Source organism: Hylobates moloch, unplaced genomic scaffold, assembly GCF_009828535.3.
Source record: "Hylobates moloch isolate HMO894 unplaced genomic scaffold, HMol_V3 SCAFFOLD_5, whole genome shotgun sequence".
NCBI lineage: Eukaryota > Metazoa > Chordata > Mammalia > Primates > Hylobatidae > Hylobates > Hylobates moloch.
Genome location: NW_026652280.1, coordinates 133,037,551 through 133,181,729, shown reverse-complemented (window position 1 = coordinate 133,181,729; position 144,179 = coordinate 133,037,551). Strand labels below are relative to the sequence as shown.

General features: G+C 38.7%; 2 protein-coding genes across 13 annotated transcripts in view; one reads left to right on the top strand and one right to left on the bottom strand.

The window, feature by feature from the left end:
* The first annotated feature begins 24,684 nt into the window (after positions 1-24,684).
* FNBP1L (formin binding protein 1 like) lies at positions 24,685-122,859 on the top strand. Of its 6 annotated transcripts, none has more exons than XM_032155330.2 (17): positions 24,685-24,908; positions 74,879-74,994; positions 90,017-90,070; positions 91,276-91,423; positions 92,178-92,240; positions 97,579-97,683; positions 98,619-98,747; positions 100,806-100,952; positions 102,582-102,785; positions 104,197-104,355; positions 108,928-108,942; positions 111,954-112,063; positions 115,042-115,174; positions 115,547-115,641; positions 117,483-117,631; positions 119,142-119,300; positions 120,603-122,859. In XM_032155330.2, exons 1-17 carry the CDS (start codon positions 24,885-24,887, stop codon positions 120,608-120,610), a joined length of 1,818 nt encoding a protein of 605 aa, XP_032011221.1. In that variant the 5' UTR covers positions 24,685-24,884; the 3' UTR covers positions 120,611-122,859. The 6 variants fall into 6 exon arrangements, with proteins under 6 accessions (XP_032011221.1, XP_032011220.1, XP_032011224.1 ...); XM_058439568.1 differs by lacking the exon at positions 24,685-24,908 and adding an exon at positions 90,820-91,023 and having other exon boundaries at positions 74,974-74,994; positions 120,603-122,853; XM_032155329.2 differs by having other exon boundaries at positions 119,142-122,853.
* A 7,228-nt stretch (positions 122,860-130,087) lies between these two features.
* Positions 130,088-144,179, bottom strand: part of BCAR3 (BCAR3 adaptor protein, NSP family member) — a 284,920-nt gene continuing 270,828 nt past the window's right edge. For all 7 annotated transcript variants that reach the window (XM_058439562.1, XM_058439563.1, XM_058439561.1 and 4 more), the window contains 4 exons: positions 139,921-140,092; positions 136,021-136,132; positions 135,560-135,772; positions 130,088-130,717 (listed from right to left, as the gene is read on the bottom strand). In XM_058439562.1, the coding sequence (XP_058295545.1) occupies positions 130,539-130,717; positions 135,560-135,772; positions 136,021-136,132; positions 139,921-140,092 (676 nt within the window). In that variant the 3' untranslated portion in view covers positions 130,088-130,538. The remainder of the gene's footprint in view (positions 130,718-135,559; positions 135,773-136,020; positions 136,133-139,920; positions 140,093-144,179) is intronic.

Here is a 144,179-nt window from a genome sequence, read left to right as displayed (position 1 = left end):
CAAAAAGTTGGCAAAGTACATGAATAAAAGTGGCCAAAAGTGGGCGAAGAACATTTCCCAAAAGAAAATATACAAACAGCCAACAAACATGAAAAAGTGTTCAATATCATTAGTTATCAGAGAAATGAAAATTAAAACCAAAATGAGATATCACCTTACTCCTGCAAGAATGGCCATAATTAAAAAGTCAAAAAATAATAGATGTTGGCGTTAAAGAGGTGAAAAGAAACACTTTTACACTGCTGGTGGGGATGTAAATTAGTACAACTGCTATGGGAAACAGCTGGAGGTTCCTTAAAGAACAAAAAGTAGAACTACCATTTGATCCAGCAATGCCACTACTGGGTATCTTCCCAAAGGGAAATAAATCATTATATGAAAAAGACACATACACGTGCATGTTTGTAGCAGCATAATTCGCAATTGAAAAGACATGGAACCAACCTTAGTGCCCATCAACCAACAAGTGATAAAGAAAATGTGGTATATATACATGATGGAATACTATTCAGGCATAAAAAGGAACAAAATGTCTTTTGCAGCAACTTGGATGGAGCCAGAGGCCATTATCCTAAGTGAAATAACTCAGGAATGGAAAATCAACTATTGTATGTTCTCACTTATAAGTGGGAGGTAAGCTATGAGGATGCAAAGGCATAAGAATGACATGCTGGACTTTGGGGACTCAAGGGGGAAGATTGAGAGGAGGATGAGCAGTAAAAGACTACATCTTGGGTACAGTGTACACTGTTCAGGTGATGGGTGCACTAAAATCTCAGAAACCACCTCTAGTCAACTTATCCCTGTAACCAAAAACCACCTATACCCCCAAAACTATTGAAATAACAAACAAAAACTGATGAAAATTCTAAAGCTACAATTCCATAATTTAAAATCTTCCACCAGGGAACTCTAAGCCAAGAGAATACTTTCACAAACTGACTCTGACCTACTCTGTATAGGATGGGAGGAGTTACCTTTTTTCCTCCAGAATGATAAAAGGATTGGATTTCTCGAGCAGTTCTAAAGTGTGGGTCCAGGAAAACAACCACCAACTCAGGAATTAATATAAGTTTTAAAAGTCTTCTTCTGGCCGGGCACAGTGGCTCACGCCTGTAATCCCAGCACTTTGGGAGGCTGAGGTGGGCGGATCACGAGGTCAGGAGATTGAGACCATCCTGGCTAACGTGGTGAAACCCCGTCTCTACTTAAAATACAAAAAATTAGCCGGGCGTGGTGGTGGGTGCCTGTAGTCCCAGCTACTTGGGAGGCTGAGGCAGGAGAATGGCGTGAACCCGGGAGGCGGAGCTTGCAGTGAGCAGAGATTGCGCCACTGCACTCCAGCCTGGGCGACAGAGCGAGACTCCATCTCAAAAAAAAAAAAAAAAAAAAAGTCTTCTTCTTCTTTGTCTTTAAAGTTATTCCACAGATATAACAAAAAGATCTGCTTCAAAAGCTTCAGAAACAGAAATGTTTTGACTACATGTTTGCTTTATATATTCCAGTTCCCCCTTTCCATTAGATGTGTATTTTAATAGGTAGATAATAAAGATGAGTAATCTTCTGGCATTTTCATGCTCAAGTTTCCATTCTGATTTTATGCATTTACCTTTTCTTTGTTACCTTAGAATCTTTCCTTATATCAAGTCCCTCAGATTTTTATTCCAAGTTAGCCAGCCTTAGAGGGAGAGTTTTTACATTTATTCTGTCTCTACCTGACTGGAATTGTGGGCTTAGATTAAGACAAAAGAGAAAAAGAAAGAATCGGCAGGGACTTTTGCTTCAGGCCATGATGAGGTAACAGACTGGATTCACATTTTCATCTTTATTCTTTATTTTTAAGAAAACAACTTTATTGAGGTGTTTTTTTACTGATCATGAAGTTTCTCCTTTTCAGGTATACAATTCAGTGATTTTTGGTAGCTTGTGCAAGCGGTGTAACCATTACCCTGTCAGTTTTAGCACATTTTTATGCTCCCAGTAAGATCTCTTGTGCCCATTTCCTGTTAATCTCAGTTTCTATCCCACTGGGCGACACTACTGTATCTTCTGTCTCTATGGATTTGCCTATTTTGGACATTTTATTTAAATGGAATCATACACAATATGTGGCCTCTTGTTTCTGGTTTCTTTCATGTAGCACAATGTTTTTGAGATTCATTGTGACATACCATGTGTCAGTAGTTTGCTCCTTTTTATTGTTGAAGAGTATTTCATTGTATGGATAGACCATGACACCGTTCACTTCTGCTCCTTTTTCATTGGCTAGAACACAAGTCACATGGCCAAACCCAACTGCAAGGGAAGCTGAGAAATGGAGTCTATGTGCCCACAAGAATGGAGCCTATTGTGGTAAGTACAAATACCATGAATGTGGTTGTGTGTAGAAACTGCAGAGTCTGTGCTGGGCACAGTGGCTCCTGCCTGTCATCTCAGCACTTTGGGAGGGCAATGCAGGCAGATCACTTGAGTTCAGGAGCTTGAGACCAGCCTGACCAACATGGTGAAATCCTGTCTCTACTAAAAATTCAAAAAATTAGCCATGGACTTTGGGGACTCACGGGGGAAGATTGAGAGGGGGATGAGGAGTAAAAGACTACATCTTGGGTACAGTGTACACTGTTCAGGTGATAGGTGCACTAAAATCTCAGAAACCACCTCTAGTCAACTTATCCCTGTAACCAAAAACCACCTATACCCCCAAAACTATTGAAATAACAAACAATATGACATGGTGACATGCACCTGTAGTCCCAGCTACTCGGGATGCTGAGGCAGGAGAATCACTTGAACCCCAGAGGCAGAGGTTACAGTGAGCTGAGTTTGTGCCACTGCACTCTAGCCTGGACAGCAGAGCAAGACTTTGTCTCAAAAAAAAAAAAAAAAAAAGAAAAGAAAAAGAGGCCAGGCAAAGTGGCTCAGGCCTGTAATCCCAGCATGTTGGGAGGCTGAGGTGGGTGAATCATGAGGTCAGGAGTTCAAGACCAGCCTAGCCAACATGGTGAAATCCTGTCTCTACTAAAAATACAAAAAATTAACTAGGCATAGTGGTGGGCACCCCTAATCCCAGCTACTCAGGAGGCTGAGGCAGGGAGGTGGAGGTGAACCTGGGAGGTGGAGGTTGCAGTGAGCTGAGATTGTGCCATTGCACTCCAGCCTGGGAAACAGAGTGAGACTCCGTCTCAAAAAAACAGAAAAAGAAAAAGAAACTGCAGAGTCTATGTTTGAGTTGCCTTGATGAGCAATGGAGCACACTCACATCTTAAACAAATCAAAAACTGAACAAAATATATAGAAAGGAGGTATATTACTTTTCTATTACAGTTGTAACAATTTACCACAAACTTAGTGCCTTAAAACAACATAAATGTATTATATTACAGTTCTGAAGAGTCCAAAATGGATCTCACTGGGCTAAGATCAAGGTGTCAGCAGGGCTGCATTCCTCCTGGAAGACCTAGGGGAAAATTTGTTTCCTTGTTTTTTCTAGCTTCTAGAGGCTGGGAAATTGGCTTATGTATTCATTGATTTTTGGCTTTCATCAATCTTCAAAGCCAGCAACACATCATTCTGACCTGTGCTCCATCATCACACCTCCTTCTCTCACTCTAATTCCCCTGCTTCCCCTTTTCACCTATAAGGACCCCTTATCAATACAGTAAGCCTACTTGAATAATCCAGGATAACCTCCCGATCTCAAGATCCTTATTTTAATTACACAGGCAAAGTCCCTTTTGCCACTTGATATATTCACAGGTTCTGCGAATTGGGACATAAACATTTTGTGGTTGGGGGGATGTCATTATTCTGTCTACCACATAAGGATTTCAGACATTGGACAACAGGCAGGATGAAGGGGAACAAATGAAGTGAGCCTCATTTAGCTCAGTAGCTTCAGTTACTGACAGAGGAGAGTTTCCAGGCCATACCACAGGAAGGGGGACTCAAACAGATCTTGATGATCTCCTTGAATAGAGGAAACAGAGTTGAGAATTCACACAGGGCAAGGTAGCTAGATTTCACTTGGCAGAGTACCGGTGAGGAGAGAGCTTCATGGAAAAGAGAGAACTAAATAGAGAAAGAGAGCTTCGGATATTTGCCAAGTTGTCCTTGAGTCTTTTTTTTTTTTTTTTTTTTGGTAGAGATGGGGTTCTCCCTATATTGCCCAGGCTGGTCTGGGACTCCTGGTCTCAAGCAATCCTTCCACCTCGGTCTTCCAAAATGCTGAGATCACAAGCATGAGCCACCGTGCCCAGCCCTTCTTGAGTCTTTTTTTTTTTTTGAGACGGAGTCTTGCTCTGTCACCCAGGCCAGAGTGCAGTGGCGCGATTTGGCTCATTGCAAGCTTTGCCTCCTGGGTTCACGCCATTCTCGTGCTTCAGCCTTCTGAGTAGCTGGGACTATAGGCGCCCGCCACCATGCCCAGCTAATTTTTTTGTATTTTTGTAGAGAGGGGTTTCACTGCGTTAGCCAGGATGGTCTCTATCTCCTGACCTTGTGATCTGCCCGCCTCGGCCTCCCAAACTCACCAAAGTGTATGTAGAAAGAAACTATTTAGGGCTGCTGAGAGAATCACCAGAGATGAGCAGGAAGAACGATCCCTGGAACAGTCCCTGGAGCTCACACAGGAGTCCACCGGTCGGATTGAAAAATATTGGTAATACATGGGACACGAGGTGGGATACACACAGGGTATTGCTTCAGTTATGAGGCAAAATTAGCTCTAAACTAAAAGCTACTCTTGTCCCACGAACAAAGCTTGAGGGAAAGCCTCAGAAGGAACAAACTATTTTCAAGTAACTTAACTGAACAAAGCTCAAGAATATCAAAAGGAATATAACTCATGTAGCATCAAATGGCATAAAACTCCAGTGTCAAGCATCCAGTGAAAAATTATTAGGGATACAAAGAAATAGAAAAATATGACTTATAACAAGGAGAAAAATTACTTGAAAGAAATAGACACTAGAATGGCATAGATTATCATCTGTTATTATCAATGTTTGTATCATCAAATTAGTAGACAGTATGTTATTATAACTATAACTATGTTATATAACTTATGTGTTTAAGAAGGCAGAGGAAAGCATAAGCATGTTAAAGAAAAACATAGAAGATATAAAGAAATTTAAATCAAACTAATATACAGATGAGAAATACAGGGTCTGAGATTTTTTTTTGTTGTTTTTTTTTGAGACAGAGTCTTGCTCTGTCGCCCAGGCTGGAGTGCAGTGGTGCGATCTCGGCTCACAGCAAGCTCCGCCTCCCGGGTCACGCCATTCTTCTGCCTCAGCCTCCACAGTAGCTGGGACTACAGCCGCCCCTCACTCCGCCCGGCTAATTTTTTTTTGTATTTTTAGTAGAGACGAGGTTTCACGTGTTAGCCAGGATGGTCTCAATCTCCTGACCTCGTGATCCTCCTGCCTCGGCCTCCCAAAGTGCTGGGATTACAGGAGTGAGTCACCACGCCCGGCCGAGATTTTTTAAAGTACACTGGGTGGGATTAATAGCAGATTAGACAGTGGAAGAAAATATAATATGTAGCAATAGGAATTACCCAAAATGACACATAGAAAGAAAAAAGTTGAACTTTGGGACAAATTCAAGTGGCCTAATGTGTGTATATGTAGTGATATGTAGGCATGTAGAGGTGGGGAGTTTTTAGCACCAAAGATAACTGAAATCCCTGAAAAGGAGGTCTGGGACAACAAAAAAAAATTCATGAAGCGATGAATGAAAATGCTGAAAACTATGAACCCAAAGAACCAAGAAGCTCAATGAACCCTGCGCATAAGAAACATGAAGAAAACTACACCAAGGCACATTATAATCAAATTGTGATAAAGAGAAAATCTTAAAAGCAGCCAGAAAAAAATACGTATTACATAGAGAAGAACAAAGATTTAAAAATCCAGCATATTTCTTGTTGAAAATAATGCAAACCAAAAGATGGTGGAACATTGTTGGCAAAACACTGAAAAAAATCAAACTAACGTTCTATATCCAGTAAAAATATCTTTCCAAAAAAAGGCAAAATAAAGGCTTTGTTGGATATATAAAAACTGCCCCTTTTACTTTGCTCTCCGTCCTTTTAGCCATGTAAGGATGCAACATTCAAGACACCATTTTGGAAGCAGAGATCTGGGCTCTCATCAGACACCAAACCTGCCAGCTCCTTGATGTTGAACTTCTCAGACTCCAGGACTGTGAGAATAAATTTCTTTTGCTTATAAATTTATATATATATACACACACACACACACACACACACATATATATAGAGAGAGAGAGAGAGAATTTAATGCCGGCAGAATTGAACTACAGTGCTAAAAGGGCTGGGTGCCCTGGCTCACACCTGTAATCCCAGCACTTTGGGAGGCCGAGGCGGGTGGATCTCTTGAGGCCAGGTGTTCAAGACCAGCTTGGCCAACATGGTGAAACCCAATCTCTACTAAAAATACAAAAAATTAGCTGGGTGTATTGGCAGGCACCTGTAATTCCAGCTACTCAGGAGGCTTAAGCACGAGAATCACTTGAACCCGGGACGCAGAGGCCACAGTGAGCCAAGATTGCGCCAGTGCACTCCAGCATGGGTGACAGCGTGAGACTCCGTCTTAAAAAAAATGAAAGAAGAGGCCGGGCACGGTGGCTCACGCCTGTAATCCCAGCACTCTGGGAGGCCAAGGCGGGCGGATCACGAGGTCAGGAGATCCAGACCATCCTGGTGAAACCCTGTCTCTACTAAATATACAAAAAAAATTAGCCGGGCGTGGTGGCGGGCGCCTGTAGTCCCAGCTACTCGGGAGGCTGAGGCAGGAGAATGGCGTGAACCTGGGAGGCGGAGCTTGCAGTGAGCCGAGATCGCGCCACTGCACTCCAGCCTAGGCAACAGAGTGAGACTCCGTCTCAAAAAAAAAAAAAAGAAAGAAAGAAGAAAGAAAGAAAAAGAAAGAAAGACCAAAAGAAATCTGCCAAGCAGAAGGGAAGTGATACCACATAAAAACCCGGAACTACACAAAGGAATGAAGAGAGCACTGGAAATGGTGAAAATGTGGGCAAAGATAAAATACTCTTCTTGCTAATTTAAAAAATTTCTTTAAAAGATAATTGAAGCTGGTGACATGTTCCAGTAGTACCAGCTACTCCAGAGGCTCAAGCAGAAGGATCATTTGAGTTCAGGTGTTCAAGACCAGCCTGCCAAAGCGAGACCTTTATCTCTTAAGAAAAAAAAAAAAATTGGCTGGCCAGTAACAAAAGACCACATATGATTTACCTTAAATGGCCAGAATAGGCAAATCTATAGACACAGATTAGTGATTGCCTAGGGCTTGGAGGATTGGGGGAAAGTGGAGAGTGACTGCTAATGGGTAAGGGGTTTCTTTTTGGGATGATGAAATGCTCTAAAGTGATGGTTGCACAAGTCTGTGAATATGCTAAAAAGTGTTGAATTGTGCACTTTAGGTGAGTGAATTGTATAGCTTGTTAATTATCTCTCTCTCTCTTTTTTTTTTTTTTGGAGATATGTTCTCATCACTCAGGCTGGAGTGCAGTGGTGTGATAATGGCTCACTGAAGTCTTGCAGCCTCAACTTCCTTGGCTCAGGTGATTCTCCCACCTCAGTCTCCTAGGTAGCTGGGACTACAGGCATGCATCACCATGCCTAGCTAATTTTTTGTATTTTCTGTAGAGACAGGCTTTCGTCACGTTGCCCAGGCTGGTCTTGATCTCCTGAGCTCAAGCAATCCACCCACCTTGGGCTCCCAAAGTGCTGGGACTACAGGCATGCACCACCATGCCTGGTATTGTTAATTATATCTCAATAAAATTCTTTAAAAAGATAACTAGGTATTTAAGGCAAGATTAATAACAATGAGCTGGTCACGGTGGCTCACGCTTATAATCCCAGCACTTTGGGAAGCTAAGGTGGGAAGATCACTAGAGCTCAGAAGTTCATGACTAGCCTGGGCACCATAAAAAGACCCCAACTTTACAAAATATTTAAAAATTAGCTGAGTGTGGTGGTAAGTTCTTGTGGTCCCAGCTACAGTCATGTGCCACCACATCTGGCTAATTCTTATATTTTTAGTAAAGACAGGGTTTCCCCATGTTGGCCAGGCTGGTCCGTAACTCATGGCCTCAAGTGATCCACCCACCTTGGCCTCCCTAATTGCTGAAATGAGCCACTGCACCCAGCCTAGAAAATTTAAAACATTTAGGAATAAATTTAATGAAAGATGTTGAAAACATGCACACTGAAAATGACAAAACATTGCTGAGAGAAGCTAAGGATGACCTAAATAAATACAGCAGAGAGATACAGCAGGTTCATGAATCAGAAGACTCAATATTGTTAGATGTTAGTTCTCCCTCTGGAGATTCAATGCAATCCCAATAAAAGGCCAGCACAATTTTTTAATAGAAATTGACAAGCTGATTCTACAATGTGTTTGAAAATGAAAAGAATCTAAAACAGCCAAAACAACTTTAAAAAATAATAAAGCTATTTATTTACACTATTTGATTTTAAGACCTATAAAGCTACAGTAATCAAGACGGTATGGTATTGGTGTAAAGACAGAAAATAGAACAGAGCAGATACTCTGGAATTAGAGGTAAGGCTACAGTAATCAATGTGATATGGTAGTGTAAAGACAGACAATAGAACAGAATAGAGAGATTGGAATTAGAAATATAATTGATTTTTCACAAAGAGTCAATGCAATTCAATAGTGAAAGGATAATTTTTTAAACAAATGACACTGAAGCAATTGAATTGCTATATGTGACAAAATGAATCTCACACTATACATAGATTATATACACTTACCTCACACTATATGCATACTGTCCACAAAAATTAACTCAAAATGGCTCTTAGACTTAAGTGTAAGGGTTAATACTGTAAAATTTCTAGAAGAAACAAGGAGAAAATATTCATGACCTTGGATTTGGCAAAGATTTCTTAAACAGGATACAAAAAGCATAAAAGAGCCACTGTATGAATTATCTACTGTGGGACAACAAATTACCTCTAATCCTAGTGACTTAAAATAGTACTTATTATTACCTTTGAGAGTCATGAATCCCAGCATGATTTAGCTGAGACCTCTGCTTCAAGGGTCTCTCACAAGGCTACAGTCAACTTTTAACTGGGCCTGTGCTCTCATTTGAAGTCTCAGCTGGTTAAGGATCCACTTTTGAATGTTGTTTTCAGGATTTGGTTCTCGAGGGTTGTTGAGAGGCTCTGACTTCTTTGCTAGCTATTGGCCAGAGGCAACTCTGTTTTGCCATGTGGGCTTCACAGTAGGGCAGCTCACAACAGAGCCTCTTGCTTCACCGAAGGAAGGATGAAAGAAGAGCCAGGGAGAGGGTACAAGCAAGAAGCAAGTCACAGTCTTTTCTAGTGTAATCCTGAGGTGATATTCTATCACCTTTGCCACAAGTTATTCGTTAGAAATAAACCACTATGTCTAACTCACATTCAAGGGGAGAGGATTACACAAGGTCACAAATGCCAGAAGGCAGGGATTATTGAAAACCGTTTTGGAAACTCCCAACCGCAAACCATTGAACTTTACAAAAATTTAAATCTTTTGCTCTTCTGAAGACATTGTCATGGACTAGGAAAAAACATTCACAAAACATTATCCAATAAAATAACTGGTATCTAAAATATATAAAGAATTCACACAGTTTGATAATAAAAAGACAGACAATTCCATTTTCAAAATGCCAAAAAGCTGGGCACAGTGGCCCATTCCTATCGTACAAGCTACTTGGGAGGCTAAGGCAGTATGATTGTTTGCACCCAGGAGTTTCAGGCTGTAGTGCACCATGATCACACCTGTGAATAGCCACTGCACCCCAGCCTGGGCAACAAACTGAAACCCCATCTCAAAATAAAAAAACTGGGCAAAAGATTTAAACAGATACTTCATAAAAAATATATGTGGATGGCAAATAAGTATATGACAAGATGCTCAACATCATTATTTGTTATGAAAATGCAAATTAAAACACAATGAGATACCGTCATATATCCACTAGAATGTTAAAAAGACTAGCAATACTTGTCTTTGGTGAACATGTGAAGCAACCAGAACTCTCATACACTGCTTGTGGTACTTGAAAATGATGTAATCTCTTTAGGAAACAGTTTGGAAGTTTCCTAAAAAGTTAAACATAAACCTATTATCATGAGATCTTTGGAGTGTTGCTTCACCTGCTGGAAACCTCTGTGGCCAGTGGCACCTTTACCCAAGTTTTGCTCAGGCCTGCGGGGCTTGTTTTGCCCACTTGGCCTGTCAGGCTGCACTTGGCTTGCACTATTGGTCTGGATCCCACACCTACCAACGGTGATCCAGGGGCAGAGCAGTGAGGAATGTGTGAGTGAGCATGGGGTCTGGCCACTGCACACAGCCAGGCATGCTGGCTGCAGTGGGGCAGGTGGCTGCAGTGGGGCAGGCATCTCCAGGCGCTGACACAGGTGCCGGCCCCCTGTGAGGCTCTGGCTGGACCAGGCATACTGCAAGCAGCTTCCACTAGGGGCACTGGGGAACATGGTGGCACCTGGAAGCTAGGAGACACCAGGAACCACAGAGCCCCAAAGAAGGTGTCACAGCCCTGGCTTGGGGAGCTCCAAGGTCGGGGTTGCCCAAATGGTCGCAGCTCTCCTTTATTCTCTCCTTCTCATCACCTGCAACATGGTGAGCCAGGGGGCATGTTTAAGCCCTGTTAGTGTTATAGCTCTTTCAGACTTGCCATTTGGGGGTCTCAAGTTCCTGTCCCACATCCAGGAAGAATGAGGTATGTGGACAACTGGAGGGTGAGCAAGGTGAAGAGGTGTTTTATTGAGCAACAGTACAGCTCTCAGGAGACCTGAAGTGGGTAGCTCCCTTCTGCAAGCAGGTCGCCCTGACATCTCTGCAGCCCTCAGCGGAAAGGAGACCCGGAGTGGGTAGCTCCTATCTGCAGACAGGTCATCCCATCATCTCAGCAGAGAGAAGACTGGAGTGGGTAGCTCCTATCCACAGGCAGGTCATCTCAACATCTGCGCAGCCCTTAGCAGAGAGGAGACCCAGAGTGGGTAGCTCCTATCCACAGGCAGGTTGCCCCGATGTCTCTGCAGCCCTCAGCAGAGAGAGGACCTGGAGTTGGTAACTCCTCTCCACAGGCAGGCTGTCCCATCCTCTGTGCAGCCCTCAGTGGAGAGGAGACCCACAGTAGGTAGCTCCTATCCACAGGCAGGTCACCCTGAGGTCTCTGAAGCCCTCAGCAGAGAAGAGATCTGGAGTGGGTAGCTCCTATATGCAGGCAGGTTGTCCCATTGTCTGTGCAGCCCTCAGCGTGGATTCTATCCACAGGCAGGATAGGTCCTATCCACAGGCAGGTCGTCCCAATGTCTCTGCAGCCCTCAGCAGAGAGAAGCCCTGGAGTGGGTAGCTCCTATCCACAGGCAGGTTGTCTGGATGTCTCTACAGCTCTCAGTGGAGATGAGACCTGGAGTGGGTAGCTCCTGTCCACAGGCAGGTCATCCTGACAAGTCTGCAGCCCTCAGTGGAGACTAGAGCTGGAGTGGGGAGCTCCTATCTGCAGACAGGTCATCTACTGAGTCTGGCTGAGTCCAGGGATTTTTACGGGCTTCAGAATGGAGGAAGTACATGCTGATTGGTCCATGGGTGGCCATGGGAGAACCTGAAAAAAGCACCATAAGTTCTCACTTCAGAATGCAGAACTGGCAGCCCAGGCCACAGCCTTCAGGCCATCCCTGGCTTGAAGGTAGGACTTCACCGGGAACTGCCTCTTTCTGCCCAGGAGCCTGGCTGCTTCCTCCTGCCATCAACTTGCTGTCCATGGTGCTCACCAGCACCCAGGCTGTTCATGCTGAGGGGCACCTGCAAGCTCACACTGAGCTGCCCTCTGCCCCCTCTCAGCCTCTCTCCCATGCTCCTCAGTGCCCAAAGTCCAGAGGGGACTGAGGTGGCAAGGCCTGGTGTGTCAGTGCTGCCCCAAGCATACACATTTGGCCAGGTCATGACGGTGCCCAGGCTGGGTCTCAACTCTGCTCCAAAATCAGACCAGGCACCAGGAGTAGGGAGGGGAGCAGACAATTCCAAGCCTGCGGGGGTAGGGGACCTTCCTGGCCTCTAGAGCTCTGGAATGCCCGGGTTCACAACCCTGGGTGGGTGGCTGCAGCTGCACTTGGAGGGCAGGGCTTCCACCCCTCCAACTCTGAAAGGGGCGGGGCTTCCACCTGGGGAACGCAGCCCCAGCGGTGCCTCCCCACTGCAGCCAGTGTCATGGCTGAGGCCACTCCAGACAGGCTGCAGCTGCCATCACTATTATATAACTCAGTCATTACATTCTATTATATTATTCTATTGCTGCTATAAAAAATTACCACCAACTCAGTGGTTTAAAACAGCACAAGTTTATTATCTTATGGTCTGGAGATGAGAAGTCTAAAATCAATCTCACTGGGCTACAGTCAAGAGTTGGAAAGGCTGGTTCATTCTGGAGGTTCCAGGGGAGATTCAGTTTCCTTGCCTTCTAGCTTCTAGAGACTGGCTGAATTTCTTTGGCTCCTGCTCCCATCCTCCATCTTTAAAGCCAGCAATCCCTCTCTCAGCTCCATTGTCACTTCACTTTCTGTCTGACTCTGACTCTATTGCCTCCTTCTTACAAGGGCCCTTGTGATGACATTGGGCCCCCTTGGTAATCAAGTGAATTTCCCACCTCAATTTCCCACCCTTCACTTAATCACATCTGCCAAGTACCTTTTGTCATATAAGGTAAATGGCAGAAGGGAATTAGGACATGGACGTCTTTGGCAGATCATTATACAGTCTGGCAAAAACTTGTAGGTATTCATTCCAAAAATAAAGGAAAGCATGTGTTCATAAAAAATCTTTTTATTTTTCCTTGAGACAGGGTCTCACTCTGTTGCTCAGGCTGGAATGCAGTGGTGAGATTATGGCTCACTGCAGCCTCGACCTCCTGGGCTCAAGCAATCCTCCCACCTGAACCTCCTGGGTAGCTGGGCCACAGGCATGCACCACTATGTCCGGCTAATTTTTTTTTTTTGTAAAGATGAAGATTTGTCACGCTGCCCAGGGTGGTCTGAAACTGTTGGCCTCAAGCAATCCTCCCACCTTAGCCTCCTAAAGTGCTGGGATTACAGGCATAAGCCACCATGCCTGGCCCCTACAAAGTCTTTTACACAAATGTTCATAGCAGCTTTATTTGTAATATTTACAAATATTTTATTTGTAAAACAAAAAGTAAACTATACTCCTTTAGCAAGTGAATGGATAAACAAATTGTGGTATATCCACCCAGTAGAATACCACTCAGAATTAAAAGAAATTATACAGCAACAACATAAGATGAATTCAAAGTAATCACAGCAGATAAAAGGAGCCAGATGATGGTGTACATACGGTATGATTCTATTTATAGAAAAATTCTAGAAAATCTAATCTCATCTGTAATCAAAAGCAAATCAGCAGCTGCCTAGGGACAGAGTGGGATGGGAGAGGTGGGTTTGGATTACAAAGGGTCACAAGGGCATTTTTGGGGGTGATGGATATGTTCATTATCTTGATTTTTGTGATGGTTTCATGAGTATATACATATATCCCTTTATAAATGTGCAGTTTATTGTATGTCAATTGTACCTCAGTAAATGTGTTAATACAAACAAAAACAATTGATTCCATTTGGATTAAAGATAATAAAAGGGGTTGGAGCATTTTGCTGGAGGATGAAACTGTATTCATCTTGGTTACTTCATAAGCAAACTGGATTTGGTGGGGGCAGGGTGCTTAAACAAATACAAGCAAAGCTTCCTCTTTTCTGTTTTTTCTTCATTTTTGTTTTTTTTTTTTTTGCTTTCCATAGATGTTGCTGAAACACACCAAGAAGTTGCAGCTAGTCTTAAAGGTCCTTTTAGAGGACTCTGCCTCCTCTTTGCTTAAAAAATATCTAATTAACAGTGCTTATTTTCAACTAATAATTTTTTAACTTTCTCTCCCTCTCCCTTTTTTTTTTGTTTTTGTTTTTATTTGAGACAAGGTCTCTCTCTGTTCCCCAGGCTAGAGTGCAGTGGCGCGATCACGGCTCACTGAAACCTCTGCCTCTGAGGCTCCAGCGATTCTCCCACCTCAGCCTCCTAAGTAGCTGGGACTACAGGTGAGCGCCACCATACCTGGCTAATTTTTGTATTTTTTTTAGAAATGGGGTCTCACCATGTTGCCCAGTCTGGTCTCAAACTTCTGAGCTCAAGTAATCTGTTGGTCTCGGCTTCCCAAAGTGCTGGTATTACAAGTGTAGGCCACCATGCCCAGCCAACTTTCTCTTTTGGTTGTAGATTTCATCACGTTGCATGTAACTTCTAGGTCAGAATATAGCAGCATGCCACACAGGCCCCTACTTTCAAAATCCCACTGAAAAACTAGGGTCCAAGTAGAATGCTTTGAGCAGCACATTAATCCAATGCTTTGTACTGAGCACTGATTATATTCGAGGAATTGAATTACATATATTAAGTCCATTTCTCCTTTTGGACTTTCATGGTGAAAGGACTACATGTTGTGCTACTGCCTAATATTTTCTGTACTAAGTGGGCTGTAATCTGAAAGGACTATAATGTATGGTCAAAGAAGGAATGAAAATTACAGTAAGGTCATGAACTTCTTACACAAAGAAATGAAAAATTATGTTTTATTTCAGATTTAACAATCCTAATTGAATGCCTAATATTTGCATGATGTCCTAATGTTTACACTGAGTGTGGACAATAAATTCTACTATAAAGCAGTCCTGCAAATTGTAGCCAAAATCAATGTTCTGTTGCTTACTGCAGGGAGACTTTCTTTTTACTTCTATATAGTTCAGCATTCTTGCCATTAGATGGCAGTCAAAACTAATGCAATGATTAAACTCCTATTCAAGTTTAATAATGATTTGCATAGGTACAACATGTTATTCAGTGGACATATTTATAAAAAGTTCTGTGAAAATTGAAAGATATTGTCAATGATCTAACATTCCTCTTGGTAACCAGGCATTTTCCAAGGTAAATAGGTATCCCAAAGAGATCAGGTCTTTTTTTAAAATATGCTTTCTGAAAATTTGGAGTAGAACATATGTACAGTAAAATGCAGAAAGCACTGTCAGTTTGAGGCATCATCACAAAGTGAAAACACCTATATAAGCATCACCTAGATAAAATGAAAGAACGTTACCAGCATCTCAGAAGACTCCCTTATGCTCTCTCCCAATCATTACCTTCTCCCTTCTCCCCAGAGGTAACCATTATCCTGACTTCCGACATTATAATTTAGGTTTTCCTATTTTGAGAAAGTTTATAAGTGTTATTATATATTCTTTATGTCTGGCTTCTTTCATTCAATATTTTTGTTATTTTTGCTTGTAGGTATATTTCATTCTTTTCCCTTGTGGTTAACAAATTTTGTTATATGAATATACCACTATTTATCCATTCTACTATTGGAAATTTGGGTTGTTTCCAGTATTTAGCTATTATAAATAATTTTCTGTGATGAACATCCTTGCATGTGCCTTTGGTGCACATAAGAATGTATGGCGTTTGAGTATATACCTAGGAGTAGAATTTTTGGATCGCATAGTATGAAATATTGCCAAATAGTTTTTCAAATTTGTATCAATTTACACTTCCGCCAGCAGTGTGTGAGAATTTCCATCATTCCACATCTTTACTAATACTTGGTGTTGTCGATCTTTTAAATCTCAGCCATTCTGATAGACATGTAGCGATATTTCGGTAGGGTTTTAATGTGCATTTTTCTCATACCTAATAAGGTTAAACACTTTTTGAATATATTTTCTTACGTAAGTGTTGATTCATGTATTTTGCCAATTTTCCACCATGTGGTCTATCTTACTGTTTTGTAGGAACTCTTTAGATATTCTCTAGATATGAGCCCTTTGTTTGGTATATATATTACTAATATATTTTCCCATTCTGGGTTTGTCTTTTCATTCTCTTGAAAGCACTTTTTGGTAAATTTTAATTTATTTATTTTATCAATTTTTTCCTTTATGGTTAGTTTGTGCTTTTTGTACTTTGTTTTAAAAACCTCTGCCTATACGAGAGTTGTGAAGATAGTCTCATATGACATGTTCTAGAAACTTCACTGTATTAACTGTGAAACTCTGTATTTTCACAAAATTCAACTCCAGGTAGATTTTAGATCAAACTGTGAGATACACTTGTTTACTATTGCTTGCAGTCATGTAACTTGTGGCATTCCTTTCTTCTGGGCACAGGAACCAGAAATAGTATACTAAGAACAGAGAATAAAAATTTGTTTTTTCTCAGATTGTATGTTTGCCTGTGAATAAATTCTTTCTTGCCAATTTTGCTGAAATGGAGAGAAGCAAGGGTATGCAAGAGACACTACTTCTTCAGGTTAACTCCAGGAGAATGATCTAGGAAGCGTTCTAGGATACTCAGCTGGATGTGTTTTCTCTTTGCAGATTGAATCCTGAAGTATTGTAGTCAGTCATTCCTTTAACATTTAATGACACTTTTTTTTTTTTTTTGAGACAGAGTCTCGCTCTGTTGCCCAGGCTGGAGTATAGTGGCATGATCACGGCTTACTGCAACCTCAACCTTCTGGGCTCAAGTTGTCCTCCCACCTCAGCCTCCTGAGCAGCTGGGATTATAAGCACATGCAATCATGGCTGGCTAATAGTTTTATTTTTTGTAGAGACAGGAGGGTCTCACTATGATGCCCAGGCTGGTCTCAAACTCCTGGACTCACACTCTCCTCCTACCTTTGGCATTGCAAGTGCTGGGATTATAGCCATGAGCCACTGCACCTGGCCTTAAATGACATTTGAGTAATAGTGAAGATGAGATAAATTGTGAACAGGCAGGGTGTCTCCTTGCAGCAGTCTGGGTAAATTGCTGTGATAGCACAACACTAGGAAGAGTTTCCAGGGGTAGCAGATCCTTGTTACTCCTGGGCCCACCCACTAGAAGTGCAGAAAAGGCCGGTTACTTCATAAGTGGGTAAGCAAATGTTCAGTTACCCTTCTGTGTAATCTGGTGGCCAAAAACATTAATTAAGAGTCCCCTCTCCTGAGCCTTCAGCTTAAACACTGAGCAGCTTCCTGTCTTACCACACCTAAGCGGAGATTTGTTTGAACTCACTGCACATGAGCCCTTAAACAGAACCTCTCCAGCCTTGCTCGAAGTGAGTCATTTATTTTCCGGGTCTTTCCTGGGAGATGCAGGGAATGGTGTTCGTGTGAGTTTGTGGTGTGTTTGTGTTTGCTGTTTAATTGGCAAATTCCACAGAGCAATGTGTGTGATATTCATGTATAATCAAAATACACTATGGAGTTAACAAAAATACATGCAAACATTATGGCTCAATCACTGGAAATTTAGAAATTCTGACTTAATAGGCCTACAGTGAGGCCTGGGCGTTGTTGGTTTTTGTAATTTTAAACTTTCTTTAGATAGATAAAATACGGACAATGTAATAAAATTAAATGTACAAAAGAGAAGTAGTGAAAAGTAGGACTCTTAAAATATTGTAAGTCACTAATTTTTAAAAGGCTCTCCAAGACATTTTGAAGCAAATGCTTCATTAAGCGCTACTGATAAAAGCTATGCTTCTGTTCCCCCTTAAAAGCTACGGATGCATCTATTAAAAATCTTTTATATCTAATTTCATGTATTCAGCAATGCCCTCAAATCTGTGGTCTAAATTCATTGGGTTAAGACTCTCTGATCTAGGGTGTTCAATTTAAGAATACTTGGTGTTACCAGATTAAAATACAGGATGCCTAAATTTGAATTTCAGATATAAAATAGTTTTTAGTGTAAGTATGTTCCATGCAATATTTATAATACCTGAAATTCAAATTTCAGTGGGAGTCTGAATAATTAATCTGGCAGCCCTATAGAAAATTTTGAGTCATCGGAAGTTATTCCAACTGATAGTCTGTAGAATGCCCTCTTTTTGAGACGGCCTAGGTTATAATTTTAAAACCAAGCCCTTTAGGTTAAAGCCAAATTCTCTGAGTTTAATGATAAATTAGGTATCTGTTGGCTTACTTCAACATAAGTGGATTTAACTTGCTGTTTTATCTCATGGGATAAACCTGTATTGTTACAGTGAAGTGGCCACTGAAATTAAAAAATAAGCTTGAGGCCAAAAGTTTGAGACCAGCCTGAGCAACATAGTGAGACCCTCTTTCTAAAAACACAAGAAATTAGCAAGATTTGGTGGAATACAATGTAGTCACTGTTACTCAGGAGGCTAAGGTGGGAGGATCACTTGAGTTTGAGGAGGAATTGAGGTCCAGGAGTTTAAGGCTGCTGTGAAATATGATGTTATGCTTCATGTCACTGCCCTCCAGCCTGGGCAACAGAGCAAGACCCCATCTCTTTAAAAAAAAACAAAAAACAAAACACCAAATCTTGAATTTACACATAGTAGATTATGTGTATTAATTTTAAAGAATTTAAAATATCTAAAGTCTGAGCCATGTTAGTCTTTAGAATCAACATTAAAATCTTAGCTGACTGGATTTGGATAAGGATAAGGAGAACAAGCCTAGAGGTAAGTGTTCATGATTGATTATTTAAATCATTTTTATTATCAATAAAGTTATTAAGCATTTACCTAAATGGTGAAAAATTCTGACATGAAGGATGCAGAATTGTGGTTTATTATTTTTTAAGTAAATCAATAATAACATATTATACTGCAGTTTGCCACAGTTACCACAGGACTGAACGAAGGAGGATGAACGAGAAATGAAAACTTAAAACAAAAAACTGTCTTAAAGAAGGGGTCTGGGGAAGAAGAGGGCTTCCTGCTTCTACTGAGCAAAGGCAGCCGCCTTGAGCTTCTACAGCCGTTCATATTTATTGGGTAGAAAGAGCAGGGAGCAGGAGGTAATGATTGGTCAGCTACTTAATTGATCACAGGTTCACATTATTGCTAACAGGCTTCAGATGTGCCTAATCACAAGAAACACTTGTGCCTGGGGCGTGACTGCCCTCAGCATTCCTTCTGGGGGGCAGATGCAGTTTGTCAGTTTGCCAACAACCTGCTTTCAAGGGAACAGTTTGCTGTTTACTCATATAGCCTCCAGTGGTATACCGAGTTGATCACAAACCTCACTCTTTCGGCCTGCAACAATATTATAATAAATATCAAATGACAAAGAATTACAAATGTTAGAATTCTACTATGAAGATAGTAGAGGCAAAGATTACCACAATGGATATGATTCTGTATAGAAGAGATGAAAAAGAACTTATAATTGTGTTAGACCCTGAGTATCCCAGACAATGTCTGAATGGACTCAATAAAATTAAAATTTATCATTTCATTTCAGAATTGTAGCTACAGTACATTTTCATTTCCTTCCTTGCTAATCTACGTAGGATTTAGACAGTGGTATGCTTATGTTTAACAATCAGTGCTCCAGGGAAAAAGCCCTGATTGGAAGCATTTCCTAATTCCCGTGGTGTAAAAACTCTTACCATGACTGCTATCAAGCTAACATTTTTTAACAACCTGTTTGCAAAATTCCTGAAAATTTCTTCTTGTGAATCTGTACAAGTTGATTTTATTTCTATGAGTTCACATGATGTGCCTGTCTGGTTTTCATAAAAAGAAAACAGAGAATGTTTGTTCTTTGTTAACTGGTGTGCATATCTTGAAAATTTTTATCACATGCCAAAAAATTTCCAAACAAACAAAACTCAACAACAAGAAAAAAAATAGGAATACTTTAAGAAATTAATATAAATTTTGAATGGGTTTGGGAAAGTACAAACAACACCTAGAGAAAACTATAACTTTTGTTTTACCAGGTCTCCTGCCCTGAAGAAAATTTAATATAAACAAATACCTAAACATTTTTAAAGTTACACAGTTCTATCATAATGCAGTGGGAAAAATCCAACCAATGTAGAAAAGTAGACATAAGTTACCTCTTTAAACACGTCTATTCCATTTGATTTATATAGAATTTTCTTTTCGTTTTTCCACATTATACTAGAGCAATTACATGAAATGCTTTAACTAGATTCAATAATGGTGAGTAGAATTCCAAAAAATATAAAATGGCCTCTCTGTCTCCCTCTCACTTTTTTTCCCTCTCCCTTTCTCTCTTTCTTCAGGGAGCCACCTTGAGCAATGCCCTTGAAGTTTTGGATTTCTTCCAATTCTTGGGTAGGAAAACTGGCAGTACAGAAAGCAGTGATGACTATTAACTAGCCAGTGCCATTCTTCCTTTGGCTGGCATGGACTCAGCATGCTAGTGTGATCCCATTTTTGAAACATTAAAATGGTACTGCTCTTTGATTTTCTTCCTTAAGGTAGTTTTAGCTTGATTGTTCTGGCCTAGCTACTTGGAGGATAATTTTATTTCTGGACATTGTCTCTGTACCTTTAAGACAAAGTCTTAAGATTTTCAAATGACAAGGGATTGATTTATGGTTGAAAGTTGATGTTCTTGGACTAGTAAACTATTATATATCCCAGAATGCAGCAGTGAAAAACTTTGTTTCATATTTTGCCTTAATAAAGGATTCATGAAGGGAATATATGAAACCAGAAAGGGCATTAGCTAAATGTTTATAACATAAAGAAATTATAAAAGGAATTTGCATTTGAATTGCTACATGATAATATGTGCAAAAGAAAACATAACACTTTAATGGATTATTATAGACCAGAGTTCTATGATATGCCTGAAAAGAAAATGCATTCAATAAGTTATTTTTCACAATAAAAAGATACATTGTAATAATTGTTTAAATTGCTAAAGCACCTTTGTAATTTAAGCCCTTTCAAGTTTACTTGTAGAGTAGCTTCATTGTATATGGAGAAAATAGAACAATATCATTCTCTTGATTCTTAGTATTATTACCTTATAAATTATGTAATATGAAATCGAAACTATGTGGTGATTGATTGCCAAGATAGGTCAAGTAGCAAAAAAGTATAATTGGTTTGAAGATTTTTACATATAATGATTCAAATTATGATATAGAGGTAGCATCTGGAATAAATTAATATTAGATTTCTACTATAATAAAGAGATATTTCACGATTCTGAAAGTTATGTTTTAACATTTTAAATTTAATTTACTTTAATTTTTTAAAATAAGAGATGAGGTCTTGCTATGTTGGCTGGGTTGGTCTTAAACTATTGACCTCAAACAATCCTCCCACCTCAGGCTTTCAAAGTGCTAAGATTATGGGCGTGAGCCACTGTTCCTGGCCAGTTTTAACATTTTTAGAGATAAAAATTCTGTGCTTGAACTGCTTACAAAATGCCTTGTCATGAGTCTATAAAGAATAAGTTATCTGTAAAAATAATTTAATGCCAAAATGATTTTGATTATGTGAAAAATCATAGTCTTATAAACTGCCATACTGATAATATATATTTGTGTATGTGACTATGTGTATGTAAAATATCTGCATGTTTGTTGGCTAAAATGTCTATATGCTATTTTAGAGAGGATTTGTTCTAATAGGAAATACTTTGAAATCTGATTAATCTTTATTATTTTTGTAACAAAATATAACACTAAACATTTATTTCTTTATTATGAAAGTTTTCACTTTTTAATTATTTTTGCTTAAACATTGTTGAACCAGTGACTTTTAATGTCATGAAAGAATTTTATAAATTACAAATAATTCTTTAGAAGAGATTATTTAAGGTGGTAATATGAATTATATTAAAAATTTTATAGTAATGGAGGGTAACGGAAATTTTATTTAAATTTAAATATTACAACTTGATGCAGGATTGGGTGCAGTGGCTCACTCCTGTAATCCCAGCACTTTGGGAGGCTGAGGTAGGAGGATCACTTGAGTCCAGGAATTTGAGACCAGACTGGGCAACATTGTGAGACCTTTGTCTCTACAAAAATAAATACATAAATAAATAGAAATAAATACATAAATAAAACAAAATTAGCCAGGTGTGGTTGTGCGCCTGTGGTCCTAGCCACTCAGGAGGCTGAGGTGAGAGGGTCACTTGAGTCTGGGAGGTCAAGGCTGCAGTGAGCTATGATGGTGCCACTGCACTCCAGCCACTCCTAAGGTCTCCAGGACATTAGGAGACCTTGTCTCAAAACAAAAACAAATGAGAAAACCCTTGATGCCCCCAAATCTAGCTTTTTGAAGAGAAATGAATTGTTTTAAGTGTGGAATCCTGCTTAAGAACCTTGGAAGAAGAAAAAATCTTCATGTAGGAGGTGAGCTTTATGTTCTATTGGGAAATTACATAAACAGCACGGTTGGGAATTTTAATGTGAATGTAGATTATTTTACTTTAAAAGGGAAATCCTGGCTGGGCGTGGTGGCTCACAGCCTGTAATCCCAGAACTTTGGGAGGCTGAGGGGATTGGATCTCTTGAGCCCAGGGGTTCAAGACCAGCCTGGGCACCAATGGCAAAACCTCATCTCTACAAAAAAAAAATCTAAAAAATTAGCCAGGTGTGGTGGTGAGCACCTGTAATCCCAGCTACTTGGGAGGCTAAGGCAGGAGAATTGCTTGAACTGGAAAGGTGAAGGTTGCAGTGAGCCCAGATGGCACTACTGCACTGCTGGGCAACAAAGCAAGACTCTGTTTCAGGAAAAAAAAAAAAAAAAAAAGAGATAAATTCTTTAACTTTGGTTTAAATTATATTTTATAGGTCTTAGCTTTTATGACAATACTTAGATATAATAAATCTTGGTATTGCTGTGGTGCTAAATAATGAGACACTCATTTAATAAATCCATTTCCCGGCTGGGCACAATGGCTCACGCCTATAATCCCAGCACTTTGGGAGGCCGAGGGGGGCAGATCACTTGAGGTCAAGAGTTCGAGACCAGACCGGCCAACATGGTGAAACCCTGTCTCCACTAAAAACACAAAATTTAGCTGGGCGTGGTGGCGGGCGCCTGTAATCCTACCTACTCAGGAGGTTGAGGCAGGAGAATTGCTTGAACCTGGGGGGTGGAGGTTGCAGTGAGCCAAGATCGCACCACTGCACTCCAGCCTGGGTGACAGAGTGAAATGCCATCGCAAAAAAAAAAAAAGAAAGAAAATCCATTTCCCCTTACTAATTAATGTTACTTGCAATTGCAAAATACATTCATGATTCTAAGGAGTGATAGGAAGTGATAGGAGAGGCGGTTAACAGTGTTAAGTGACGTAAATAAACGAAGAAATTCTTTTGGAATAGAGGCAGTGTAGAAAAATATTAGAAAGTGTCGTTCAATCCTTCACAGGCTTTTCACTGCATGGTACAAACTTAAGCATTTAAAAATTGGCTATAACCCACTTGGAAGAGGGCATCTGTATGCTTAAAGTGGCCTCAGAAAAAGACAGCAGAGAATTTAGGAAGATTAGCAACTGGACCGTCAGGCGAATTCAGGCTGTTGGCCTCAACTCCAAGAGGGAGCGCAGCTAGGCCAAAGAACACGGATTAAGCGGAAGAGGTTGGAACACCTGGGCAGACCAGGTAGGGGAGGAGTTTCACTGCTGACAAAGAACCCTTTGGGAGAGCTTCCTAAAACACCCAGCTGTCATGAGGCACTGAGGAGTACTCTACTAGTTGACTGCTTTGAAGTGTGTGTGTGCGCTTGCATGCTTTAGGAGACAAGCTATTAATACTAAAGCATATGTTACGGAGTTGCTCAGCGTACTTGATATCTAGTAGCACCAGCCAAACTAGCTAACAGCCTTCCCATGGAGATAGGCCAGGAAGTAGCTCCACAGAGAAAAAAGGAAGTAGTGGACCTGCCTCCAAGGTTCCATACTAGGTGGTGAAAGAGATCTGAAGTTCCGAATAAGCTGTTTACACTACCAGAGAAAACTCTGGCTCCCATCTAACCCTCACCCACGAGGTGCCCATTCCAGACATGGGGCAAGCTGCCTTCTCATCTTCCGCAGGTGACAGCTCGGCTCACATTTGTCCACGTCTTCCATCTCGTGCGTTGGCAACATCCCTAAATGATTACTGGAAGAGCTGCCTCTTTTTATAATTTCCTGACAGAATTTATAAAATTAAAATATTTAATTAAAGACAGAATCGGGGACATGTTGCCTTCACATTTGATGTTCAACCTGTGCACATTTTGGTGGTTCCCAAGAATCGTCATGCCAAAGCATCAGGCTCGAAAGGAGAGATGACCTTAAGCACTAAGATTTTAAAAAATAAAACACAACTCTCCTCAATCTAAACTCTACGATTTGGATGACGCTTCCCTGTCAAGGTTTCTCCCGAGTGGAGGAGACAAGAGGCAGGAAAGGCAGGTAACTGAAATTGCCTCCTGTAAAGGGGCTCAGCGCAGAGGAGGAATGAGATAACAGCGGCAGTGGGGGTCTTTTCCCTTCTCTCCCTTTCTATCTTGGAAACAGGGGTCCGAGTGGCAGCGAAGGGGGGGGCAGTCCAAGCTCCGGGGTACCGGAAGGAGGAGACTCGACCAGCGAGAGGAGCCAGCGAGGGTGACCAGGTGCCGGCTGGGGGACCCCGCCGGCGGTGGCCAGGCTAGCCCAGGTCCTCCCCGATCCCAGGATGCACTGCGCCCCGCCCCCTCCCCGCGCCGCGTTCCACCTCCCCTCGGCCCCGGCCCCCTCCCGCCCAGCGCGGGGAGGCGGGGACGCGGCGGCGGCGGCGCCTTCTCCAGTCGCGTCTTTCTCACTCACTGGGGAGCCCGGCGGTGGCGGCACCTTTCGAGGCAGACCCGCTGAGCTGCGAGCCCGCCGGCCAGCGAGAGAGAGGTCGGATAGACTGACTGCGGAGCCGACAGACTGACGGACAGCGGCACCGCCAGACGGCCAGAGTCGCCTCAAGTTCCGCCATGAGCTGGGGCACGGAGCTGTGGGTGAGTGGGGGAGAGGGGCGCCCCGCACGGACCCCGGCCCCTGAGAAGCGCGGGTTGGGCGGGCGCCGCGGACCCTCGGCGGTGAAAGCGCGCACCGCCGTCCTCCGTCCGGCGCTGGCGGAGGGTGAGGGTCCCGCTCCTCTTTGTGTGCAGACTCCTCTGCCCTTCTCGGTCGGGGGTCTAGGGGGCCGCTAGTCCGTGCTCCTGCCTTTGCCGTCGCGGTGTGGCTCGGGCGGCGCCCGGGACAGCCGGGGGAGCAGCCCGCGGGCTCCTGCGTCCGCCGTGATCTCCTCTTGTTCCTTCTCCCTCCTCCACCTTCACTTTCCCGACGCCTGGCTTCGCGCCCGGCGGCTCCTCTCTCCCTTTGTATCTCTTCTCCCGGAGGCGGGGGAGGGGGCCCATTGTCCCCAAGGGGCGCTGTTCGAGGGCGGGGAGGGGACCGGCCGCGATCCCTCGCCCGGGCCAGGTCCGCGGGGCTAGGGCGTCGCCCGTCTGGGGCGGCGCGGGGAGCGGGGAGGCGCCGCCCAGAGCCCTCGCCCCAGGTATGGGGACCCAGGCGGCTTTGTTCGGAGCCCGGCCTCGGGCCAGCCAGGCCCAGCCCACACGCCCATTTCCCTCTCCCTGCCTCAGTGCTTCGGGCGGGCACGGCTTCGAGGGACTCCGGTTTGGCCACCCCCGGCTGCAGCCTTTGGGCTGGTGGGTTGGTTTGGGGGGCTGAATTAAATCGAGTGATCGATGAGGAAGCTAATTTTGCCAAAAGGAGCGTACGGTTTCCCTGTTGCTTTACTTCCCCTTCCGTTCTTTATTCTCACTTGTTCTTGCTCCTTCGTTCTCTCCTTTCCTTTCTTCCTTGCTTTTCTTTGGCACAGGAGGCTCCAGACAATGCCCAGTGTCTGGCCAAGGTACGGGCGGAGGGTAATAGGTCGGAGAATTTGCTCCTGGCGCCGGCGCAGAAGAGTCGAGGTGTGGAGGGCAGTGATTTCTCAGGTGCGGCCGGGGGAACTGGGGGCGTGGGGGCGCTGTCCCGAGAGCCGCCTGGCCTCAGCCACTCCCCTTTTTATTCCACCTGTGCCTATTTTCCGTGCCTTTTGTTCGCGAGGATCTTGTGAAATCACTGCAGAGAAAGGGGAGAAATAACTTTTGAGTATGTGTGTGCCCAGCTAGGGTGGGAGTGAAAGCCAATGGGTTAATTGAAAGGCAAAATGTTTTCTTGTTTTTCACGTCTACTCATAGATTGGGAATCTTGGAAGTGTGAGACTTTAGAGTCCATCTAGTGAATGCTTTACTTAGCCAGCCAGGAATCTCTTGTGCAACATTCTGTACAAGTGCTTACCCAGTCTGTAAACACACCACCCAAGAGAAAATACCTTAGGAGCCCCTTCATTCCGTTTCTTAGATAGCATTAATTGTTCTTATATTGGGGAGGATTGTATGGTAAATGAATTATGTAAAGTTTAATCCTTTTACATTGGTTAGTTTCTCAGGCATTATTGGCCTTTTTCCCTTACACTGTGCATTCTATAATTGATTATAGTGAATTATCAATGAAAGGAAATGAGTATAGTTTTATTTTCAATTTTTCAATTTTTTAATTTTTTCATGCTTACCAGAGTGCATTCATCCGTTTTTATAATTACAAAATGTTTTAACTTTGGCCTACTTAAATGACTTGTGCTTCAAAGGAAACTAAAATGTAAGTAGAATACTTTTAAAAAGTAAACATAGGAAAACAGTGGAGGCATGTTATTTAGATTTAACTCTTAAGATTTTTAAAAAATTCACCTTGTGTCACACTAAAGAGTAACAGTTTTAAGGAAAAACAATATTGTAGTGAATAATAAAATGTGATTTTAAAAGTTTTTTTTTTTAAACTTACGGTACTACGTAAGGAAACGATTCCATTCCTCTACTGTCTCCTGTAATTTGCTTATTTACTTTCAGCATTTAAAGAGTTTCTCAGCAATCTGAAAAGATAAACTGTAGAGATGGGAATTTTTGTTCTAACTAAAATTTGCTTTGTGTCCTTTGGAAATTCTGAAAAAAGATTTTGAATTTTTCTCTTAACATTTAATACATCTCCATATTTTAAGATTTTTAGTTTGAGGATTTGAGGGAAACATTTATTAGAAACTAAGTAATGTAGAGTGAACTAATATCAACTTGGTGTCTAAAACTTAGATAAGCAGAACTTGGTGTAGAGGACTATTGTTGGGACTAGAAGAAACCTTAGAAAAATTTGGGTATGCTTCCTGTTTTTACTGTTCTCAGTTTTGAAAAAGGATTGTACTTCCAGTGGATTGTAATGTAATACAAACACCTCTACTGTGCTCTTGCCATTGAGGAATTTGAGGTTGGGAAATTCTCTTGAAATTTTGGATTTAGAAACCAGTTCTCCTATTATTTCATATTTAGAATCACATTACTGTCCCAAAGAGTTAATTATTGAGAATATGTTGTTGCAGAAAAATGATATGTAGCCATGCACTTAAACCTGAGTCTGTTTCTTGTAACAATCATTGGAATTTTTATTGCTATTTTAATGCTTAAGTCTTATGTTACATTTGAGAAAAAAAGGAATTCAATAGAACGGCTCTAATACTGACTTTGGGGGACTTTTATAGTGATATGCTAAGTGGATCGTGTCAGACTTTGGTTGCGTAGTTGTTAGGGGATATGAATTAACTTGTAATAAATTTGAACTGTGCTTACAGGGATTTCTAGTGTTCCAAATGAGTAAATAAGTTAGTGAATATATACTACAGCCACAGTTTTGCGTTGTGTTCTGGGTAATACCAAAGAAAGAGATGATACTGTCTTCACTTCTTCGGTATGCACGATAGCATCTTAGGCATTGCTTACGTGTTCATTTCTTTATTAAATAGCAAGAATGGATGGATCAGATAGCCAAATGTGAATTAATAATTTCACAAAGCACAGATTTTGAAATTACTAGCTTTTTTTTTTTTTAACAGGGACATTAGAGATTGGAAAAGACCTATGTTTAGTAAATAAGTTTTACTTATTAAGAAATAGGTTTTTAGTTTTTTGAGGACCTGGTTAAAGTTCGACAGAAAAAAATCTGTGTATGGGTTGTGAATGTGTATATAGATATGGAAAAATATATATAGCTGAGCACCTCACATTCATATGATTTACTGAAAAATTTGCTACCCAAGGAAAATGCTGGACAAGTCTGGTAGTTAGAAGATGGATTCAAATATCTGATTTAATTTATAAGTGCATATAAATCTTTTTTTTTTTTTTTTTTTTTTTGAGGCGGAGTCTCGCTCTGTCGCCCAGGCTGGAGTGCAGTGGCGCAATCTTGGCTCACTGCAAGCTCCGCCTCCCGGGTTCACGCCATTCTCCTGCCTCAGCCTCTCCGAGTAGCTGGGACTACAGGCGCCCGCCACCACGCCCGGCTAATTTTTTTGTATTTTTAGTAGAGACGGGGTTTCACCGTGGTCTCGATCTCCTGACCTCGTGATCCACCCGCCTCGGCCTCCCAAAGTGCTGGGATTACAAGCGTGAGCCACCGCGCCCGGCCACATATAAATCTTTTTTATGCCTTAATATCCTGGTCGATATAATCTTTGGCCCTTAGTTTAAGAATGTATAATTTAAAAGCCATTGTTATTTTCATCATATTATTTATATTATTATTATTTTTGAGATGGAGTCTCTTCTGTTGCCTAGCCTGGAGTGCAGTGGTGCGATCTCGGGTCACTGCAACCTCAGCGTCCCTGGTTTGAGCCATTCTCCCACCTCAGCCCCTCAAGTAGCTGGGATTTCAGGTGCACACCACTATGCCCGACTAATTTTTGTATTTTTAGTAGAAACAGGTTTTCACCATGTTGGCCAGGCTGGTCTTGAACTCCTGACCTTGTGATCTGCCCGCCTCGGTCTCCCAAAGTGCTGGGTTTACAGGCGTGAGCCACTGTGCCCGGCCTTCATCATATTATTAACTAAATGCATTTGACAAAGCTTATATCTTTTTGGAAGAAACTGAAAAATGTGGGTTGAGTGATAGATTAGGTGGATAATTTATGTATTATCCTCAGTCTTAACCTTTTAATGGTTCATTATCTTGGCTTCATAACACTTTATATAGCACTTAAATTTACATTGTAAGTGACTAGATTGTCCTTGAATGTAGAAAGGCTGGATTCATCTTTGTTTTCATTGACCAAAACAATACTTGTAGGTGATCATGCATGTTTTGCCCAATTGCATTAATAGTTGATTGTATTACCCAGAGTATTGATTACTAATTAGCAAGTGTATCTTTAGGGTTCTGAAGGCCTTTGTAGGTGATGATAGGTTAGGTGATCTAGATAATAGCTCAAGAAAGTCTAAAGCTGAAACCAAAATTATAAAGTTAAGTTTTACTACTTGGGTTAAACATTTTTGTCAAGTAAAATGGTAAACGGATGGGGAAGAAAAGACCTACAGGTAATTTCTGGTGAATTTACTTGATTGATAGCTTGGTAATGTGACTGCCTAAATAATTGGTGAAATCTTAGGCCACATTAATAGATTTATCTGTAACAAAGGAATTGGGTCTCATAGTCTACTGGTTAGACCATATCTGTAATATATATGTATATTTTTAGAGATGGGGTCTTGCTGTATTCTCAGGCCAGTCTTGAACTCTGCACTCCACAATTGTCCTTCCTTAAGCTCCCAAGAAGCTGGGACTGTCTATAATATTGACTTTAATTTTACTTCACATTTTTTAGAGGGTGCTTGTCTAGAGGAGGTTGAAAAAGAAAATTCATTATTAATGTAAACTGAATTGCTTCTCCAAAAGTAAATGAAAGGCCATGAAACTGCTGTAGGAATTCAGTTTTGTTTTAAAAATACAATAATTTTGTGTCTATTATATGGGAAGCACTGTTATGTTTGGTGAGATTTATGAAGGCTTATGATATTGGCCCTGCCCTGACAAAAGGTAGAGTTGCTCTGAGGTGATATAACTTTACTAACTCCAAAATACTTCCCTACATTGATACCATTGCCCAGAATGCCCTCTGTTTACCAATTCCTATCAACCCCATGCCTCCAGACTACCCACTCTGGATATTATCTTTCTTATGGGACTACCACCTTATATTATGGTTATTATAGTTATTTCTTGTGCATTCAAATCTTAGGGAAATTGTCATGGTATAAATACTTATATCTTACATTCGCTTTTGTTGGTAGAAATTGTTGTGTTCAACATTGTATTACAGATGTTATTGCTATTAGTTAAGGAGGATGAGTGAGAGGTATCAAGATATCTGTTTATGTCACCATTCCATAATGACTATAATAAGTTGGAAGCTAGAGAGCTGCCTCTAACAGGTATCTCCTTTGCATTGCCACTCATACTCCATTTACTTCCACTTGCTTTCTTTGCCTTTTTCTTAAAATATTTGCTCTTTCTCCTTCCCCCACCCTATAAACCTATAAAATATGATTTTGGCTGGAAACTTAAAAAAAACCTATTCTACCAACTTTTTCCTCTGTCAGCTAGTTTGTAGAGAGAAAATACGGCAAGAGAATAGTAATGGCTTATAATTGTCAAATACCTTCTGTGTCTTATTTAATAATCTTCAATCTTTAAACATTTTCACTTCAATAGCAAAAAAAATCTGTCTTGGGGAATATATCTATAGAATATTAAAAACTGGTAGGAAAGATTATGTAAAGGTTTTGTTTTATAGAATATAAAAGCTGTTCCATATTTCAGTTCAGGCCATGTCTATCTAATACACCTAAAACACGTAAACAGGACTGATGGCTTGTTCATTCAACAGATGTTTATTTCATGCCTATTATGGCTTCAGCATTAATCTAGGCTTTGTGGGGCATACTAAAAGAATCAATTAGATATCAGCATGAGCCTCAAAGCAACCCTAAAACAAGTAGAAAGTAATAGATGGACTTTAGGGCTGTGAAAAGTGACTTCATTCTACGTATCACAGGAAAATCTTTAGGAAGACTCTGTCATTTGACCTAGGTTTTGGAATAAGAAGGGTTATGCAGGTGGGGGTTCCTGACAAGTTCCTAGAGGGCAGATACTGTGTCTTACTCATTGCTTATTCATTGTCTGATTCATTGCTATATCCTGCCTGGCTTAGAGCCTGACATTAGTAGGGTCTTTAATAAATGTTTGTTGGACTGACCTGAGTCTAGTGTTACGTTTGACTTGAATTTGAGTGCAGAATGTCTGAAAGTAGTGATGGAGGGTAGACTGGAACCAGGCAGGCAAAGAGGTTGGTCTGGCTGAATGCTTGGTTCATGAACCTTTTGTGTGTGTGTATGTGTGTGTGTGTGTGTGTGTGTGTGTGTGTGTGTGTGTAGTTATGCATTTGCATATAATCAAACCACTTTTCAGACCATTGAAAAATTCACCGAAGGAAATCTTAGTTTATTGGTAGAAGGGATTACCTCTTGCTTCTGAATACTTTGGTGGCAGGAGGGGAGTACCTCTGGGTTTTAGAAGATGAAAGTGTATTTATTTTAGCACCCCTGCAAGAATATTTGAAGGATGTTATTTCCTTTAATAATATGTTACTAATTTGAAATCAGTTTTATTTTTAAATATATATTATTACTACAGCTCGTTTATACTATTTTTTCTTTTCCCTTTATCTGTGACTTTATACTATAGTCCCTCCATATCAGTGATTTCCACATCTGTGGATTCAACCTACCATGGACTGGAAATACTAATTAAAAGAATCATACAACAATAAAAATAATACAAATCTAAGAACAATACAGCATAACAACTATTTACACATATCATTTACATTGTATTAGGTATTATAAGCAATCTAGAGATGACTTAAAATATATGGGACGATGTGTATAGGTTATGTGGGTTATGTGCATATACTGTGCTGTTTTATTTTTATTTATTTATTTTTTGAGACAGAGTCTTGCTCTGTCGCCTAGGCTGGAGTGCAGTGGTGTGATCTTGGCTCACTGCAAGCTCCGCCTCATGGGTTCATGCCATTCTCCTGCCTCAGCCTCCCAAGTAGCTGGGACTACAGGCGCCCGCCACCATGCCTGGCTAATTTTGTTTTTGTATTTTTAGTAGAGACGGGATTTCCCCATGTTATCCAGAGTGGTCTTGATCTGACCTCCTAGTCCGCCTGCCTCGGCCTCCCAGAGTGCTGGGATTACAGGCGTGAGCCACCCCACCTGGCCTGTTTATTTTTTTTTAGAGATAGGGTCATGCTCTGTCACCCAGGCTGGAGTGCAGTGGCACAATCATAGCTCACCGTAGCCTCAAACTCCTGGGCTCAAGTGATCCTCCTGCATCAACCTCTCAAGTAGCTAGGACTCCAGGCATGTGCCACCATACCCAGGTAATGTATTTTTTGTAGAGACAGCGTCTCGCTGTATTGCTCAGTCTGGTCATGAACTTCTGGCCTCAAGTGACTTTCCTCCCTCGGCCTCCCAAAGTGCTGGGATTACAGGCATGAGCCACTGTGCCTGGCCCTATGCCACATGCCATTTTATAAGGGATTTGAGCATCCATGGAGAATACCAATGCTGGTGGACAACTATATTTTTACTTCTATATCAGTTTAAATATCAGTGCTTTTTCTGGAGGTGAGAGGGTGTTCACTGGGAAAATGCAGTTAGTTTTGATCCCCACTCTTCTGCTTTAATTCCTAGTTTCATGAGCTGATTTATGTACTAAGAGTATTCTAATAACAAAATATTTTAGAATATTTGAAATATCACCTTCTAATTGATGACAATGATAAATGCTTTAAAACTGCAAATTGTGCTTTAAAAATAATAAAAATAATCATTAGTGTTACAGATAATTTTAATATTGTCATCTGTGCCTTTCAGCATTTTCCTTTTTTTCCCAAAATAAGTTGTATTAACTTCTATGATTGGTTTTACAGAATTTTCATTGACTAGTTGTTTGAAACCTCTTTTATACTATAGGTGGAAGCTGTCGGGCATTGCGAGATGTTATCTACCTGGGCATGAGGTACTCCCCTCTAGTCTCAACTATTTGGGAGGTTGAGGCAGGAAGATCGCTTGAGCCCAGGAATGAGTCCAGCCTGGGCAATAAAATGAGGCACTGTCTCCAAGGAAAAAAAATGTCTGACTGCTTTTTGTAATGTGGGAGTCAGCATTTAGAATCTGTATGGAGCCCAAGAAAAAAAACCTATAATAACAAGGATAAAAGTTTATGTATAGTGTTCGTGTTGAATCCAAATTAGTTATTCATGTTTGGCAATTAGGGGCATTTTTTTCCGTAAGTTCTTGATAGATAACTAATCAGCAGACTTTACAAATATCTCATGAAAAATGGGAAATACTAGTATTTGTATACTTGTTATAGTTTGAAAAGAATCAGTGTATAGAGTGAGATTTTTCTATTTTTGGCACATCATAATTTTGTTGTTTTTTAGGGAGTAAAGGATATCTGTTTTGTTTTTGCTGTGTCCTTGCTGCATACCCAATTTATAGAAAAGGAGCCAGGTGCAGCAGCTCATGCTTGTAATTCCAGCACTTTGGGAGACCAAGGTGGGCAGATCTCTTGAGCCCAGAGAAACCAGCCTGGGCAAGATGGTGAAACCCCTTCTCTACGAAGAAAAAAAAAAAAAAAAAAAAAGGCAAAAATAAGCTGGGCGTGGTGGTGCGCACCTGTAGCCCCAGCTACTCAGGAGGCTGAGGCAGGAGGATCTCCTGAGCCCAGAAGTCGAGGCTGCAGTGAGCTGGGATCTGCCACTGCACTTTAGCTTGGGTGATAGAACAAGACCCTGTCTCAAAAAAAAAAAAAAAAATAATAATGGTTGCTTTTGGGGGAGTATTTACAGGGGATGGCAAGCCATTGAATCCCTCTGTTGATTCAACAAATTTGAGTGCTTAATATATGCCAATTCCTTTTCTTTCTTATCTTTTTTGAGACAGGGTCTCATTTCCATAGCCCAGGCTGGAGTGCAGTGGTGCCATCACACCTTACTGCAGCCTCTACTTACCTGGCTCAGGTGATCCTCCATCCTTAGCCTCCTGAGTAGCAGGACTACAGGTGCTTGCCACCACACCCAGCTAATATTTGTATTTTTTGTAGTGATAGCGTTTAGCCATATTGCCCAGGCTGGGATCTCCTGGGCTCAAGTAATCCATCTGCCTCAGCCTCCCAAAGCACTGGGGATTACAAGTGTGAGCCACTGCGTCTGACCTCCAACCACTATTCTGAATTGTATCACCATTGATTACTTTTGTAGGTTTTAAAATTTCATATAAATGATACCATATAAGTACTCTTTTGCACCTTCTTCCTTTTTAACATTTGTTTTTGCCGGGCGCGGTGGCTCACGCCTGTAATCCCAGCACTTTGGGAGGCCGAGGCGGGCGGATCACGAGGTCAGGAGATTGAGACCACGGTGAAACCCCGTCTCTACTAAAAATACAAAAAAATTAGCCGGGCGTGGTGGCGGGCGCCTGTAGTCCCAGCTACTCGGAGAGGCTGAGGCAGGAGAATGGCATGAACATGGGAGGCGGAGCTTGCAGTGAGCCGAGATTGCGCCACTGCACTCCAGCCTGGGCGACAGAGCGAGACTCCGTCTCAAAAAAAAAAAAAAATGCAGTTCCCTTGTGTGGTTGTTGGATTTTGATTTTTTTCCCCCTGTATCTCTTGCTAGACTATCAAACCAGAGATTCTAATTTTTCAGGATTGGCAAACATCCTCAGGGCAAGAGTAGCTTATGTGCTCTTTTACCTTTCTGGATTCTCCTTTTTACTTCACATTTCTTGGCTTGTCGTCTTTGATGATTTAAAAATTTTGAAACATATTTTATCCAGATTTTTTATTAAGTTAAATAGTGATAGTTGACCCAGATAACTTAGCCCACCATTACTGGAAACAGGAATTTCTCTCTTTTTTAAAAAATTATTATTATTATTAATTATTTTTTGAGACGGAGTCGCACTCTGTCGCCCAGGCTGGAGTGCAGTGGCACGATCTTGGCTCACTGCAAGCTCCGCCTCCTGGGTTCACACCATTCTCCTGCCTCAGCCTCCCGAATAGCTGGGACTACAGGCGCCTGCCACCACGCCCGGCTAATTTTTTGAGTTTTTAGTAGAGACGGGGTTTCATTGTGCTAACCAGGATGGTCTCGATCTCCTGACTTTGTGATCCGCCCGCCTCAGCCTCCCGAAGTGCTGGGATTACAGGCGCCAGCCACCACGCCCGGCCGGAAACAGAAATTTCTTATATTAAGTTTTTAATTTTTGCTACTTTGATTTCTAAGAGCTGTGTTTTTTTGGTTTTGTTTGCTGAATGTAATTTTAAAATAGCATCTTCTACTAGTATCTTGGAGCAATATCTTCTCTTAGTTCTTTTTATAGATCAAAGACAGGTTTTTGAGGAGGAAAACTGGATATCCACATGCAGAAGAATGAATTTTTTGTTTTCAGATAGAGATGAGGTCTTACTATGTTGCCCAGGCTGGTCTTGAACTTCTAGGCCCAAGTGATCCTCCTGCCTCAGCCTCTCAAAGTGTTGGGATTACAGGCATGAGCTACCGTGCCCAGCCCCGAAGAATGAAACTAGACCTTCATGTCACACCATATACAAAAATAACTTAAAATGGCTTAAAGACTTAAACATAGGACCTGAAACTGTAAAAATACTAGAAGAAAATATAGTTCCATGACATTGATCTGGGCAGAGATTTTTTAGTTATGACTCCAAAAACACAGGCAACAAAAGCAAAACAGACAAGAGGGATTACATCAAGCTAAAAAGCTTCTACACAACAAAGGAAGCAATCAACAGAGTGAAAAGAGCCCATGAAATGGAAGAATATTACAGTAATCCCCCTTTCAGTTTTGCCTTTTGTAGTCAACTGTGGTCTGAAAATATTAAATGGAAATTTTCAGAAATAAACACATAGCTTTTGTTACTATTTATTGTTCTAATTGTTCTCTTTTATTATTAGTTATTGTTGTTAATCTCTTACTGTGCTTAATTTATAAATTGAACTTTATGGCAAGTGTAGAAGTATAGGAAAAACATAGTATAGACCCATATGGGCTTTGGTACTACACAAGGTCTCAGACATCCACTGGGGTCTTACAGTGTATCCTCTGTGGGCTGAGCATGGTGGCTCACGCCTGTAATCCCAGCACTTTGGGAGGCCAAGGTGGGTGGATCACTTGAGGCCAGGGATATGAGACCAGCCTAGGCAACATGACAAAACCCCAGCTCCACTAAAAATACAGAAATTAGCCAGGTGTGGTGGCATGCACCTGTAATCCCAGCTACTCCAAGAATCGCTTGAACCCAGGAGGTGGAGGTTACAGTGAGCTGAAATCACACCACTGCACTCAGCCTGGGCGACACAGCGAGACTCTGTCCCACAAAAGAAAAAAGAAAAAAGAACAGAATGTATCCTCTGTGGATAAGGGGGGACTACTATATTTGTAAACTATGGGTCTGATAAGGGGTTAATACTCAAAATATGTAAGGAAGTCAGACAACTCTAGTGAGAAAACAACTTGATTAAAAAAATGGGCTGAGGACCTGAGCATAAATTTCTTGAAAGAAGACACGTAAGCCGGGTGCGGTGGCTTACGCCTGTAATCCCAGCACTTTGGGAGGCCGAGGCAGGTGGATCACAACGTCAGGAGATCGAGACCATCCTGGCTAACACGGTGAAACCCCGTCTCTACTAAAAAATACGAAAAAATTAGCCGGGCGTGGTGGCGGATGCCTGTAGTCCCAGCTACTCGGGAGGCTGAGGCAGGAGAATAGCGTGAGCCTGGGAGGTGGAGCTTGCAGTGAGCTGAGATCACGCCACTGCACTCCAGCCTGGTCGACAGAGCGAGACTCTGTCTCAAAAAAAAAAAAAAAAAAAAAAGAGAAAGAAGACATGTAATTGGCCAACATGTATATGAAAAAATGCTCATCATCTCTGATCATCAGAGAAATGCAAATTAAAGCCCCCATGAGATACCACTTTACACCTGTTATAGGGCTATTACTAAAAAAAGGAAAGATAAATGTTGGTGAGGATGTGAAGAAAAGGGAACCCCTGTACATTGTTGATGGGAATGTAAATTAGCGCAGCCATTATGGAAAACAATATGACAGTTCCTCAAAAAATTAAAAATAGAATTGCCATATGGTCTAGCATCCCACTTCTGTATGTTTATCCAAAGGATAGGAAATCAGTATGGTGAAGAGATACCTGCACCCACTTTCTTTGCAACATTAGTCACACTAGTCAAGATACGGAATTGCTATGATTTGAATGTTTGTGTCCCCTCCAAAATACAAGTTGAAGCTTAATCTCTAATACAAGAGTACACATTAAGTGCCCCTTCTCTGAAATGATTGGAGAAGACAGAAGTGTTTTGGATTTCAGATTTTGTGTGTGTGTGCGTGTGTTTTTTTTTTTTTTTTTGGGATATTGGAATATTGGCATTATACTTACCAATTGAGCATCCCAAATCTGAAAATCCAAAACCTGAGCTGCTCCAATGAGCATTTCCTTTGAGCATCATGTTGGCACTCAAAAGGTTTTGGAACATTTCCGATTTTGGATTTTCAGATTTGGGATGCTCAATCTGTTTTAAGCAGTGGGGCCTTTAAGAAGTGATTAGTCTGTAAGGGCTCTGCCTTCATGGATGGGATTACAGCCCTTATAAAAGGACTTGAAGGAGAAAGTTCACACTTTCAATTCCTATTTCCCCTTTTGGTGTGTGAGGACATAGCACCAAGGCGCTATCTTGGAAGCAGAGAGCAGCCTTCACCAGATACCAGTTTTCCTGGCACCTCGATTTTGGACTTCCCAACCTCCAGAACAATGACAAATAAATTTCTGTTCTTTATAAATTACCCAGTCTCAGATACTTTGTTTTAGCAGCACAAATGGGACTGAAACAGGAAGCAACGTAAATGTCCATCAGTGGATGAATGGATGAAGAAAATATCATATGTTTTCACAGTGGAATACTATTCAGTTCTTAAAAAGAAGGAAATCCCAGGCACATGTTTTCAGGATCTCCTGTGGGATGTGTCACAGAAAAAAAAGGAAATCTTGTCATTTACGATAACATGGATGAACCTGGAGGATTTCATGTTAAGTGAAATAAGCCAGGCACAGAAAGACAAATATCGCATAATCTCACTTACATGTGGAGTGTAGAAAAGTTGAACTCATAGGAACAGAGCAAAATGGTGGTAACCAGAGGCTGGGTGTGGGGAGAATTGGGAACATGTTTGTCAAAAGACTTAAACTTTCAGTTATGCAGGAAGAATAAGTTAAAGAGATCTGTTGTATATCATGCTGACTACAGTTAATAATGTATACTTGAAAATTGCTGTAAGAATAGTTTTATAAATATATATAATTTTTACTTGTCAATTAAAAATAAAAAATAGGTTTTTTGTTATGTTTAGTTTTCTTATTTTTGCATAATATCTGTAACCTCCAAGTTTGCATTTTTTTCTTCGTCGGTTTTGGTTTCTGTCTTTCATGTTAGAGGCTTTCCTCAAGTATTTTATGATTCCAGGACTTGGGAAAGATGTCTGTTAAAATTAGGGCATACGGAGCTCTGATATGCTCTACCTGTAAATTAGAGTTTGGATTGTTTGAAGTTTTTGATCCTTTTAAAGGAATTTTGCTTGTTAGTTTACCCTGGAGTGTTCAGATCCCTTTTTCCTTTTCCAATCCTTTTGTGAAAGCCCAGAGGTATGCAGAGTCTTTCCAGGGTAGAAGTAAGTTGAAGTGTTGATGTCACATATACCATTGCTGTTTATGGTGTTGGGAGCACAATTTGAATTTTTTTTTAATCAGGTGCTTAAACAAATAGCTCGTCTTACGTAACAAGAAATTTGGAGGTAGGCCATCACTGGCATGGGTTCACGAGATCACACTCTCAGAGTCAGCATGTGTGCAATTTTTTTTGACTTTCCTTTGAAGTTATAAGGTGTTAGTTGCAGTTCTAACCATCGTGTTTGTATTTAAGGCGCAAAAAAAAAAAAAAAAAGCAGGAAACAACATCAACAATGTTTGCCTCTTTATCACAAATGCAAAAGCTTTTCTAGAAACCCTACAAAAAGTGTCTCCCTCATTCTCACTCTCCAGAGCTGGGCATTGTACCTGAACAAAATTAGGATTCTATTAGGAAGAAGAGGAATAGGTATAAGGTACGCCAAAGCATAGAATGAATATATGATCTCTGTCTCCAAGGAATTAATGATGGCTTGTAGAGGGAAAACAAATATGTGGATATTTGAATTATTACATGGGAGTTAAGAAAAGGATAATAATACAAGTAACTGATCTGACATTTTAAGAAGAGATGACATCTTTAGGGATCTCACAAAGCCCACCATCGTTTTAAGAGGCCTGTTAGTGAAGGACTCGTGTGTCTTAGCTGGACTCTATGGACCACTTCTTGTCACACATCATGCCATGCTGACATCACCTGCCAGAATGAAGGGTGTTTTGAGCAAGTATCCAGAATTGATGGGCAGTGCATGGTGGAGTTGACCTGACTCAAGACAGATGAGAAGATACTTTAGGGACTGAGGAAAGAGTCATGAAACAAAAGGCCAGAAATTTATTTTGTGAGTAGATTTCCCTGGATGTTGGAAACAAAGATCTATATTTAACCCAGATCTTAGTCACCTAAATATAATACCAAGCTATAAATTTGTCTACAGAGAATAAGAGGCCATCAGCCTGGAGTTATTTTTATTTAAATTGATAGACTTTATTTTTTAGAACACTTTTAGATTTACTTAGAAATTGAGCAGATATTTATTATTCCTTCTGCCCCAGTTTCTCCTATTATTAATATCCCACAGTAGTATGGTACATTTGTTATAACTAATGAACCAATATTGATACATTATTATTAACTAAAGGCCACAGTTTATTAAGGTTTCCTTAGTTTTTACTTAATGCCCCCTTTTTTTGTTCCATATTACATTTAGTTGTATGTCTCCTTAGACACTTGGCAGTAACATTTTCTCAGACTTCCCTTGGTTTTGATAACCTTGAAAATTTTGAGGAGTACTGGTCAAGCATATTGTGGGATACCCCTCTATTGGAAAATGTCCGATGTTTTTTCATGATTAGACTGGAGTTAATGGGTTTTGGGGAGGAAGACCATATGCCATTTGCATCACATCAAGGGTATCTGTTAACAAGGGTATCTGTTATCGACAGGATTTTATCACTTTTGGCAATGATCTTGGTCACCTGGCTAAAGTAGTGTTTATCAGATTTTTCCACTGTATTTTTTTTCCTCCTTTTTCTATACTGTACTCTGGAAGGAAGTCACTATGTATAGCGAAAACTGAAGGAGAGGGGAGTTATGCTCCCCTCCTTTATGATAGAGTATTTACATAATTTATTTAGAGTTCTTTTGCACAGGAGATTTGTCTTTTCTCCTCCATCTATTTATTCATCAATCATTTATTTTTATCAGTATGAACTGATGGATATTTGCTTTGTACTTTGGGTTATAATCCAAGACTACTTCGTTAGTTTTTTTGCTCAGATTATTTCAGCTTTTGACTGTTTGAGCTCTTTCAGTTGGCTTTTGTATCCTTTTAACACACTGCCATGAATAAGGATTTTCTTTTAAAGCACTTCCTTACTTTCTGGGACTGTAAGATATGTGATCCAGACTCATTTTGTGCATTTCCTGCCCCAAACCTAGAATAAGCCATTTCTTCAAAGAGCCCTGGTTCATTTTCTTGTAGAATAGTGTTAGAAACAGATCTGGGTGCTAGGTATGCTCATTGCTACTGCTGTATCATTTCTTTAGGCCCTCTTAGCTTAACAAAAAATACATGTTTGTATACTAACCTGTGTATAAGATGCTCCTTAGGATGGGGTTGTGTTCCGATTAACCAGTTGTAAAGTTGAAAAACCGTAAGTTGGGGACCGTCTCTGTACATATTTATAAATATTTCTATATGTAACCATCTGTATTAAATCTGAGTTCTCACTGATGCCTCCAAATCTAATCCATTACCATGTCTATCTTTCTAGCCTCCTTCCTTGCTTATCTGTAAATTCCTACTCCAATGATTTTCTCTACCGGCCATCCATTTGCATAATCGTTTATTTCCAGTATATATGTATTGCAGTACCAGAGTTGTTAACCCATATCCCTGTGGGAAACAACTCTGTCAACTGGAGTACAGTGATTATGTGCAGTTCCTTTGCATTTGGTTTTAGGCTCTTCATTTCCAAAGTTACTTACGTCAGCACCTTTTCTCATGCCCTTCAGTGAGTTTCTTTCATACATTTGTAAAACAGACTCTCCTATCACATTTTACATTCTTTCCTGAGATTCTGTGACTTCTTAAATGATTTTTTAAACTTGCATACATTAACTTTCATTCTTCGTGCTGTGAAGTTCTGTAGGTTTTGACAAGCGCATAATGCCATGAATCCAACATTCCAAGATCATGTAGAATAGTTTCACTACCCTAAAAATCCCCCGTGGCCTACCTCATACCCATAAGGGTGGCTACCATGAGAACAACAGAAAATAAATGGTGTTGGCAAGGTGGTGAAGAAATTGAAACCCTTGTGCACTTTTGGTAGGAATGTAAAATGCTACTGTGCTGTGGAAAGCCATGTGGTGGTTCCTCCAAAAATTAAATGTATGATTCAGCAATTTCACTTCTGAGCATATACGCAAAGAATTGAAAGTAGGGTTTTGAACAAAGATTTACTGAGTAGCTACAATACAAACTGATCTTCTCCTTGTAATTGTAAAGACATGTACAACTTTCTCTAATTTATGCTCATTCAATATAGGAGCCTTAAATCTGGTATACTATTTACTAAACACAATATTTGTATTCTGAAAATTGCCTCTATGTTTCTATCATATGTCTCTGGAATCCCAGTTACATGTTTGTTGGATCTTCTTGCTGTGTCCTCCACATCAATAAAACATTCATTATTTATATTTTTCTATTGTGTTCTGTTTTCTTTTTACAGATTTTTTTCAATTTTATGATAAATTATGTTAATTGGTTGTTTGACATGTTTCCAATTTCAATCATAATATGTTGTTTTCTTTTCTACAAGTTCTGTTTTGTTCTTTTCCAAACAGTCAATTTCTTGTTCTTTAATCATGCTTTCAATAGCAGTGTTTAAACATATTAAACATAATTATTAAATTATTACCTAATAACTTAAATACCTAGTTTGATATTATTGCTGTCATTCAAGATGTGAGCTATTTACTTGTGGGTTTAGTGATTTTTAATCAGAAGTTCATGTTACTTTAAATTTATCTGCAGGAACCATTGAGGCTTGAGTGTAACATGTGTTCCTCCAGAAATGATTTCTGTTACTTCTGTCAGGTACCTTGGGGATGATACCAATCCAGAATCCATATAAGCAATAATTTTGGGGTTTCTCAGGGCCACAATAGTCATAAGATTTAGGCTACATAGCTAAATAAGTAGAAGTTTGAGTATAAAAATCATCAGGGGAAACTTTTTCTCTTCCTCCCAAACTAAGGCTGAGAGAATTATGCATATCACAGTTTCATTTTGTGGGGTCAGGTTTTTCTATTTTGCTCTGAGAGAATGTTACCCTTTGGGAGGCCCTGTTTCAGTGTCATGAGGGTTGTCTCTTTTTTTGTGGGGGGGTTTATTTTTTATTATTATACTTTAAGTTGTAGGGTACATGTGCACAACATGCAGGTTTGATACATAGGTATGCATGTGCCATGTTGGTTTGCTGCACCTATCAACTCATCATATACATTATGTATTTCTCCTAATGCTGTCCCTCCCCCAGCCCCCCACCCCCCAACAGGCCCCGGTGTGTGATGTTCCCCGCCTTGTGTCCAAGTGATCTCATTGTTAAATTCCCACCTATGAGTGAGAACATGCGGTGTTTGGTTTTTCTGTCCTTGTGATAGTTTGCTCAGAATGATGGTTTCCATCTTCATCCATGTCCCTGCAAAGGACATGAACTCATCCTTTTTGATGGCTGCATAGTATTCCACGGTGTATATGTGCCACATTTTCTTTATCCAGTCTATCATTGATGGACATTTGGGTTGGTTCCAAGTCTTTGCTATTGTGAATTGTGCCACAGTAAACATACATGTGCATATGTCTTTATAGTAGCATGATTTATAATCCTTTGGGTATATACCCAGTAATGGGATGGCTGGGTCAAATGGTAATTCTAGTTCTAGATCCTTGAGGAATCGCCACACTGTCTTCCACAATGGTTGAACTAATTTACACTCCCACCAACAGTGTAAAAGTGTTCCTATTTCTCCACATCCTCTCCTGCATCTGTTGTTCCCTGACTTTTTAATGATTGCCATTCTAACTGGCATGAGATAGTATCTCATTGTGGTTTTGATTTGCATTTCTCTGATGACCAGTGATGATGAGCATGTTTTCATGTGTCTTTTGGCTGCATAAATGTCTTCTTTTGAGAAGTGTCTGTTCATATCCTTTGCCCACTTTTTGATTGGGTTTTTTTTTTTCTTGTAAATTTGTTTAAATTCTTTGTAGATTCTGGATATTAGCCCTTTGTCAGATGGGTAGATTGCAGAAATTTTCTCCCATTCTGTAGGTTGCCTGTTCACTCTGATGGTAGTTTCTTTTGCCATGCAGAAGCTCTTTAGTTTAATTGGATCCCCTTTGTCTATTTTGGCTTTTGTTGCCATTGCTTTTGGTGTTTTAGTCATGAAGTCTTTGCCCATGCCTATGTCCTGAATGGTATTGCCTAGGTTTTCTTCAAGAGTTTTTATGGTTTTAGGTCTAACATTTAAGTCTTTAATCCATCTCGAATTAATTTTTGTATAAGGTGTAAGGAAGGGATCCAGTTTCAACTTTCTACATATGGCTAGCCAGTTTTCCCAGCACCATTTATTGAATAGAAAATCCTTTCCCCATTTCTTCTTTTCGTCAGGTTTGTCAAAGATCAGATGGTTGTAGATGTGTGGTGTTATTTCTGAGGCCTCTGTTCTGTTCCATTGGTCTATATCTCTGTTTTGGTACCAGTACCATGCTGTTTTGGTTACTGTAGCCTTGTAGTATAATTTGAGGTCGGATAGCGTCATGCCTCCAGCTTTGTTCTTTTTGCTTAGGATTGTCTTGGCTGTGTGGGCTCTTTTTTTGGTTCCATATGAACTTTGAAGTAGTTTTTTCCAATTCTGTGAAGAAAGTCATTGGTAGCTTGATGGGGATGGCATTGAATCTATAAATTACTTTGGGCAGTATGGCCATTTTCATGATATTGATTATTCCTATCCATGAGCATGGAATATTCTTCCATTTGTTTGTGTCCTCCTCATGTCCTCCATCTCCATGAGATGGAGTCTAGCTCTGTTGCCCAGACTGCAGTGCAGTGGTGCGATCTTGCTCACTGTAACCTCTGCCTCCCAGATTCAAGCTATTCTCCTGCCTCAGCCTCCTGAGTAGCTGGAACTACAGGTGTGCGCCACCATGCCTGGCTAATTTTTTGTATCTTTAGTAGAGATGGGGTTTCACCATATTGGCCAGGCTAGTCTTGAACTCCTGACCTCAAGTGATCCACCTGCCTTGGCCTCCCAAAGTGCTGGAATTACAGGCATGAGCTACCGCGCCTAGCCAAAAGTAGGGTCTTAAAGAGATATTTGTCCACCCATGTGTATAGCAGCATTACTGACAATAGCTAAAAAATGGAAGCAACCCACTTCTTCATCAGCAGATAAATGGATAAACAAAATTTGGTATACACATACAGTGAGTATTATTCAGCCTTAAAAAGGAAGGAAATTCTGACACATTCTATAAAACATGGATGACTCTTGAGGACATCATGTTAAGTGAAACAAGCAGGTCAGAAAAGGACAAATATTGTACAACTCCATTTACATGAGGTACCTATAGTAGTCAAAATTGGAAAGAAGGAAGTAGAATGATGGTTGCCAGGGAATAGGGGTTGGCAGGAATGGGGTTATCATTTAATGGGTGTAGAGTTTCAGTTTTGCAAGCTAAAAAGAGTTCTGGTGATGGTTGGTGGTGATGGTTGTACAACAGTATGAATGTATCCCAGTACCACTGAACTGTACACTTAAAAATGGTAGAGCCAAGCATGGTGGCATATGCATGTTGTCCCAGCTAGTTAGGAGGCTGAGGTGGGAGGATCATTTGAGGCCAGGAGTTTGAGGCTGTAGTGTGCCATAATTGTGCCTGTTAATAGCCACTGTACTTCAGCCTGGGCAACATAACAAGACCTCACCTCTTAAAAAAGGTAGGCTTGGCAGTGTGCGCGATAGTCCCAGCTACTCTGAGGGTGAGATGAGAGGATCGCTTGAGTTCAGGAATTTGAGTTCAGCCTGGGCAACAGAGTGAGACCTTGTCTCTTTCTAAACAAAAGTTAAGATTGTAAATTTTACAGTATGTGCATTTTACCACAATAAAAAATAGCTTCTCTCCTCCCCACAATTCCTCTGTGCTTCCCCTAGTCATACCCTTTTCCTGTGTAATCACTGATCTTTTTACTGTGACTTTTCATTACCTCAGAAGGAAAGCTGTTGCCCATTAGGAGTCACTCCCTTCTTCTCCCTCTCCTCCAACCCCAGCCCTAGGAAACCACTAATCTTCCTGTCTCAATCGATTTACCTATTCTGGACATTTCATATAAATGGAATTATAGCATATGCGGTCATTGGTGACTGGCATGTTTCAGTTAGTTTAAATGTTTTCAAGGCTCATGCATATTGTAACATATGCATTACTTTGTTCTTTTTTTTTAACTGAATAATATTCCCTTGTATGCATATACCACATTTTATTCATTCATCTGTTGATTGACATTTAGGTGTTTTCTATTTTTGGCATGAATAATACTGCTGTGTGCTGTGAACATTAACGGACAAATTTTTCTTCCCATCTTTTTTGGAGACAGGGTCTCGCTCTGTCATCCAGGCTGGAGTGCAGTGGTGCAATCTTGGCTCACTGCAGCCTCGACTTCCTGGGTTCAAGGGATCCTCCCACCTCAGCCCCCCATGTAGCTGGGACCACAGGCACCTGCCAGGACGCCTGGCTAATTTTTATATTTTTGGTAGAGATGGGGTTTTGCCATGTTGCCCAGGCTGGTCTTAAACTCCTGGGCTCAAGCAGTCTGCCCGCCTCGGCCTCTCAAAGTGCTAGGATTACAGGTGTGAGCCACTACGCCTGGCCTAATGGACAAGTTTTTGTGTGGATATATTTTTCTTTCTCTTGGGTATATACTTAACAGTAGAATTGTTGAGTCATATAGTAACTCTATTTTTAACCAGTTTAGGAACTCCCAGACTATTTTGCATTTTACATTCCCACCAGGAATGTGTGAGAGTCCTGATTTCTATACATCCTTGCCAATGGTTGATATCATCTGAATTTTTGGTTATAGCCATCATAGTTAGATATAAAGTAGTATCTTATTGTGGTTTTGATTTACATTTACTTGATGACAAATAATGTTGAGCATCTTTTCTTGTGCTTATTGTTCATTTGCATATCTTTCCTAAAGAAATACCTGCTTACCTCAGTTAACTTTTTTTTTATATTTATACTTTAAGTTCTAGGGTGCATGTGCAGAACGTGCAGGTTTGTTACATAGGTATACATGTGCCATGTTGGTTTGCTGCACCCATCAACTCGTCATTTACATTAGATATTTCTCCTAACACTAGTCCTCCCCCAAACCCCCACCCCCCGACAGGCCCCAGTGTGTGATGTTCCCCTCCCTGTGTCCATGTGTTCTCATTGTTCAACTCCTACTTATGAGTGAGAACATGCAGTGTTTGGTTTTCTGTCCTTGTGATAGTTTGCTGAGAGTGATGGTTTCCAGCTTCATCCATGTCTCTGCAAAGGACATTAACTCATCCTTTTTCATGGCTGCATAGTATATTCCATGGTGTATATGTGCCACATTTTCTTTATCCAGTCTATTATCGATGGACATTTGGGTTGGTTCCAAGTCTTTGTTATTGTGAATAGTGCCACAATAAACATGTGTGTGCATGTGTCTTTATAGTAGCATGATTTGTAATCCTTTGTTACCTCAGTTAAGTATGAATGTTCACCTTAAATTTCTGTGGTAGTATGTACTAGTAAACTATAAATAAAAACTAATATTGATGGCAGTGGTACTGTATTAAGAAAAGGAAAGATTGCCAGGCAGCAACTCAGGAGGCTGAGGTGGGAGGATCACTTGAGGCCAGGAGTTTGAGATCAACCTGAGCAATATAGCAAGATCTTGTCTCTAAGAAAATAAAAATAAAAAAATTAGCCTGACATGGTGCACACTTGTTGTTCCAGCTACTTGGGATCACTTGAGCCCAGGAATTCAAGGCTACAGTGAGCTATGATCATGTCACTGCACCACTGCAGTCTGGGCAACAGAGTGAAACTCTGACTCTTAAAAGAAAAAAAGAAAAGGAAAAATGTAATTGTGGTGTTAAAGTACCATATTTGTCCTTGATATTCCTCCCTGAACTTGCCAGCCACTCTTTTATACTGAGATGTTTGGTTTTGGCATTAATTTAGGAAACTTAAAATCTAAGTGTGAATGTTAGCTATGCTCTCTTTTCTTTCTTTATTTTTTTTGAGATGGGTCTTGCTCTGTTGCCCAGGCTGGAGTGTAGTGGTGCCATCATAGCACAGTAACCTCAAACTCCTGGGCTCAAGTGAGCCTCCTATCTTAGCCTCCAGTGTAGCTGGGACTACAGGTGCATGCCACCAAGCCCGGCTGATTTTTTTTTGTGTGGATACAGGGTCTCTTTATGTTGCCCAAGCTGGTCTTAAACTCCTGGGCTCAAGCAGTCATTCTGCCTTGGCCTCCTAAAGTGCTGGGATTACAGGCATGAGCCATCACACTCAGCCTTGTCTGTTACTTTTTAAAAGAAACTTTTTCACTAACTGGCACTCCAGTTGGCTTGCTTCTCTTGTCTCTGACTATGGATGGGAGTCTTTGTTGTTGTATAAGTAGAAAGCTTTCTTACGTTGTTAGATGTCGGTAGTTTCAGATATGAAAGTCCAGGAAATGGGCCAGGCGCAGTGGCTCACACCTGTAATCCTAGCACTTTGGGAGGCCGAGGTGGGTAGATCACCTGAGGTCAGGAGTTCGAGATTAGCCTGGCCAACATGGCGAAACCCCATCTCTACTAAAAATACAAAAATTGGCCAGGCGTCATGGTGCATGCCTGTGATCCCAGCTATTCGGGAGGCTGAGGCAGGAGAATGGCGTGAACCCGGGAGGCGGAGCTTGCAGTGAGCAGAGATCGTGCCACTGCGCTCCAGCCTGGGTGACAGAGCGAGACTCCGTCTCAAAAAAAAAAAAAAAAAAAGTCCAGGAAATGTGGGGTCTAGGAGATACTTAGGTCATGAAAATCTTCTGCATAATTCAAACATGACTTTAGAATTTGATTAGTTCTTATAACTAAGATATTTTGGCTGTTCTTTGGTAATATCTAAGAAGAATAATTGCAATATTATTATTTTTTAGTGATGCAAAATTACAAATACTGCAGTGGTACTTATTTACTCATTTATATTGTAGCTACAAGTTGAGTGTTCCTTATCCAAAATGCTTCGGACCAGAAGATTTTAATATTTTGGATTATTTTTGGATTTTTTTGGAATACTTTCATTTTACTTACTGGTTGAGCATTCCTAATTGGAAATGCTCATTGGAGCATTTCCTTTGAGCATCATGCTGTCACTCAAAAACTTTTGGATTTTGGAAGCATTTCAGATTAGGGATGCTCAACCTGTGGAACGTTAGTTTATGTTAAAGCTACATTTTTGTTTTATTTTGCTTAGTGTTTTGACTTTATTATCTATGTTAAGAACCTAATTCTTATCCAGGTGGTGCATGCCTGTAGTTCCAGCACTTTGGGAGGCCAAGGCGGGCAGATGGCTTGAGCCCAGGAGTTCAAGACTAGCCTAGGCAACATTGCAAGACCCTGTTAACACAAAAAATACAAAAATTAGCTGGGCATGGTGGTGTGCGCCTGTAGTCCCCGCTACTCGGGAGCCTAAGGTGAGAGGATTGCTTGAGCCGGGGAGGTGGAGCCTGCAGTGAGCCGTGATTGCATCACTGCACTCCAGCCTGGGTGACCAGACTGAGACCCTGCCTCAAAAAACAAAAGCAAAACCAAAAACCTAATTCTTTTTTATTTATCCTCATTATTTCTTGCTTGGGTGAAAATGTTGGTTCATTTCTTTGTTCAACTTCTGTCTGGTAGTCGATAAATTAGTCATTTATTTTGTGTATTTTATACCTTTTAAACATCAGCAACAACTTTTTATTTCAGTCGGCCTTTGGCTTGGAGAGTCTAATAATAACATTAATTTATGGGGGTGTTGGGTGGGCAGCAGTTTATAGTTCTGTAAGACTTCATTGATGATTGTGATTCTCGCCTGTCTGAGAAATGGTGCTGTTAATTAGCAGTACAGAAATCTGGACAATCATTAGAATCATCTAGAGAATTTAAAGGCAGTAACAACCATACTCCCTAATCCTACTCTAATCTCTTGAATCAGAATCTCTGGAATGAGGCCCAGAAATTTGTGTTTTTTTGAAAACACCCCAAATGATTCTGACAGTACCAAGGTTTGAGAACCATTGCTTTATGTACTGTAAAATCTTTACTTAAGTCAGGGAATTAGAAATCTCCTTGTTCTTGGACTGAGTCATATTCCCTTTGTACGCCTATTAAATTGATTTCACGAATACTACTAATAATCTAATGATTTTTGAATACTTAAGCAGTGTATTTCACATTTTTGGGTTCAGAGAGATTAAGTATCTTGTTTAAAACTACGTCATAGTAAGTGGCAGAGTGATATAAATTCAGATATTTCTGTATCCAGAGCTCTTATTCTTTACCATGAATATTATACTGCTTTTATTGAATTTTATTGAGAAGGCAGCCATCAGTGTATGCACAGAGAGATTATTAAAAAAAAATCCTTGGCTGGGCACGGTGGCTCATGCCTGTAATCCCAGAACTTTGGGGGGCTGAGGCGGGTGGATCACGAGGTCAGGAGATCGAGACCATCCTGGCTAACATGGTGAAACCCTGTCTCTACTAAAAATACAAAAAATTAGCCGGGTGTCGTGGTGGGCGCCTGTAGTTCCAGCTACTCGGGAGGCTGAGGCAGGAGAATGGTGTGAACCCGGGAGGTGGAACTTGCGGGGAGCTGAGATCGCGCCACTGCACTCCAGCCTGGGCGACAGAGCGAGACTCCGTCTCAAAAAAAAAAAAAAAAAAAAAAAATCCTAACAGTTTGTTAGTTTACCATAAAGATGTTAAGAATATTGCTGATTGCATTATTGTGCTATTCTCTGTGAGACTCATGGAAGAAATTACTCTTTAGCTTTTTTATAGTATAGAAACTGCGTTTTGTATGACTTTATGTTTCTCATTTTGCACTTGCTGCTAGAAAACTTAAAGTCAGATTTCTGGTTCACTGTTAGCAAATGTGTAGGATTTTTTGTCTGTATTTTGTTTACAGATTTTATTCTTAGTATCATCTTAGATTTGTCCATTTCTTTTTATAGTCTCTTTTATAATTATTGTATCTGGCTCTGTTATCTTTATGTCGCTTTAGATGGAAGTGTGAAGTAATTAACAAGTGATTTTGAACCATTTTATTTAATTCTGGCCAAAAATCTTTTTGAAAGATTTTTGAATTTGGGCAAGAAAGGATCTTATAATTTGGAACATTATCTGTGTGCCAAGCACTTTGCTAGATGTTCTTTTATTTTTTATTTTACTTTCATTCCGGCTCTGCGAGATAAGTAGTGGTATTCTCATTTTACAGAAGATGAAACTTAAGGTTAACTTTTGTCATGTAAAGCTAAACTCTGATCTAGATTTGTGTGACTCCGAAACTTTTTTTGTGTGCCTCTAATGGATCTAATTTACCTAGAGATTTATTAACCCTCTAGTGGGGGGTCATTGACATCTTCAACAAGCACTTATAAAATACTTTATAGAAAACACTGTGCCTAGTTCTGGGTATACATCCCCAACTGCCTTGTAGAAATTGCTACACTGGATAGGATGTCTTAACTTGAGCTTATCGCGTATTTGAACAGACATTTGTATTAGTCTGTGGTCCTGGTAGGAAACAGCACTCAAAAGGCTTAACTGAGGAGCTTTAAATAAACTTTTTATAAAGGTGTGGGCCTGGTCTGTGGAGCCAGCAGTGGTGGATGGTGCATTACCCTAGAGCTAGTAACAGCTGGGAGCTGCTGGTAGTTAGGCCTTAAGGGCAAGGAGAGGCATTGGTTACTAGCCCCCTAAGCAGTAGCTGTAGGCAGAAAGAGTTGTGTCACAGGATCTATGGCCTTTAGTAGGGGAATATAGGAAGTTTACAGCAGACTGGTGGAGGAATAAAAACTTGGACTTCTAATCCTAGTACTTTGGGAGGCCGAGGCCAGTGGATCACCTGAGGTCAGGAGTTCAAGACCAACCTGGCCAACATCGTGAAACCCCCGTCTCTACTAAAAATACAAAAATTAGCCGGGCGTGGTGGTGCGTGCCTGTAATTCTAGCTACTCAGGAGGTGGAGACAGGAGAATTGCTTGAACCGGAAGGCAGAGGTTGCAGTGAGCTGAGATCACGCCACTGCACTCCAGCCTGGGCGACAAAGCGAGACTCCATCTCAAAAAAACAAAAACACAAACTTTGACTTCACTTCCATCCTACTTCAGGATGCCTCCAATCGACTGAACCAAAGGATAAGTTAGAGGGCAAAGGAAACCATTGATAATTGTTGGGGCCCAGAGAAGTGTTGGTGAAAGAAAGAGAGTGATTCTGGAGGAGGAAAGAGAGCACAGACATGGCCCTTACTCTGCAGATAAGTATTGAGATAAGATAAGCAGGGAAGATAAGTATTGAGCAAATTACTACAAGTGTGATGAGAGCTGTGGAAACTTAGAATAGACGTGCCTAGCCTGAGAAAGCTTCTTTGTGGAATGTTCTTCACACATCCTGGTTCTTTTGAAACAAAACAGGTCCCCTTCTACAGAGATTCTGATTTACTAGGTCTGGAGAGTATATATTTAAAAAATCCTACCCAGGTTATTTTGTCAGTCATTTCTTAGAGTTAGAGAGAGGCCATAATGCTGGGGCTTACAGGTTCGGGGAAAGAATGATGTGAGATGAAGCTAGAGAGATGATGGCCAGAGCCTATAGGCCATTCTTGTTTTTTTGTTTTTAAGTTTCCTTACTAAATAACTACATCCTAACTTCTTCTGCCTCTTTTCACAGTACTCATTCTCACACCTAGCTTCTTTTCTTTGATGTCTTGTTATGAACCTCCAATTCCTTAGTAGGAGATATATATATATATCAAGGAAACTGGAGAATAAAAGTGATAACAGTAGCGCTGTGTCATAATTGAATTCTAAAGCTTGTTCATTTCCAATAGAGAACTAGAGCCTAGGTTATTTTATATATTTTTTTAAGTGAACAGAATCTGAAGTGACTTCTTCCTTTTTGAGATTTTCTTGAGATCTAGAGTGATAATACACATACAACTAAAAAACTGTGAGACATGCAAAATTTATAGAGCTGCAGTTTGAAATGAAAGAAGTAAAATAGATTCCTAACTTTTAGAAACTAAAGATTCAAGCTTTACATATTCTGAAAATGTATAATAAAAAATTTTATTATTTAAAATACATTTAGGCCAGGTGCAGTGGCTCATGCCTGTAATTTCAGCACTTTGGGAGGCCAAGGTGGGAGGATCACTTGAGTCCAGAAGCAACGTAGAGAGATACCCTCCTCTAAAAAAATACAAAAAAATTAGGCAGGGTGGTGCATGCCTATGGTCCCAGCTATTTGGGAGGCTGAGGTGGGAGGATCACTTGAGCCTGGGAGGTCGAGGCTGCAGTGAGCTGTGGTTGTGCCACTGCACTCCAGCCTAGGTGACTGAGTGAGACTCTGTCTCAAAAAAACCCCCAAAACAAAAAACAAACTCCTTATCTTCATCACTCAGTACACATCACATGCATGTAATAAAGAGATACTCTGTGCCAATCATCACATTTCATGCAATATTTTGCATAAGTATAAATGTTAGATAAATAAGCTGTAAACATAAAAATCAATTTAACATAACTTGTAAAGGATTAAACCTGCTATTCGTAAGAAATTATGCATGAGAGTAGTTGTAAAATAATAACAAAATAAGCATTATTAACAGCTTTAAGTATTTGAATTATTCTGTTTACTAAAAGGAAACATAAAGTAAGGTTGCCTGTTACTAACTTTACAGAGTCGTGAAATATAATTGTGAAATCAGAAATTGTAGTTTTATATATGAAAATGGCTGATTTCTACATATTCTGTGTTTTGTTACCCAACTCAATTTTTTTTTAATAGTTTTTTGGCCAATTTTCTTGAGTTTTTGAGATTTTGCAGGTACAAGGTCTGCAAGTAGCAATATGTTTATATTTTCCTTTTGCAATGTTTATACCTCTAATTTCTTTCTCTTGTTTAATTTCATTGGTATGTTAGTGCATTAAAACATCATGTGAAATATTGGACCGAACACCAACATTGCGATAGTAATGTACAAATGATATGTAACTGATTCTGTGTTCAATTAAAGTATTTATTTAGCTCTTAGTAGACTGTAAACTCTAAGTGTAGAATCTGCTTTTAATTCTTTGTATCTTTCATCTAGTCCAGTGTCATTTACTAGCTGGTAAACCCTGAGCCTTACTTTCCATGTTTGTATAATAATAGGAGTAATTATGCCTACTCTCAAGGAGGGATTAAATGAGATAATACATAAAAGCACTCAACACAGTGCCTGGCACTGATGGCAGTTACTATTATTCATTTAATTCAACAAATAATTGAGTGTTAACCTAAGGATAGGGATATTATGTGAACAAAAATATCCTTATGTTTTTGGTATGGTGGAAAGAGCTATTAATCAGATAGTTGCATAGAGGGGTAAGTACTACAAAGGAAAGGAATAAAATTCTGTAAGATGATAATCAGCATAAAAACATAACCCACCACTAAGTTCAGCAAGGGTGTCCTGTGGAAAAGATTGTAACAGAGATCTGAAAAATGGTTAGGAGATAATAGGTGCGCGTGAGTAGGTAGAGCGGGGGAGTTCAGAAAGAAGATGTAGCATGTGCAAATACTCTCAAACAGGAGGGTGTCTTTCTCAAATGAAAAATGAAACAAACAAAAAAATCCATTGTAGCCAGAGCAAAACAGATACAGAGAAAGATGTGTTACCGAAGTTGATAAGGTGACCACCATTCACAGGACACTTACCATATTAGTTCGTTTAATCCTTCCAGTCATTTAAGATACATAAATTGACATCTCTCCATTTTACCAATGATGAAACAAGGCAGAGAAGTTAAATGGCTTGCCCAAGGTGACACAGCTAATAAATGTTAGAATCTATATTTGAACACAGGCAGCCTAGATACAGAATCAGTGCCCATAATATTTGGACCATATTGCCTGACATGCTCACTTGCATTTTGAAAAGATCACTCTACAATGTGAAAAATAGATTAGAGGATAATTAGAAAGGACATTGAGAGATCGGTTAAGAGGCTATTGCAGTATTAAACAAATGGTAATTGTAGCTTGGAGTAGAATGATGGCAAGAGAGATACAGAGTAGTAGATGGCTTATTATTACACAGTGAGTGCATCCTGTGTGAATAAATGAAAAACGAATGAGTGAGCTGAGACACATGTATAATATGGCAGTGTGCTGTCTTACTGTACAGTGTTTATAAGCAACAACTGCTGAATTATCTGTTGGAATAAAAACATGAGGTAAATGTAAACCTATTCAGATTTGTGGTACCACCAACTAAGGTTTTTGTCTTAAATACGTGGTAGAAAAATATGTTAATCTATAAAATAGTAGCTTGTATATGTTCACGCTGCAAACTTTCGGGTGCACTTGATGCTGTAAAGCTCTTCTATTTCTCATTAGACCTTTAAATACTCTTCAGCACAAAAATGAATTACAGTACAAAGCTATTACTGCTTCTCAGAAAATGAAGAATGCTGTAAAGATAAATATAAATGAATTAAAAGGAAGAGATCATTCACTCTAAAATTGAAAATCATAACCTTCCTGAACAGTAAAGGCAGATAAGCGGAATAAATACTTGAGTCTAATTTGAAAAATCCATATTTCTGTTTCAGACGTCCTACTATAACCATACTCTGCATTAGTGCATTTTGTGGTTAAAACATTTTTATTCCAGAAAGCTAAAAGATGTAATAAGATACAATAATTATTTTTAATTCTGCCTTTTCTGTTTCTTTAACAATCCTGTTACTTTCTATAATTGTGAGTATCATTGATAGACACAGACTAATTCTTTGTTAGAAATAAACTTTATTTTTTAAAATGTCTGGAACACACACAAATTCACTTTGTAGAATAAGCAAACTGTGAATAATTCACACTGTGAAAACTGTGAATTAAGAATCTTTCCAGTTAGGGGTAAATGGGGAACTGATAGTTCAAGAATGTAAAGCAGAATTTAAAGTGAATGGCAGGAACTTTCCCTTCTCTCTTTTACCCTCTGAGCAATTTAAGTGAGGCTCAGCATGGTTGGTGTCCTTGGTGTTGGAAGCTGCGATGGTCTAGAGCAGGGTATCAGAACCTGGGTCTTGAGGAGTGTAGGAGGTGGCCTGGAATGGTAAGTCAGAGCCTAAGCAGTGAGAGAGAGGACAGCCTCCATGTGAGAGGATGGCAGACTCAGTGTGGGGTATCAGAGCATGAATGGGATGAGGAGGATGACCATTTGGGAGAGTGGAAAGAGTGGCAGCTATAACCTGTTGCAGTATGTTGGAGCCTAAGTGGAATGATGAGGGCATCCCATGCAGGAGGGCAGCCAGCCTCAGGATAGTAGAACCCAGGTGGAGAGGGGGGCAGTCCATGCAGACAGCAGCACAGTGGCATCAGCCTGATGGAGAGTGTCAGAGTAGAGGGCAGCAGTGGCAGTCTAATAAGGAATGAAGCATTGAGTACAGTAAAGAGGGTACGTACCTGTGTGTAGCCATGGTGGCAATGAGAGACTGATTACCTGCTGGGGATTGTTTTAAGTGAGTAAATATGTTAAGGATAAAGGGAACCAGGTTTTTTGACTGTTGGAGAAGGAAATTACAAATATTGAAAGGTGTTGGTGTTAGATTGGAATTGGAGATATTGGTATAAACTCATGGTTTTCTGTATAGATAGATGGATAGATGTAGAAATAAAGAGGTAAATGTTTGGTAAGTTTAATTTGGACTCAGGTCTTCTTTAATTCACACAGTCACATTGACAAGATACTTAATGATTTGACACATCCTGAGGTTTGCTTTCTAAAAGGCAGCCATTTAAACTTAAAGCAAAATTCGTACATCAAAATCTGTAACTCTTCTAAATCTTATCCCTTATTGGGGGAACCTGCCCCAATATTTCAACGTAGGTTCTATTTTCCCTAAGTGTCAGCCAGTCTGAGAAATAGAAAGAGTACAAAGAGAGGAATTTTACAGCTGGGCCACTGGGGGTGACATCACATATTGGTAGGTCCATGATGCCTACCTGAGCCGCAAAACCAGCAGGTTTTTATTAAGGACTTCAAAAGGGGAGGGGGTGTACGAACAGGGAGTAGGTCACAAAGATCACATGCTTCGAAGGGCAAAAAGTGAGCAAGGATCACATGCTTCTGAGGAAAACAGGGCAAAGACAAAAGCAAAGATCACAAGGCAAAGGGCAAAATTAGAATTACTGATGAGGGTCTATGTTCAGCTGTGCACATATTATCTTGATAAACATCTTAAACAACAGAAAACAGGGTTCGAGAGCAGGGAACCGGTCTGACCTCAAATTCACATTGTTATAGTTCCTTGCCACCTCTGAATAAACTGTCCATTTCTATGTAATTGTTGCTCATTCTTATCAATCCTTTTTGAAAGTAGACGAGAAATAATTTTTTAAAAAATTGGGAAAAAAAAGGAAAGTGTTGGTCTGTATTTATGTAAAATTTCCCTCTATTGCATTTGAATACAAATCTGCCAAAGGCTGGGCACAGTGGCTCACACCTGTAATCCCAGCACTTTGGGAGGCTGAGGCCAGAGGATCACTTGAGCCCAGGAGTTTGAGACCAGCCTGGGCAACATGGCGAAACCCCATCTCCACTAAAAATGCAAAAAATAGCCAGGCATAGTAGCAGGTACCTGTAGTCCCAGCTACTCGGGGGACTGAGGTGGGAGGAGGATCACTGAGCCCAGGAGGTGGAGGCTGCAGTGAGCCGTGATCACATCACTGCACTCCAGCCTGGGCAACAGAGTGAGACCCTGTCTCAAAAATAAATAAATAAATAAATAAATAAATAAATCTACCAAATAAACACAAGCACAACCCTGAAAATTTTTTTGTTTGCCTTATTTTCATTTCTTCTTAGCTGCTAAACTTCCTCTGTGTGTGCACTTTTCTCCTAGTGTATCTGTTATTACTGTAAACATATGATTTATTTCACATTAGCAAAAAAATTCTTTTTCCATTTAGAGCCATTTTATATAAATGTTAAAGGTCAAGTTAAGAATTTTAATAGTTTTTCTTTAAATTTTTTTTATAAATATAATGCTTGTAAGTACTTCATGTGCAGTATAAGGTTCACTCTAGTGCTCTTTTAGGAGTAAAAATAAGAATCGTTCTTAAAATGAAGTTATTTTTAAAAGTCTGAAATTATGTATTCATTTACAATACTGTGCATGGTAATGATTTATTGAAATGAAAGCTAGTAGCAGGCCAGACACAGTGGCTCACACCTGTAATCCTACCACTTTGAGAGGCTGAGGCAGGCAGATCGCTTGAGCCCAGGAGTTCAAGACTAGCCTGGGCAACATGGTGAAACCCCTGTCTCTACAAAAAATACAAAAACTTGGTGGCTCGCGCCTGTAATGCCAGCACTTTGGGAGGTCGAGGTGGGTGGATCATGAGGTCAGGAGATCGAGACCATCCTGACTAACATGGTGAAACCCCGTCTCTACTAAAAATACAAAAATTAGCCAGGCGTGGTGGCGGGCGCCTGTAGTCCCAGCTACTCGGGAGGCTGAGGCAGGAGAATGGCTTGAACCCAGGAGGCGGAGCTTGCAGTGAGCTGAGATCGTGCCACTGCAGTCCAGCCTGGATGACAGAGCGAGACTCCGTCTAAAGAAAAAAAGCCAGGCATGGTATCACACTCCTGTAGTCCCAGCTACTCAGGTGGGAGGACCACTTCAGCCCACAAAGTTGGTGGTGCTGTGATGAGCTGTGATGGTGCCACTGCACTCCAGCCTGGGCAACAGAGTGAGACCCTGTCTCAAAAAAAAAAAAAAAAGGAAAGGAAAGCTAGTAGCAGCCACCCTACCGGGTCACAGGCAAGTTTTTGATGTTGAATGAAGAATTATATAGAGTCAATATCAAAAGGACAAAATTTAACGTGCCACTAATAGTGCCTAGTTTATGTTGATGTGCAGGAGAATTCATTTACTTAATCATTTCCCTTTTACTCAGTGCCTCCCACCAGTATTACAGTCACAGTAAGTCATGAAAGAATAAACCACAGCCTAAATTATTCATATATATGTTCAGAATATTGCTGTTTTGGATCATGGAGACTTCTGATTAAATTAATATGCATCTATCTATTATATGAAATTGACTACATTAATCATAATTTCTTAATCCTAAATATTAAGATTTTTCAATATTATGGATAAAAATGAACCATAAGAGTTCTGTATAGATCAGTGTTGCTTCTTCCAAAATATAATAGACCATATATAGATAAAACTAAATTATCTCAATATTTAACCATAATCATATGCTAAGAATAGTATGAGGTCACTCTTTGGAGTTATTCCCATGAATATACCAAGAACTAAGTATCCCTTCAGATTAGATTAGAGCCAGAAAGCCTATTTGCTTTCCAAATAATAAATAGTCTTAGAGAATTTACTTAAGTGAACTGATTTAAAGCATCAACACAAGGGAACAAAACTAATTAAGCCAAGACATCTGCATCATTGATTTAGCTGTTTCTTAGCTCTGTTACTTTGTGCAAATAGTTTATTGAGATGGAGTCTCTCTCTGTTGCCCAGGCCAGAGTGCAGTGATGTGATCTTGGCTCACCACAACCTCTGCCTCCTGGGTTCAAGCGATTATCCTGCCTCAGCCTCCTGAGTAGCTGGGACTACAGGCGTGCGCCACCATGCCCGGCTAATTTTTGTATTTTTAGTAGAGATAGGGTTTCACTATGTTGGGCAGGCTGGTCTCAAACTCCTGACCTTGTGATCTGCCCGCCTTGGCCTCCCAAAGTGCTGGGATTACAGGCGTGAGCCACCACTCCTGGCTGGGCAAATAGTTTAATTTTGAGGCTTCAGTTTCCTCATCTGTAAATAGAGACTGATCTTTGAAGTCTTTTCTAGCCATAAAGGCCTGTGATTAGATTTCATACTTAAACAGTTGCAGTCACCAAGTAGATTGAGTCTCAGAAAGAGAAAAGGGGAAAGCAGACTAGACTAAAATGGAAAGTGAGCCCAGTGAGAAGCCAAGAAATCAGAGAGAGATGTTGCAAAGGGATGCTTAGCACTGTTCTAGAGAATTTTCATGTTAAAAATATGAGTGCCTATACACAAAGACTAGTTCTGTTCTTGAATCCCCTGTTCGCTAATTGTGTTCTCTGATGTCAGGATAAAATGTCAGCACAGGGGAACCAAACTGTGTTGCTAATTGGTGTGAGGGTAGAGGAACTCCTGGCAGGAAGTGGTCTAGGTTGGTAGGTAGCAGGGATAACGATGCAAGTAAATGACTTGAGAATCTGAGCAAAGGCTAAACAGTATAACATAAAGAAAACTAGATTTAAAATAGTTAATCCTAAGCTCTAGTTATGGTGTTAACCCTAACTACTGAATGACCCTGGGCTCAAGTTTGAGATGTTGGGAGGCAGAGCAGTGCTGAACAATAGAAAGGCTAATGTCAAACAGAAATGAAAGACAGCTCCTGGGAGGAATGGCTCACACCTGTAATCAAGCACTTTGGGAGGCCAAGGTGGGAGGATCCCTTGAAGCCAGGTGTTCGAGACCAGCCTAGCCAACATAGCAAGACACTGTCTCTACCAATAAAATTAATTAGCTGGGCATAGTGGCACACACCTGTAGTCCCAGCTGTTTCGAAGGCTGAGACAGGAGGATTGCTTGAGTCCAGGAGGTCAAGGCTGCAGTGAGCTGTGATTGTGCCATTGCACTCCAGCCTGAGCAACAGAATGAGACCCTATCTCTTAAAAAAAAAAAAAAAGGGGGGGGAAAGAAAGGTAGTAGGATCTCCAAATTACAAAGAACTGTGAAATAAGATAGCCATGTGGGAAGATGGGAAGATGACTCATATACTGCACAGATAGAGCTTACTTCACACAACAGATATGCTCTGATAGTTTGTAAATTTATTTTGGATTAATCAAATCATTTTAATTGTCCTAAGAACATATACTATTTAAAAAACCCCTATAGAGAACAATTATCCTGTAATTCAATTTTTTAATAAATACGTTTATATATTGAGTTTGCTAGAAGACATAAAACCTATGTATTGTATGAAGTTCAGTCATACGAAGCTGACCACTAAAATTTTTTTAACAGTCATTACTGTGTATAACATTCTGGAGGTACTAGCCAGTGAAATTAAAGATAAGTGATTATTTGATAACTCTCGTTTCCACTAAGTATATTTTTACTCACATCCCTAGTGCCAAGCTCAGCACTCACTTATTTGTTGCATTAAATGAATAGTAATAGCTACCAGTGCCAAGTACTATGTTAAATGCATTGTTTATATTTCTTTTTTTTTTTTGAAGTGGAGTCTCTCTCTCTTGCCCCGGCTGGAGTGCAGTGGTGTGGTCTCAGCTCACTGCAACCTCCGCCTCCCGGGTTCAAACAATTCTCCTGCCTCAGCCTCCCAAGTAGCTGGGATTACAGGTGCCTGCCAGCACGCCTGGCTGATTATTTTTGTATTTTTAGTAGAGACGGGGTTTCACCATGTTGGCCAGGCTGGTCTTGAACTCCTGACCTTGTGATCTGCCTGCCTCAGCCTCCCGAAGTGCTGGGATTACAGGTGTGAGCCACCATGTCTGGCTGCATTATTTATATTTCATTTAATCTTTTCACTTTAGAGTTGTGTAATTACTCCAGTTTTACAGATGTGGAACAGGAAGCTCAGAGATCAAGTGCTAGTAAATGAGACTGGGTTAGGTGGCAGATACAAAGAATTAGAAATGGATTCTGTACTTAGAGTTTTTAGTGTACTGAAAGCTCTAAGTGAACATAGAAAATGTTAGCCTACTGTTCATGTGTAGTTATTACAGCATTGATGTTTGGTCTCATATACCTTTATTGCATGGATGTACCACTATTTTGGTGTAATATAGTTATTTTGGAATTAAAAAAAATTAGAATCACTTGCATGTTGAGATGTGCCCAGCTAGTTATTAGAATTTCAGATGTAAAAATGTCACTCTTCTATAATTCCATAATTTTCAAGAAGATGAAGAAAATAATGGGTAAAATGTGGCTCTGTAGCAGAATACTTTTTTTTTTTAAGTGCTTTACCATTTACAGGTCTTTCACATACATTCTCATTTGACCTTCACAAAACCCTGTAAGGTAGGCAGCACAGGTATTCTCATTTGACAGCTGCGGAATGTGAATCTTAGAGCAGTTAACTGATAATAATAATTCTTAACTTAATTGAAAGACTTTCTGAATAAGTAAATCTCAACTATTGACCTTTTCTTCTGTGTTACTGAAAATAAACAGAAGCAATTGTAGGAGAATTTCCACGTGCTCCTACTACCACATCTACCAAGCTGTCTAGACCTATGCCCACTTACTTTGGCTTCTCTCCTGTTACTGTAATTGAACTGCTCATGCTCTTAGCAAAGGCTCAGTGCTCATTGCTCCAGCAGTGAACACTGCTTCTACACTTAAGTGTTTTCTTTTCTTTCAGATCATTTCCATTAGCAATAAAATCATATTATTTCTTTTATCTTAAAAACCACCCTCACTTGACCCCACTCTCCTTTAGCTATTTTTCGTATCTCTTCTCTCCTTTCAAGCAAAATTCCTTAAAAGTGATGTCCATGCTTACTGTCTTCAACTTCTATCTAATCTTTTGGAACCCATTTCAGTCAGGCTTTTGCCCTCATTATTTCAACAGAACTGCTCTTGTTAAGACAGCCAGTGATCTGCGTGTTGCTAAAGCGGTCAGTTTTCAGTCTTTTTACTACTTTTAGTAGCACCTGACAAAGTGGAACACTTTCTCCTCCTTGGAATAATACATTATTCATTTGGCTTCTTTTTTCTCCCGCCCAAATGTTGGCTTTTAATTTTATTTGTTTTGTTTCATGTCTGTAACAGTGGGTACCTGGGATTTGATTTTGCCCCTTCTTTATTCCTCTATCACTTTCTTTTCATCCAAGAAAGCCTGATGTGGATAATGAGGGTAAGTCAGTTAAAGTGTTCAAACTGAGTGTATAGTTTGTCAAGTAAATTTCAACTCTTACAGTCTGAAATGTTACAAAGTTAGGCTGTACTACGTGTTTGGCATCTCATTTTTCATCATACTTAATTTGTCACTGCATTCGATAGAGGAAAGCAGAACAAATAAGTTTTCACTAACCAACCACATGACAGATTTTTGACTCCAGGCCTGGTGGAAATTCAGAAAAAGAGAAAATCATACAAGGGAATGAGGCTCCTTAGAAGACCTTGGAAGATCTTAATAGGTCAACCTCACTAGCCATAAATGCCCTGAATTCAGAACTAAGATTTTCATCACTGTAGTGATCTTCATTTGTCTTCTTATAAATTACGCCACACTTTTCTAGTTTTACTTGTACCTCACTGGTCACTCCTCAGTGTCCTTTGCTGGTTCTTCATCAATTCCTTGACCTCTGAATATTGGTGTGCAGCAAGGCTTAATTGAGATCATGTCCAGGGTAATTTTTTAATCATGTATCTTGAGCAGGACCACTTCTATTAATTTCAGACGTATGTATTTAGTTGCCTACTCAACATACCAACCTGGATGTCTTAAGGACATCTCAAATTTAACTGTCTAAAGCCAAAACTTTTTTCTTCCCATTGCCCAAACTTGATCTCTTATTTTAGTTAAAAGCAGTTTCATCCTTCTAGTTCATGGGGCTCAAAATTGATGTTTGTTTTTCTTTTACAACCCATGCTCAAAACATTAGAAAATTTTGTTAACATTACTTTCAGAATATATCCAAAATCTTACCACTTTTCACTACCCTGCTGCTTTTACTCTGGACCAAACCAGCTAGCTCATCTCTGGTCTGGATTATTGCAGTAGCCTCCTTAAAAGGCCTTCCTTGCTCTGAGTTCGGGGAGTGTGTGTGTGTGTGTGTGTAGTGTGTGTAGTGTGTGTGTGTGTATATTTTTTGTTTGTCTTTTCTAAAAAGAAAAAGCCTACAGCACCCAGTATATCCAAGCAGTCTGCCATCCAAATACTAACCAGGCCTGACCCTGCTTAGCTTCCAAGATCAGACAAGATCAGATGTGTTCAGGATTGGTGGGTCTGTGGACCTTGAGCTAGTTTTTAATCAACATAGAAACTCCACTGATCTATTTAAAAACTTGCATTGGGTCATGCCAGGTTTATTGGAGGTTATACCCTCCAATGTATTTCCAACTCAGGGTTAAAGCCAAGGTCTTTATGGTGGAAGATAGGGCATATAAACTGGCATTCTGGCGCTCACACACTCCAATATCTACTACTCTCCCCTCTTGCTCGCTCAGCTGTGGCTTGCTTATTCAGCTTTTTGCTCTTCCTGGAATATATCAAACATATGTAGGCCCAGGGTTTTAACCGTTTTAACAACTGAACTTGTAACTGCACTAGTTCTCCAGGTAAGCAGAAGTATTAGGGGTGTGAACAGTTTATCCAAAGTAATAATCAGGAATGCCTAATAAAAACATGCAGGTATTGTGGTAAAAAATAGAGTTAGTGAACAAGGAGTTGCCTTCTATTTCTCTTTTAGCGAAGTAGGAGGCAAGGTTATTAGCTAAGAGTGAGACGGTTAGGAGATGGTGTAAATTTAAAGTAAAAGAATAAGGTATGAGATAGTTGGCTAGGATAATGAAGTAGTGAATGGATTTGAGCTAAGTAGTATTAAAGTCCCCTAGGTAATAGACATGAATTTCAAAGTATAACTAGCCAACCTGGTTCTTTCTTTTCTTTTTTCCAACTTTCTTCAGCAGCATGAGGAAGGGTTAGTAAAAATCTAACCATAAATCAGGGTTGAAATTTGGCAAAGCTAGAGAGGGTCAAGGACAGTGAGTATATTTGGAAGGAGTGATTATAATGATGGCTTAGGGAATCCAAGCTGTATAAAGATGGAAATGACGACAGGAGGAGGTGAAGGATAATAATAATGATGCGTTGGGATCAATGGGTTGTGGTCTCTGTGGGGCCAAAAAATTGTTGGACTTGGGGTATTTCAGGGAGTGACTTAACAGGGCTAGCTGTCTGAGAAAGACATTCTTGAAATTTATTGCAGGGAAGTGGAGTGGGAGAAACAAGATTGACATTCTTCTACTTCATAAGGCAGTTATTGCTAATGACAATGGAGATGACCATGGGAATGACTTATTAAGGTGGAGTGGAAGTGAAAAATCACAGGAAGTAAAAAAAAAAAAAAAAAAAAAAAAAATTGCCGTAGGGTATTGGAAAGATCATTTGGGTAGATTTTGAAGTCACTAAGAGCTTAATTTAAATTTAAGAAAAAATTTAAATGAAAAGACTTGGAGGAGTTTCCCAAATATGCAAGTTTTCCCTTGTCTTTAAAAAAACAACACCATGAGAAACCAAAAATAACTAAATTGATTTTTCTAAAATTCTACAATATTTCTCAATTTTCTTTGAGGATAGACATGGTTGATCCTGAATGGAAGTTGGTTTTTTAGCTCTATGAGACTGAAACAAAAAGTTTCTGCAGTCCATAAGAGTTAAAGAGGGAGAAAAGTCAGTTGTGTTAGATCTTTAAAAACATTTTTGGTGGTAGTTTGGTATTCAGAAGTGCTGGAGGAACTTTGGCAGAAAGTCAGAGCCATAGAGCAAGTCCAAACTAGGACAGCAAAGTCATTATTCTGCTTTTTAGTGAAGAAAGTATTTTTAAAATGATGATGACCCTTGGTTTTTTACCAAAAAATACTTTATTGGGACTTCATTTGGATGCAAGGCTGTACCAAAGCAATTAGGAAAACAACGATTGAATATTAAATAGTGACTTCTAAAGTGATACGTAAAATAGTTCTTTTAAATTACATTGAAGACATACAGATAAAAGCAAGAAGATTGAGTAAACATATTTATTGCCTCACATTACTATACGGTAGAACCTTGGAGCAACATATAATTCGAGTTATACTACGTAATGTGGACATTTATGTTGGTGCTGATGCCAGCTTTAATTTAGAATATTTTCCTTGTGTTTCCAGGTAAATACAGAAAATAACTTTAAATATTTTACAAAATTAAAAAAGAATGTCCAAAGGAAACAGAAAATAAGAGCTTTCTTGAGTTTACATATAAGATGATAAGATTTAAATTAGAGCTCACCACTGATACAGAGATTCATTTCACACAAGCTATGGTAAGAATGAATGTGTTGGAAAAGGAAGTGAGAGGATATTTAAGACAAGGAAATGAGGAAGTTGGACTCTGAGTAAGTCCAACTAGCTGAAATTACTAACTAGTAATTTATTCCAGGTTCTATCTAGAATAAATCCATAGGAATAAGAACAATGCTAAATAAAGGTAGAGAGAATAGGGAAGTGATGCCTCTTTGATGACTTAATATTCTTTTTTATTTCTAATTTACAGGTGATTTCAGAATACTGCTCACTTTCACTTCTTTAATTTGTCATGATCTTTTCCCTTGACCTTTTCCATAGTCCCAAAGTATTTGCTGATGTGGAGCGGGAGGATGTATGATCTCAGGCTTTGAAACTAAAGAAGTTGGAAGATGTTACTTTTGATAATCTAAGACTTCATGACTTTGATTCTTACATTTTATTATTTACTGATTTATTTTTAAGAGATTGGGTCTTATACTGTCACCCAGGCTGGAGTGCAGTGTGCGATCATGGCTCACTGCAGCCTCAACCTCCCAGGCTCAAGCAATCCTCCCACCTCAGCCTCCGGAGTAGCTGGGATTACAGGCATGGGCCATGATGCCTGGCTAATTTTTTTAAATTATTTTTTGTAGAGACGGTCTTGCTGTGTTACCCAGGCTGGTCTTGAACTCCTGGACTCAAGCAGTCCTCCCACCTTGGCCTCCCAAGTGTTAGGATTACAGGCGTGAGCCACCATGCCTGGCTGAGTTTTAAAACTTTCTACTTTATATTGTGGTGATTAAAACCATTCCTTGCTTTCCAGCCTTCTTCCGTCATGTTTCTGGAATTATTTGATCAGTAATAGTGTGACCACTAAAGGAAGGCTGAATGACTTTTTTTTTTCCCACCCCAAAGAGACAGGGTCTTGCTCTGTCACCCAGGCTGGAGCATTGTGGCACAATCACAGCTCTCTGTAACCTTGAACTGACAGGCTCAAGCTGTCCTCCCATTTCAGCCTCCCCAGTAGCTAGGACTACAGGCATGTGCCACCATGACCTAGTGTAAAAAAAATTTTCGTTTGTTATCCTCCCACCTGTGCCTCCTAAAGTTCTGGAATGATAGGCATGAGCTACAGCCAGGTCACAGTTGTTACAAAGAAGAGAATTTGTTTCACTTGTAGCTAAACTTGTATTATATTTTACCTTTATGGTGCCTTTTAAAGCTGATTGCTATTTTTTGAAGTTGGCTTTTATTTATTTTAAAAGTATAGTACAACCTTAATCAAATATACTTAACACAATTATAGGCTTCTGTTATGTTTTCTACTTGTACAATTCTATTTTGAGTTTTAAATCAACATTAACAAACATTGTATCCATATATCCAGTTTTTGTCAGTTATAAAATAAATTTAAAACTTTAAAAAATGGTATCTAAATAATTTTTATAATTTGTATCTTAACCATCAGTAACTGAAAAATGAAATCTGATTAACTTTCTCAATATTCTGATTAGCTGAGCTTTTACACATTTGTTGTGGTGACCAATTCTCAAAATACCTTTTGGAGAGTGCTACTAATACATAGATACAGTCTAAGGTTCTATCCAGTGGAATCACAGCATGCATGATTTTGAGTATTGGAGAAAATAAGAATGACATTTAGTTTTTAAAAACAGTCTGATACAGGTCTTAGATATCTATTTTTTAGATGAAGTAATTTTTCTTTGAGAATCCTGAAGGAGCTTGAAAAGTGATAAATAGAAAATGAATTCTTTATGGGAACCAGTGGTGGAAGAGATAACAACAAGAAGAGAAAAGCCAGTGAAACCATATTAGTAGGGCAGGAAGGACTTGATAAAAACTAGATAAAGGATAATGCATTATTTAAATGCATGAGTCTTCAAAGAAGAGCACACAAGATGATCCACTGACATAAGGGGAAAAGAGCTTAGAACTTCTGTTTATATGTTATCTAAAAAATAAGAAATGGGATACTTTACTAGTATTTAAAATGTGAGTTGATACTGGTGTCTTGTCTTGGACTTAAAAAGTATCCTATAAAGAAACCATGGATTGGGCTGGGTGTGGTGGCTCACGCCTATAGTCCTGGTGCTTTGGGAGGCCCAAGTGGGAGAATTGCTTGAGGCTGGGAGTTCGAGACCAGATTGAGCAACAAAGCAAGACCCCATCTTTATAAAGTATTTTTGAAAATTAGCTTAAGCTCAGGAGTTCCACGCTGCAGTGAGCTATGATGATGCCACTACATTCCTGGGTGAAAGAGCCAGACCCCATCTCTTAAAAACCTAAAAAATAAAATATAAAAAAGAAACCATGGATTAAATATAATATTTTAATGTGAATATAGGCAAACAATAAGAAATGGCCAGGCTGATGTTTCTTAATGTGTTTGAGAATAAACGTAAACAATGTTTATTAACAAAGAAAGATATAATGTCTATATAATCATATGGACTAGAGGTGACCTTCCCCCTCTAAGAAATTATTGAGAAGGTTATTTGAAATGGCACTTTGGGAGGCCAAGGCAGGAGGATCACTTGAACTCGGGTTTGAGACTAGCCTGGGCAACATGGCAAAACCCTGTCTCTACTAAAAATAGAAAAATTAGCTGGGCTTGGTGATATGCGCCTATAGTCCCAGCTACTTGAGAAGCTGAGCTGGAAGGATCATTTAAGCTCAGAAGGTCGAGTCTGCAGTGAGCCATGGGCGTGTCTGTAGTCCTAGTTACTTGGGAGGCTGAGGCTGAAGGATGGCTTAAGCCCAGGATTTCGACGCTGCAGTGAGCTATGATGGTGAATGCATAGGTGAACCACAGGAAATTTATTTTTGGTGGAGGGGTAAAGATTTTTTTACTGTGTAAAATACACAATGTAAAATTTACCATCTTAACCATTTTTAAATGTACAGTTTAGTGGCATTAAATGCATTGATACTGTTGTACAACCATCACCACCATAAATCTCCAGAATGATCTTCATCTTGCAACTCTACACTCATTAAATAACTCCCCATTCCTTCCTACCCCTATTCCCTGTCAACTACCATTCTACTTCCTTCTCTCTGATTTTGACTGTTCCAAGTACCTCGTGTAGGTGGAATCATACAGTATTTGTCCTTTTCTGTCTTATTTTACTTAGCATGATGTCTTCAATATTTATCCATGTTTTGTAGCATGTGCCAGAATTTCCTTCCTTTTTAAGGCTGAATAATATTAATTGTATTTATATACCACATTTTCTTTACTCACTTATTTATTGATGGACAAGTGGGTTGCTTCCATAATGCTGCTATGATATGAATATGGGTTACTGGAAAGTCTCTTGAAATTTTGAACTTAGTGGTGAAAGACAATACACTCTTAGAAATATTCTTGCTAAAAGGAAAAATTGTTCCTTCTGACACCAAACACGTGAGTTTTTCCATTGCACAACCAGTTCTTCAACTCTCTGGACACTAACTAGATGTCTTACAGTTCAATTTTGTCACTATCTGTCTGGAGTTGGTGCAGATCCTACAGTTGAAGGGTTCAGTTCCATAATAGCACCTGGACTTCAAGCATCAATTGCAGGTCCTGGACTTCTGGTACTTGACTGACTTGGCTACAAATCAGGGGTTCCTGTGACCCCCTCCTCTGGTTTGATAATTTGCTGTAATGGCTTACAGAACTCAGAGAAACACTTTATTTACTATTACTGGTTTATTACAAAGGATATTATAAAGGACACAGATGAACAGCTAGATGAAGAGGTACCTAGGGTAAGCTTTGGAAAGACCCAGGGTGCGTGATCTTCTGTTCTTGTGGAGTTGAGATGCACTGCAAGTGGATGTGTTCACCTACCCGGAAGGTTTCCAAACCCATGGTTTAGGATTTTTGTGGAGGCTCCATTACATAGGTATGATTGATTAAATCATTAATTATTGTTGATTGAATTCAATCTCCATCCCTTCTCCCTTCCCAGGAGGCTTGGGGGTGGGGAGAACTGAAAGTTTCAACCCTCAAATCACATGGTTGATTCCTCTCCAACCAGCCCTTGTCCTTCAAAGTCACCGCATTAGCATAAATTTAGGTATGATTGAAAGGGGGTTATTATGAATAACAAAAGATGCTCCTCTTACCCCTATGACTCAGGGAATAAGGGTTTTAGAAGCTCTGTGTCAGGAATCAGGGGTGGAGACCAAATGTATATATTTCTTATTATGTAGCTGTATTAGTTCACACACTGCTAATAAAGACATCCAAGACTGGATAATTTATAAAGGAAAGAGGCTTAATTGACTCACAGTAGTTCCACATGGCTGGGGAGGCCTCACAATCATGGCGGAAGATGAATGAGGAGCAAAGTCACATCTTACATGGGAGCAGGCAAGAGAGCATTGGCATTTGCAGGGGAACTCCCCTTAACCATCAGATCTCATGAGACTTATTCACTGTCATGAGAACAGCAAGGGAAAAACCTGTCCCCATGATTCAGTTACCTCCTGTGAAGTCCATCCCATGACATGTGGGGATTATTACAATTTGAGGTGAGATTTGGGTGGTGACACAGCCAAACGGTATCAATCGGTAGCACTAACTCTTACTTTTTGTGGTGAAAATAGTGATATTATATGTGTAAAATATGGCAACAAAATAAATTATCTCAGCAAATACTCTTAGGCCACATGGAAAAATAGAAATATTTTTTAGGAAAGATTTCACGTGGAAAGTTTGTTGTACAGTTTCATTAAAGTACAGATGTTTCCAACATTTCTCGTTATAATGTCTAGATTGTTTCAGTAATGAATAATGTTTCAATAAAGTAGTTACATTTAAAACTGCCTTTTGTGACCCACTAAAGGAAAGGTGTGTTGAAAAAGATTTATTCTTAACAGTAAATGTGTTAACCACTGGTAAAGTAGTGTGTTGGCTGGAATTTTAAAAAGGAAATTGGAATAAGGTTGGAATTTATTCACTTCATTTGTAAGTATGCAAAGAAAACTAAAGCAGGAAGTCCACAGAATATTAAGTTATATTTTTATTATGGTTAGTTTTATAAAAATAATGCCTTTAAGACTATTTACAGTGTTTCCAAATGAAACAGGGAGAGACAATTGAAAAATCTTTGTTTAATACAGGTTGGCTATTTATCTTCTGGCTGTTTCAAATTTGTTGACGTTTTTCCTTAACTAGTATGCTTACCTACCAGGTATTTTTGAGAAAATTTAATCTGTCCCTTCAAGATAAAGAGAAGTTTTAATGGTGACTGAATATCTGCTTTTCCAAAGAAATTTGAGCTATATAGAAAGCATTTTGATGGTGAATACTTGGAAATGTATTCATTATATAATTTTGTTGCTGAAAATGATCTATGTCACCTACAAATATTATTTTGTCTGTACACTTAAAGTTCTTAGAGACAGAAATCTTTTTTTTTTTTTTTTTTTTTGTTAGATGGAGTCTTGCTCTGTCACCCAGGCTGGAGTGCAGTGGCGCAGTCTCGGCTCACTGCAAGCTCCGCCTCCCGGGGTTCACGCCATTCTCCTGCCTCAGCCTCTCTGAGTAGCTGGGACTACAGGCGCCCGCCACCACGCCCGGCTAATTTTTTTTTTTTTTTTGTATTTTTAGTAGAGACAGGATTTCACCGTGGTCTCGATCTCCTGACCTCATGATCCGCCCGCCTCGGCCTCCCAAAGTGCTGGGATTACAAGCGTGAGCCACCGTGCCCGGCCCAGAAATCTTTTACTTGTTGTAAAGTCAGTGTTTTAGAGACAGGTCATCAACAGGATATATACACATATAGAGAAAAATTTCTTTTAAGAAATTGACTCATGTGATTGTGGAAGCTTGGGATCTGCAGGATAGGCCCAGGGAACGGTTGTAGTTTCAGACCAAAGTCAGTATTCTGGCAGAATTCTTTCTTGCTGGGGGAAGGTCAGTCTGTTCAATGAAAGCCTTCAACTGATTAGATGAGGCCCACCCACCCATTTTGGAGCATAATCTGCTTTACTTAGAACGCACCTATTTAAATATTAATTTTTTCCTTCCCTCTTACCCTCTCCCCCTCCTCACCTCCCCCTTCCTCCTCCTCTTTTTCCTCCCTTTGGACAGGATCCTTCCTGTGGACAGGATCTCACTGTCACCCAGGCTGGAGTGCAGCGACACAGTCACAGCTCACTGTAACTTGAATTCCTGGACTCAAGGGATCCTCCCACCTCTGCCTTTCACCTGGCTAATTTTATTTATTTATTTATTATTAATATTTATTTTTGAGATAGGATCTTGTTCTCTTACCCTAGCTGAAGTGCAGTGATCAGGGCTCACTGCAGTCACGACCTTCTGGGCTCAAACAATTCTTCCACTTCAGTCTCCCAGGTAGCTGGAACTACAAGCATGTGCTAACATGCCTGGCTAATTTTTAAATTTTTTTTGTTAGAGATTGGGTCTTAACATGTTGCTAAGGCTGGTCTTGAACTCCTGAGTTCAAGAGATTCTCTTGCCTCAGCCTCCCAATGTGCTAGGATTACAGATGTGAGCCACCTGGCCTTTTTTATGTTTTGTAGAGACAGGGTCTTTCTGTGTTGCCCAGGCTGATCTCAAACTCCTGGCCTTGAATGAGTCTCCCATCTGGGCCTTCCCAAGTGCTGGGATTATAGGCATGAGCCACTGTACCTGGCCTAAATGTTAATTTCATCTAAAAAACACCTTCACAGAAATATCCAGAATAATGTTTGACCAAGTAAATATTTGGGCACAGTGGCACAGCCCAGATGACACATAAAATTAATCATCACGATTAGTTTCAGTGGGGTTTGAACTTTTTTTTCTTTTTTGAGACGGAGTCTCGCTCTGTCGCCCAGGCTGGAGTGCAGTGGCACGATTTCGGCTCACTGCAAGCTCCGCCTACTGGGTTCATGCCATTCTCCTGCCTCAGCCTCCCAAGTAGCTGGGACTACAGGCGTCCGCCACCATGCCCGGCTAATTTTTTTTGTATTTTTAGTAGAGACGGGGTTTCACCGTGTTAGCCAGGATGGTCTCTATCTCCTGAACTCGTGATCCGCCCACCTCGGCCTCCCAAAGTGCTGAGATTACAGGTGTGAGCCAGTGTGCCTGGCCTGAACTTATTTTTTAAAAATAAAAAGTTGTAATATTTTCTGATTTAGTTTAGTTTACAAAAATAACAAATTGGCATCAAAGAAATGTATTGGCCAAATTTTAACATAAACCTTTGCATATTGGCAGGTGGGTTGAAAAACGAATTAGAAAGTATAGCAACAGTAAATTTTTTGCATTGAGAACTTTATATCTTTATGAAGTGTCTTTTGTTTACCTAGCTATGGCAACAACTAGAAACTAGATATCATAGTTTAGAACGGATACCTTCAGATTACCATTAAGTGTTGAACTAGGAGTTTATAAATAATAAAGCATATTTGATTGTTGCCCTCACTAAAAATATTCTTAATAATATATACGTATTTTTTGAGAGAGTCTCACTCTATTGCCCAGACTGGAGTGCAGTGGCGTGATCTTGGCTCACTGCAACCACCGACTTCTGGGTTCAAGCAATTCTCCTGCCTCAGCCGCTTGAGTAGCTGGGACCACAGGCGCGTGCCACCACGCCTGGCCAATTTTTGTGTTTTTGATGGAGACAGGGTTTCACCATGTTGACCAGGCTGGTCTCGAACTCCTGACCTCAAGTGATCCGCCCACCTCGGCCTCCCAAAGTGCCGGGATTACAAGTGTGAGCCACTGCACCCGGTCGTAATATTTTAAAAGTCATTGCTCAAAGCCTTTTGTTTGTCAAATATGTTAAAAAAAAAACAAAACTTTAAAAATAATGTTCATTTCATTTTCATCTCTTTTTAAAATTTCTGTTGTGGATTTCATAACTACATAATTCAATAGTATATCATTTAATATATAAATAACTACATATAATTGTTTTCGTTCAGGTTTTTTACTGATGGGGTTTGGAATTTAAAATTTGGAGACTTAATCTAGAGGATAAAGAAGTATAATATAAAATTTGGTGAAGAAGATTGTGGGAAGAGAAGCCTTTGAAGCAATTTAGAAAAATAAAGGAAGATTGTTTCAGCTTTGAAGTGTTTTTTTTTTTTTTGGAATTGTTTTTCACTGAGTGTGTTTCAGTTTCAGATTGATGAAAATTCTAATTTACAATAGTTAATATTATGCAGATTGAGTTTACTGAGCAGTGCATTTTCTTGCTGTATTCAAATATATTTTGAAAACCAGATGATAATCAGAAAGTTTCTTGGAAGAATAGAATTAGAGTGGCAACTTGCTTTTAGGAGTAGAATTTTTTTTGATGGTTTAAGGTAGAGAAAGAGATAAAAGGGCAAAAGAGATAATTTGTTTGTAAATAACGTGACTAAACCACAAGTGATTTTAAAACAAGCTGTAAATATGGAAAGGGATGATACTCGAATATTTTCTCGGCATTGCAGACTTGATATAAGAGAAGGAGACAGCACCAAGTTATTAGTTCATTTGGAGCTTGTTCTTAAAGCAAGGGAAATGATGGTTTCTCTGGCAGGAGGTGGCATCTTTGAGGACTGAAAGAGCCTTGTAGGACAGTGGTACTCTGTTATATGTCATTATCATGTTTCCTGCATTGCAGAACATGTTTAATAACATCACCACAATCCTATTAGGTGGGTGATGGGACTTCCATTTTAAGATGGGAAAACATTCAAGGAGCCTTGTTAGCTTGCCCCGTTTCAAACATCTCGGAAATGGCAGATTCCAGAATTTGAACTCAGGTATATTTGATTTTGTCCAGCTAAGTAATTCTTCACTGAGTACTTGCTATGGTGCCAAGCATGGTGCTTAGGCTGTGGGAGTTCAGAGTTGAATAATGCATGATTCTGGCCCTCAATATAGTATAGCAAATGAATAAGATAGTAATTTTAGGGAGTCTTGGGGACCTGGAGAAAGTCTGAGAGTTTAGGACCATTTTCTGGCAGACATAATGCCTGCACAGAATCTCAAAGGCCAGGGTAGGGGGGATTTGGGAAGAGTTGACTGCAAAAAGCTGATCGGGGAGGGTGTTGCAATTGGGAAAGCCATGTTTGTAAAGACATTCAGGCATAAAGTAGCATGATTTATGCTTAGGGACCTATTTCTAGGTCTTAAAGGATGAAGTGGGGGAACTAGTAGAAGAGCCTGGGTTTTTCTTCTTATACCTCATTGCTTCTCTGTACAAATATCAGAAGCTGTTAAAAATATATGTGGATAAAATTTTAGACTTTTAAAAATGCATTTTTATCTTCCTTTTCTAGGATCAGTTCGACAGCTTAGATAAGCATACACAATGGGGAATTGACTTCTTGGAAAGATATGCCAAATTTGTTAAAGAGAGGATAGAAATTGAACAGAACTATGCGAAACAATTGAGGTAAGTTAATTTTTTTTTCAGTTTTTAGAAATGAAATTACATGTTTAAACAGTTGAATATTAGAGGAATGTGATATTCCAGAGGTTAAATTCTATGTTTTTCATCAGAATTAGATTGAATTAGGTAACTGGTTTGTTTTAATGATTAATTAAGTCATTGGCTAGTACAGTACCACAAGGAATATTGACTAGCTGGATCACAAATAGCTTTCATTCCAGAAAGACACTTAAAAATCTGAAAACTGGGGAGCAAAATGCCAGGAAAAAGAAATATCTGCGTGTTATTCTGTGTTTTATACTTTTATTCCTCTCTAACTTTTTGCTTTAGTCATCTTTTCAAAGTATTGAATATTTCTTCAGAGTTTCTCTTTTCTTCAGAGTTTGTAAGACTTGGAAATTGAGTGTGTGCTGAGCTGAGTTTCCTTCTGTTGGTATTCAGTTACATATTATGTATGAATGTGATTTTAGAATATGTTTTGGAAGATAAAAGTTTTAAAGAGAAAATTTTAGTCTTAAAACTGATGGACTTTGTTGACAAGTAGTTGCTGGAACTTATTCAGTAAAAATGGTGCTTAAAGTCTGAGGACTAGACACCAGTATAAAGTTTTAGCTGTAGGGTTTAGGATAAAAAACGTGTCCTGAAGTGACCAAAAAATCAACCTAAACAGGCATACATGATTACAAAGTCCAGGCATATTTTGATTCAGGGGTCAAATAATCTTCAGGCCCCATTTCTTGGCTGTGCTCCCTCTTGTTCTTTTTATTCTCAGGTTCCATTCATACCATCCTCTGTGATCCTTTAGCTCTAGGTTTTACATCTTCATACCCCCATATCCTGGAGAAGAATGATGGTCTTCTCTATTGTACCTTTGGGTAGAAAGGAAGGGAGGGAAAGAGGGAGTGGGGGAATGGAAGAAGGGGAAGAGGGATGGAGGTAAGGGAAAATGCAAGCCTGCACCAAGCTTCTTTTCTCCAGAAATACTAGCAGAGGGTCTCCTTTAGTCATATTGACTTTGGTTAGGTTATGTGTTTATCCTAAACAATTTACTAACACTGACTTACAGCTAATGATGGGGGGAAGATAGTTACTCAAAATTAATTTAAACTAGTGGTCCCGGAAGGAAGGGGGAGTTACTTGAGTGCCTCATATATCCACTGTAATAGTGCATGTAACCAACTGACTGGATGTAGGGATGGAATAGACTAGAGTAATAAAAAGCCTGCTTATAATATTTTTATAATGATATATACACTATTATGATATTTACTGAATAATGGCATTATGCTAATTTCCTAATCCATTTTCCTCCTGTTTGTTTAAGCAAGGTATTTTCCACATGAGAGTATAAACAGGGAGCCTATTAATATATGAATAATCACAGTGATGATGTTTCATCTGTCCAAAAGTTAATGATCTGGGAAACTTACCTCTCTAGAATCTAGAAGAGCATGAAATGGCCTCTGAGAGATTAAAATAGCAGCTACCAGATGTATTCTTGTGTGGCAAATAAAAATTTTATTTAAATTTTAATTTGATCTCAATTTTAGTACATTAAATTCTCAGATTTCTATTGGAAAATTCTCAGTTTTTCCAATAGAAATGAGAAAAATTGCTATAGGTAATACAGTGATGGCAGTGTGAAGGGACAAACAATAAAGAAAAAGGTTTAAAAATTACAAAAATAGATGAAATTTAATGCAGGAGTGCCCTAGCTCATTTTGTGTTGCCATAACAGAATGCCTAAGTCTGGGTAATTTATAAAGAAAAGAGGTTTATTTAACTAATGGTTGTACAGGCTGGTAAGTTCAAAGGCATGCCCCCGGCTTCTGGCATAGGGTTTTGATGGGTCAAAGGGGAAGCGTGGGTGTATGAAGAGAGAAAGAAAACCTGAAGGGTATACCGACTTTTTAAAAACCCACTCTCAAAAAGCGATCCAGTCTTATTAGAGTGAGAACGCAACTCATTACCAAAAATGACACCAAACCACTATCCACGAGGAGGGATCCCTCATGACCCAGATACCTCCCATTAGGCCCTATCTCCCAACATCACCACTTTGGGAATAAAATTTCAACATTAGTTTTGGTTGGGGTCAAACAAACCATATCCAAACCATAGTGAGAAGTGAATCTACTTCTAGGGCCCCAAGAGAATCACTGTATTATACAGAGTGAAAAAGTAAATACTGGTAGGAATGATCCTGAACCTTCAAGAAAAGAATCAGATTATTTTAAAGAAGGCAGAGAATATAACAGGGTTTCTCAAAATGTTTAAAAAGTCTAATCTGTCCTTTAATCTAGCATTTTCATTTCTAAACTTTCCTGCAGAAAAATACAAGTAAGCAAAGGTGTTTGCACAAAACTCTTCATTGCAGGAAAAATAAAAGTTTCTAGTTGTGAAAGTGCCTGTCAGTAGAAGAATGATGAAAAAGACTGTGGTAGATAAAGTTTTTAAAAAATCAGGTGTACCAGCATTTTAAAATTTAAAAGCCTTATTCATCAGGTTGAATGATGAATATACAGTAAGAACTGAATGTACAGTAACATCATTTTATTGCTTACTTGTGTTTGTATATACAGGTATGTTTAAAATTTGTATGTATTCTGAAGAGGTCTAGAAGAATACACCCAGATTATGTTACAATGATTACCCTTGTGGAACGAGAGTAGGGAATAAGGGAAGGAACTTTTTATTTTATACACTTTTGAATTGTAGTCTTTTCAATGATTGTGTATTACTTTTGTAATTTAAAACACTTGTTAAGAGGATATGCTTCAAAAGAGATTCCTATCACAAATTATAAAATAAAAATTGATAATTTATAAGATTAAAAAAAACTTCAGTAATCTGGAATATTTAACTGTCCAGGACAACTTAGACCTCAAAGCTTTTGAGATGGCCAGGGTTTTGCTAGTGTAACAGGACTCATCTAATCAAATGGCAGACTTGTTTGCCTTCTCTCTGTTCTGAGTCTGATAATAACCATTACAATTTTCACTTACTTGCAAAAAAGGGATTTGAGCTCCAGTTCATTGAAGCAAGGGTGGCTAGAACCCACAACTTCATGATATGAAAAGTAGAATTTTGTATTGAGAAAGTGGGTTTTATTATGTACTGATGCTTTACAAAGGTGATTTGAAGGAATGAAGCACACTTAAGGAATTTGGCACATTTCCATTCTAAGGATAATTCTCAATAGCAGTGATTCTCAACAATGGCAGAGTTATTGGAGTGTTGAAGTATGAGGAGTAACGAAGAGTTGAGAGAAGGCATGTTTAATTTGAAATGATCTACATTGAGATTTGCTGCTTTGAATGACTACTTAGTAAATGATTGGATTATCAGCTGCTGTTTATAGTATGTCTTTTATCCAAAGGGAAGAGGTTTGCCTTATTTGTTTCCTCCTCCTTAATGGGAAAAATTCTTTTGGTTAACTCCCCTTATTTTTGCTAGTGCAGAGGATAATTTCTTTCATAGTGAGGCAGCACTTTTTTTTCATCCTAAATAATATTATATTAGTCCATTCTCACCCTGCTAATAAAGACATACCTGAGACTGGGTAATTTATAAGGGAAAGAGGTTTAATTGACTCACAGTTCAGCATGGCTGGGGAGGCCTAAGTAAACTTATAATCATGGTGGAAGGAGAAGAATAAGTGCCTAGCGAAGGGGGAATCCCACTATAAAACCATCAGATCTCGTGAGAACTAACTCACTGTTTTGAGAACAGGATGGGGGAACCGCTCCTGTGATTCAGTTATCTCCACCTGGTCCCTCCCATGACACATGGGGATTATGGGAACTGTAATTTAAGATGAGATTTGGGTAAGGACACAGCCAAATCATACCAACTATATTCATGATGTTAAGCAATTACATTTTAAATATATTACAAGATTAAAATTTCCTAATCTTTTTTAATTCCAGATTGTTTTCTTCTTTTCTCCGTTTACTCTTCTGTTCTTGTGTTTTGATGGTGTTGGTTTAACTTTATTCTGGTGTTTGATATTGATTGATTTTTGGTTTTGGTTTGAGGATGGGAATAAATAGAAAATAAAGCATCTAATTACATTTGGAGACATAGTTATATACAATTGAATCATGTCCATTTTGATTGATGGAAAATGGTTACTTCAGATCGCTTGGTAGAGTGTTTTTTGTTTGCAAAGATATGTAACTGAAATCAATCATTCTTTTAATAAACTTACTGTATTTGTATAACAGATTAAGATTTCTAAGTAAAAAAAGCCATATCTATGTGATAAGTATGTATCATTTTAGTTTTTTCTAGTAAAAGTAATTGTATTAAGTTCTATCATAGAGATAGTGCTATATGAAATTATATTCCCCAGCCTCCACCCCAGAGCATACATAAATTTTTGGTTCAGATGTGGCAGTATGGTATAGTGGAAGAGAATTAGGCTGGAAGACAGGAAGCGCACAAACTACTCTTATTTTGGCCAAAGCAAACATCTCTGAATTCCTTTTGATCAGAGATTATATTATGTGCATTTCTGTACCCCATACCAAGCCTACCTGGTACCTCTGGAACTGGGTGATTAAATTTAAGTTGAATGAATAATTAAATAATCTGTGTTTCAGTTTAGTTTAGAAATTAGGATCTCTGACCACATGCTGAACCTTTGACTACATAGCAGCTTTCTATTAATACTGGAGTTTGGTGTCATGTACATCATTGTGATGTGGTCGTTAAGTTGGTGTTATGTACATCATTGTGTCTGCTAACAGTCCTAAATATTTCGGGTAGGCTTAGATACAGAGCAATCCAAATATAGCTAGTCTGTAAGAAGTGCCTTTCACCTCCCGCCATGAGTCCGAAGCCGCCTCAGCCATGTGGAACTATAATTCCAATTAAACCTCTTTTTCCTCCCTGTCAGCAGCATGAAAACGAACTAATACATAGTCTCTATCTCATTTTACTTTTCTCATACCTCTTTATCAGAATTTGGTTTCTATGTCACTCTTTGTCCGGCTGAAAGATTTTACATTCTCACCAGCAATACACAAAGCTTCCAGCTAGTCCACATCCTTGTTGTTTTGCAAGTAGCCAGCCTAATTGGTGTGAGTTGTTATCGCCCTGTGGTTCTGACTTACATTTCCCTGCCCATTTGTGTATCTTTGGGGAAATGTCTATTCAAGTCAATTTTTAAAATTGAGTTACTTGTTTTTTTGTTGTAGAGTTTTAGGAATTCTTTATATATTCTAGATATTAACCCCTTGCCAGATACATGATTTGCACATTCTTTCTCCCATTCTATAGGTTGCCTTTTCATTCTCTTGATTGTGTCCTTCTATGCATTGAAGTTTTAAATTTTGATGTAGTCAGTTTATCTATTTTTTTTTTTTTGCCTGCTTTTGGTGTCATATCCAAGAAATCATTGCAAAATCCAGCATCACAAAGATTTTCTCCTTTGTTTTCTTTTCAGTTTCATAGTTTTAGGTCTTTGATGCATCTTGAGTTAATATTTGTATGTGTTATAAGGGTCCAGCTTCTTTTTTTTCTTTTCTTTTTTTTTTTTTTTTTTGGAGACAGAGTCTCACTCTTGTCGCCCAGCCAGGAGTGCAGTGGCGCGATCTCGGCTCACTGCAACCTCCGTCTCCTGGGTTCAAGCTGTTTGAAATATTTGTTCCTCAGAGTCGTAAAGAAATAGCACTTGGACATAAATTTATTTAGTAAGGCCATTTTTACTTCCTGCAGAAAGGGTACACTTGTGCCACGAGAGTACACCGAACAAAGGAGACAGGGTCATTTATAACCTGAGGCATCCACCCTACTGCTGTGTCTAGTTTCCATTGGCTGGAACGGCACCTCACCCCGATTGGCTAGCAACTTAGAACTTTTTTAAAAGAGGCCAAGGTAGAGGGGAACAAAGGAGGGAGGAAGTAACTTGTGGAATGTTGAGAAAGGTAAAAACACTTTTAAATAAGGAAGAGGAACAGGCTATGACCTAATGCTTGCTTGGACCAGTATAAGCATGCTAGGGCAAATATTTAGGCTAAATTGTGGGAGCTAAGAGCATAAAGTACATTGATTTCCTTGTTATGGCTAGCAGATATTTAAGAATGTTAGCACAGGTCTTTAAATAAATTTTGCTTCTAAGAGAAGCTACTATTTATTCCTAATTAGATGGGGAGGAAAATCTTTGAAGAGGAACCTCTACTTTACTTTTTACAAAATGATTCTCCTGCCTCAGCCTCCTGCGTAGCTGGCACTACAGGCACCTGCCACCACACCCAGCTAATTTTTGTATTTTTAGTAGAGATGGGGTTTCACCATATTGACCAGGCTGGTCTCGAACTCCTGACCTTGTGATCCACCTGTCTTGGCCTCTCAAAGTGCTGGGATTATAGGTGTGAGCCACCGCGCCTGGCCCATCTTCATTTTTTTTTGCAATGGATGCCTTTTATGTTTAATTTTTTACTATAAGAGAGAAGATTCTTGGCCGAAAGTGATGGAACTCCAGCTTGAGCTAATTTAAGTATAATGAGAAATTTATTTACAATATAAATTTATTGATTTATTGATTTTAATTTTTTTATTGAGTTCAAGAATTGGAATAGTCCTACTGCTAGAAGGCTTGGTCTACAGCTAGGTCACAGAAAAAAATAAGGACAGTATCTGAAACACAGCCAAAGCCCTTTGTCTTTTCTTCTTCTTCTTCTTCTTTTGGTGGGTTGGTGGCTTTATTCTTTTAGTAGTGCAGACTGGCTTTCTCCACGTGGCAGGAAATACAGTCATCAACAGTGCCACTTTTATGTCTTAGAGATTCAGCTCCCATACTGGCCTCAAAGCTGTGTCAGATCCAAAGTCTTACAACTTTCAGAAAGGGATCTCGTTGGCCCAGCTGTTTTGTTTTCTGTCGTTGGGTCACTTAACTGAGCCCACAAATTGGGCCATATGTGTTAATCTGGCAGCTCTTAAGTAAGTTAAGAAAAGGGGTGGGGTACTAGTCAGTGAGTCTCAGGTGTCTAATATTACCCTTTGCTGGAAGAAATGGTATGATTTATATTCCATTTTATAAATAAATAGGATATTGATCACCTCTTAAACAGTAATTAGAACTCAGCCTCTCAAATATTGAAAGGTTGAAAATGTATAGAGGTGATAAGCAGTCTCTTAAGATTTTTGAGATAGTTTACATTCTGGCACTTAGCTGTAAAATGTTTTAATAGAAGTGAATTAATGTTTTGAGAAAGTATTTGAATATTTTGTAATTTTTACTGAAACTCAAAAGTAAATATAAATATGACAAAACTAGAATGGATAAAAAGATTAGAATCAACAACTTATATATTAAAAAGGATGATATATTTAATGTCACATATATAACTAATATGTATAGACTGCTATAATCTTTGGAGATGCCCACTAAATTTAGAAGCCTTCTCTGACAACTGAAAGAACAACATTAATTTCTTTTGTATCCAGAGTGCATGAAGCCAAAGTACGTAGAAAAACATGGAACACACACACAGACACACACACACACACACACACACACACACACACACACACACTCTCTCTCTCTCTCTCTCTCTCCATCCCTCCCTCCCCCACCCCTCCAAACAATGTATCAGCATATCTATGGAATCTATTATAATTTCTGTAGTATGTACTGTGTGTATAAAACTTTGTTTCAGTTAACTCCTGATTTATGACAACATACTAAAAACATGTCTTATACATAAACTGCTATCATAATTTTTTTTTTTTTTTTTTTTTTTGAGACGGAGTCTCGCTCTGTCGCCCAGGTTGGAGTGCAGTGGCGCAATCTCAGCTCACTGCAAGCTCCACCTCCCAGGTTCATGCCATTCTCCTGCCTCAGCCTCTCCGAGTAGCTGGGACTACAGGCGCCCGACACCACGCCCGGCTAATTTTTTTTGTATTTTTAGTAGAGACGGGGTTTCACCGTGGTCTCGATCTCCTGACCTCGTGATCCGCCCACCTCAGCCTCCCAAAGTGCTGGGATTACAAGCGTGAGCCACCGCACCCGGCCTGCTATCATAATTGGTGGAAAACCTGGATTTAGAGAGGGGTGAACAGGAAAAGAGCCTAGGGGAAGTAACGTTAAGGGCAGATTTCTTAAACTAGATGAATTGTCTAAAATATTTTTAGTTTAGGAACAACCTGAATGCTTTGCACTTACATATTAAAATTTATTTGAGCTAATAAGCATATTGTGTTAAAACTGCAAAGCAGGGATTTGCGGGACTTACTTAACCATTCATGCCTTTGTATGACTTTTTGTTGACTTTAGACTGTTTTTTCAGAAGGCCCAAATGAGATCAGCTGCTTCGGAAGAATAAATTCTTATTGTATATTTTTATTATTAGTTCTATTTATTTATTTATGAGACGGAGTTTTGCTCTTTCTCCCAGGCTGCAGTGAAGTGACGCGATCTTGGCTCAGTGCAACCTCCGCTGCCCAGGTTCAAGCGATTCTCCTGCCTCAGCCCCCCTAGTAGCTGGGATTATAGGTGTGCACCACCACATCTGGCTAATTTTTGTATTTTTAGTAGAGATGGAGTTTTGCCATGTTGGCCCGGCTGGTCTTGAACTCCTGACCTCAGGTGATCCACCCGCCTCGGCCTCCCAAAGTGCTAGGATTACAGGTGTGAGCCACCACGCCTGGCCTAGTTTCATTTTTTTTAATTATGAAAGCATTATATGATCATTATAACATTTAAATTCAAGTCCCTTCCCAGTTCCTCTCCTGAGAAGTGAGTACTATTAATAATTTGGTGTGTTAGCTGGGGCGGTGGCTTTAAGATTATGTCCTATCAATTTAACAACTTCAGCAGAAAGAGCGCATGCCTTCCTAAGAATTACAACAGAAATTACAGGATTGACTTTCATTGGCCTAGATTAATGGACCTGGATCAAATAAATACTCCTGGACCTTAATATGTGGTCACTGTGACCACAGGTTCATAGGCATGACAGTGGAGGAGCTGTATTTTAGGATATTAGGCTATACTAGAATAATAAATTCCAAATCCCAGGGACTAAACATAACTAAACATTTATTAACACTCTTAATCATGCAAAGTCTGCTGCAAGTTCAGACAGCCCATCTGGTAACTCAAGGATCCATACTGTTCTTACCTTCATCTCATCATTCAACCTCCACAGTTGCTTCAGCAGAGAGTGAGGGAGCCCAGAGGGTTGTACATAAGCTCTAAATGCTTCAGCCTGTACTTACACAGAGCTCATAGCCCAGTGCAGAATTGGCCACGTGGTTCTACCAAACTGTTAGGGGGCTGGAAAGTGTGTGAAATAACATGGCTTTTTGATGAGCAGAAATGCGTTTCCACAAGCTGTTACAAAAGAAGGGTAGTGATACAGGTAGGTAAAACGTGTCCCCTACAGACTGGGACCCTAAACAATGTTTAAAATGTTGATATATAAAAATGTAGTCAATCTTTGAAACTACTCACTCTATGAAATGCTTTTTGCTTAAATTTGACTTGTTTAATGCAGTTCATTAGTTTGTGCTTCAAAACCACTGAACTTAAAAGTAATTTCTAGAACACAACCCCATTTATAGGTTGGAGACTGTGCCTGTCATAACCACACCGTTAAATCACCTGGTAATTGCTAAATTCCATGGATATTTTAGGTACCTATTTTAGGTACCTGTTTTATTATCTTTGATGATAATAGACTGTTTCTGTCTTAGAACAACTTCTTCTTCACCCCCTTCTTCCTCCTCCTCTTTTCCTCTTCTTCTTCCTCTTCCTCTTTTTTTTTTTTTTTTTGAGACAGAGTCTCGCTCTGTCGCCCAGGCTGGAGTGCAGTGGCGCGATCTCGGCTCACTGCAAGCTCCGCCTCCCAGGTTCACGCCATTCTCCTGCCTCCCGAGTAGCTGAGACTACAGGAGTGTGCCACCATGCCTGGCTAATTTTTTTGTATTTTTGGTAGAGAACAGGTTTTCAGCATGTTGGTCAGGCTGGTCTCAAACTTCTGACCTCAAATGATCTGTCTGCCTTGGCCTCCCAAAATGTCTTAAGTGTCTTTTTTTTCTTTTTTTTTTAAGAGACACAGTCTCACTCTCTTTCCCAGGCTGGAGTGCAGTGGCAACGATCATAGCTCACTGCATCCTCGAACTCCTGGCCCCAAGGGATCCTCCCATTTTGGCCTCCCAAAGCACTGAGATTGCAGGCGTGAGACACCTCACCTGGCTTGTCTGAGAACGTCTTTTAAAAAAATCCCTTCTCTTGGGTTTTCTGTTACCCATATGTCTACTCAACTTGGTTATCTCAGCTTTGTTGTTGTAATGCAAAAGCAGCCATAGACAACGCATGCATGAATGAGTGTCGTGCATTCCAATAAAATTTTGTTTTAAAAATAGGTAGTGGGACATAGTTTATTTACCGGTAATCTTCCTAGCTTAGTTCATCCTTATTGTTCTTCTGAAGCAACTCTTCTTCCTTCCCTGTTAAATTTGTGTTTGTAGATGGTTTTTAGCTACCTTTCATTTCATACTTCTTTAGTAGCCTCATTCACATTCATTATTTTAACCATCTCTGATGTTGGCATCAGATTTGAGGAAGGTTTTGGCTTTGTCACTTACTGGCTGTTTGACTGTGGGCAAGTCACTTAATGTGTCTGAGTCCTGTAAAGTCAGGCTAATATCTGCTTGCAGTTGTTGTAAGCATAAGATTATGTATAAAGAGTTGAGCATTAAGATTGGCAAGTAATACATGGATGACAAATGATAACTCTTTGTTTCTGTTATTGTCTTTACACGTTTACCCTCATATCTGCATCGTGATCCCAGAAGTTTCTTTAGAGTTCTAGTTTTTACTATATATCTCTACTGGGCATTTTTATTTAACTCTTCTATAGTGTCAGTTAAGAAGCATTCAGCTATCCCAGCACTTTGGGAGGCCGAGGCGGGCGGATCACGAGGTCAGGAGATCGAGACCACGGTGAAACCCCGTCTCTACTAAAAATACAAAAAATTAGCCGGGCGTGGTGGCAGGCGCCTGTAGTCCCAGCTACTCGGAGAGGCTGAGGCAGGAGAATGGCGTGAACCCGGGAGGCGGAGCTTGCAGTGAGCCGAGATTGCGCCACTGCACTCCAGCCTGGGTGACAGAGCAAGACTCCGTCTCAAAAAAAAAAAAAAAAAAGAAGCATTCAGCGTCACGTAATAGAGTCATCTTATACAACAAATTTGGAAGCGGCATTCTAGAGCTCAGTGATGATGTCAGGGCATTTTCGTACATCTCTTCGTCTTTCCCCTCATGGTTTCAAGATACTGCAGTAGCTTCCAGCAGCCTGTCCTCCCACATCTGTATACAAAACAATTTTATAAAGTAGTCACAAGACAGGGCTTCTCTTTGTGTATTTTTTCCTTTTTATTATAAAAATTATTGTTTTTAAAAAAGTTAATTAGGAAATAGAATCTGTAGGGATTGAACATGTTAAGGTGGGAGAAAGTGTAGGATGATTGTCAAATTTTTGGCTTAAATGTCTAAATTCTAGATGGATGGTAGTGCCACTAATGTAAGAAAAGAGGTATGTAAAAGAAGATTAAAAAGTAGATAAATTTCATTTTAGACTTGTTGAATAGAGGTACCTGTGGCAGATGGACTGCTTGTGCACCTGCCACTCCTCCTCCTGTAGAAGCTTTATTGAGGTATAATTCATATGCCATAAGATTCAGTTTCTAAAGTATACACTTGAGTGGTTTTTTAGTGTATTTACAGAGTTGTGCAACCATAACCACAATTGAATTTTAGAATATTTTTGTCATCCCAAAAAGAAAACCCTGTACCCATTAGCAGTCCTTTCCTCCTCCTCCATGTGCTAGCAACCATTATCTATTTTCTGTCTCTGAATTTGCCTATTCTAGTGAATTATTCTGTTCATCATGTTTTCCCCTTCTTCTTTTTGAGTTCTTTTGTAGAAAGGACTGTAGGTTATGCCCAATTACTAGTTTGCTAACCATGACTCGTCCCTTTCTTTCTGTCAGTCTAGTATCTGAAATAATTAATTTATAGCAGATAGTAGCTTTGCTGATATTTGGGTGAATTAGTAGATCATTCATAACAGTGAGTTTTGTTAGTGTTTGAGTAACCAGGATTAATAACCACTGGTCAAGAGTATTTATTCAGAGTTCCTTCATATGACTTTAGAAGGGTCTCTGCTTCGTTCCCCTCTTACTTTTCAACCTTACTACTTGCAATTCTCTAGCTCATGTTTGATGTTCCAGCAACATTGAACCCACCTACAGTTCTTAAATGCTCTGTTTTACCCCACTTCTTTGTCTTTGCTCATTAGATCTTCTCTAATGAGCAGAATCCTCCCCCCCAGGGGTTTTCGGTTGCCCAATTCCTGTTTATCTCTTTAGGCTCAGTCAGCAAATCAGAAATTTTAGCTTTCTACCCCTGGGGAACCCTCTTTACAGAGCCCTCTATTGTTCTTACCGTATTATGTTATGTAAGAGTGTCTATATATTTGATTTCTCTAGACCAGTGATCTCTGAACTTTTTATTGCTCACCTGTAAAAAATGTTTGAGCATATGACTGCGCAGTTTGTAAATTATGTACATGTATTAGTGTAGTGACATATTAAATATCAGCAAAGCTTTGAAGGCCAAGAAGGATGACTCACACCTGTAATCCCAGTACTTTGGGAGGCCAAGGCAGGCGGATCACTTGAGGCCAGGAGTTTGAGACCAGCTTGGGCAACGTAGTGAAACCCTGTCTCTTTAAAAAGTATATATAAATATTATTACTCAGGCATGATGGTGTGTGCCTGTAGTCCTAGCTACTTGGTAGGCTGAGGCAGGAGGATCACTTAAGCCCAGGAGTTTGAGGCTACAGTGAGCTATGGTTGCACCCTAGAGTGGGTGAAGTGCTAATGCTTTCATCTTGTCTGTAACTTTATAATCAGTGACAACTATGGGTTTCTTGATGGTAGGAACTCAATACATGTTGATCTAAACTCTTTTCTCAGTGTCTTGCCTGTTCTTTATCCACCCCTCATTGGGTGTTAGGTCTTCCTTTTCTTTGTGTATCTTTATCATAGCACTTACCATGCTGTATATTACAATTATTGGTATATACTTATCCCCTTTCAATAGATTATAAGTCTCCTGCTCATGGGTCCTCTTTTATTTATGATGCTCCTAGTAGTCTGCATGGTGCTTAGCACATAATAGACAATTTATAGAATGAATAAATTGATTCAAGTGGAATTAATTGATACTAATCTGAGAATAATTAAGACAGTGATTCTTTTATAGTATTGAAAGATAGTAGGGCCACTTACTTTAAAACTGCTTATAGTTTTAAGCAGTGCATCTCAAATTGTTTGTGATGATGGACCAGTTTTAGTTTCCAATCCATTGCGTACTGATGCTTTTGTAAACAATAAAAATTAAATACTAGAAACGTGACACGAAAGAGACATAGAAAATATAGGCCCTAATTTTTAATTATTAGATTCAAAAGAAATACAATTATTCCCAACTTCTGTACTTATCTCATTGTAGATTATTACCAAAGAGTCTATGGACCCTTGCTGGACCCAGGTTGACCATACTTTGAGACTCAGGGTATAAAGCACTTTATATCATTTAATTCTCCTAACTGTATGGGGTAGGTACTGTTTGCACCATTTATAGGAAATGAGGGGACAGAGAAGTTAGGCAAATTGTCCAAGGTTACATAGGTACTACATAAAACAGCTGGATGGTGGCTCATCCCAGCACTTTGGGAGGCTGAGGCAGGTGGATCACCTGAGGTCAGGAGTGGAGACCAGCCTGGCCAATGTGGTGAAACCCTGTCTCCACTAAAAATACAAAAATTAGCTGGGTGTGGTGGCATGCACCTGTAATCCGAGCTATTCAGGAGGCTGAGGCTGGAGAATCTCCTGAACCCAGGAGGCGGAGGTTTCAGTGAGCTGAGATCGCACCACTGCACTCCAGCCTGGGCGACACAGTGAGACTCCATCTCAGTAAACAAACCAGCCAACCAACCAACCAACCAACCAACCAACCAACCAACCAGGATTCAAACAAAGGTAGTCCAATCTGGCTCCAAAGTCCGTATGCTAGTCTCTTTCTGATTTTGAAAAGATGAAATAAGGTAGCATTCTACTCTAAGAATGTTAAGAGCAGACATGGATGAAGGCAAAAAACAGTTACAAGTCAGAATGTAATTCATTTGCCTAGAAAAGAGAAGGGTAAGGAGTCACATAATGATTTGCATATAAAAGTAGAGTTATGGAGATGGTGACAAGCTGTTCTTTTATCCCTTGAGTCAGCATTTGCTTACGTTTTACCTTAGTATTAAAGTCCCCCATTTGTGAAAAAAAAAAGAAGTGATAGTATTTCTTTGAAATGTTTCTTTTTGCTCTCACTCAGTTTCACATACTGAGTGTAATTGTTCCTGAGGGGGATTGGTTCCCAGACCCATGAATACCAAAATCCAAAGATGCTCAGTCCCTTATATAAAACAGCATAACATTTGCCTATAACCTATCCACATCCTCCTCATACTTTAAATCATCTCTAGATAACCTAGAATGCCTAATACAGTGTAAATGCTATGTAAATATTTGTTAGGCTCCATTGGTTTTTTAATTTGTATTACTTTTTATAGCTGTATTGTTATTTACTTATTTGAATATTTTTGACCCGTCGTTGAATCTGTGGTTGTGGAACCCTGGAATACAGAGGGTCAACTGTACTTTGTTTCTTCTATTCTTCCTCTTAACTCTTTTCTTATTTGATAGTAACATCAACCAAATTGCTGTGATTACATTCATATGAAAATACAGAAATAACCTTTCTTTCTCCAGGTATCAGTATTTTAAGAACAAATTGTAAGCAATGATTACATATTATGATGCTAATGGAGTAGAGATCATATTGCTATCTTAATTGTTTTATATCATAAAATTCATGATTGAATGAACTTGAAAACAGACTATTTCAATGGTAACAACAGTTGAAATTTTTAATAAACTTTAAAAAATCTTCTTCCTATAGAAATCTGGTTAAGAAGTACTGCCCCAAACGTTCATCCAAAGATGAAGAGCCACGGTAAATTACATACCTGTTCATTAATGCATATTAAAAAATTTAAAAATAGTTATATTTTTATTAGTAAGATAAATATATTCTTAGCTTTTTATAAAGATTTTATAAAGTTTCATTTAAAAATTAATGTTTATGAAAGAAGTAACTACTGTTTATCTTTTATGAGGATAAATACTGTAGTGGGCTTGATCAACAGTTTTCTAGAATAGTCAAATACAGATTTTCAATTAAAATGTAGACTAGGACTCCACTTGAATGATTTAGTCTGCAGAAGAAAAGCATATTTTTCACACTTGGTTGTGTAGTTGTTGGCTTCTTAGATTCTTGCTTTTACTCTTATAGATAGTAAAACAATTTGATTGGTATAAAGGGATGTTGAAAAGCACTGAGAGTTTTTGCATTAGAAATAAATAAAAAGGTTAGAAATCACTTACGAGTTTTTTTGTGGTCTTAAAGAGGAATATGTGGATGACTGTTTAGTTGGAGAAACAAGAGGAGACTTGACTTAAACAAACAACTCTGTATATAATTGTCAGTTGTTAGGATTCTCAGGTTTAGTGTTAATGGAGTCCTATCTGAGCCGTTAATCTTCAGCTGTAAGAGAGTGTTCCGCAGTATGTTCAAAGTAGATATATACATTAATACAGTGATTCTCTTTGTTTCTCTCCTTCCCTCACACACGTTTTTACCCTTATTTTTGACCCTTCTACCCCCTTTGGTGTCAACTATGATGGCACTTCACTTCCATTCAGGATATGGGCAGGCATACAGGCAGCTGTGTCCAGAGCTGATAGCAAAATTGTTCTGTAGATCAGCCATCGAGATGCATTTGGCAAGCACATCATCTCTGCAACAGGTTCAGCTGCCAAGCCTAGGAATCCAACCAAGTTCATTCCCAAGCTCAGGCCAGTCAGTTGGCAACTTAAGAGATTCCAGTATGCCAAAAGAGCCTGCAGGTAGTATTCTTATTATTTTTTGACCCCAAATATCCCTTTACTAATAAATGAAAGACTACTTGAAGATATACAAACATGTACGACTTGAGCTTAATGCAGGATTTTTTTCCATATGAAGTTAATTTAGAACTAGTAGATGAGATTTAGGTTGAATATGCTAAAATTTGTGAAATGTTAGATTCAGTCCATACCTCACCAACATTTGTAATGAAAATAAAAGTAAGTCTCACCATTTTGAAATGTTTTTGCCAGGTTTACCTCGTGTGTAGCCTTTTTTAATATCCTTAATGAGTTAAATGACTATGCAGGACAGCGAGAAGTTGTAGCAGAAGAAATGGCGCACAGAGTATATGGTGAATTAATGAGATATGCTCATGATCTGAAAACTGAAAGAAAAATGGTAATTCTTACAATTTTCATTGAATTGCAATAATATATGAAATAGTCACACAGAAACACTTTGTTTTTTTTAAAATGTGTGTTCAGCATAAACTGGTTTTCTATTTCACTACATTTCTTCTAGCTAAAAATTATCACAAAATACTCTTACTAATTTATGATCCTTTTGGATTTAAGTTGGGCAAACTACAGCCTATGGGCCAAACCCAACCAACTGCTTGGTTTTGTTTGCTAGTTGCCACAGGCTAAGAAAGATTTTTATATTTTTAGATGGTTGAAAAAAGAATAATATTTCATGACATTGACAATTATATGAAATTTTATTTTTAATGTTCATACATAAAATTTTATTGGAACAGACCCACATTCATTGACTTTTATATTGCTTGTGGCTGCTTTTGCATTAGCAGAGTTGAGTGTCACAGAGACAGTGTGGCTTAAAAAGCCTACAATATTTATCTGACCTTGTATAAAAAATGTTTGTCATCCACTATTCAAGACAATCATTATTTTCCTGGAAATTGTATCTGTTTTCAAGGTTATATGTAAAGTGTTAAGACAATATCCTATAAAATGCATTTTTAGGAAGATTTGCTTTACTTTCTTCCTAAGTCTTGGTAAAGTTATATAATCAGTACCTTGAAAAAATAAAGTGAAAGCCTTTTGGGGACTTTAGACTTTAGTGTTTAAATGTAATTATTTTTATTTGTTTTTGTTTTATTTTGTTTTTTTTTGGCTGTGGTTATAATCTTCAGCATCTGCAAGAAGGACGAAAAGCTCAACAATATCTTGACATGTGCTGGAAACAGATGGATAATGTGAGTTATGACGTTTTCATGGTTGATATAAAATCTTGTAGACTAGATTAGCCCTAAATTCTTTTATGCTTCATATCTATTTGAGTTTAATGTTTCTCAGTATATTATTAATAATTTGACATTGGTATTATTGCATAATAGTCAATAAAGTAAATGGAGGATGTGAGGTCATTTTGTCATTTTTCCTGTTGTCCTTTATAACTGTATACTTAAGAACTCTATAATCTTCAATCATTGTGAACATTTAAGGAGATTCTTTTTTTTTTTTTTTACTTTAAAGTAGTTACTATAAAGTATTAATAGAGGATAGAAGTAAGAGGGAAAAGGAGATATATCTTAGAAGACTATTTCCTGAGGACTGAGAATAATCAAGATTCTTTTTCTACCTTTAACTTAGCACTTGATTTCTCTTGACTTCATTTTTAGCATGTGAAAAATGAAGAGAGTGAACAAGATGATATGAAATGTTTCTTCCAGTTCAGTCATTGTATAATTTTGTAAATGCTCCTGATATTGGCCTGCTAATAGAGACCTTCCCATTGTAGGAAATAAAGTACTTTGTAGGGCAAAATTATAAAGGCATAATAATTATTTACTTAAAAATTTCCCCAAGGCACTTCCTCATGTGGTTTTTCTTAAATGCTCTTGTATATAATCTGTAAAACAAGATGTTCACATGGAACACTGCAGTTGCCTTTACATAAAATGCTCTATAATCTGTGTCATGGGATTAGAGTCAAAAAAAAAAACACACAAAAATCTCTATTAAATGATATTCTGTAGTATAAGATACTCTTTTTGGACCCTCAAGTTATCGAACAGTTTACTCTTTACTAGCATATTTCTCTGGTGGACACTGCGTGTTCCTTGAAAATTATGCCGAAGAGAATTTTTCCATGTTAATCAGTTTAGCCTGTGCTTGTTAGAAAAAGTACTTTGAGATTAAAAATCTCATGCATATACTTCCATTGCTTTCAGCCTGTTTTCTTTCCCTTTTAAAAATGCATATTCAAAACTTTGATTACATTTCTACTATGTAACTACCATTGATGTAATATTCTAATCACCAGTGCTGATTGAGAGTTCTCAGGTATATTAATAATCTGTTTTCATTTTCATTTTGGTTTTCTAATTGGTTTCAGCAAGACTTTACAAAGTATTTATGTTGATTAAGTTTTAAATTGCCTTAACTGTCATCCTTAGTATCTGCCGCCTAATGAGTGTGTGTGTGTTTTCATTTGCAGAAAATAACATACTCCTACATTCATGAGTCATTGGTTCCTTTAAAAATTGGTGTTGGCACAAATTATTCTTAATAGGTGCCAACTTGCCTTTAGAACAATTGACAGTTGTTAAGCAAAAGTTTTAGAGGTCATAAGAAAGAAAGAAGCATCAAAAATGTAGGAGAGATTTCTGTAAGGCATTAACAATACTATTAAAAAAGGTGAGTTCAGCTCTACTTGTGTTTATTGAAAAGTATCCTTGACATGTACTCTGGAGGTACAAAAGTAAGTATGACATGGTTCTTGTTTTTGTAGCACCTGCAGTCTAGTGAGGGAAACTAACCAATATAATTTCTGTTTCATATGTAGAAACAAGTGTAGGATCCCATTTCCTAGTTCCATGTCTTCCTGTTTAGTCAAGAAAATGAAATTGTAGAATTCCTAACATGTTTGAAATAATTGTGAGGTGATGTAAAGAACTGGTGGACAGGTTGAATTAGTGACAGAGTATTAAAAATTGAGGCAAAAATTAAAAGACAGTTATTAACCTTATTAACCTTGGGATGAATAAAGTAGGCAGTACTGGCATTTAAGATCAGGACAGAAGAGCCTGTAAAGGAGGTCTTAAAGGAATGGTCAGAGGTTAAGAAGATAGAAGCATCAGAGATGCCAGGTCCATCAGTTAGGAGGCTCCAAGTAACAGAGCATACAATTTTATAAGAGCAGAGCTCAGAAATGGAGCACTTCCATAGTTAGTCAGTAGCCCCGGGTTGTCACCAGGCTCCATCTCCTTTTCATCTGTCTACTTTGCCATCTTGACCAGGTGCTCTTTTCCTCAGCCATGTCTCCTTAAGGTCAACAGTAGGCTTAAACAGCTAAACACCATATCCTCATTCAGTTTCATCCAGAGGTGGGAAAAAGGCAGCATTTCACTTCCAACTATCCACATTTTATCAGGGAAGAAAAGCTTTCCCAGAAAGTCCCCAGCAAATTTCCTCTGGGTGCCTTTGACAGAATTAGATTACTTACCTCTGCCCTGGCTGTGAGGTGTCTAGGAGAGCAAGTATTAGCTGTTTTCCACCTCTGTACTGGGCGGGGCAGGCTCTGCTAAGCAAGAGTAGGAGAGTAGAAGTGGCTGTTCTTCGTCTGCCACACCAAGGATGAAGGGAAAAACAGTCTTTTCTGGAATATATTTCTATCTTGTATAATGTTATATTATCTTTCAGGGAAGGAGCATTTTTAATATTATTGTACTACTAGTTCTTTTGCTTTTCCAAGGAATTATTAGGTAGGTGTTTTTCCACAAATAAGATACCAAATATAAAAATACTTTTGTACGTAAGTAGCCTCAGTTTGTATCAAAATTAGTAGCCTGTAGTTACTTGATTGGAAAACACAGCTCTGAATTCAGTTTCAGAGAATGAAATGTGGAAACTTAATTTTCATAGCAAAGTGACTTTATATATGAGTATTTAAATATTTTAGGGGCTTTGAGTAAATTACAAGTATCTCATTCGGTGTCTCATACTAATCAAAATACCTGTACAAAATAAAGCCTACATTTAAATAAATTTGTAAAAAATGCTGGAGTGCATTTATTTGATGTAAGTTATAGGCCTATCTGGTTGTAACTGTATTACAAACTGAACTACGAAACCTTTTGGCTACAAATGGCTTGATATAACAGCTATTGTAGTTTTAAATTGTATTTTAAACTCTTAGTTACTTAAAAGAAAGGGAAATTGCTAACTGCTAGGGAACCATGGGTAAACAAATCCAGAGCAGTAGGTGTCTGAGCTGATACAGTGGCATTTGGAAAAATGGGGACAGGGTGTTTGAGGTATAATGGTTTCCTGGACCTGGTACTTGCTAAGGGCTTGGATTTCCAGGGTAAGAATTTAACATTGTAGCTGGTTCGATAAAGGAGGTTAGGTAAATACAAAATATTGAGATCCCCTGTTTGCTTCTTCTGAGGAATTCTCAGAGCACAGGTTGCAAGGTGTATATTTTCCAGGGAAGAAATTGGAAGTCTTTTGGGATAATCTAATCAGTTAGGGAGAAAAAGCTTATAGAAACTGATGCCAAGTTTTTCCAAGGAAACAAACTACCTGGCCATGTCACCCTGGAGGAAAATATCATAATCCGTAAAGCCCCATCTGTGGAGCTTTCATTGGCTTTTTAAATAAGAGCAGATATCCAAGGATCCCAGGATATTTAAAGAAGACATCTAATGTGCACATGAGGGACCAGAACTAATATATGCAGGAAAGAAGGCAATGTGACTATGAAAGGAAATGAAAATTAAAATGCAAAAACAAACAAGGAAAATACCTACAGCTGTTAGCTAATATTCTCAAAGGGAATAGAGAAAATTTTACATCCATGAAATAAGGTATTATTTTAAAAGAAACATATAAAGAACAAAAAATAACTTTATGATAGTAGAAAAAAAAGCCCACTAGAAAAAAAAATGAAAGATAAAGTTCAATAAATACCCCAGTAGAGCAAAATGACAGACATTGAAAATATGGAAAATTAGGAGACTCATCCAGTAGGTTCATTTCCAAAATAGTAAACATACTAGAAAAGAGAAAACATAGAAAAGGAACAAAACATAGAAAAGGACAAAAATAACTCAAGAAAGTTTTCCCAGAACTGAAAGACATGAATTTCCAGATGGAAAGGATATCCCAGGTGCTCAGCACAGTGGGTCCACATCTCTTGAAATTTCAGAACACTTTGGAGAGAAGATTCTACCACCCTCCAGGGAGAAAAAAACCCCAAACAAATAAACATGGTTTGTACAATGGGTCAGGGATCAGAATGGAATAGACAGGATAGTCACTCAGGAAGCCAGAAGAATAGTGGAGCAATACTTTTAAGTTTTTGAAGGAAAATGATTTCCAACTTAGAGTTCTATATCCAGCCAAATTTTGTCGATTAAAAATGATGGTAAAGGCATTATTAGCCATGGAGATTCAGTTATCTCCTGCAGACCTTTTAGGAGGCTGCTGCTGAATGTGTTCTAGCAAAATGAGGAAGTGAATCAAGAAAGGAGAAAGCATAAAACTAGGAAATAGGACATCCAAACAAAGATAGAGGTAAAATGAATCCACACAGGTTGATGGGGGAGGGAAATGCTAAGGTAACAACTATGCATTAGGCCTAGTTGGTAATGAGTTCAAATTCCAGCAAGTTTAGAAGCCTTTGGGAAAGATTTATCAAGAAAATAAAATCAATAGAATTCCTAATGTGTTAGAATTAACTGCAGACAGTTTTAAAGAACTGGAAAAAACGGGTTGAATTATGCATTGGAAACTAAGCAAATTGAAAAAATGAAGACATGTATTAACTCCAGAATTTCAGAAAATTATGTAGGAAAGGAAATATAATATGACATATATTTTACATGGCTCAGTTGTGAATAGTTTTTACAAAGTCATAATAGTTTGAATGAAATAAAATTTAAAAAGATTTGGGGTCTGGGCTGATGGTCTTCGTAGGACACCTGGAAGAAACAATATAAAACCACTTTGGGGGGACTCTGCATATCCCAAGCTACATTGGATCTCACCAAAAAAGTATAAAAATAAATGCCAAAACAAACCAACTGAACAAAAAACGCCAAACCAAAAAAGTCCTCCTGAAGATGAGGGCTTATATTTTTTATAAAAAAATTATAAAACACATTTTCTGAGTAAGATATATAATAAATATTAACTCAGTCATGCCTATGTTTTTTTTCTTCATAGTCTGTAATTAATGTCTGATATTTAAGGAATGTGGATTGGTTGTAATAGTAAAATTTATTTTCTAATTTAGAAAGGACAAATTTTACTTAGTGCGCAGTTCATTTCCACACAATACACAGTGGCACATTTTAAAAGTTATTTCTTTTTTCTCTCTTTTTAAAATTATTATACTTTAAGTTCTGGGATACATGTGCAGAACGTGCAGGTTTGTTACATAGGTATACATGTGCCATGGTGGTTTGCTGCACCCATCAACCCGTCATCTATGTTAGTTATTTCTCCTAATGCTGTCTAAAGTTATTTCTTAAATGAAGTTAGCCTAATTTTATTTTCTCAGTGTGATATTTTAATTTTTTTTAACAGAGTAAAAAGAAATTTGAAAGAGAATGTAGGGAGGCAGAAAAGGCACAACAGAGTTATGAAAGATTGGATAATGATACTAATGCAACGAAGGCAGATGTTGAAAAGGTAAGAAATACTCCAACTTTAATGTCAAAATATTATTATTTGCATAAGGAAAGTAGTCACGACATTTGCATGAGTACAGTATTAGGATTTACTCGAGATACACTGTATCTAAGTCTAAAATATACAAATATTTGCCAACTTTAAATTATACGTATTGGTCTGAGAAAGTAATATGTGTTAATTTATTACAATATCTTAGCTGCATTCAAATTTAAAGGAAAGATGTAGTTGCTACTGGGATTGAGTTTTTATCCTATTCCAAAATAGGTTAGAAAGCTAAGATGTGTTGATGGGGTAATAACTAATTAGTTAGAGAATAACTGTTGTAATTTGACTTTGTACAAGAGATCAAGAGGAACAGAACTGTGTTCTAAATAAGCATTCCTTAAAGTATCTGTAGTTCTACACATTGGTGGAAACACTGTTGAATGTTGCATTATTCAACAATCATATTATTATTTAGTTTCACTGTGATTTAAGTTCCATATTTTAGTTGGATATAGGTGGATCATAAAGAAATGTTTTACTGTTAACTTTTTTAACAATCTGAAAATATTCCTAAAGCTACTTGTTTTTCTCTTCTGATTAAAAGCACACTGTTTCAAGCTATAATGTTTTCATTTGTTTTTTTAATCTGGATTTGGTAAGGAGAGTCTATATTAGAATGTCTTATTGCTATCAGGGAATACTATTGTAATGAGGGAGGGAAGAATATTGTAATAAGGAGACCACTCTGACAGTAAGATCTGCAAGTGTCTCCTTATATTTTAAATGATATTAATAGTTCACAAAAGTCATGCCACGTCATTATTCTTTTGATGTCAGGTGTTGGCTTCTCCATTGATAAAATCTAGTTTTAGTATAATTTTCAAAAAAGTGAATTGCTGTGATTTTGTTGTTGTTCTTGGTAATGATTTCGACCAATTTGCCCCTAGGCCAAACAGCAGTTGAATCTGCGTACGCATATGGCTGATGAAAATAAAAACGAATATGCTGCACAATTACAAAACTTTAATGGAGAACAACATAAACATTTTTATGTAGTGATTCCTCAGATTTACAAGGTAAATCTTAGATAGGAAGTTAATCTAGTTTTAGATTAACTGGTGTTTAAATATAAAACTTGTAAATCTTAGACATCAGAATCTTTCTAGATTCACTAGACATCAAGATTAGGGATGAGAGATTCCTTTATGATTATAGATTTGAAAGCAAGTGTTTTCTAACTTTTAAGTCACACATTTTCCTACATATCTACTATTAGTGTTATAAACAGTTTACTAAAACAATGACATTTGTAAGATACATTTAAATACTTTATCATTAAGTATTTTGACATGACAAAGGAGAATTAATTGAATTTGTATATTGTAATCTGCTCACCTAGAATTGAGATGTAGCATTTTTATACCAAACCAGAGTCATTGGCATCAGTCCAGATGGCAGAAATAAATCTACAAAATGTATTTGCTAGCATGGTTTTTGCCTGCTTATCATGCTGGCTCTGTTAGATGATAAATGTAATTCAGACTTTGAGCTTGCTTATAAATCCTGTCTGTCATCACTTGATGATAACAGTTGCCAAACAGCCTCAGGTAAAAAAAGACCTCAGAATTTTCATGAGGGTTTAATTATTTTATTGCCTGTTCTAGAAAGAAGAGAAATTACAGAAAAGGGATTTAGTAAAGCAGTGTTGATGAGGTATTATCTCAATGAGCAGAGCTTATGTGGGAAGAGTGTCAGCCCGGGTACACTTTTTCTTCTTTATGACAAGTTGGAAATACAAAGGAAGCACAGTGAGAGATAGTGAACTGGAGTGGGGACCAGAATTCTGGTCATTGAATCCAGAGGGCCAAGCCTGCCAGTCTTCACTGTGATGCTTTTCTAGGCTTAGTAGTTAAGTCTTCATATTCTGGGGAAGCTATAACTTGTGGAGATAAACTACCTTTTGTGTTTTGGGCCTGATACTTGGATTTGGACCTTTCTATGGAGCAATTCTTCTGTGAAAATGCAGGTCTCAAAGTCCCAGGCTATGGGAGTCTGGGGACAAAGCAGTGTAACTGCTTTCAACAAAACAGAAAGGTCAGTGCTGGCAAATAGGATATGTCAAAAAAAAAATGCCTTTAAGTTGTTGGACTTTATGTGTTCCAACATATTTCCTAGTGGCATGTGCCAGTGAATTTTCAGTTGTGAGTATTCCATATGTGCCACTTTAAGCTTGTGACTTCCTGTTTTTCCTCATGTATCCCCAGCTCTGAGCTGTACACTGCAGTAGGTCTGGGTACCTGTTGATAAACAACTAGTATGGACTGTTGGTCCAGCCAGGTCTTACCAAAGTATCCTGAATTAACTTGAGGTTAGAAGTCTCAGACTTGGCCGGGAGCAGTGGCTCACGCCTGTAATCCCAGCACTTTGGGAGGCCAAGGCAGGTGGATCACGAGGTCAAGAGATTGAGACCATCCTGGCCAACATGGTGAAACCCCATCGCTACTAAAAATACAAAAATTAGCTGGGCATGGTGGCATGTACCTGTAGTCCCAGCTACTTGAGAGGCTGAGGCAGGAGAATTGCTTGAACCTGGGAGGTGGAGGTTGCAGTGAGCCGAGATTGCGCAACTGCACTCCATCCAGCCTGGCGACAGAGTGAGACTCCGCCTCAAAAAAAAAAAAAAAAAAAAAAAAAAGTCTCAGATTTGTATATGTTATGGACCAATTGCTTTAAAAAAAAAAAAAAAAAAAAGCACCAGAATTTTGTCATCAAATGAAATGTTTCCTGGAAGCATTAAACAAGAACTACTCTGATTGAAGAGTAAAAGGTGGGAGTGGTATGGGGCAGGGAGCTGATAGCCAGTAAGGGGTCCTTTTAGAAAGCTAGAATCCCAGTGTCATCTGTTTTTAGGAAAACAGTACTAAGTGCCTTACTATTTTTTTTCTTTCTTTTGTTGTTTAGCATGCCTCAGGTTTTAAGTATTATAAGTCAATAGCACTTGTTAAAAGGTATTAACAACAGTGTAACTATGAGGGTAGAAATCTTTATTTTTTGGTGGGGGATCACTAATTGATCTCCTTTAGAATGATTGAAAAATTCAGTTTTCTCTTTTTAAAAAAATTCTTGATTATTAGCAACTACAAGAAATGGACGAACGAAGGACTGTTAAACTCAGTGAGTGTTACAGAGGATTTGCTGACTCAGAACGCAAAGTTATTCCTATCATTTCAAAATGTTTGGAAGGAATGATTCTTGCAGCAAAATCAGTTGATGAAAGAAGAGTAAGTGCTACATAATTATCTTTGAATGCATCTGTTTGGTTTAGGTGTGCAGTTAAGTTAGTGAAATGAGTTGAGAAAGGGATAAAGTAATCTGATGTGTGGTTCTAAATTATATTCTGTAGAAGAATGTCTTGCAATAGATTCCTTTGAGTTCTGAGGTTAATTCTACATGCAAAAGTTCTAATTCTTTCTTTAAAAAAAAAAAAAAGATTTCTAACTCCCTTCTTCTCCCACTAAGTTTTCAGTTCTCATCAAAGAGTCTAACCTAGGAACTGTGTGTTACAAATTGCGTTATACTATTAGTTTAGTGAAAATTTAGAGAAGTATGTGGTCAGAGTTGCCTTTAGCACTTGAGCTGGATCAAGAAATGTGGGTAGCATATGGAGTGATGACCCATGAGGAGAAGGAAGGAGGGCATTATGTGCAGATGAAACAGCATAGTCCTCTTCCCCTTGAGGAAATATAGGTAATCACATTGTATCTTGATTAAGGACTAGTGGTCTTTTATCTCAGTAAATGTTGATTGAGTGATCAAAAGCATGGTTGGCAGAAACTGAGGAAAGGCAGTGGCAAGAGAAGAGAACTGGTGTTTGTAGGGTATCAGATATGTGCCACATATTTTAATCTTCATGAACCTATCAAGTAGATATTATATTAGTGAGGATCCTTTCTGTAACAGCTAATAGAATTCTTACTTAAATTTAGAAAAGAGGATTTTTGGCTTTCAGCATGGCTGGATACAAGTTTATACAACATCACTAGAGCCCTCTTCTCTCTAACTACCCTTTAGCAAATTATTGCCGAGGGTAGCATTACTGACAAAAGTAAGCTGTGACTTAAGGATGACTTTTGACTAAATGAAGGGCAAAATGTACTGTTAACAGAAATAGGCAACAAAAGAGAAGAGGTTGTTGTTAGGGGTGGGGAGGAGTTTGTAGAGATACTCTGAAAATAATGAGTTTAAGGTGTCAGTAAAGCATTCAAGTAGAGGTATGTATGTCTAAAAACAATATTTATGTGAGTTTAAAAATTTTAAGTACATGGTATTAAACTTTACTTTCAGATATTTTTTGCACTCAGTAGTGTTTATGAGATCTTTTCCCTGTTGCTCTGTTAACATTCCACAGTATGTATTTAATTTATTTATCTTTTCCCACGTTGGATGAGTTAGAAAGCCTTTCCTACTCATCTTTTACTCTCTTTTACAATTAGATGTTCTTTCCTCACTCCAAAGATTAGCTTCTTTGTTGACATCTATCTTTTAAAGCAAAAAGCCTTTTTCTTTTGAAACTTCTCAAAATTTCTACTTGTTAATAACCTCTTTCTGTATTCTTTTTGTCAGGTCTTTTTCAGCTAAGTAGTCTTCAGATGAATTTCAGGTGGTTAAAGCTACCAAGTAAAAACATTTTATGAGTATTATAAATTAAGTGGTAATTTGCAAGTATATTTTTCTTTTGGGATTAAAATATTTTGAGTTTGTTACACATTCATGGGAATAAATTATTTACCTTAATGATTACTGTGGAATTATTTAAACTTTGTTGTTTTCTTGTACTGAAAAAGTTATGAAAGCTAATGTAGAATTATGAGCAAGTGAAACAATTTTAAAACTTAGTTTCTTTTGTACAGGACTCTCAAATGGTGGTAGACTCCTTCAAATCTGGTTTTGAACCTCCAGGAGACTTTCCATTTGAAGATTACAGTCAGCATATATATAGAACCATTTCTGATGGCACTATCAGTGCATCCAAACAGGAGAGTGGGAAGATGGATGCCAAAACCACAGTAGGAAAGGCCAAGGGCAAATTGTGGCTCTTTGGAAAGAAGCCAAAGGTAAAAGTCATAAAATTCCTATATGCTGATTAAGTGTACCAACTAAAACAATGTGGGTATTGAATGGAAAATGATTTACCATTAATGAAGAATAAATATTTTCAATTTGAATGATTCCGTTAACCTTTCACTTATATTAGGAATACCTTAATAGTAACAGTTACTTATGGATTTAACATTTGACTACCGCTTAATAATGGGTAAGAGTATTAACAAAGTTGTTAATATCTAGTTAAGTTATATGCTTTTGAAGTTTCATTTGTGTGTAGTTTCCATCAGAATTTTTAAGGAAACATGATCTAACTAAAATACCACTAAAATTGGAATTCTCAAATGGAATGAATGATTGACCACAGCCATAATACATGTCAAGTTAGGTTTTATAGATCCTACTACTAAAATTATTTTTATCATCCATATGAGTTTTTAATGGGAAGGGTTCAGTTTTGGTTAATTGAAGTTTAAAACAATTTCTAGTTTCATAAGAGAATCTCACTCTTCTTGTTAGAACCGACCTTCTGATGTGCTCTTTATTTTAGATAGATATAGGTCAGCATGTGAGCAAATGAAATAGATGGGCGCTTTGTCTTTCTTATCAATTAAGTGGTTTTACTCATGTCTTATTAGTAAGGAGAATAGAGAAATACTTTTAATCTGATGTGCTATATTTATTAAAGTATACTTGATTATTTTAATTCATTTTTTGATCATGGCATATGAGTGTAGATAAAATTAAAATTTAACTCATTATAATATACCTATATGTTTAAAAGCACAATTATGATTAACTCATGCTTTATTTATGCTTTTAGTCATATTTTCCAGTCAAGAAGTTGAGAGGTGAGACCTGTTTTAGTCAGATTGAGGTAGCTAGAAGAGCTTAGATGTACAAGGAATACTGGAATTAAAAGAAAAAGGTGAAATAAGGATGAAATAGAAACAGCCTGAGAGGAAAGCCATGAATGTAATGAAAATTTTTTTGCCTATTTTTGATAATAATCAGTTAGAGTTTTAATATTTTATGTGTGACGTTACCTATTTAGACAACTTTAGGTGTAGCTGCCAGCTTTATTTCTTGACAAGTACCATGGTAATGCGAATATTCTAGAAATTAGAAGAGAATTTTAAAATCTAGGCCATATTGCTTTCTTTGACAATATAATTTGTGAACTCTGTGTTTTTAATTTGTCCGATGTAAAAAGTAATCAAGTGAAATGGTACATTTTAAAAAGTAAATTTGATTTTTTTTAATAATAGTTTTGGGCAAAACTATGTTTACTTTCTCATAATATTTTTACAGAAAACTTTGAGATATATTTTGTGAAAAGTATGTTGCCAAAAATAGAATTTTCATTTAGGAAAAAACTATGCACATTTGGCTTATTGATTCCTTTCTTTATTTCCATATTAGCCACAGTCCCCACCCTTAACCCCTACTAGTTTATTCACATCCAGTACTCCTAATGGGTCCCAGTTTCTCACATTCTCCATTGAGCCCGTGCATTATTGTATGAATGAAATAAAAACAGGGAAGCCCAGAATTCCTTCTTTCAGAAGCCTCAAAAGAGGGGTAAGTTTAATAATGGGTTAAAATGCATGATGGCCTATTGTGTGTGTAGTGTGGCTTTTAATACTCTCCACCCTCATTATAAGGCTCTCTCCTATAAATACACAGTTTAAAAACACCACAGAATTAAGAATAGCTGCCCTCAAGTTAAAAAACAACTCCTCTTTATAACATTTGAAATGCTCAACCATAAAAGAATGGTATTATAAAGAGGGTGCTGGGTACAATCATATTTTAGCTATTTTTTTGTTTATGTGAAATCATGTTCACCATTGTCTTGTAATGTATTTACATTTTTAAGACTTTCAGTAATTTGTCACTGGAGTTACTCTTGTAATAATTTGTCACCAATGCTGACTTCACCTGCCAATTTTATAAAATATTATTTTGTTGACAATAAAATGTCAAGCTCAATTTTAATTGCCCTGCTTATTTTCAGATGTATAAAACACAGTTTCCAATAGTTAAAAAAATTAAAGAGAGGCATTTTAAATATCAAGATTGTTGTAGATCAAATTGAGATAATATATTAGAAAGTAGATTGTAAATTGTAAAGCCTACAAAAATACTAGATATCACTGAGTAATGTTTACTAAACTGTTGTTTAGCAACAACTGTTATACTACTAATAAATACATTAGTGTTACTCTATTATGTTAGTGAGGCTAATTTTTCTTGTTTATGTTTGATTTTAAGGGTGTGCTTTTAATATTCATAGCCTGTAATTTAGACTCATTTATAAGATTTGTTTGAGCATTTGTTGGGACATTTGAAAAACGTAGGTTTGTTAACCCATAGATGAGAAATCAGAAGCCTAACAATAATAATCTAAAGTTAGGTTGTTTCGTTCTTCCTTCTTAGACCCTTCTCTCTTCTTTCCCCTCCTTCCCTTCTATTTTTCTTCCTTTCTGTCTTCAAATCGCATTTTGGCCTCCTGTAGAACAAGATATATTAGTTTAGTGACAAGATTACATCTATGTTGCCTTAAAACATTAGGACAAACTTAACTGATGTTAATCTATGTTGCCTTAAAACATTATGACAAACTTAACTGATGTTACTAATGCAGCAGAAATGGCCCAGTGTATTATGTCTTTTTTTGGACTTCTTTTTCCCTCCAGTGACATGAACTTCTTTGCATCTATCTTACCTAATTCTGTATGCGGATGGTAGGTAATTGATGATATTTTGAAAAGTCCCCATGGATGAGTCTGTATTATAACTACAGGCATGCCTATAATCACTTCTGCAAGCTCTGAACACTTGTTTGAAAGACTTTGAGAAATCATATTTGGGATTTCTATTGCCTGAGTTACAAGGCTAGAACTCATTCCCATGTTGCTTTCCTATGGCAGTTTATTTATTACTTATTTTTAATTTAAAATTTTTTTAAAGAGATGTGGTCTTGCTCTGTTGCCCAGGCTGATCTCAAACTCCTGAGCTCAAGCAATCTTCCCACTTCAGCCTCCCGAAGTTCTGGGATTACAGGCATGAACCACCACTCCTCTGGCAATTTAGACTACACTAAATATTACGTTGCTACATAAATCATGAGAAATTTCTATGTAGTAGTCACGTTTTTGTAATCGTTTGTGTATCCTACATAATGAGTCTACCAGGCCCAGTTAAAACAGTCATATTTTACACTATATAGTCATAGTCATATTTTCCACATTTAGTCATAGAGATGCGAGGTAAGTGTAATTCTAAGGAAAAAAAAAGCTCAGGCAACTAGAGCTATGAACCCTGGAGAGAGAAGCTTAAATATGTGTCATCTTATTATTATTTTTTTTGAATAAGTTTGTAGGTAGAATTTTACAACTGTAAAACTTAAAACTATTTGCTTATTATTTGTTTCTCACAAATTATAGATATTCATGTTATTTACATAAGATAACATAAGTTATTTTTGTAGGGGCCTAGTTTTAGAAGGCTGAAATCCCCTCCCAGATTTATTATTAGCTACCACTCCAGAGAAGAAAGCAGTGTGCAAGATAGAAAATATGACAAACCAACTAGGAGTTTAGAGGACAGAGCAGGGAAGAAAGTGGATTACAACTTTGAGGTTGAGAAATTTTTTTCTTTCGATGATTACCATTTGGTATTTACTAGATATTTATCTCAAAAATTAACCTATAGAGATTTTTTTTCCACATAAGAATTTTCTCAATATAGAAAAATTCAAAAAGAAGAAGGTAAGCTTTAGTAAGCCTGCTTATATGTTTTTACATGGAGTTTTCAGTCTATTAAGATTACAAAATAAGTCTAGAGGTTTCTTAAAACTGATGAGTTGTACCATTCAGTTCAGAAACTCTTGTTTTGTGCGATATTTGCTGCACATTGCTTTTCCTAAATAACTTCTTAAAAATTATGATTTTTTTCTTTCTTTTCCTTTTTTAAAGAAAAACTGATGTGTACAGATCCCAGTATAAATTCAGGATATGAATGTTTTTGAGTTTGACAGTGGTATCAGCAGATCTTTTCTGAGGGAGGAAGTTCTATAATTTCCTTCTGTGACATTAAGTTCTAACTGTTAATGGATATTTGAGGATATACTCGAACTTAACTACTTAAAAACAAGCTAATAATTTTTACTCTATTGCTACTTTATTTGAGTTTTATTGGATACTGTTTTTTAACTTATTTATTTAGCAATGAGTCCAGGTTTTCTCTCTGAATATTTTTGACTTTATAGACTTTCAGAGACACTTTTCTAAGCTTTTATCTCTCCAGAGTAGTTCTCATGAAATTTTGTCTTATTTAAAATGAAATACACCTAATAATTTTAATTGCCTAAATGATTTCCTTTTTAGCTCTCTTGTGTTTATTAAATGTAGTTGAGTATATGAAATTTTCTAGTTTATGAGTATATAATTGTATATGAGAATAAGATATTTTTGTATGGAACATGTATTACTTTAAAACCTTACACAGAACATATGTCTAATATTTTTACAAAGAACTTGAGTTTTGTATATCCCCAAATCTAATTATCAAATTTCCAATTGATAATTTAGTAAGAGTAGATTAACAAATAGCTGAAACATTTGATATTTCAGCTATAATTATCTTAACATTTTCCCTAAAATATTAACATAGAAATTGGAAAGATAATTTGCATCACTTAGAAATTTCACTGGTGAAAATTATCAAAAGATAAGTCAAATTCATATACTTTAAATATTTTGTTGCTTGTCCTATATATAATTTCATTTAATAACATTTTTGAAAGACTGTGAATATCTTTCTTTAAACCTTTTTATTTCCTTACCAGGAGTTTTTTAATAGCAAAATAAATTGTGGTTTTTGTTTCTCAGAAATACTGACAGTCTAAAGAATGTTAAGCTTAATTTGGAAAGATAATGCATAGCAGTGACCAACTCATCAGAGATAAGGGGTAGATATTTTTGTCAGATTATTTATTAAAATTCATTCATATTTTTCATGTGAATTTTTTATCTGACATCTCCCCAACACCTTCTCTTAAAACGTTATGATTTAGAAAACAGGGAAAAGTAAAAATTTTAGAGGCTGCTCACCAATTGAGATGAATATGAAGATTAACTTTATAAAGCTCTGTTGCATATTCTGGGTCACCGTGTGTGTGTGTATGTGTGTGGGTGTGTAGTTGGGATGCTAGATAGATGCCATGCCAGTTGCAGAATCCTACTGACCCACAGAATGTGGGAGATATATCCATATCCATATTCATATCTGTATCTATACACACACACATATATATACGTATACAAAATATTGTTATTGTATAAGAGCACTATGGTCTCTTCAGAATCTGTCATTTCATATTTTCAGAAAGAATACATTTTAATCAATTTTCTAAAAATTGAAGTTATGTTTTTAGTGTTGTTCAAGCATATGGATTTTAAAATAAAACCTGAAAAATAGAAGCTATATTTTTAAAGCAAAATTCAACCTATATATTTGTATATATTAGGAAATGTGTATGAGAAACTTGAATCTGGATAACTCACTATTTTGAAAATAATGTGTTTTTAATGTACATTTAAAAAGATTTTAAAATGAAAGTAAAAATGTTACCCTCATCTAACCATGGTATATTTAAATTCAAACAGTACTTTGAAGTATAAAAATGTAGATAATAGTGTTTTCTTTAACACACTGGAAAGGACATTCTATTTTTTAATATTTCACGTAAGATTTCTTTTTAAATGTTTAATCTTAGAGCTCATATTCAACTTTTCAGATGTTACTAATTTGAGAATAAAGAGCTATAGAAGTGAAATCCACTTACATAAAATTCACTTTAAAAGAAAATGCATGATTACAGGTAGAATGTTTATTTTTAAGTTTTAGTTAAACATAGAAAATATCTGCCCATTATCATCAATGTATGCTTTTTTTTTTTTTTTTTTTGCAAGTAATTTACTTTCCCAAAATGTGCTTAAAATGGTTTTTCTGGCATAATTGTTTGGATTGTGAAATGTACGTGATTTATTTTAGTATTGTAAAAAAGAATAGGCTATTGCATCTTCTGTATTATGGTTTCCTGTGAATAATTTACCATTTCTTTCTGTTTTCCATTGAACTATTCAGTGGTCGGTGAAGATGGTAAGCCTTATGTGCTGATCTATATACTGTGCCAACATTAAGTAATCTCAAAACATTGTTTTGTTTAATTCAAAACAAGTGGTAAATTACATCCCACGTTTTCACCTTGTGTGTTTTTTCTTTTTATAGTTTCATAGTCCAGCATATGCCAGTAATCTTGATGTCATAAGATTAGAAAATGTGGTTAATTGTCATCAACCCATTAAGTTCTTAAATGTCATTGAATGGAGTCCTTGTCATGTTACAGAGGAGCGTAAAATTGTGGTTAAACATTTTTTAAAGATTACATGGTAGAGCCACAGTTTGTTATGCAGAAGGAAAATTTAGCAAATATTATTTTACTTAATAGCCTTTAAAAAATTGTATAAATTTGATTTGTAGTTTTATCCCCAGAGTCATTAGATTTTTTCCAAAAAAAGAAAGAAAAATTTCATACTAGTATCATTATGGAGTTAGTCCTTGGTTCTTCTGTGCTATTGAAGGAGAATAGAAGCACAAATGATCTAAATATCCTGTGTGTGTTTGTGTGGGGGTGGGGCAGGGTGGGGAAGGTGTGTGTGTGTTTGGGATGTTCCTTGGTATGTTTATTTCAAACAAATTAGTGGATCTACATTAGGAACTAACCCCAAAATTATTGTATAGGAAGCTATTGGAAAATAGACTACTCTTTTTTACATTGTTGGAATCAGCCTTTTCTAAATTCCTTTGTAATAAGAAAGGTTGTTAAATGCCCCAGAGGTCTTCTGAACATCCATAGGAAATAAAGTTAAGTTTAATTCTCATATTCTATGTAAGAATAGAGTTCTAATGTCAAATGGGATATTAGAAATGTAAGTGCCTCAGTATTTACTGTTCATAAATTTGAGAACAGGGTTTGATAAAGGATAAGTGGAATTCTGGCAGATTTACTTGTAGGTTATTGTGAGTTTATCATAATTTTAACGACAACAACAAAAAACTCCACAGTACGTTGAAATGCATTTCTTCATTTTATTCAATAATTTTTCAAGATTTTTAGAAATGTTTTTTAAAATATAAATTAAGAAGTTTATTTTTGGCATATATATACTAGTTTTCAAAACTTGTACTCCTTGTCTGTAATCCCAGCTATTTGGGAGGCTAAGGCGGGAGGATTGGTTGAGCCCAGGAGTTCGAGGCTATGGTGAGCCATGAGAGCTATGATCACTCAACTGCATTCCACTGTGGGCAACAGAATGAGACCTTGTCTCTACAAAAAACCTTCAACTCCAAAGTAGATTAAATATGACAAATTTATGTTGCAAATTAACCAACTCGACAAAGGAAATTTCACCATTGATTTATTTAGGTCAGATTGGGTTGATTGATACCCTTGTTTCTGGTGATTGGTAAATGAAAAAAAAAAAATTAGGATGCCCTGCTTTTTTCCAGCAAGCTTGTTGAATATCCGTAATGTACAGGCCACCGCGGAAAGAGACTAGGGATTCTGTTATTAATTAAATGTTACATTTAATTATAGCTCATCCTAGGAGTGAGTTTTCTCTTTTCTGAAAGTGACTCATTCTTACACATGGTGAAATAAAGCTATTTAGCATATGTTACAGGCGTAAGTGGCCCAAAGAGCAAGAACCTATTTGTTTTGAGAGCTCCTTTTAGCATCACTTTAACAAATTGAATATTTATATTCTTTTTTCTTGTACTTTTTTTTTTTTTTTAAAAAGACGGAGTCTCGCTCTTGTCACCTAGCCTGGAGTGCAATGGCGCGATCTTGGCTCACTGCAACCTCTGCCTCCCGGGTTCAAGCGATTCTCCTGCCTCAGCCTCCCAAGTAGCTGGGATTACAGGCGCCTGCCACCACGCCTGGCTAATTTATTGTATTTTTAGTAGAGACGGGGTTTCATCATGTCGGCCAGGCTCCAGGCTGGCCTCAAACTCCTGACCTTAGGTGATCCACCTGCCTCAGCCTCCCAAAGTGTTGGGATTACAGGCGTGAGCCAATGTGCCTGGCCTCATATTAATATTCTTAGAATAACCATTTTGAAAAGAAAATGAATAGTGGCAGGTATCATCAATTTCTGGAGTATATATAAAGATTTAAGTAATATAGGTTTATATTAAATAGATTCAATAGCTGCTAATATTGGTTCTGTTGTAATCTCTAATAACATAAGTAACAGTGATTAAAATAACATTTAAGGGAAAAGATGTCATTTGGATCAGATGTTTACATTTAAATACTAGTACTTTTTCTTAAATTGCATAGTTTTTTGAATATCAAAACTTTAAAAAGTTTTCAGACATCAAGAATCTTTCCTAAGGAAGGATTTTATCCTTCTTTCAGTAACAACTGAGGTATGTTGTTTGGTTTACAAAAGATTGATTGAAAATATACTCCTTGTTGGAATATAATTTCTGCTCAGTGGATAGTTCTATCTTTGGTTTTTAATGACCAGGTATGTTTTGAATGGTTTAATCAATCGTTCAAAGACTGTATGTAGTGTTAAAGTATATTTCATTAGATTGTCTTTGTGAGGTAAGTTTCTTAATTATATTCATATTTTCAGTTTGAACATTTGTAACATTCTGAATGTCATGGCAATGGGTTTTATTTGGAAATGTTGTGATATGTTATATATAAAACAATACCCTGTATAGACAAGAAATGTTACGTGTTTCCATTTTGTTGTTGTTGCTGTAAGAAGGTTTACATGTATTCATTATAACTCTGCCAAGATTTGAAAGTAATGTGATAGTACCTACCAGTTATCTGTGTCTGGTATGATTTTACTTACTCTGTTTCATGGTTTTATAAAATGACTGAAATTTGAGCTCTTTCTTCAGTACATTGTTTTCATTAACATATATGCATAAACACACACATCTGTGTAGATTTCTTTTTTTTTAAGGGGTTGCTTGAGGCAAATTTGAAATTAAACTTAAGATTGGTATGTATTCTTATTTTATAGCAGGTATATTTTAAAAATAACATTTCCCAAAAATGTCTATTATAATGATTTAGAGTCTCTTTTCAGGGCCCAGCACTAGAAGATTTCAGTCATCTGCCACCAGAACAGAGACGTAAAAAACTACAGCAGCGCATTGATGAACTTAACAGAGAACTACAGAAAGAATCAGACCAAAAGTATTATTCCTTTAAGTTTTCTCTATCATTATTATTTTAGGATCTACTTTGAGTGATGCCCTTAAATGTGATATACAGAAGGTTTAAAAATCATACATCCTAATTGAAATATCTTTTGAGAGATAATTATACTCCTACCCTGGAAATTTTTATGGTTACCCTGTCATAGGTTAGAGAATTTCCTTGGTTGCAGATTTTTATTGGATGCTAATATGCCTTCATTAATTTGCAAAAAATTTCTCGATGTTTTATTATCGAGTAGTTTCATCAGCACTAACTACCTCTTTTTTTTTTTTTTTGAGAGACGGAGTCTTGCTCTGTCGCCCAGGCTGGAGTGCAGTGGCGCAATCTCGGCTCACTGCAAGCTCCGCCTCCCATGTTCACGCCATTCTCCTGCCTCAGCCTCTCTGAGTAGCTGGGACTACAGGCGCTTGCCACCACGCCCGGCTAATTTTTTTTTGTATTTTTAGTAGAGACGGGGTTTCACCGTGGTCTCGATCTCCTGACCTCGTGATCCACCCGCCTTGGCCTCCCAAAGTGCTGGGATTACAAGCGTGAGCCACTGCGCCCGGCAGCACTAACTACCTCTTATACTTTGATACATTTTCGTTTTGCTTTTATATATAAATTGATTTTATTAGCAACCTGAGGCTATTTTGTTTGTAGCAAAACATTTGGGAAACAGTGCTTGATTACTGATGGCTTCATATTTGTTCACACATAGGTTTACTTTTTTATTTCATTTTTACAAGAAGTTCCCTCTAGTTTAATTTTTTTAAAATAGACATAGAAGAATTATTTATGATCATTAAAGTGTTATTACAATGAATTGGTGACTTGCTGTATCTTCACTGAGGATAAAATTGGGGCTTAAATTGTAGCATGAGAGATTGAAGTTTTGATGTTAAGAATTAGTGTATCAGGTGTGATGTGGCACGTAATCATAATGAAATATTGGAATACCTTTGATTCTCATTCACAGTAGCTGTGTTCTGTAAAGTCACTGTGAACACTGAGTTATGGAATACTGAAACATTGCTCTTAGGGAGATACAGGGTTGGGTTCTAGGTAGCCACTGGTCACAATGTTTCCATCAGCTGATTGGCACATAACCTTTTTTTTATTTGTTTTCTGTGTGAAAACACCTTATTTCATATATGATGTTGATTTATTAACTTTGATTTTTTTCTAATAGCACTGTAACTCATGCTTGAACAAAGCTTATCTAAGATATGTATTTTCTCTGTAAGGTAATAAATATTACAGCCTTCTTGTGCTTCAAAACACTAGACAGCACTTCATTGCCATGCTTAGGGGCTATTTTAAACACCAATATCAACAAAAAGCATAAAAATATGAGAAACATTGCACTAAATGAGTAGATTGCAAAAAGGATACATGTCCAGAATATGAGAATATAAGCAAGAAGGCCAGAGTGTCACTGGTTTGACCTCAGCTTAGAACTTGAATGTACCTCTGGTGACTCAAATTTTTCTCAGATATCTCCATGTCCAGAACAAGAATAAAGGCACAGAAATGTGAATGTTCTTGCTATGGACTGGAATTAGTGCTAATCCAGAGACACTTGGTTAAAAATTTTGTGGAGCATAATAATAGAAGTTGAGGATGAAGAAGTGTGGGACTTGTGAAAAATTCTGAATGCTTTTCTGTGGAGTTCTGTAGGTATTACAGTCCCCAGTTATTGAGAGAAGGGGTAACACTATTAGCTCTGTGTGATAAAAGATAATTGAAAACTGTATGAAGAGTAAATAGTATAGGAAAGAGATTGGAGGTAGAAGACTTAACAATCCAGGTGAGAGATGCTGAGGGCCTAAATTAAGGCATGGCCATGGGAATAGAAAGGAGGAATAGATAAAAGAATCATTTCAAAGCCAAAGTAGGTTGTACTTTCACCTGATTGGATGCTGGAGAAGAGAAAACATGGAGGAAGCTTAAAAAAATAAAAAAAGAAGGTTTGTAGCTATAGATTTAATTGCAACAATAAGAAAAAAGTTTAGGGCAAAGATGAAGATTTTGTTTATGTTGATTTTTGAAATGTGAGAAATCCCTATTAGAAGTGTCCAGTTGGGTTTAAAAATATGAATCTGGAATTCAGGAGAGAAAGAGGTCTGGAGATACGCATTTGAAAATCATCAGAATATGGATGATATTAAAACAATTAAGAGATCATCCTCCAACAAGACTGTAGGAAGAGACGAGAAGAAACCTTTGTCATTTTATGTAATACACATTTAAAGGTTGAACAAAGAAGGAGAAAGAAGGCAACGAGGGAGATTCTGAGAAAGCAGAGGTGAGGAGGAGGAAAAAGAAAATGTAACCTATAGGAAGTCATGAAGGAAAAGAGTATTAAGGAGTGTATGAAGGAAACGAGTATTAAGGAGTGTTAGTCAATAGTGTCAGATGTTAGAGTCAAGGACAGCTAATTGAGGCATAACCGATTGTAATATGATTAGAGAATAGGAGGTAGGTTGAGAGGAATTGGCAAATGACTGACTTCGGGTGGAGGCAAGTTAAAGCTGCCATTCCTATTTCTAGCAGAGGTGAGTGGGAGGACAATGATGATGTATGAGCTAAGGAACACTGTGGAATCGTGTGGCTGAGTTGGAATATAATGAGTTTGATTTGGGACATGATGAGCTGAAGAATATTCTTCCAGCCCTTGATTTTGTGTGTGTGTGTATATGTACATATAAATAAAATTCCTTGTTTAGAAAGCAGGAAATAAGAAATGAACTCTGTTCTCTTTTGGTATTCTGATTGTCTTCACAAATTACTAACTCTATATGTTACCACCTTTATGCAAATTATCTTTAATCAGGTCATGTTAGACAAACTTAAAAAGATATGACTCTACTTAAGATTAAGCTGCGTACGAGTCCCCAGAGTCAAATAAAACTCTTTTATCTGGAAGCATATGGAGTTAATATTTAATTCTGTGGTTTCCTTCTCTTTTTTAGAGATGCACTCAACAAAATGAAAGATGTATATGAGAAGAATCCACAAATGGGGGATCCAGGGAGTTTGCAGCCTAAATTAGCAGAGACTATGAATAACATTGACCGCCTACGAATGGAAATCCATAAGAATGAGGTAGATTTGTTATTCAGCACTTGTCAAGATAAATTATTTTTATAAACTTCATTATGATTGGTTTTTGTTAGAATTATCTTCAAATGTTTATATTTAATGTTAGGGCTTATGATCTGAAAGTATTATTGTGATGTGTGTTATTTAATCTCATTGAAGTGTTTTATTTAGACCTTTATATAAGATTAAACATTTATACTATTTTTTTGAATCAGCTATAAAGTTGATCATTTGACCAATTTGGAATAAAGGTTTCACATCTCTAAGAATTACATAATTATAAAAACTTAAACACATTTTAAATGTAGAAGAATATCTTATGAGCTTTTAAACATATTTATTGAGCTCAGTTGTTTGCTTATTTTTTTTCCTAAGGCTTGGCTCTCTGAAGTTGAAGGCAAAACAGGTGGGAGAGGAGACAGAAGACATAGCAGTGACATAAATCATCTTGTAACACAGGGAAGAGAAAGGTCATTTTTTGTATTTTATTTGTATTTCTTCTCCCCAAAGTTTTCTCACCCTTTTGTCCTAAACTTTATACAATTCATTTTTTTCTTCCAAATTTAATAAGTTCAGCTTTTAATAACCTCAGTCTTTTGAACCTAAGTAATTTTCTTTAGTGATAATTACAGGTGAAGTAGGAAAGTTCATCTTGCTATTCAATCCTAGTTTGTTATGCATCCATACACAGAGCTAGGAACATAGAAAATTCTTGAAGCTACAGTCTGAGGGCATAGGCTCCTCAGGCATGGGAAGGTTTCCTAAGGTTCAAGTGGAATTAGGGTCGCTTATGCCAAAGAAAAATTTTACTGTCAAATAGTTCAGAGTTTTATGAAGAAAAAAAATATATGTATTGTTAGTTTGGACCAGAGCTTCCAAAAGACACTTTGCTAAGTTTCTGTACCACTTGTGACATTTCTTTCTTGATGTATTACATCTTTTTTTCCAGACTAAAAGTCCACAAATTAGGATTCACCTTAGAGAAGAATGTGAGAGGCCTAGTAACAACTCTTAGTTTTCTACTTAATTACAGTGTAATCTGAGCTAGTTCATTTTTAATGCTCCCTGAGTCTCAATTTCCTGAAATATAAAATGGAGGTTAAAATATCCACCCGTTAGGTTTGTTAGTTAAAAAAGTAAATAATGTACATAAAGCACCTAGTAGTAAATAGTGGTAATAGTAGTATCACTTCTTGAAAGAGTACGTATCTTTAATCTGTCAAGAGATACCCACAAATTACTGTTTTTTGTTATTAGGTAAAACTCAGATTAAAAGGATCTAACTTCTTTGGCATGTGTTATTTCTCTGGCTTCCAGGCTTACTGAAAGTACTGTTAAAATCTAATTCTGTAAAATTTTCCATTATTAAATCTAATTCAGTCATTTGATTCTTCAGCAAAATTATTAACATTTTTCTCTGATTTAAAAAATTTTAAGAAAAATAAATTGTGTTTGTATTACCTGCTTTTTTGGATTTTTTTAAGTTACCAACTTCCCTGTTACCATGATTAGTTGGAAATTTACTTTACTTTTTATTTTAGTTGAGAATCTTTTAATTTTCAGTGACAGAATGAATACTTTACCCATGCTGGCTTAAACTAAAAATGGACTTCATTGGCTGACTTTAGGGAGAGTTTGATCTAGGAGCTCAGATGTTATCCCTAGGACTCAGTTTCTCTCCACCTCACAGCTGTGCTTTCTACTGTGTTGGCTTCCTTTTAAGGCTCCAAAGCTCTAGGCGAGTATTCCTGCAGGTTCGAGTCCAGTAGAAAAGGGACAGAGTGAGTTCTCTTCCAAGAGTCCCAAGCAAAAGTTTCTGTGCATTTCTTACGTCTGATTAGGTTACAGGACTTCTTGTGAACTGGTTATATAGATGCTTGCTCTGATGGGCCACTCCAGATCCAGAATAGAAACAATTCCACCTGAAGCATGTGAACTAAACATGGGTCTGCATGAGTCCCCTAAGGAATTTTAGGATGATAAATTTGGGATGATGGAAGACAAGTGTCTAGAACGTTCTTCTGTTTTATCTCTAGACCCAGTGATAGTGAGATGTATTTACTGAATAATACTTTGTGCCTAGAATATTGTAATCTTGTAATTTTTTTTTTATTTCAGGAAATTCAGCAAAGCAGCATTTTGTACTAGAAGTAATTTGTATACTTGACGTTTGAAAAAAATAGGGCTTAAGTGGAAACTGTGTCATTAATATTTAATTTTTGGAATTGATCCTGAGGTGATCAATTTATAAATAATATATAGAATTCTCATGTTTATAATACTTGATCGGAGATTATTTTTTGTTTTATAGTCCTGAGGGAAGTTACACTGATGATGCAAACCAGGAAGTCCGTGGGCCACCCCAACAGCATGGTCACCACAATGAGTTTGATGATGAATTTGAGGATGATGATCCCTTGCCTGCTATTGGACACTGCAAAGCTATCTACCCTTTTGATGGTATGATTTTCTTAATAATATTGTATTTGATAAAATTGTTTTTTTAAAAGTACATCAAGTCACTTACTGTAGTATCCTTATTTAAGTAATATACGCTGTCAGAAAATTATCCCATTTCTTTAGTGTGCATACTTTGTTATAACTGTATTACAAATGTAGACATTTTTCTTCCATACATGGAATTAAAAGGAAATTACCCACGTTACTAGCATCCTAATACAGATTATTAATTAATTATCAATTTTGGTCAATACAGAATTTTCGCCAGAGTTCTTACTGTGTACGTGTCCTAAACAAAGTTGAGGCAGCTTGAACATGTTGCCCAACCCAGGAAGCGGGATGGTGGTGGATGCCACTTCATGTTCTTCCTTGTAGCTTACTAACATTAAGAGACAGGTACAAGGCATAGCTAGCTGAATGCCATCATCATATACTGAGTCCATAGGCCACCTGTTTAGATGAAAGTGGGAGAGAATGTAGTAGCTACTGACTATGCTATCTCTTACCCTGTGAAAGTTGAAGAACAAACTCTGGAAGGGAAGTAAGGCACTGAGGCCTTCTGCTGCAGATTTTTAGTTCCTCTTTATCCTGGACTCTGAGAAATACTTTCCCTCAACTAACAGGAGAACTGAGTAACACTTTCATAAATAAGCTCTTGTAAAATGGTGCTTGATTTAAGGTCTTTCTCCCCGCTTCGTGTTGCTTTAAAATTGAGCAAAGTCTCTAGTAATTTCTTATTAGAAAATATATTAAATTTAAGACCTTCCAGCCAAGTGCAGTGATGTGTGCCTATAGGCCCAGACACTTGGGAGGCTGTAGTGAGAAGATTGCTTGAGCCCAGGAGTTCGAATCCAGCCTGGGCAGTAAGACCCTATCTCTAAAACAAAACAAAACAAACTTGCTATAATGTAATCTAGAGAGTAGGGAAGTAATTTGGCACATGTTAAATGAAGATTCAGTTGTGAAAATTGTTACGCTAAGCAGGTTGGGGGTGGTTGGGGATAGAGAATAAAAGAGTTATGTATGGCTATTCTGTTTCTACCATCTCTAGAGTCAAACCCGTATTTTTCTCTGTTCTCCCTTCAAACTCTATTTTTTCCTTCTTTCTTCCCACTCTTTCGCCATCTAGTTACTGTTTTCCTAATCCATACCTGCTGAACTTTTTTAGATAGTAAGACTACTAAAATTTGGGAAAAGAGTTGGAATAGTGACATAGGAATTAGAATACCCTGTCAAATCATGTAATGTCACTATGACTCAGTTAACTTCATCTGTTACATGGGGGCGATGTTATCCAGCCCTGCAGGCTTCTTATGCAGCTCAAATGAGAGAATGTATATCAAAGTGCTGGGTAAGCCACAAAGCACAATAGAGATGTTGTTAATGAGAGTCAGTAGTTTCAGGTACATTGAAATCTAGTAGGGTTTCATTGTATTTTGTGTGTTGTATTTGTAACTTAAAAAAAAATTATCACAATGCTTAAATTATGCTTGTGAAAACTCTCATCTAGGACATAATGAAGGTACTCTAGCAATGAAAGAAGGTGAAGTTCTCTACATTATAGAAGAGGACAAAGGTGACGGATGGACAAGAGCTCGGAGACAGAACGGTGAAGAAGGCTACGTTCCCACGTCATACATAGATGTAACTCTAGAGAAAAACAGTAAAGGTGCAGTAACTTATATCTAAACTAACCAGGCACCTTTGTGCCATGTGTGACATAGGAAGAGTAACATAAAATGAAAACACATTCAACAGGTTGAAAAAAATAAGGAAACTTAAAGGGCATCCAAGATTAATTGTTCACTATGTGAGCTGAGTGTAGGCTTGATCTTGTGAATATTACCACAAGAAACATTTTGTGGCACTTTGCTGTTTGAGTAACATTGGTGTGAAGCTTAATTGATGCCTTTTGCTTTATGTCCTGCTTAAGTCTGTGTGAAGGATTTGTGTTTTTCTGCCTTACAAATAGAATTTGATTGATTGGGCAGGAATTCATGGATAATAATGCTGTCTGCCTCCTTTACTTCAGAAAACACAGTGACTCTAGTGAATTTGAATAAGTGAAACTGCTCTGAAATGCTATGGAAAGCCGACTCCCCAAAGAGTGGTTTCTCCTAGAAGTTTGAATTTGTAGCTACAGTTTCCAGGAAGAAAAATAGTAGTTAGATAATTTGGTAAAATAATAACATTATTTTCATTTTCTTCCCTTTTCTTAACTTTGGTTTCCTAAAGGAAGAAAATAAGCACGTAGCACATAATCTATTTAAATAGATTTAAAGAGAGTTTCAAAATAAATCTCCTGGTCTAGCTCTTAGGTAAATAAAACAGATTTTGTTGGAGACCTCAAAATATTTTGAGGTTAACTGGTAATTTTCAATAATTTACAAGCTTCCTTCCAAACCAATCTCATACTTGTATGTTTCATCTTGAAAATATCTTTTGGGAAATACCACTTTAGTGATTATTTAGCATTTAGCAGTTACACATAGGAAAATACACATACATAGAAAAATACACATTTGAAGATAGAGGAAACCTTGAATGGAGGGGAAGTGTTGACAAATTTTAATTTTTAAAGGAGAAACTTTTTGACTGTCTGGGTTAGAGGAAGATATGTATACCACCATTTAGGGCATTTTGTTATTTCCGCTGAATCATTAGTTATTAGGATAGATAAATTTTTCCAATTAGTTTCGGCAAGCATTGTTGGAAACACTGTGCAGTCAAGGATTGTGCAGTGCTGGTTGTGTGATCACACCCTGAGTCAGTGGTGTGGGGAAGTAAAGTGTGAAGAAGCAGTAAGATTGGTTTTTAATTTTGCCCATGTTTTAAATTTTCCTGGTGTTTTCAGTAGCTGACTATAAAATGATTAGAGACATTTGGGACAGGCACTTTAAACTGAGCACCCCTTTTGGTTTTACCAAAGGTCTTCAGTAATTGTTCTTTTCTTTTTCCTCCTGGACTGCAGGTTCCTGAAGAGGGTTTCTGAGGAAATGGGCAAGATGTTGAAGGAGGTTACATGCAGCTGCTTTTGGGGGAGGGTATTAGAGTTGTCAGGCTCAAAGAGAGTGAGAGAAGCAAGTTGCATGAGTGCATGCAGACATGATTTTTTTTTTTACTAACTTCATTAGCATTTCCATACATTGTTTTTAAAAATCATAATACCAACCCTTAAGTTCCTAGTTCACAGTTATTCCCACAAAAGAAAAAGCCAACAATAGTGTACTATTTTTCTATTTATGTTATTGCTGTCTAATCAATAAAGAATGCAGAGCTGTCAAAAAATGTGTCTTACATTAGCTGTCCCAACAGGATTGTCTCCCTCCCAGCTCTGTTTTAATTGGCTTTTAGACCGACTATCTGTCAGATCCTTGCCATCTGTCAGTGTCTGCCTGCGCCACCTCTGTGCTTGCTTAACATCCTGTTGCATGTCTAGAGTGATTGAGCTAGATTTTTCAGGCATGTCTTTAGATTCCCTTGTTCTTGTCAAAGCCTTTGTTTTGTTTTACATTTGTAGTGCACATCACTTTGTCAAACATCTCCAGCACTAATGTTTCCATCTTAGTATTTGTGCACACTGCTATAACTTCCCCACTGCAAACATTCCAGTTTTGGCATTACGAAGAAGTAGCCTGTGAACCTGAAGTATTTATGATAAGAAAAAGAAAACATCTCTGCTGTAGCCTACAGCCCAGTTGAAAGAACTCTTTGAAACGTGATACATCTTCAGCACCTCAGTCTGGGAAGAATCTATAGTCAGCACTGAAATCCTGGCATAATAAACACAGAAGATACTCACCACCTCAAGACAAAGGACTATTGTCAAAAGTCAGCTGCTTCCATTCAAATGCTGCCTTAAACTAGAGTGCCTAAATCTGTTGATTGCCAACACTACCACTACAGTATCCCACAAAGGGCTTTATGTGTCAGCTCAGTGCGACCTCCTTTAACTCTGCAGCACCGCTGCAGCTGCCGACGTAGCCTCGGTAGGTGGCTGTGAGAGCTCCACCATATACAGTGGTGCATCTTCAAGTTTATGCATCAAACTAAAGACATGTCCAAGTCCATTTTAATTTCCTCAGTGTTTTTATGAGAAGTTTTATGGGCCTCCCCCAATTGTCTTTTTATTTTGGGTTATGATGATCATGTTTGATAATTACAATGATAGTCTGTTTCCACATGATGCTTTTGTTTGAACCTGATAAAATTTAGTGAAACTTTGTAATGATCTATGTGCACTTTTACTTGTAAAATGGAATTTCTGTATGTTTATACTTGTAAATATGATTGTTGTTAGTGCTCCCGTTGCTCATGGTGTCCTGCCTCTCATTTGTGATTCTGTTAATGACTTGTATCTTAACTAACTTCTTAGTGGTGTTGTAATAGGGAGATGGGGCAGGTGGGGGGTTATTTGTACCACTGAATCTTCATTAATTTGGTTCTTTACTGTTTTGAGGGGAGAAAGAACGTGAAATGGTTTGTGTATTATTGAATTTTAAGCAATATTTTAGAAGCTGTATGACTGCTTTAATAACTTTTTCCCAGTGTTATTTGAATCATACTACCCGTTATACTAAAGCTGAATGACAATTTTGTGAAAGTTACTGCCTTCATAAGATCAAGTCACCACTGTTACACAGCTGACATATAGTGTATTACCTTTGCAGCTAGTAAACTATAAAGTTTAGATATTGAATCTCGTTACAGGGTTATTTATATAATGTGACATTATTCAGTACTGACAGACTACATGAAGTAGTTTTAAAATCTAGTGCTATTTTTATTTTAAAGGTTAGCAATGAGGAGGAAATGTGATCTGGCTGTGTTTGTCTTCTGTACAAAGCCTGAAGTGCTTATGGTTTTTTGGCTAACAGCCACAGAGGGCAAAGTTTAAGACTTTCTTGTAAGGACTAACTGTTCTTTTCAAGCTACTGTTTGTTTTTCTAAAAGCAGGATTTGCTTCCGTAGGAGGCAAGTTCCTTGACGTGGAATAGTGCAACCTGTATATGGGTTATTATAATAGGAAAGACATTTGTACTTGCACAGTTTAAATCATTCTTAAATTTTGAACATGTGAATTGTCCCAAAAAATCTTTAATTTTTTGGTAATTTTTACTCTTTTTGTGCACATGTTGATTTCTTAATGGTAAATCCTTCATTTTAAGATGGTGTTCTCTGTTGAGAATATTTTCATGGAATAAAACAGTCTTTTCATGGCCTGTTAAGGTGTTTAGTGTGTGATCTTTCATTGCTATGTGAATCAGAGATGTGATGATTTTGTTCTTGAATGTGCCAAGTCTCAGATAATACAGAGTAGATGACAAATTCCATAAGTGGGACAAGTTTTTTTTTTTTTTTTTTGCAAAGCAGTTTTGGAAATTTTATTCTAATTTTGGTTTCTCTAAGCTTTCCTAAAGGAAAAAGTTTGCTGTCTCTTTAGAGTGAATTTAAATTGCATGCAATAATTTGGATTTATCTTTCTTCTCCAGTAGCTGTGTTGCATAGACTTTCCTTTTACACCATCTATCCACTGCAACCATAAGAACTGTCCCTGTACCTCATAGCCCAATCTAGCCACTACACGCTGGACAGCATTTCCTGTGCTCCAGCTTGATTCCTAATCAGTTACAACACCCAAGTCTTCCTGGCATTTCAAAGCATGGAAAGAACATTTGCCATAATTAGTGACACATTATCTGTAACTTCAGGAAGTCTAATTTCAGAAGATTCACCTTTTAAAAAATGCAAATGTGAAACTATGACTGCAAACTTTTAGAAACTCAGAAAAGGGAATAAAATTCAGGTAGATGCTGAACAATGAGAGGTTATGATTGTTGAGATGAAAATTTAGAGATCAATGCTAAGTTTGGAAGTAGGAACACAAAACAATGAAAATAGCAGGAAAATAGTGTCAATTGTTAAAGCTTCAGATGGACAGAGGTTTGGGGTGGGGAGCTCAAAACAATGAAAAAGGCTTTTATTATCAAAACTAAGATCAGTGAAATCACTTCCTATTTTCGAGGGGAAGATAACGTCCTTATAACAATAACAAATGAAAAGTCTCTCTAGTTTCATTGAAAAGGATTTTATTTTGAAGAACATACAGGTTAAGTATTCCTTATCTGAAATGCTGGGGACCAGAAATGTTTCCGATTTTTTTTTTTAATATTTGCATTACATAGTTAACAGTTGAGCATCCTTAATCCCCAAATCCAAAATTCTCCAGTCAGCATTTCCTTTGAGCATCATGTCATTGCTCAAAAAGTTTCAGATTTTGGAGTTTTGAATTTGGGATACTCAACTTGTATTAGCTTAGGTAAAAAAAAAAAAAAATGCTTAAGAAACAATGAACCTATTTCAATGAGCTCATGTATTCCTGAGTATAGTCACTGTCAGGAACTAGGGAAACTACAGAAAACATAAGGTTGGGGAATTGGCAAACATTTTGAAGACTAAATTCTGAGAAGTTGGACAACAACCTTTGAAAGTATTAGATAATGTTAGCTTTTAGGGGACAGTGTATTGGGCAACTGACTGGGGTTCCTAAGAATAAGCCATGTCAAAATAGCCTCATTTCTTTCTTTTGATACAAATGAGGGGAATTCGAAGACACAATTAGTGTCTTGCTTTCAACACAATTTCAGTTTGACAGGATTTCTCACTTGTTTTCTGTGAGTTGTGACAGCACTATTAGGGATATGGGAGCATTTGACGACCTGATTTGGTAAACCCAGAATCTCTACCCTGAGGAGTTTCTTGTGGATAATATGTATATGTATGTTATGAACCATTATAAGATAAATATATCACCCAGTTTAACAAATAGAATATTACCAGGTGGGCGCAGTGGAAGCACTGTCTGAGTGTGGAGTGAGACAGACAAAAACTACAAGCTTCCAATTCTGGCAAACCAAGATGAGCAATCCCCAACCATCTTACTCCCTCTTTCTCCCTTTTCTCCATTCTCGTCTATGGCTGAGAGCTCCTGCCACTGGCTCTTGGCATATAGCCAGCACCCAGATGGTGCTGTGCTGTCTGATGAGAGTAGGAGGTGAGATGGCGATCCATTGCCTGTTCCCTCTCTTCAGGTGCCAGACAGTGGTTAGTAAACTAATGACAGTGGTCAGCTGAATGGGGGAAGTCACTGGAAGAGTTTGCAGTTCCTTGTGTCAAATCACAGGGGCATAATTTCCCTGGTGACAGCCATATCAAGCAAAAGATTATACCAACCCATTTGTTTAAACAAACAACTTGAAAATTATTAGTGATTTATAAATGGTTTGTGCTACTTATATCACTTGATAAAGTTTTATGTAGTTTAAAGAATAAAATGAATTGTTGATTTGTACACTGATTTATATATTTATGAATTTAGTAATATCCCACTTATCAAATATTTTAAATATTCCATTGTATCTTGAGACTTGGCTTTTTCACTCAACATCATTTCTAAGATTTATCCTTGTTTATGCATAATTTTATTGTGTATAGTATTCCATTATAAAAGTATACACAAATTATCCATCCTCTTGTTGATGGACATTTGGGCTATTAGTTTTGCTACCAAAAATATACTGCTTATGTGTATGTACATGTTTACTGATTGCAGAGTTTCTCTAAAATTGTGCTGAGGAGTAGAATTGCTAGGTTATGGTTATAGTTTTCATTACAATTTTAGATTCAAGGGGCACGTGTTCAGGCTTATTACGTGGATATATTGTGTGCTGCTGAGCTTTGGACTTCTAATGATCCTTTTGCCCAAGTAGTGAACATAGTAACCAATAGGTATTTTTTCAAGCCTTTCTCCCCTCTCTCACTCCCTGCTTTTGGGATCCCCAGTGTCTATTGTTTCCATCTTTATGTACATGTTTACCCAATGTTTTGCTCCCACTTATAAGTGAGGACATGCAGTAGTATTTGGTTTTCTGTTTCTGCATTAATTTGCTTAGGGCAATGGCCTCCAGCTGCATCCATGTTACTGCAAAGAATATGATTTCATTCTTTTCCATGGTTGTGTAGTGTTCAATGGTGTGTATGTACCACATTTTCTTTTCTTTTTTTTTTTTTTTTTTGAGATGGAGTTTTGCTCTTGTTGCCCAGGCTGTAGTGCAATGGTGTGATCTCTGCTCACTGCAACTTCCGCCTCCTGGGTTCAAGTGATTCTCCTGCCTCCACCTCCTGAGTAGCTGGGATTACAGGTGCCCGCCATCACACCTGGCTAATTTTTGTATTTTTAGTAGAGACAGGGTTTCACCATGTTGGCCAGGCTGGTTTTGAACTCCTGACCTCAGGCCACCTGCCTTGGCCTCCCAAAGTGCTGGGATTACAGGCGTGAGCCACCATGCCTAGCTACCACATTTTCTTTATCCAGTCAACCATTAATGGGCACCTGGGTTGATTCTATGTCTTTGCTGTTGTGAATAGTGCTGTGATAAATACACGAGTGCAGATGTCTTTTTGGTAGAATGATTTCTTTTCCTTTGGGTATGTACCCAGTAATGCAATTGCTGGGTCAAATGGTGTAATTTTAGTTTCAGTTCTTTGAGAAATCTCCAAACTGCTTTCCACAGGGGCTGAACTAATCTGCATTCCCACCAACAGTGTATAAGCATTCCCTTCACAACCTTGCCAACATCTGTTTTTGTTTTTGTTTTTTTCACTTTTCAATAGCCATTCTGACTGGTGTGAGCTGATATTGTGGTTTTGATTTGCATCTCTCTGATGACTACTGATAGAATTTTTTCATGTTTGTTGGCTGCTAGTATGTCTTCTGAGAAGTGTCTGTTCATGTCCGTTGCCCACTTTTTAATGTAGTTATTTTCTTGCTGATTTAAGTTCCTTATAGATTCTGGATATTAGTCCTTGGTCAGATGTGTAGTGTGCAAATATTTGCTCCCATTCTGTAGGTTGTCCATTTAATCTGTTGCTAGTTTCTTTTGCTATGCAGAAGCTCTTTGGTTTAGTTGGGTCTTAGTTGTCAACTTTTGTTCTTGTTGCATTTGCTTTAGAGGACTTAGTCACAAATTCTTTGCTTACGCCAATATCTAGAAGAGTATTTTCTAGGTTTTCTTCTAGGCTTTTTATAGTTTGAGGTCTTTCAGTTAAGTCTTTAGTTCATCTTAATTTTTGTATATTGTGAGAAGTAGGGGTCCAACTTCATTCTCCTGCATATGGTTAGTTTTCCCAGCACCATTTATTGAATAGGGTATTCTTTCCCTATTATTTATTTTGTTGACTTTGTTGAAGATCAGTTGGTTGTAGGTGTGCAGCAGCTTTATTTCAGGAGTCCCTACTCTGTTCCATTGGTCTATTGTATCTGTTTTTGTACCAGTACCATGCTGGTTTGGTTACTGTAGCCTTGTAGTATAGTTTGAAGTCAGGTAATGTGATACCTTCCACTTTATTCTTTTTGCTTAGGATTGCCTTAGCTATTCCAACTCTTTTTTCGTTCCATAAGAATTTTAGAATAGTTTTTTCTAATTTTGTGAAAAGTGACATTGGTAATTTGATAGGAATAGTGTTGAATCTATATATTGCTTTGGGCAACATGGACATTTTAATGATATTGATTCTTCCAACCCATGAACACTGATTGATTTTCCATTTGTTTGTGTCATCTATGATTTTTCAGCAGTGTTTCAGCAGTCCTAGTTTTGTTCTGTTTTTTTTTTTTTTGGTGACTATTGTAAATGAGATTATATTCTGGATTTGGTTCTCAGCTTGAATGTTATTGGTATGTAGAAATGCTTCTGATTGTTGTACATTGATTTTGCATCCTGAGACTTTGCTTAAGTCATTTATGAGGTCTGGGAGTCTTTTGGTGGAATCTTTAGGGTTTTCTAGGTATAGAATCATATCAGCACAGAGAAAATATGACTTCCCTTTTTCCCACTTGGGTGCCATTTCTTTCTTTCTCTTGCCTGACTGCTCTGGCTAGGACTTCCTTAATTTTCATTTTTAAAATATAATGCCACATTTTCCTCCCAAAGTTATTGTAATATTTTTATACTCCTACAAGCATTGTATAAGGGTTATTCATGTTCCATATCCTGGCGAGCACTTAGGAGTCAGACTTCAATTTTTGTCAGTTAAAGGATATAAAAGAGCATTTCATTGTAGGCTTACATTGTGTTGCCCTGATGATTGATGTTGTGCATCTTCGTGTTTACTATGTTTCCCCTTCTTGTAAAAACGCTGTTTTATCTTCATCCTTTTTTTTTTTCTTGGTCAATTGTCTTTTTATATTTATTCATGGAAGCTCTTTGCGTATTCAGGATGCTAATTGTGTTAGTTATCTCTTACTGTGTAACATAGCTGGCTGATTTTGGCTCAGGGTTTCTCATGAGGTAGCAGTCCAACTGCTGGCTGAGGTTGTAGTCACCTCAAGGCTTTGACTGGGGCTGGAGAGTCCACTTCCAAGATTATCCATGTGGTTGCTGGTAAGCCTCTGTTCCTTGCTGGCTGTTGGCCAGAGGCTACAGTTCCTTGCCATGTGGACCTCTCCATAGGGATACTCACAAGGTGGCATCTTGCTTTCCCCAGAGTGAGTGATCCAAGACTCAAGACGGAAGCTGCAGTCTTCTCATAACCTATCATCTCAGATGCAACATTTCTGCCCTGCGTGCTTGGTTGCACAGACAAAGCCTGGTATAATGCAGGAAGGGACAACACAGTGTGAGCACCACGAGGCAGAGAACATTGGGGGCCATCTTGGAGGTTGCCTATCATAGTATTCTGTTGTCCATTTTATGTGTTGCCAATATCTCTGATTTTTCAGGTTGTCTATGATGTCTTTTGAATGGAATTTATTCATTTTAATGCAGATTAATCATTATTTTATAATTAATGCTTTTTCTGTCTAAGAAAGAAATTCTTACTTGATTCAAAGTAAAAGATATTTTCTTTTAAAAGTATTATGATTTTGCCTTTCACATGTAGGTTCTTAACTCATCCAGATTTTATTTCTGTATATGATAAGAGGTAAGAGACCATTTTCCCCCTTTCATTTGCTTAACCAATTGTTCAAGAATTAAAGTCATCCTTTCCCCCACTTATCAACAGTATCACTCTGTCATGTTAAATTTCTGATGAAACCTTAATTACTATAGCTTCATAATCAGCTTTTATATCTGGTAGACACCACCAACCTGGGACCACTGTCAATCAATTTCTTGGTTTTGGATTTTGTAATTTTTACTCCAGACCTGTATGAGGACAGGCGTGTGGTTGCAGTCTCACTGAAGACTATAGTCATTTTAATTATTTTCTTCCTGGAGCTGTATGTGAAGACAGACAGTCATGTTTCCTGGCAACCTTCCTTTGCTGGCAGATGAATGTTTTCTATTCCATTAACAGGGACCCTTTAAGGATTCCTGCTTAATGGGGGCATTTTAAGAAGTTCCCCCAAGACGGACACTCATTCACTGAGCTGATGTTACTCTTTGCCTCTAGGTCTGCCCCAGCTCCTAAGTTCTCATGAGGAGTTGATTCAAATTTGCTGTACCTTTTTCAGGTGCGGCGGGGAGAGAAGTTTGTTCCTTGGGGATTTCTATCAAAGTTGATCATACTCTAAAAGGTATGTATGTTTATTAAAATGTATTCAGGATTTAGTTATGGTGAGAGGGCTAAGAACATCTGAACCACCATATTGCCAGAAGTAGAAATGTGCTTTGGCTTTTTTCAACAAAAAATAATAACGTGGCACCTTTTAAAAAATGTGGCACATTTTTAAAAACCATCATAGGGTGATAGTTAAGTTACAGTGTAACTAACTTCTGTAACCAATAAATCATATTTTTAAAGGCTATTTAACATCATGGAGAAATTTTCACAGCCGGTTTAAGATGAATATAAAAGTTGGTATGGTCCTAATATTATTTAAAATCAAAGGAAAAACAGATTATTAAAAGTTTGACAGTTGGGGCAGAGTAACAGAATATGTTAAAGTCTTTCTTATATTCCAAATTTTGTACAATAGGGAAAGTTGAGAGGGATATTGCTAAACTAGAAAGAAAGTATCCCCTTTGCAAAATGAGAAACCTAGAAAGCCAACCTAGGAAACTCTAGAGGAAAAGGTAAAACAGTTGATTACTCTGAAATAAATATGTGAAGAGATGTTATGTTCATCATAACATCTGTGTGCCCAGTTTGTACAGGGTGCTGTGCTGCACATGGAATTCAATGAGGTAAACTTGGCCTAACTCCACCTGCTAGCAAGTACCATAGCTTGAGTTTGAACCCAGGTCCTGTGGAGCTGTTTCTACCTTGTGTCACTGTCACTCTGCCTTTTAGTCCAGGAATATTAAATTTTTCATACCACTTTCATTCATTTTGGTTTACTATCAATCAATCAGGATACGGTGCCTAGGGAAGAGCATGCCTGAGGCGGCTAAGGGTAGAATTATTATTGTACCAAGATGAGTTGTTTAATATGAAAGAGACTGGATACAACTGTTTCACAAAAAGATGATGTATTTTCATTCATGAGTATTTACATTTTTCATATTTGTTTAAAGAATATCATATAACTGATACCTTCTGAAATGTTTCATGCTTTTAAACTCTTCTATTTACACTTATCTGACATGGAATTAAAACTAAAATGGTCAAATACCATGATAATAGAAAGCAACCAGCCAACATAGCTAGGTCTTCTCTTAAATTTGCTGATCAACATTAGCAGTAGTTACCTTAATAATAAATTATTCATTTTAAAATCAGTAGTAACTTTAGACAATTCATAAATAAGTGTGCTCTGTGCAATTTACACGTTTAATATCCTGTGGATACTAAAAGCTTGTATATTGTCAGATTTGTACATTATTACTTTATCAAATAGTAAGCTTTCCCAAAGATGAAGCTGGGGAAACTTGAAAAGACATTCTAAAGGTTCTCTGGAGAGTTATCAAAGCTCTGCCTGCTTTACAGAAGGAGGTTCCAATTTACGTGAGAGGGCAGTTAAAATCTGGTTGAATTTCTCATATCTCTCTGTCTGATTGACTTGTGCGCCTTTGCTGCCCCATAGCAATCGCATTTGAAATTCAGTCTTGCAGATTTCATTCATTTCTTCATCTGGTTGAAAACCTAATCAAAACAAAACAATAAACAAAAAGTTACTTCAGTTCTGCCTAAGATGTGTTAAAAATAGACTGAAAGCGCCGGGCGTGGTGGCTCACGCCTGTAATCCTAGCACTTTGGGAGGCTGAGGTGGGTGGATCATGACCATCCTGGCTAACACAGTGAAACCCCATCTCTACTAAAAAAATACAAAAAATTAGCCAGGCGTGGTGGCGGGCACCTGTAGTCCCAGCTACTTGGGAGGCTGAGGCAGGGGAATGGCGTGAACCCGGGAGGCGGAGCTTGCAGTGAGTGAGATTGTGCCACTGCACTCCAGCCTGGGCGACGGAGTGAGACTACCTCTCAAAACAAAAAAAGACTGAAAGCTTGCTTAAAGTGGAATCAAAATGAACATCTTCTCTCTCTCAGAACTTTAAAAAATGTCCCCAAAGAAAAATATAGGATCTATTCTATATAAGGGAGAGCAGAGCCCCACCCTACAGAACCTGAGCACCTTCAGAGAAGAAATAACAGGTAAACTCATTAAAAAACAATAGAGTGAAATTGGTTTGTACAAACCACTGTGGGAAGTAGTGCTGTGGGAAGGAGGGTTCATTGCACCTAGGAGTTCGTTACTTCTTTTTACCAACTTTACTGATGTATAGTTTACATGTCATATGATTCATCTGTTTTTGGCTGTGGAGTTTGATTTATGATGGTAAGTTTGTACATAAACCATCACCACCAGTTTTAGAACACTTCCATCACCTTAGTACCTCTTTGCAGTCAGTCAATTCCTGTTCCTACTGCAGACCTCAGTCAACCACTGATCTGCTTTCTGTTGCTACTGTTTTGCCTTTTCTAGAAATTTCGGATAAATGGAATCATCCACTACGAACTTCTTTCACCTAGCATGATGTTTTTGAGATTATTCCATATGTTGCATGCTAATCATTTTTACTTATCAATATTCAGTTTTATGGACATGCCATAGTTTGTTTATCCATTCACCAATTGATGACATTTGGATTGTTTCTGGCTGCTATGAGTAAGTGGTTGTGAACATTTGTGTACAAATCTTGTGTGGACATGTGTTTTCATTTCTCTAGGAAAGGAATTATTGGGTCACACGGTAAGTATATGTTTACTTTTAAAGAAACTTTTAAACTCTATTCCACAATGGCTGTATCATTTTATATTCACACCAGCAACATATGAAGACTCCAGTTTTTCCACATGCTGCCAACTCTTAGTTTTATCATTTTTTATTTTTTTTGAGAAGGAGTCTCGCTGTGTTGCCAAGGCTGGAGTGCAGTGGCGCGATCCCAGCTCACCACAACCTCCACCTCTCGGGTTCAGGCAATTCTCTTGCCTCAGCCTCCCAAGTAGCTGGGACTACAGGTGTGTGCTACCACGCCTAGCTAATTTTTTGTATTTTCAGTAGAGATGGGGTTTTGCCATGTTGGCCAGGCTGGTCTCGAACTTTTGACCTCAGGTGATCCACCTGCCTCGGCCTCCCAAAGTGCTGGGATTACAGACATGAGCCACCGTGCCTGGCCTATCATTCTTTTTAATTGTAGCCATTCTAGATAGTGTGGTGGTATCTCACTGTGGTTAGTTTAAATTTACATTTCCCTAATGATGAATGCTTTGAACATCTTTTCATGTAGTTGTCATTTGTATGCCTGCTCTGATGTAGTGTCTATTCAAATTTTTGTCTATTTAAATTTTATCTTCTCATTGAGTTGTAAGAGTTCTTTGTATAGCCTAGATATAAGTCCTTTATCAGATATATGTGTACTCAATGTTTTCTGCTATGGTTCATGCTTTTTGTGTCCTAAGAATTTTTTTTTTTTTTTTTTTTTTTTTTGAGATGGAGTTTTGCTTTTGTTGCCCAGGCTAAAGTGCAGTGGCGCAACCTCTGCCTCCTGGGTTCAAGCGATTCTCCTGCCTCAGCCTCCCGAGTAGCTGGGATTACAGGCACGCGCCACCACGCCCGGCTAATTTTGTATTTTTAGTAGAGACAGGGTTTCTCCATGTTGGTCAGGCTGTCTTGAACTCCCGACCTCAGGTGATCCACCTGCGTCAGCCTTCCAAAATGCTGGGATTACAGGCGTGAGCCACCGTGCCCGGCCAAGATGTCCTCACTTAGCTTAAGGGCACAAAGAATTTCTCCTATGTTTTCTTACAGAAGGTTATACTTTAGCTCTTACATTTTGGGTCTATGATCCATTTTGGATTATTGTGTATGGTATGAGATAAGGATCGAGATTCACTTTTTTGCATATGGATATCCAGTAGATCCAGCACCATTTACAGAAGGATTATACTTTATCCAGTGAATTATTTTGGCACCTTTGTTGAAAATCAACTGACAGCCATATGTGTGGGCCTATTTCTTAACTCTATTCCATCTAAGAGAGGATCTGGTCTGCTTAAGGCCAAAGATGTTCAGGCAACTCTTTTAAAGAGAGAGAAGCCTCTAGCCAAAGAGTCATGTGGTTCTCACCCTTTATTACTGCTGGGATAGTTTGTTCTGTCATTAAATATACCTGCCATCTAGATCACAGGATCTTGGTGGTAGAAAGGACAACAGGAATATTTTCTTCCTGATGATGCCAGAATATCCTTGGTCGATAACCAACCAAAGGCCAGATGGTGACTTTTTTTTTTTTTTTTTTTTTTTTTTTTTGGAGACCAGGCTGGAGTGCAGTGGCACAATCTCGGCTCACTGAAATTAAGAATCAAGGAGAATCGCTTGATACTCCTGCCTCAGCCTCTCAAGTATTCCCTCTCAAAATTCCCCGGCTAATTTTTGTATTTTTAACAGAGACGGGGTTTTGCCATGTTGGCCAGGCTGGCCTCTAAGTCCTGACCTCAGGTGATCTGCCTACCTCAGCCTCCCAAAGTGCTGGGAATACAGGTGTGAGCCACCGCACCTCGCCCCCAGATGGTGACTTCTATTCATTCAGCTAACATGCTTTGAGCCCCTCCTCTATGCTGGTGAGCAGATCTCTGCCTTCCCTGGGTTCACTGTCACTTACAGCAATGGGAACTTGCTATGAAATCTATATTAGGATCGACTGAAAAATTCCATCAGCGACCTTTAAAGTGATTTAAAGCTGTAGAGCAGCTTATGGCACACTTTTCTCAAAACCCACCCTGGTGTATTGGCTTATGCAACATCCATGGTAATGTATTCATTGGCTTTGTCTAAGTAGGCACTCTGATACTTGTTGACTTGCGTGCTTTTATTGTTTGAGTAACATACAGCCAATCCTGGATAACTTTTTGAGGAAGAAAATGAAACAGGTATGTGGTGCTTATACCCACAGCAGATGGTACAAATGACTAAGTCCCACATTCTGGTTCTGAGGCAGCTCCCTTTTAGAATTAAATAAATGGAGTCTCCTGCCCCCACATAGTTCTTAACTTTGTGAATCAAACTGTGAGCCCTTGAAGAATTTAAAAAAATATATAGTAATGGAAAATCGTCATCCCTGATGACTGCCTTGGCAAAGCCCTCCTTCCTGAATGGTCTTTCTGCCAGCAAACCTTCAGCCCTCCAGCCTTCCTCCACGCAGACACCAGAGTAATTTACTTTAAAACAGAAATCTGACCATGTGACACCCTCCCATAATTAAACCCTTCACTGGCTCTTCTTCAGCCACAGTCCTATGTGGAAGGGCTTCCCAGCTGCACCTCCCTCTGTAGCCTAGTTGGCCATTCCTTAGGTCATACTTTGCACAAATCTAAACCCAAGTACTTGTGGATCCCAGTTTTCCCCAAGCTCTCTCAGTGCCTTTGCTTGGGTTGTGCCGTCTGAGTGGAATTCCCAGCCCTGCTTGCTGGTAACTACTTTTGTCCTTTAACAATCAATGCAGTGTTTTCTGGGAAGCTGTCACCAGGTGCTTCCTCCTTCCTAGCATCTCTGACCAAATCAGTCCCTTCCCCTAAGTGCTCCCACAGTACACACTGCACTTATCGCTGCATGCTGAGATACCTGCTTAAATTCCTCAGGACATCCAGTTAGCACGGTGCCGTACGCATGCCACATGTGTGATAAATGCCGGCCGTGCTGACTGAGGAGGCTGCTTTCTGTCACCACAGCACTTGTAAGAAAGATCCGTTTACGCAACACTGCCCCACACTTTCCAGGATGTGTCTGATGCTAAGAGCAGGGGAGCTCACTTCCCAGTGTGACTGGGAAGGAACAGGAATGCAGATAAATGAGGTCTGGATAAAACTCCACCTCCTCATCTTGGCACATCACCTTTTCTAATCCCACCTATTAGAGGTACTATTAATAAGTGGTAGGCAAGTTGGCCAATTCTTGTTCTGTTGCCCAGCGCCCAGGCTGGAGTGCAGTGGTGCAATCTTGGCGCACTGCAACCTCCGCCTCCTGGGTTCAAGTGATTCTCCTGCCTCAGCCTCCTAAGTAGCTGGGATCACAGGCATGCACCATCACGCCCAGCTAATTTTTGTATTTCTAGTAGAGACAGGGTTTCATCATGTTGGCCAAGCTGGTCTTGAACTCCTGACTTCAAGTGATCCACCTGCCTCAGCCTCCCAGAGTGCTGGGATTACAGGCTTGAACCACCACGCCCGGCCCCAATTCTTTCTTGACCCCTTCTCTCTGTTTATTCTATACCATTGAACAACAGAACACACAAGAAGAAAGGAGAAACAAGGCCCTTGAGTCATTCTGGAATTAAGAGGAAGTAATAACCAGCCATACAGGAAATGGAATTCCATTCTTTAATCCTTCCTCTTTGGTCTTTTTCTAAGTGAAGTCAGCCATGCTCTTCCATTCCTTCATTTCAATTACTGTACAGTGTTAGAGAACAGCTTACAAAAACCAGCTCTTACCTGCCAGGATCCTCTCAGCATTCATCCGGTAGCTGTCCGCAGCCTTGGCCATGAATCGCGCTGTTGCCAAATGGTTCAGCATGATTTCACAGCTCTGGTCGTTTTTTTCCCACATGTCGGTTCCTTCAAAAGTGACAGCCTGGCGCTCCATTAAGGTCACAAGTGGCATCAGCAGTGGGACTGATACATTGTTTGGGGGAACACATGTGGACTCTGAAGAATAAGGAGTAGAGTTTTCCATATCAGATGTTTTCCAAAGTTAAGCACAGAATGAGGTGACTCATAGCCCTTGTCTTGTTATAGCAACTGCAGCCTTCTACAAGCAACGCTGTCATCTGATAAAAGCCCTGATGAGCCATCCACAGTGCTGCAGATAACTCAGGGCCTCATCACATGCCCTGCGTACTTGTACTCCACTCCCCAGCGGGGTAGCCCCGTGCTTGTTCTGCCCACATGCTCACCTCTGCCTTCATGCAGGAGTTTGCTGAAGGGCTTCAGCTGTTTCTCATAGAGAATGGCATTTTGGGTGTACTGGTGCCGCAGAGCAGTCCACGTCTTTTCTAACCTTGTGATCTGGAAGAAAGGTAGTGTTTTGGAAAAGGTTCTTTTTCAAATTACCTTTTTGTGGCTGGGCGCGGTGGCTCACGCCTGTAATCCCAGCACTTTAGGAGGCTGAGGCGGGTGGATCACTTGAGGTCAGGAGTTCAAGGCCAGTCTGGCCAACATGGTGAAACCCTGTCTCTACTCAAATACAAAAATTAGCTGAGCGTGGTGGCATGTGCCTGTAATCCCAGCTACTCGGGAGGTTGAGGCGGGAGAATTGCTTGAACCTGGGAGGCGGAGGTTGCAATGAGCCAAGATCATGCCACTGCACTCCAGCCTGGCTGACAGAGTGAGACCCTGTCTCAAAAAAAATAAATAAAATAAAATTACCTTTTGCTTAAATTTTGGAACAGGTGATAGATACATATGGTAAAAATGTCAAAGTGGCTGAAAGCAGGGTAGAAAGAAAAAGTAATCCCCCATCCGCCCTATCTGCATTGCTGTTAGCCCATCCCAGAGATGACAGCTCTCTTCAACTGCCTGTGCATGTGTGCTTCACATACAGCCTGGCCTGCTGGCCAGTCCACTGTCAAAATTCAAGGCAGTATTGGATGAGAGGAAATAAACATGATGCAAAGTAAAACACCTGAATGAAAAATTATAACTCTTGTTATAATAGAAATCAGCATTATCATGAAAATATGGCAGAACTGATAAGTTGCTTATTTTAAATATTGATCCTAGAAAATTCCAGTGTACCTGAAGAATTTTGAAAGCTCTTGAAATAAAACTGGAATTGACCTCCCCAAAATTCCTGTCTATACGCACACCCCTTTTAAAAATAAATACATGCATATTATATACTACATAAACCACACCTATTCCTTGCCTCAAAAGCATTCAGTATAAGTACATATAGAACAGCCTTGTTAAATTTCTGCATAATAGACCACTGTATGGATAGCTATAGTTTAACTCGTCTCTTAAAGAGTTTTATGACTTTTCTTCTCTGAGACAGGGTCTCACTCAGTTGCCCAGGCTGGGGTGCAGTGGTGCGATCACAGCTCACTGTAGCCTCAACCTCCCAGGCTCAGTGATCCTCCCACCTCAGCCTCCTGAGTAGCTGGGACAACAGACATGAGACACCATGCCTGCTACTCATTTCTTTTCTTCTGCCGGTAACTCAGGGCCTCAATTTTCTTTTGGAACAATTTAGTCAGCAGCAGCATATACCACTGACTCTGACTGTCCTAAGATAAATGGTCCCCAACTCATACCCTAAAACCGGCAAGGCTGTGTTAAGTTTTCTACATGAAACAAGGAAGAGCATTAGTATTTAGGGAATAAGAGCCAACTTTGTGTCAAATATTTGAAGAATTTCATTTAATCTTCACAATGCCCTTTAAGACAGCTATTTTGGCTTTGTTTTACAGATGAGAAAACAGAAGAGATTAGGTAACTGCCCAAGGCTTCCCAGCTGGTATGTGGTAGAGCTGAGATTTATTTACTTGGCCTTGAAGAGCTCCTGTATCCAAAAGGAAGGTGAGTAGGCTCAGCACCAGTAGATGTGCTGTGAAGAAAAGGCTGTGGCTGCCTTCCTCCTGCTGCCCACCATGCTGCTCTTCCTTCTGTAGACCCCTGCTCCCTACCCACTCCCTGAGGCATTGCCTTTCTGAAAGAAGCCTCTGGGTCTGGGCTAGGCCCATCTCCTAGGCATACTCTTTTGATACTAGAAGCTGAGAAGAGAAGGTGGCACATGTAGCTATAGTGTAACGGCTGGGTTGGATGGTGACACGCAAAGTAATGTGAGTCTCCTTTTGGGCTTTCCCTGGGTATGCCACTTCCTCCTAGGCCATTGAATGCTCTGGAGGACTGTGTCCTGTCACTGCTGATGTGCTCCAGAAGGGAAAGGCTGACACTGTTAGGGGGCAGGGAGCCGCCTACAAAGCATGGTAATGTGGTTGGGGACAAGTCCCTAACCGCTGAGTTTGATGTCATGGATGGTAACCATGTGATCCCACAAAACATCTCCTTTACCAGTCTCAGGGGAAGCTCTGGGCTGGAAGGCTTTACCCACAGCCTGGCCTGTTGGCTCTGCTGTCAAAATTCTAGGCAGTTTTAGATGACAGGAAATAAACATAATGCACATTAAAATACCCGAATGAAAAAATGATAACCCCTGTTATAGTAGAAATCAGTATATCATGAAAATCTGGCAGAACTTATGGGTTGCTTATAGTCTATCTGAAGAATTTTGAAAGCTTCTGAAATAGAATTGACCCCCCACAAATTCCCAATGAAGGCACTAAGTTTTCAACCTTTTATTTTTAAGGTGACCTTGCTTTAATGCAAGTAAATTCTATTCCTGCCATGATCTGACTTGCGGGACATGTGATCGTGGCTGTTTCTCAGTGGCAATGATGGAATTTCAGTGAGCACCTGGCAGGATTTCAGAGATAACCTGTGGCTATGAAACAGCCAAGCCGAGTGACCAGCGGTTTTGATGTTACTAGAAGGTTTTGCTGGCTGGACTGTAAACTCATACTCACGTCCTCCAAGCACCCAGGGCTTGGGAGAGCAGAAGTGGGAGTGCTGATCCTCAGCGATAAAGATGGCAGCGTGACTTTCCTCTGTGAGGCCTGCTTGACTTCACATACAGATATTCATGTTTGACACTCATCCTAAAAAATCCCTGGCACCAGCAGATAAATTCAAATGCCCACTTTCAGAAATGGTAATTAGGGAGTTCTGTGGCAGATGGACCAGGAATCTGAACTTTTTAATAGGATAGTCTGTTTTAGGTGACCTGAGATAAACTATTCTAAGGATTCTCTGACAGAAGCTCTGCAAATGTCTCATTTCCCAGTGATTATCCTAAACTGCCCACACACCTGGTGACCCAGATGGAGGCAGTCTGTTTCTTATATGACACACTTTAGCCAGATGTCTCATCCTAATTGGTTGTCCATGAATCACTACTGTTATGAGGATGACACTTGCTACTGTACATCAAAGAGAAAGCATGGACTGTCAGCAATTATTTACTGCCTTAAAAAATAGACCCCAGAGGCTGGGCGTGGTGGTTCATGCCTGTAATCCCAGCACTTTGGGAGACCGAGGTGGGCGGATCACCTGAGGTCAGGAGTTTGAGATCAGCCTGGCCAACATGGCAAAACCCCGTCTCTACTAAAAATACAAAAATTAGCCAGCTGTGGTGGCCCATGCCTGTAATCCCAGCTACTCAGGAGGCTGAGGCAGGAGAATTGCTTGAACCCGGGAGACAGAGGTTGTAATGAGCCAAGATCACACCATTGCACTGCAGCCTGGACAAGAGAGCAAGACTTTGTTTCCAAAAAAAAAAAAAAAAATAGACCCCAGTCCAGGCACAGTGGCTCATGCCTGTAATTCCAGCACTTTGGGAGGACGAGGCAGGCAGATCATTTGAAGTCAGGAGTTTGAGGCCAACCTGGTGAAACCCTGTCCCTACTAAAAATACAAAAATTAGCTGAGTGTGGTGGTGCATACCTATAGTCCCAGCTAGTTGAGGCTGAGGCATGAGAATCACTTAAGCCTGGGAGGTGGAGGTTGCAGTGAGCTGAGATCATGCCACTGCTAGCCTAGGTGGCAAAGTGAGATTCTGTCTCAAAAAAGAAAAAAAAATAGACCCCAAACACTTAGGACACTGTCCCCTAAATGAAGCAGCTTTCATTAAGATTCAATTTACTTTTGAGATTGACTAAAATAGTCTGATTTGCCAAACATGGCATGCAGATCTCTTTATAGAACATTAAGTACACATAAAGTAATTGGAAATTTACCTGTGGCATTTCCAGGGCTTTCATGAGAGCTGAGAAGGAATAGAGGTCCCCCATGGAATCCTTCAGTTCCACCGCCACCTGGATGATCTTACTCAGAGTGGCTGCTCGGTCCTCCAAAGTGCCTGTGCAGCCCAGAATGTCCACTGCAATGCCGATGGCCATCGTGTTGTGTCTGAAAGCCAGGAGATCAGCGGTCAGGTTCAGGGCCAATGGGACTAGGAGAAAACTAAACCAAATCAGCCAAGAGCAGGGCTGTTTTTGTGCCATTTGCTGCTTTTGCTCTAAAATGTGCCGGCAGCACAGTTTAGACGGCTAATCTCAACAGAGAGAACGCCCCTTAGCAGGCTGACTGTGGAGGGCCAAAGTAGGCCACAGAGGGTGCACTTTCAGTCAGACAGCAAGATGTCCCCGGACAGGGCCACGTTCAACCCTGGACCTGGGGGCACAAAGAGAGACTCCTGGGACAAAGATGCTCAGAAGTACATGTGGCTCCTAGTACCCTGTACCATGAGAGGTTCCTGGAGACAGCAGGTCCCCCAACACGTTCTGAGAATCTCTCCTCGGGGAAGTCCAGGGCCACCTCCACTGAGCCCCCGGACTTGGGGATGGGAAGGGACAGAAAAATAAGAGGACGTGCTTGATCCAGGACAATAACATGGCTATCAGAACAAAGGCAGGAAAGAGGAGGTAAGAATGGTGTTCTCCAGCCCCACTCCAGAGGCCAGGAAATGAATGGGGAGGAGGATAAAGATTGAATAGTTGATGGGCTGGAATGTGCCTTTAAGGCCAGACCCTAATAAAATCGAAATCTCATTTTCCCCAACAAACCTCCCTTTTCTCATCCTAAACTACATGGGTCAACCTCAGAGACCCAAAACAGGAAGCAGGGTGATCTTTTCTCCGCATGACAACAGGATTAATATGAATGGGGTCAGTCTGCAGCAGAAAGCATAGACTGTGACCCCCTTTCCTTCCCACTGTAAATCAGGACCCAGGAGTTAACTGCTTTAGACCAGAATTGCCTCAATTTCCTCCAGGCTGTGGTCCAAGTGCTGGAGGCGAAGCCCCAATTTATAGCTATGGTTACTAAAATACAGCATGCATTTGAACTCCAGGGCCACTCTGTCCTGAACGTTCAGAGCTTAGGATGTTACTCCACGCTGTGCTCTCTACGTGCCCAGGTGTGTTAGTCGGTCTCTTGCTCTCCTTGAGCAAAGGGCAGCAGGGATTCACTGAGTGCTTAGCATCACTCATTTCTCTAATGTTTGTTAAATAGGTAATGAGCTCTGCCTCCAAGTGTGTTTGCATATATATGCATGTATGGGGCTCACTTGCAGTGTAAGCTTGGGCTGGTACCTAACTGCCGCACCCCTCAGGTTCTTCATCTGTAAAATGGGAGCAAGGGTTGTGAGAAAGAGAGACTGTGTATGGGTGTGAAAATAATTAAAGTGAGCCAGGTCTCAGGCCTGTAATCCCAGCACTTTGGGAGGCCGAGGCAGGCAGAATGCTTGAGCCCAGGAGTTCGAGACCAGCCTGCGCAACATGGGCGAAACCCCATCCCTACTAAAAATACAAAAATTAGCCAGGCATGGTGGCACATGCCTGTAGTCCCAGCTACTTGAGTGGCTGAGGAATGAGAATCGCTTGAACCCAGGAGGCGGAGGTTGTAGTGAGCAGAGATTGCGCCACTGCACTCCAGCCTGAGTAACTAGAGAGACGATCTCAAAACAAAAAGAATAATAATAATAATAATTAAAGTGCCTGGCACTGGCAGGCGCCTAATAAATAGCAGTTGTTACTAGAGTTGTCTCTGTACATGTCTCTCCCTCTGTATCTTGGTCCATTTTGCCTCTTTGTCTCCATCTCTTTCCTCTTTTCTCCATTTATCTCCTTTTCCTGATTTGTCTTTCTCAATTAATGGATCCAAACATAGACCTAAAGTATATTTTTATTATTATTATTATTTTTTGAGACGGGTTTTGCTCTGTTGCCCAGGCTGGAGTGCAGTGGTGTGATCATGGCTCACTGCAGCCTTGAACTCCCTGGCTCAAAGGATCCTCCTGCCTCAGCCTCCCAAGTAGCTGGGACCACAGGTGTATGCCACCATGCCCAGCTAATTTTTGTGTTTTTTGTAGAAACAGGGTTTTGCCATGTTGCCCGGCTGGTCTCGAATTCCTGGGCTCAAGTGATCTACCTGCCTTGGCCTCCCAAAGTGCTGGGATTACAGGCATGAGCCACTGCACCCAGCTGTTATCTGATACATTTTTGGAAGAGTTTTGTTATCCATTTGCAAAATGTTAACATTGACAGAACATTTTAGATGTTGCTTTTAACTATAAACTCACTTTCCATACTGCATTCAGTTGATTCTTTATTCAGTGTTTTCTCCCCCTATGTTTTAATGGCCCTCTAGTGTTATATCAATGGTTAACTGAATGGTTATATGCATTCACTCAACCAACATTTGCCTGAAGCCTCCTGGATACACCGACTATGGGAAAAACAACTCAGGCTGGCAAATCTGCAGCAAAAGCTCCTGTGGTTGGCAAGAGGAGGCACTCAGATGTCACATGAAGGACACTTCCAGAGCAGTATGCCTGGAATGGGTGAGGTGGTAAATTAAAAATAAAGGGTGGTTTTGTATTTGATTTTCAAATGCAAGAGGGTGATGTCATGTGACACATCAGGACCTCTATAACCTTGGCCTTTAATAAACACATTGTAATTAATAAAACTACTCCCCAGGCTCTAAAAAGAAGATCCCACAGGTCACAAGAAACAAGCTAAGGAGCAAGACCCCAGCCAAGAGGCAGTCAGGAGAAAAGAGAAATGAAGTGGAAAGTCAGAAAACAGCCAAGAGAGAAGCCCCAAACCTGTCACCCTCAGCCTGTCCCAGCACACTGAATGATACTAAGAAAATAGGGCTCAGATTCATGAGGCTTGGAACCTGGGGGATTTCAGGCTGAAATGTCTCATGGGAGAAACGGCAAAGTGTGGTGGCACAGCTCACTCTGCTGATAGAATGGAAGCTAGTGGAGCCGGGAGGTCAGGCCCCTGGGGCAGGAGGGAAAAAGGGGACAGCCGGAGAGAGGCTGGAACCTAGAAAAGTCTCATCAGGAAGAGCAGGAAAATTCAGAAGCGGGACCTAGAATTCCCCAAAGGCCTAAGCAATGGGTATTCCTGAACAAAGTCCACATGGCCCACTTCTTCACCTCCGTCCTCCCACATGGCTGCAATTCAGCGTTCTGGGTATTTTCTATGGGATGTATCCACGGCTGCAAGACCAAAACAGCAGCAGCATGGGAGTCATTTTATCTGCTGTACAGCCGAGGAAACTCTAAAGCAGTGACATCCATCCCCCCAGAGGTGGCTCTTTACCCTGGAAACAGTAAATTCTAATTATAAAAAGTCATCCTTCAATCACATCAGTCACATTTCAGGTGCCCGAGAGTGACATGTGGCTGGTGGCTACAGTAATAGCCAGTGCAGAACGCGTCTGTTACCACAGAAAGCTGTCCTGGACAGCACTGTGATCTGGAACTTCATGGAAAGCCATGGGCAGTCAGTCATGGCAACTAGGACATGGGCTGGACAGACAGAAAACTTAACAGTCTTACCCAAATCAGATTTTAAAAAATGTGTCAAAAAGGCCGGCTTTGTGGTAATATGGATATCTAGTCTAGAGCTTCTTTTCTTAAAAACATACCTCATTGTTGGTGTCTTTCTAATTCTTAAACATTCCATTTAAATGGACACCCAGGGCCCTGGCTTTTCATAAGAAGAGGGGAGGGATGCCTCGGAGGCCCTGGACCAGTGCCGTCATCCCCTGACCTCTGACCCTATTTGTTCACCCCTCAAAGAAAACACTGTCTAGACTCTGCTGTTCCCAGCCTTTCCCACAAACTCCTCCTAATTCCTCAAGCAATCTTAACCCCCAAAGAGACAAAGGCGCAGCTTGCTGGGCAGGAGACCCAGGAGACTGCACGGTGCTGGGGCCCCAGCTCTGCCCCAGGCTGCAGGATCTGTGACTCCTGCTCACACAGGCCAGTTGAGTCACTGGCTTCAGGCCATCTGTTCTCTCCATCCACTCCTCCAGGAGCAGGGACGGGAACACATTCTTTGTTCCTGAGTTGTGCTGTCTCTGTGTGCAACTCCAGGAATTCTCAGGCTCAGGCTTCTGGGAAAAGTCGCTGTAGGCCATGCACCCTGAAGTGCTGTTACCCCAGGGCTAGGCTGGTGCTGCGCCTCTCTCTGTTCTA

Excerpts from the sequence above, each read along its gene's own strand:
- FNBP1L (XM_032155329.2), top strand. The coding sequence starts at position 24,885 with ATGAGCTGGGGCACGGAGCTGTGG. Across the intron at positions 102,786-104,196 it reads TCTTTGGAAAGAAGCCAAAG|CCACAGTCCCCACCCTTAAC; the intron begins GTAAAAGTCATA and ends TTTCCATATTAG. Across the intron at positions 112,064-115,041 it reads CAGAAAGAATCAGACCAAAA|AGATGCACTCAACAAAATGA; the intron begins GTATTATTCCTT and ends TCTCTTTTTTAG.